The sequence below is a fragment of the Perissodus microlepis genome, chromosome 18, assembly GCF_051167445.1.
Source record: "Perissodus microlepis isolate ML-2025 ecotype Zambia chromosome 18, ASM5116744v1, whole genome shotgun sequence".
Taxonomy (NCBI): domain Eukaryota; kingdom Metazoa; phylum Chordata; class Actinopteri; order Cichliformes; family Cichlidae; genus Perissodus; species Perissodus microlepis.
Window position 1 is genome coordinate 27,470,961 of NC_140478.1, and position 103,606 is coordinate 27,574,566.

A 103,606-nucleotide genomic window follows, 5' to 3' on the forward strand; every position below is an offset into this window, starting at 1 on the left:
TCATGGCCCATCCTAGTGTGTACCCCCAGTCTGGGTAAACGTAAAAGTCATTCACCTAGAGGTGTTGGTAATCAGGAGGTACAAGATGAAGGAACACTACAAAACAAAATTCTTTATATGTGGTTGTTACCTGGTTATATGACATGATTATAGTACATCATTCAGTGAAGTAATGAAGACGTCTCTAAAAGACAATAACAAGTCTTAGCCTAGTGAGTAATATCACGGTCACTTAAAGCCTTTAGACACTGGACCCTTAAAATTCACTCAAATATTATGTGCGTTAAAAACATTTTTTGAACTCGCTCATTTTTAACACTGACTGCGCAATTTTGCAGGATGAATTTAAGGCATTTACTTTTTCAGAGTCAGATTTTTGTTATTTTTGCATGTCAATAAAGAGATCTCACCAATCAGACCTCTAGATCTGGCAAGAAGTAGGCATGTAGCGAAATAGTAAAACACTACTATTTTACACACAGCTAGAAGCTGCTCTGGGTCAATCACGTTGTTTGGAATTATTTCTTTGCCTTCACAGATGTGGTCCCAACTCTGCCAAAACGAGCTGACATCCTGAAATATGTACCACAGCAGTCATGATGCAGCTTCAAATCCTGGATCAAACCATAATATTATTCCTGCTACTGCACTCTCTTGAGAATTGGATTAACAAGAATCTCAATTTAAGGAGCTTAGAATGAAAAACATCTGGACTAAAGAAGCCCAGACGCTTTTATTTCCAAGCTCCTTAGACTACTATGACCTCGATGACTGAGTACCTTCACAGACAAGAATCTCAGTTTCTTCCTGCACTTGTTTAGAAACATGAGGAACAGCTGATTATGTCAGTAAATCTACATTTTTTGGGCTCACAAGTGTCAGCAGAGAAATGATGCATTTCCAGCATAGATTAAAGAAGGCAGATGGTTTCTGTCCTACCATGTCCTGAATCATGTTGGAGAAGCATTCAGCACCTGTTGGAAGTTCAAAGGTTTATGTAAAGTTATAGTATGGAACCTTTTTTGAATTTGAACCATTTATGGAAAGCTTAAATTTATAAATCTGCAATTCCCTTATTAAACAACAGTAGTGGCAGTGATGTTTAAATGAAGAATTCTGACCATTTTAGACAGTAATAATAATTTGATTGTATAGCACTTTTTAAAACAAACAGAATCACAAAGTGCTTCAGAATTTTGATCAAATCAAAACAACAAAAGCACATATCCCAGGATCTATACTGGGTCTGTGACCCAGTGTTTTTGTGTGTTTTAGTTATATTCTTTGATTATTGTGATTCATGGGTTTTGGTATGGGGCGCTGTTTGTAAAGTGAAACATGCTGAAATTAACAGCAACATTTTTCCACATTTAGCTCAAAACCTTACAAAAACATGTTTTTTCGAGTCATTTTTTACAACATTTAGTAAAATATTTGCAACTTTTCATATTTAAAACACAATTTTAAATGTTAAATATTAAATCTAAATATTATGTTTAATCACCTGAGAATATTCAAACCATGACATATGAAATTAAAAATTATATTATATATTTAAATGACCACTTTTTCATGTAGTATCAAATATGTGATTTATTTTTATTTGTATGCTACTTAAGTCAATGATCCTTTTAATTCACCTCCACCATTCTTGTAGCAGAGATAATGAAATCTCCACATGTTGCCAAGATCCACCACATTTCCTGCAACGACCTGATTTTCTGTTTTGCTGGCCCACCATCCTGTCTCCAACAATGTTCTCACTTCTTTTTCCTCTTCCTTTGTTCATCTCAAGATTAAGGGCTTCATCTGTAGATAGTGTGCTGTTGAGAGCTTTAAGTGGTTTGACTTTATCTTCTTACATTATCAACAATGTAAATTCATGGGGGGGGGGGGGGGGGGGGGGGTTGTCTTTCAGATGTTTTGGAAAGGGGGGAGAAGAATCAAATTGACGAGTAAACAGGTAACAATCCGCGTAGGATCCACACGTCTGTTATTTCTCTGTGTGCTCTGTGTCTATCTGCAGTCTCCACCACACACTGAGACATACTCCATATACTCACGCATAGCTTTTTTATAGTTATGGTTATAGATTCTCTCTCTTTGTTTCTACACTCCTATTTTAAATATGATTTTCTTAAATTAAATTTTTAAAAAAGAATTATGTTTCAACAAGCGTTTTTCTGCCAAGTGTTTAGACAGCAGCAGTAGGTATTGCATATTTAGACTTCAGGGAATTCTTTGGGTCACGATAATTTGGCAAATTGTTATAAAAAAAATATGATGTGTGATTGACTTATATAATAAGTAGGGCTCGCCTAAAGAAAATTGACATTCATGTGGTTTGTATTATCAGATTGACCTGATAGTTCCGCTGACTTTAGTGTCTCAGTTTGCCCGTTTTCTAACTATACCGAAGTAAAAAATCAATCACACACAGTCAGGCAACTTAAGTAACATTAGACAACCACACAAACTAAATTTGTGTGTTCAAATGATTCAAAAATAAAGTTGAGAGTCTTGTAAATTGTAACAGTTTTACAGGCACATAAAGTAGAAACATGTTGGTGCAAGGTGCAAGCCTGGGGTCTTGCACTTGGGGTCTTGCACCTGGGGTCTTGACATAGTATACAGAAACATCTGCGCCGAATATGACCTGGAGGTCCCGAGGTCAAAACAGGAGATGCCCGCAAGGGTGGTCGAGAATGACCAAGCTAAGATCCTGTGGGACCTCCGGATACAGACGGACAAAATGGTGACATAATGGTGACCAACCGGACATAGTGGTTGTAGACAAACAGAAGAAGACGGCCGTAGTGATAAATGTAGCGGTTCCGAATGACAGCAACATCAGGAAGAAGGAACACAAGAAGTTTGATAAATACCACGGGTTCAGAGAAGAGTTTGAGAAGATGTGGAGGGTGAAGGTCACAGTGGTCCCAGTGGTAATTGGAGCACTCTGTGCAGTGACTCCCAAGCTATAGGCAAGTGGCTCCAACAGAATCCAGGAACAACATTGGTGATCTCTTTCCAGAAGAGCGCAGTCCTAGGAACGGCTAAGACACTGCACAGGACCCCCAGAGTCCCAGGCCTCTGGTAGAGGACCTGAGCTTGATAGACTGAGATGGTAATATTTAATATATATAATTCTTCCTTCTTCATTTTCCAAAATGTAATCATTGGCTATGACCCTTGACATAGGGTGACAAAGCCTTCTCTGAAACAAACTCTGCTTTAATGTCCATCTATACATGAATAAGTGCTATAATGTATGACATAAACAATGTTGTATTCTGAAAACTAGTGACTGAGCCTATACTCTTAGTCGGAAAGTGTTTACTGACTCATAGGAGAGCAACATGTCAACCACAAATGCCAGAAAGGTTTACTAGTTTAAATGAATCACTCTCTAAGATGGTAAAATAACTAAGCTTATAGTTCGTTATTTTACCATCTTCACACACTCAGTCTTTGTACAAGAAAGTTATGTTTTCAAATTAATAGTACACAGTTTTATTGTGTAAAAAAAATAACGCATAGCCAAAGTAAAGTAAAAGAAGCATAGCAATAAGGGCACACATTTTTGGATCTGGCTACAGTTGCTGGTAATGAACAGCTGCACAAAGCCAGAAGTTGTCATGGTTTATCCATTACCAGCAGTCTAATGAAACTCCATGGTAGGGCAAGCTATAATTTCTGGGACACTGACTGTGGAGCTAACAACTCTTCCTTATTGTCTAAAATTGTAATTCCTCAAGTGTATAGTTTTATCAGTCTTTCTCAAATCTATTTAAATTCTTCTCCAAATCAGCCAGCTGTACAGCTTTTCTGATTTCAACCACCATCACCAACACCACCTCTGCTGTTACTGAGTTCTGGGAGTACTTCCACATGTACTTTAACATTAATCAATAAATATGAAGTTTATTTAAAACAACAATAATAAATTACCTTTATAGTAAAATCTAAAAAATAGTTTAATTCATAGCATTTACATTATAATGCCACATCTCTTTCAATTTTTACATAAAGTTAATGACAAATTTCTCCTGATAAAACCTGTACTGGCCATGTCTGCACTGAGGAGCTGTGAGGTGTCTTTTGGTGTGCTGGGTCCTTCATTTTATGAAAAAGCATCAGGTCCTCTGGAAAGGTTCCAGATCCATAAAAAATAGAGCTGTGGAACACAGCAGTGATTAGACTAATGAACATGAAACTAAAATATTGTCTTAATGTTTTCCTTTGAAAGTTGCATATTTCACAGCCACCTTTCCCTACATGATACTGCTCATCAGGTGCTTAAATCTAGCTTGGGAAGGGATTTCCTTCAACTTGTAACCAGATTTGAATTGCCTCATAACTGTGGCAAAAGCTTTTGTCTCCCTCCTCTGGCAGTGCTATTATTTACATGAACACTGTGACCTGTTCTTGAAAAGATAAAACACTATAAATTGATGTAATTGTTGTTGTTCTCCTTTTTTCGACCAGATGCCTTTGTCTAATTGCTGTTTCTTTTTTAACTTAAAGTTAGTAAGGTTTCTCTGGTAACTCCCAGTTGCCGAGCACAGAAAACAGTATAATGTACTGTATAAATGAGAAGGAACTTACCATATAAGTTACCTACAGGTGATCCTCCTGTATTTCTTAACTACTACAATGCATTGTGGGATCAAGAACCCCAAAAGGAGGGAAAGTAAGAGTGAGACCAGCCATTACACTAGATTTTGTACTCTGGAGCTGCAGAAATTGCCTTCATGTTTATGTGGTGAATATTAAAGCTTTTATTAAAATAATGTATTTAAAAAGAATATATGTTTTTATTTAGAAAGAGTTGTTAAATTTGTTTGTTAACTGCTGTCTGCTGTAACCAGAAAAGTCAGGAATATTTTCTTGACTTATTTTAAAAATAATCGGGATTTGGGTTTAATATTATTTTAGCTTTCCATTTTAGTGAATACAAAGGTTATTTTTTGCTATGACACTATAAGTTTTGGCCTCCAGTGGCAGGATGAAGACCAGTATTCATAAATACTATAGTTAGCTGTCTGCTTCTCTCTGGGTTTTACACAGCCGTGACTGCTAGCTGGCTAATGAGCTAAAGTCAGTGATATAAATAACTGGGAAAAGTGAAAACTTCATGTTTCTACTAATGTATAAGCAGGAAGAAATAATTGTAAGACTCTAATGAGTTATATAATGATACTTTTGCTTTACAGTTGCCTCTGCTGCAGACTTTGAAGGGTTTCAGACAGAGTTCCACTAATCCCAGTTTTAGCCTCAGACCGCTAATGCTAGCCTCTGATTTGGGTTGCTAAAGTAAAGACTGTTAGCTAGATGACCAGCATGAACTAATTTCCCAGTTAACGGACTACAGTTGTAAGATTATTGAAAGGTAATTTTCGCCTCAGCCCATTTATCATTATGTCCATGTTGTAGGACATAAGAATATTTGATTAACATTTGTAGACAGACAAATTTTCGCTCTTGTCTTCACTCTAACCTTTGTTGAAAACGTGATTTATGTTATGCTGAGCAAGTCATTTAAAGTACTGGCTTATTTTTGTGACACTATTGTGCTAATGTGATGAAAATATAAATATAATGTGATTAAAGTATGATATAAGCACAGTGCTGGTGCGTAGGGGTGTTATATGCCTTGTGGGATGCTTATGGGATGCTGCTGACATATTAGAAATTGTTATGTCCGTGAAGCTTCTCAGTCATACGGGTCAGAGTAGTCTAAGTTGCTTAGAAAGAAAAGCTTCTGGACTTCTTTAAGTTTCGGGAAGATGTTTCGGGCAGGCCCAAGACTAAAGGAAAAGAAAGACAACTCCGAAATTCCATACTTTGTACAGCAGATGTATACCCGTTTTCACACCTTGGCTCGTGTGATTAGGCAAAGGTTCAATAGGGGGTCCACAACTCTCTTAGGGACACTCCTAATAGGGCTTAGAAATCTAGGACTCTCCACCAATTTCTCTTAGAACTGAAGAAGCTTCTTGAATGAGAGGTGAAAAGTCTTCAAGAAACTTAAAGATGTCCACACGCTTTTCTTTCCAAGCTCTTTCCTAGCTTAGACTAGAAATTGTTATGTCTGTATGAAGCTTTTTAGCCTAACAGTAAACAGAAATAATCTTTCTTCAACAGTTGGATCCTTAGAGATTATTTTGAAAAGTTGCTCAACAGGTATCACCAAATAAAGCACTCTAAACCCTGCACTGGAAAAATATCCTTCACTTCACCTGTGATCACACACTTTAGTTTTCCAGTGCAAAGGAAGCTGGCAGAGGAATGCCCAAGAAAAGAGAAAACTTTACAGAGTTGATTTGTGGCAAACAAAGTTAGCGTTCATATTTGATCACATTTGAAAACTATTTAAATTTATAGTTTTGTATGCCTGAATTTTACTTGTAACAATTGCCTTAAGGTGCAACTGTAAGTGCCTGTAATCAACAGTTGTTGTGATTTTGGTCTATATAAATGAAATTAATTTGATTTTAATTCAATTATACTTTGTACAACCAAATCAAATATCTGTAATTCAAAAAAACTGAACAATAGCAAATCTAAACCAACCGGTGCTGACCATCATTTAGTAACATTACTGAATCTATGACTGTTCTGTCACTAGTAAGTTTGTTATCAGCTTGACAGTTACAAAATGTATAGTTTAATTAAGCTTACTGTTATTTTTAAAGTGCTACTTCACAGCAACAGTTGTCTCAAAAGTCTTTGTATTGTAATCCTAGTTTATGGTCACAGTGGTTAGACAGTGTTTCTAGCCTCTTTGGGGCTAAATGCAGTAACAGAAAGTTACAGATCATTTAGACGATTGTGTATTTAAGTCTTGCCTGTAGTTTAACTGATGTGTGTCATCTGGCTTTATAGATCAGTATAACCGGGTATAAGCTGCATAGTATTGGAAATGTGTGCAGTGTTTGCACAAGGGAACCAGTTACAGTATGAAAAATATTTATTGTACAAAATAATGAACTTTTTACAAAAGGATGTCACACATTCTATCACAAAGAAACCTTTAACATTTTGCCCTCTCAAGTTATTTAATCAGTTCATTTTCATCTAATTGCTATGAACCGTTTTAATTCATTAGTTTTGGTTTATTTCTCAAGTTTTGCAAACTTTCAAAGATGTCCTACATCCTGTCAATTACCGACACCTCTAGATAAATGACTGGTACGTTTATCACGACTGGGTGTACACCCCATGATGGATTATGAACCTCTGTCATCCACAGCGTTCATGGTACCACTGCTGGCTGCTGGACAGATGTGTTTGACAGCTGGTACTTTCAGTTAGGTTGGGCTTACGATGAAATGTTTAATCATTTACTCAGAAAACCTTGTGTTCTTCTTGTGTGGTACAGATTTTTTGACATGTTTAGACAATCTTAGTCAAGTTCGACCTTTTCACATTTGTCTGTCCTTTTCTCATTTGTAGGGTGGAACAAGTGTTAACACAGCAGAAAATTCACGAGTTTATGATTTTTATGGTAACAGCTACTGGAAGACGGTCAGATTAGATAAGTATGACTTCTTCAGTCTGGTGAAGTCACTTGGATAAGTGATGAAACGTTTCTCCCACTAAAAGCGCTACATCCAAATGAAAAGAATCAACTTTTTGGGATTTGCACCTTATACTTTGTACTTCATGGTACAAAGTATAACCAAAATTAGACTCAGATGCCACATTAACTGATGAAATAGTACCTGTTATTTTGAAATCTGACATTGCCTATAATGAGTATTTTATTTTTGCTTCTCTGGATATATTTTGATACTATTATTATATATTTAAGTAAAATGTTTAATGTGTTTAGATGCAAAAGTGTCTTTTTAAAGATCTGAAAAAACACTGTTGCTCTAGTTTTCAGTTTCATCACATGATGATGAGGCAGTTGTATGACAGACTTTATATCACCCATTTTTAATTTATGTCTTTCCCATAAAATGACTGGATGTAACTGCGTGAATGACAGTGTCATTGTTTTCCCCTGTGCAAACACTCATCAGCACATTCATGCCTAAAGCCTAAGGCATTTACAGTGAAACTAAACCTACACACTATATGACTACAATAAATAAGACACAGCTGTCAACTAATAGGCTTAGCTGGATGCTGAGCTCTTCAGTACACATGTGATTTGAGAGGCAGGGGGCTCAAATAAATGTGTATTACAGTGCCACCGAGCAAAATCTCTGTAAAACCTTTGGCAACATGGTGGATCAGTGTTGCCCCACAGCAGGAGGATCTTGAGTTTTAACCCAGGCAGGGCTGTTCTGTGTGGAGTGTGCATGTTCTCTCCATGCTTGCGTGGGTTGTGTCCAGGAGATCGGGTTTCTCCCACTTTTGGGGAAAAAAATTCCTATAGGCTTTTGTGAGCCCAGGATACACCTACAAAAGAGACTGATTTCATGAGCTTCACTTCCTGGTTAGATAATGTGACATGTGAAAGGTCATCAGGTCATTGAAAAATGATTCTAAATATATTTTGAAATGTGAAAGGACATCTCTTCCTCATGGACACTTCTGGAAACGTCTCAAACAACACTTTAAAACTTGGTGAAAACAAGACATTTCACTGGAAAGAGGCTAATACAGTAAACTCACACTGCAACTCACCATGATATCTATGTATATGTAGATGCACATGGCTGGAATAAACTTTTTTTTATGTGTTTACCTATATATTATCAAATGACATCTAGTAATAGTAGTCTGTGTACCTGGAGTTAAAGTTGGGATCTGCCTGATAAGACAGATAAGAATAAATGGCAATCAAATTCCATTAATCAATTTTCTTCCAAGGCTGGAGCCTATCCAAACTGCCATAGGGCGAGAGGCGAGGTATACCTTGCACAGGTTGCCAGTCTGCTGCAGGGCCAGAGAGACAAGCAACCAGTTGCACTCACATTCACACCTGTAGGCTATTTGGAATGACCACTTAACTATCTGGATGTGTTTGGACTGTGGGAGAAAGTCAGAGTTCCTAGAGAGAACCCACACAGACATGGAAAGAGAGGCCACACAGAGAGGCCAGACGGTATATCAAACTCAGAACCTTCTTCCTGTGAGGCAACAGTCCTACCACACCATTATGCTATGTGAAATCAAAATGATCAAATTCTATAAAAGAAAGACAGATTTTTGAATCAGTGACTAGTTGTGATAGAAATAGCTACTAAACTTTCATGACTTTGTACCATTCATACCTCCAGTCAACACAAGAATATTCAGTGGGTAAACATTTTGAAATGAGGATGAATTTAAGAGTTTTTAACAGCATCAAAAGACAAGTGTTGACTTTTCATGTTTCAATCAAATTTAGGCGTAAAGGCATTCATTTTTAAATACCATGAAAGGCCAGACTCATCCCAGATTTAGCTGAATAAAGAGGGACATAATAAGAGCTCATATGACTGAATAGCCCTTCCTGTTGTTATTACCAGTATAGTAGACATAGTCGACAATGTGGTCTGTGGGGACTTGTTGCTCAGTTATAGCCAGACTACCCTGTTAGCTCACACAGCAGCGCCACACCCTTTCATCCCTCTGTGAACACACAAGTGGGCCAGTAGAACTGGTATTCGGATTAGCTAAGCACTCTAACATGAAAAAGGATATCACTCAGTGTTTCAGGGAGTGGCCTGAAAATGTGTCCAGTCGCTAGCGGTTTGCCATGGCTTTTGCTCCATTATATGGCATCTGCTGAGTGAGGTCAGGCATGATGAATTTTTAGTTATGAGGAGGTCTCACAGCTGCAACCTTCACAGCATGCCGTAGTTCTGTCCTCTCTCGGAAGTAACAATAGCACTACTGTTCCTAATATTTCCCTGGCAGATTAGATAAACAAGACTCCCACACTGTGGAACATAAATACATTTTGTCTGTTTTATTGAAACTCATAAATATTCAGTGAAACATTCAAATCTAAGAATGAAGAATAAGTCTAATGTTATGATGCTAAATTTGACACATTTATAGTCTATGTACATGGTTTACAGAGGTTTAAAAGCACGATGTATAAACACATTTTCTGCATCCATTTTTTTCCCTTCTGAGGCATAAAGTAAATTTTAGGCAATCTTATAAGTGTATGAGAATGCCATTTTTATGGCAACACAGGGGTAAGTATTTATTGAGCTTAGGACCAAAACTAATTTATGACGTATCTTTTATAGTAATATCATAATATATACAACATTATTGTGGTTGTGTGCAACTGTGGCTCAAGAAGGTTAATGGTTGAATGTTTGGTTGAATGATTGTGCACATTTACCAAATAACAAGTATATCTTTGGACTGTGTGAGAAAGCTAGTATAACCTGGAGAGAACGGATGCACACGCAAGTTGAGGGAGGACACGCGAACACCACACAAAAGAACTCAGCCAACAGGTGGATTTGACAACATCCTTTTTCTGCGAGGAGACGGAGCTAACTACTGCATCCGCTGTGTCACCAGTTTTATCCATACATCATTTTAATGCTGATTGCTTTCTATATTGTTATAATTTCTCATCTATTGAAAATAATTACAGGTGTGGCATGTTTTTAACTTAAAATACAAAGAATTGAGTGATGACTACAAGAAATGATCTGAAATTAAGTACAAGTGAAAAGTGGCAGCAAGGTACAAATACTTTAAATACTTTGGGCAGCTGCTGTGAGCTTTTGTGTGTATTTGCTGATTAATGAAGATTTCACTACAGAAAAACAGTAAGGAGGGGAGCGCCTGCCGGGGTGACGTCATTGTGATCCACATCCACGGTAGCAGGAGGGGTGAGGTGGCCAGCCGCTGATCCACCGGTATCATGGCTTCCTAACAGGACGGGGGGAAGTGACTGAGTGGAAAAACAAGGATTTTTGTCTAATGTCCAACTGATCATCGCCCTTTCTAGAACCTGAGATTGGGACAGAGGGGCTCGGCCTCCCTTTTCGCCTCTCACGGCCGCCCCTGAGATCCAGCGTCTACTTTAATTATTCTCGTGAATTTCCATTCTTGAACCGTGGAAGATGGCCGACCCGGCGGAGTGCACCATCAAAGTGATGTGCCGTTTTAGGCCCCTGAACAGCTCCGAGGTGACCAGGGGCGACAAGTACATTCCCAAGTTTCAAGGGGAAGAGACCGTCATTATCGGGGTGAGTTGATTTGTGTTGCTACCTGTTTGACAGAGCCCTCCGGCACTGGCAGCCGTACGCCATTTTTGTCTTTCGGTGACGGCAGTTAGCACCTTAGCCTGGTAGCTAGCGGCGCTAACCTGCTCACGGTTGCGTTGTTTCGCTGGCCCTCGGCTGGCGCCTCGATTCAGTGGCTCACATATAACGTGCTAAGTGTTCAGCTTTAATTTTATATACAGACTCCGGCAGGATTTAATTCCACGTTTCGGAAACAAAGCCCAGTAGTCGTTGTCATAAAAATGTCACCACTCGCGGTTGCCCTGTCATTGCTAGCGAGCTGTCATTCAACAAAGCCACAAACACAGCGACAGGTTAAAATGTCGTCGGCGGCCGCGCGCTTGCCTGCCAGTCCCATCCCTTACAAACTGCAATATTATAACGATATAAATTATTCATAGAGTGTGCATCTGTAACGATAACTCTATTATGAACAGTTTGCGTCAGCATAAAGCGTAAGCCAGCTTTGATTTGGTAGTGGCTAGCAGGCTAGGCCAGCTGGTAGTTGACAGATTAGCTGGCCTCGGCTAGCTGGCTAGTATTAATACTGTAGCTTAATCAGAGCTAACATCAGATAGCCGACCAGCTGGCTGTTGAACCAACCCTTCTGCAGACCATGCAAGTTTATCAGAGTATTGGATATGAGGGTGGGAATGAGGAAGAGGAAACGTGGACACACAATAACTGGGAGTGGAAATGTCCATTATCGTGCAGGCCAGTTGTAGTCTGTTGGAGTAAAGTGACTGGACACATTGCAGTGCTATCTTATAAAATCCATGTTTTCTTTTCAGGATGTTAAAACTAGAGTTTTTTGTCTTTAGTTTAATTACCCCCCTTGCACTTGATAAGGATAAAAGGCTTTGGAACAGTTACCATCACAACAAAAGAAGGAAATGCCTTGCAGTACCACGTTACCTCCATTTTACTAAACCAACAAAGAACTTGACTTGAGAACCATTTGCAAATAATGTGCACTTGATGCTTTGTCATCGCAGGCCTGTAAAGCATGTCTAGAGCAGGAGCTGTTCACACAACTTGATGTCCTGCCATTGCATGCCTCTACACAAAAGGAAGTTACCCGATCTTTATGTATTTCACAGTTACTTGTAATTAAGAAGCAAACAGCCTAAAGCCTGAACTGACATATAAATTTTACAGTGTATGCTCAACAGGTGAAAGGGAGTGGCATATTATCTGAAGAAAACGTGGTTAAATATTAGTTTTTCTTGACGGCAAACTGCCTCACTCTTTGTGGACTTTGCTATCTTTATGATATGATCACCAATGGAAATACAGCTTTAAGAGAGATTACAAGGCAATAGAAACTTGTCGTGAATTTGAGTCACGTCTTCTCGAGTAAAACTACTAATTTAGGTGGTGATTGTAGAGTACAACACAGCCATTCATTTCCTGTCATGCAAAAACAGAGATGGCCGTTAGAGCTGTGTGCTGAGTTCTTGAATAGTTTTGCTGACAATGACTTCAGGCCTCTAGCTAATAGCAGGCACACTGTCTGTGCAGCTAAGGCATGATGCGGCCCTGCCCAGTTCAGAGTGCCAGTCATAGTGGCAAAATACCAGTGCAGATTTTGAGAGACGCAAGTGTTGCGAGCCAGAAGAGAATTGTCTCTGTTGGTAAATCTGCTTCGAGAAGTACAGGACCGGCAGCAGCTCAGGGATCCTGTGTAATCCCCTGGTGTTTTTCTCTCCTGGTTACCAGCTGTTGGACCAATCAGAGCAAGTGGGCGCTGGGCAACCACTGCGGGTGGGGAGGGTAATTATTATGGTGATGTATTTTGTTTTGCAGATGCTCTTAGTTCATACTTTATGTCCTTTTTGAAACAATTCAGGGCGTGGACTCTGAGCTGGGACTGATACCTCAGCATCAGTGCCCACACTTCCTGTAAAGAGAAGCAGCTAGACCAGTGCAGACCATTTTGATAGTGCTTAATGCTCCTTTTTAGCTTTGATATTTGCTGATTACCAGCAGAGGAATTCATGCAATACATCAGAGTTCCCCTGTAGCTCACTTTTAGGTACTCCCAGTCTTTTGGCTTGAAAGCGAGAGGTAGATGAAGTTTCCAGATGAGGTGGTATGGGTGTCGTAACTAGCTTGATTTGCCAAGAAAGCTTTGCCATCCTAGTGTGAGTGTGCAGCAGGTGAATTATTCATGCTTGCTTTCGTTCTCCGTCAGTGGTACACAGAAAGATCAGGTCGTCACCCCCTTCCTTTGCTTTTACGTTTGCTATTTTCATACATTAGCCTCAGATGTCCCTCAAGAACAGCTTTGAGGTACTTTTACAAAGTGTAGTACTGCAAAAGCGTGAAAAATAAATGGGAGGAAAATTATGCAAAAGAGGATATAAAAGGAAATGTTGTATAAAAAATTATATGTACCGGTACTTACATATGAGTGCACGTGTGGTGGATAAAGAGCTACACACTAGTTTCTCCTCTTGGAATTGTTTGTTTTTCCTAGTGGGAAATAACTAAACATTATAATAAGATGCTTCTCAAGTGAGCTGCTGGTGGCAGTTGGTGGTTAGTTATGTTCTGGAAATGTGGCCATGACATGACCACACCTGGTCCTTCACCTGCTGTTAGAGGAATCTTCCAGCTCACATAGAATTTCCAAGGACAGACGCAAACTGTAGAGTAAGGTGGCAGCACTGCAGTAGGTCCTACGTCCTAGGACTCCTAGACGGTAGGAAAACCCGATCTTGGCATGATGTGGGCCAGCTGGTTAGCAGCAACTAAACTCTTAAAACGAGAACTTTTTGATTACACATGTAAACGCTAAAATGAGTCGCTAGTATTGTTGGATGGTCTGCCCAAGTAAGATTGATGTGTTTGGTAGGGTTGTCACAATACCAGAATTTGAAACTCGGTACTGATACCTCGGGAAATATTTGATACCATATTGTTTTCACAAAGGGGAAGATTTTGACCCCACCCGAAGTGATGGCAAAGTCATCTCTCGAAAACTTGTTAATTTAACCTGTTAATTTTAATTTTTTCTTTCCCAATTTGAAGTTAGAGTTAATAAAATAAGTATTTAGAAGTTTTTACAGAGTATTTGGATCATTTTATCACAGATCATGAAGGTAAAATATGTTTCAGAACCTAGGCACTGATACCTAGGTCACAAACACCAAAAATACTTACTCTCTAAATAATTGAATTATTTTAGAAGAAGAACAGTATGAAAAAGTTAAGAATAAACACATAGGTTCATCGTCTATCTGCAGCAGTGTTGTGTGAAGTAGTGAATCAGCTGGAGGAGGCCACTGTTGGTATCGATACTGTTGCAAAGGTGTATTTTAATTCGATATAAATTTTTAGTATCACTTAATACAGGAGTATTGATATTTATGTATTTAATTGTGAAAACCCTAGTATGGCGAAACACAGGATAAAAAAAGTGCTTATGCAACATGTAAGATGAGATAAATCAGATATACTGTATTTATCCCAAACCATGGGAACTTACTGTGTTCCAGCAGCCAAAACATTAACCATAACAAAAAAAAATCTAAATAACATAGACAAGCTAAGTAAAATAAAACTGGACAAAACGGCGAAATCAGGTTAAAAAATATGCAAAAGGAGCAAATTGAAACAGAAATGATATGAAATGGTTTGAAGATTTTCTGTCCTTGTGACAGCAGCACTTAAACAGATGACAGAGAAGAGTGAAAGCAGTCAACACCTTTTATTTTTTTTCTGTCATATGTAAGAAAAATCCAGATTTGGGGGGAAAAAAAACCCATGGTTGTATCATGCTTCGAATATTAAGACGCATTGGGTGTTGGTAGAATAATCTAATTGTAGCTTTATTGTCTAAGATATAACTTAATACGTCTCATAGAAAACCATCAGGAAGCAAGGGGTGTGACAGAGCACTCATAAATACTCTAACAATACATTTCACTGCAGTTACAATTACAGACAGTAATCCCATTAGACATAAGTGCAGGTAACAATGAGGACTTTAAAGTCAAGCTCTATTGTTTGCTGACAGCATCTGGCAGTCCTGATAGTGGCTCAGCACTCTTGTTTTGGGTCAGTTTCCGGGATGTGGCTAACTGGAGTGAATTACAAATGTCTTAAGATGCTGCCGGTAGGTATTGCACAGAGCTGTGCTTTAGATGTGACCGTCTGTCAGGAGGGGATTATGAGCCAGTGTGCAAATTGAGGACATCTAAGCACAGCTGCAGTCGTCTGAATGATTCCAACACCGGTAAACAGGCTGTTGCGTTTGCTGCCAGGCTACGAAGTATCTGTGACTTCACCTTGAGTAGTGAATGTGTTTGCTTTTATTCCTGGCCTCAAACTAGTAAGCTAGTAAGTGGAGCCTTCAAGGTGGCAGCAGCTGCTTGTCGGCATTTTCATTTTCCTAAACAGGTGTTAACGCTGAATCTGACAGTAACTTACCTGCTGCCATGTCTGTTTTTAACCTGGGCTATCACTAATGAGGCTCTCTTGTGCTCAGACTGTTAACATATCACAGCTACGTCCTCGCCTGTACGGCTGAAGACAAGATGAGAGATCCAAACCTTCAGAGATAGCATGCCATCCCAGCTGAACTTCAGATTTGCTTGTAGCATTAGTTTTATCGCCCTGCAGTTCATCATCTTCTTCCTCATCTTGCACTTCGTCATCTTGCCAGCTATTGATTGCTATCTGACTGAAAGTCTACTTTGAAGTTTTGACTAGCCTGTGGGTCAGAGTGAGATACACTTGGCTTTTTTTGAAGCAGGATGGCTCTTAAATTAGCACTAAAAGCTCAGGGTATACTTTAGTTTATTTCAAATTCTGGGAGAGAGATGTGGGATGAGAAAAGCTATATTAGGTGGGAAATGCAAGCATTTAGAGGTTAACTAGAGTGCAGCTGACAAAAGATGAATTGGGTGGAGAGTAAAAAAATGCAACGGTATAAAAGCCGCCAAGGTTTTAGTTTAGGTTTATTTATTTAGTCCAACATCAGATGACATCCCTCCTATTAAAATACATTTCCTGGTCTCTTTCAGTTTTTTCTCTTAAAAAAAAAAAAGGAAAATGTGTTTGGGGAAAAATGCTTTTAAACACTTAACAACTGATGAAACACACTTAAAGTACAATTAACAGTGTTTCCCCACACGTAGACTTTACAACCATTAATGATTTCACTGGTGAACAATGCTGCCACTCTTATTTTTAAGGTTCAGTTACTGCTTACCAGCTAGCCCTGGTCCTTCTGGTGTCATGTTCTGCCATTGGCAGGCTGATCAGAACCATGTTCTGGCGAGTCTCTTGTGTCACGATCAGGGGTCCACCCTGACATCACCATCTACCATTATGATGGTAGGCCTTATGTTGTAAGCTAGAAGGCCACAAAAAACAGAACTTTTGCAGCAGGTGGAGAGGCGGTTAGTGGGCTGCTCCACTCTGCTGTGAAAGACTGCAGAAGAAGAACTACCGTCACCAAGTGCAGAACATCTGTAGCAAGAAATTGTTTGGATAAGCAGCTGATTACTCGTGTTATTTATTGTAACAAAGTATTATTTAGTAATCCAAGTAAATAATATTGTGTGGTGGGTCCCCATATCTATCTTTGAGTTACTGTAGATAAATCTATGCTGCTGCTGCTGGACATTTTTGTAAGTTTGTATAACTTACAGCCTGCTGGACAGCTTCCATCAGGAAACACCTATCCGATTCTGGGTGGGAACATGGTCCGTTGTGAATTCCTATTGTGTCTGTTAGTGAAAGAAACTATTGTACACACATCTGTTTACAAAACACAAGTCGGTTTATTTTTCAGAGATTGCAGATTATTGGCTTTCTCTCTTTTCTTTTTTTTTTACTGTCATTAATACTCCTCCTTTTTTTTCTAATTTTTTCCCCCTGCAGGGTAAACCTTACATGTTTGACAGAGTGTTTCAGTCAAATACAACACAAGAACAAGTGTACAACGCCTGCGCCCAAAAGATTGTAAAAGGTGAGGGGTCGCTTTTATTTTTGTAATCATTTTAAATTTGCTTGTTTACAGGCATTTACACAGCAGATCAGTTGAATCTTTGCTCTACTAAGTTACGAGTTGTTGTTTTTTTTTTTTTCTTGTAGATGTTCTCGAGGGTTATAATGGGACAATTTTTGCATATGGGCAGACATCATCTGGTAAAACACACACCATGGAGGTAAGGATGGCCTCCAAGTCTTGTCTTCAATAAAATTTTCATTTGACTTTGAGACATTACAGTAATTTGTTCTGTGTTCCCAGGGGAATCTCCATGACACAGATTCAATGGGAATTATCCCCAGGATAGTGCAAGACATCTTCAACTACATCTATTCCATGGACGAAAACCTAGAGTTTCATATCAAAGTAAGAAGACGGGATGCACAATACAGTGATCCAACAGATAAAAAAAACTTTTTTTTATAAAAAGTGCAGTTTTTACTCCTTAAAACGGAAGTTACATTTTCAGATATATGGTTAAGATCTGAGACTATGAGTGCAAGAGACAAGCTGCTTAGTTCCTTCTTTTTTTTGTAGTCTGCGGTTATTTCTTTTTTGCCTGAGACAATATAAGAAGGGTGATATGCTTTGAACTGCAATGTCATATTTCCTGTTTGACCCACCTCCTTTGAGCTCTGCTCTTATGTTAAAGCCCTTACTGCAAAACTGTACTAAGTACCAGATTTTAACTGTCTGCTGCTGCTGTATTTGAAGTATGTGTGAAGAAATGAATTAAATCATTTAATCAAAAAGATCCAAGAAACAATTACAAACTACGCTCTTCAGACCTTTGCACATCTTTCTCTTAGAGTAAGGCAGATCGATGAGTGTGCATCTGGATTGTCTAGTTTGTTCCTTCAGTTTGGCCCTGCATAATGAGATTGTTTATCTGTTTACAGGTTTCATATTTTGAAATCTACTTAGACAAGATCCGGGACCTTTTGGACGGTAAGTGTCAAACATTTCTCATCTCCTCTAATTGTACCAAACTTTGGTAACACATGTCAAAGGAGGAGTCTGTGAAATGGAAATTAATGAGCAGCAGTTAGAAGCACGGTGTGGCAGTTGTTAGCTGTATATGTACAGAATTGCAAATGTAGGTAATTTTGTAAGTGCAACAATGTATAAAAACATCTAAAAACTAAGCATAGGAGCAGGCTGTTTCAAGAGAAATATTTCTTTTGTTTATTTGTATTTTATTTTATCTTCATCACGTATTTCCATGCTTACACATTTTGAGTCATATAAGTTTACACTATCAAGTACAACTTTATGAAGTGCTCTATGAATAGTGGGATGATGTATACTTCCTTTACCAAGTCGCTGCCATCTTGACTCAAGATAGCAGAAATAGAAAGATGACCAAAGGGAGGGGCAGTTTTTAGTTGGTTGCATGAGGATGCAGAGTCAAGACAAGCGATTTTACTGATGCTTACTGAGGTCTAGTAAGCTTGTTAACATGTGAGTTTGTGGCCTTGTTTTACGTATCTTGAATTGCTATCTTCACTGTCTCAGTGAAAATTGCAGGTAAAGGTAAAGAAAGAAACTTGCCATCTTTAATTCAAGATGCACTATATTATCAAAAATCACTACTACACAAGTGCGTAGCATGCGTGTTATGCTAACAGTACAAGTACACACTGTATATTCATATCAAAATGAGCTGCAGAAGCTGATCCTCACAGTGTTTTGTTGTGTCAGTTGTGCTGTGCCTTAAATCTCTCACAGTACCCAGTTCTTATATTGCCCTACATTGCATAATAAGGTTTTGTCGTCATTTTTTAATAAACTAGGTGTTTTATTATTAATTGTAAACAAGTTACAGGTCGTCATATTTCTTGCTGATTGGGTTTTTCTGGCTTTGTTTGTTGTAAACGATCTAAAAGTAAATGGTTTAGAAGTCCAAGACAGTGAAGATAGATGTAGAAATGGCAGAAGACTGAACACACATGAAGATATGAATAATAAAACTTTCTGGTCGGATAAAGGGCCTTTATATGGCCAGTGCAGGAACAGCGAGTATAATGGGTCCATAAGTTTCAATACAGCTACAAGTCTCGCCACTTGGCAGCATTGTGAAATGCCACAGGGCACTAATTTAGACAGTAATTTTGAAATGTTATCTAAATTTAATTTAATTTGACTGGTCACTGGAATATACATATACAGAGAAACCAGTCAATTATTGACAAAACAAAAAGCACTTGTTTTGCTGTTTTATGGTTTTAAAGGCTTTTTCTCTGCCATTTCTGTTGCATCTATAGATTTCATTTCAGGATTCTTTCTAATGTCATGGCTTTGTCTTTTATAATGCCTTTGAATTAAATGTTTCCATTTCAAAGTGTTTGTAGTTCAAAATTATTTTGTAAGGCTGATTTATACCAATTTCCTTCCAGTGTCAAAGACCAATTTGTCAGTGCATGAAGACAAAAACAGAGTACCTTATGTCAAGGTGAGACCTACTCATATATATCAGATTTCAACAAACTGGTAAAACCTGCTGGAAAGAGAAGACCAAGAGTCTAACCTCATGTTTTCCTTTTTTAAAGGGCTGCACTGAGAGATTTGTCTGCAGCCCAGAGGAGGTCATGGATACAATTGATGAAGGAAAAGCTAACAGACATGTAGCAGTTACAAGTAAGATACCACCCTCTGTCATGAATCTATTTACTGTAGATTTTGTATTTTATAGGCTGATGATGTCTGACCCAATGTCGCCTCTCCCTCAGACATGAACGAGCACAGCTCCAGGAGTCACAGTATCTTCCTGATCAACGTTAAACAGGAGAATACTCAAACAGAGCAGAAGCTCAGTGGAAAGCTCTACCTGGTAGATCTGGCTGGTAGTGAAAAGGTAAGCTGGAACATTTCTTACATATTGGCCTCAGTGGTATTCATTCTGCTCTAGCAGTAACTTAGTGATAAATTATTGTAATATAAATTATTCCTTTGTTTTTTTTTGTTTGTTTTTTTTTTCATGTAGTGGCAAATAATTCAGGCTACAATCCATTCTTTTTGTTGACTATTGAACTTTATTTATTCTCTGTGATTCTCAGGTCAGTAAAACAGGTGCTGAGGGAGCAGTGCTGGATGAAGCCAAGAACATCAACAAGTCCCTGTCATCCCTGGGAAATGTCATCTCTGCATTGGCTGAAGGAACGGTCAGTACTACTTTGTTATAGATTTTAGACTCTTACTGTGATTCAGCAGTGTAGAACAAAACAAAGGAGTATTTTTTTTTTCTTCCATTTAAACTTGAACGTCCCACCTTCCTAACACGTGCAAATGCAGCTGATGTCAAAGAATGTAGTAGTCACCTCACAAATTACTGAAGAACTACAAACCTGCAAAAACTACCCAAAAAACAAAGCATTTGAGACATTTACTAAAAGTTCCTTTGTGGCCCTCAATCATATACCGGCTCCCTAAATGCTATGAAAAGCCCTGCTTTTAAGAATGCTTCAAGTGTGTGCCAATTTCTCCTTTTTAAGAGGTCTGTTTATGAGTATTTTTTGATCGTGTCTAGGATTTTTATTATTTATTTTGGATGAATAATTATCCATTTGGTAAAGGTGTTTTATATTTGAAGTCTGTCTTTGGTTCAAAACATTATGAAAAATAATTTGGTTTTCACAGCATAATGTGGTGTATTCAGCATAATAAGCATTAAATCTGTTATAACCTCAGGCTATGCTCTTTTGCCTCATGCTTCTGTTGCATTTTGAAGCAGACAGGCATTACTGTTATTGTAGCAAACAGAAGCAAAGTCGGTACCGACCAGCTGCACAACCCCAGGCTTGGTGTGCTTGTTGAAAAACCACAGTCCTTTTCTGTGGTCTTGATGTGAAAGTAACATTTTCAGCCTTCTACAGGTTCTTTGTGCTGCAGTAACACTTACGCAGATTTAAAAAAAAACAACAAAAAAAAACATTTCTCCCAGCAATTTTCATTCTGATTTCACCCTTTTCATTTTGATCAACGATTGGTCTGATGTAGAGACTCTTGGCTTTGTAAACAACCTGAGGCGGGCAATGGTGTAAAACAAATGAGCTATTGTCCACAGATGTCTTGCTTACCACTACTGTGTGTAGGAGTGTGATGTATAGGAGGCTGTTTCAGCTTAGCCATTTGGATAAATGCGAATCATATATCAAGTTATTATTTAAATGTCTGTTTTTTCTGAACTTGTGAGACCTGTGATATAGGCAGATAAAGGTTTTAACCCTCAGCTGTAAAAGGCTGATGGGGTATTGTCGTCAACAGCGATGCCTCTAACCTAAACCATGCCTCATGCCCAAAAAAATGTACCCAACTTGTCAACATTTCAAGCATTCAATATGTCTTTTAGTGGTTAGCTTTGTCATTGCTAACCATTAAAAGACATATTGACATCCAGTTGATTCTTTTAAAAATAACCTATCAAAACCAAGTGGTAGAAGTTGCTCAGGCAGGTCAAGTTAATGTCTGTTAATGTGCTGTTTCAGAACAATATAAGGACTCAAAATGCCCTACCAAATGGTTTAGCAGAACATTAAAGGGTTGATGTTTTATTCAATATGACTCAAATTGAGTGACTGAGCCCAGAAACTTGTAGGATTGGTTGCTATCTTTGTGTGTGATGAGATCAGGCAGGAAGAAAAGAGGAAGACCTGAGAGGTTTGGTGTGACAGACGAGAGTGTTAGGGATAGGCTGAGTAAGTAGGTGATCTACTGTGGCCATACCTAATAAGAGAGGGGCCGAAAGAATAAGAAATTTTTACCTAGTTAGTATTGTTAATACACTCTGTAAATTTGTAGGTAAATCATATTGAAAAAAGCTGACTTCCAGGCCTTTTAATGTTTCTTCACTTTTTATTGGTTTAATTTCTGGTAAATATATTAATGGACTGCGCCTGTCCTTCAAAAGTGTCCTCTGTCGAAAAGGAGGTTGAGTATCTCTGTTGACAATGCCACCTTCTCTGAGAACCTGATGCATATCTTATCCTGTCACTGATATTAGTCACTAATATCAGTGACTACACATGTGCTGTGGTTTAAAAAAAAAACACTTTTCTTTTTCTCTAAAGCTTTTATTTATTAATTTTATTTCAGGGAATTGAGCTATATGTGATGACTATAAAACATTTAGTTATTATTAATCCTAATTTCATTTTTATGGGACTAATTGCAGAGCTGATGTTTTACTTATGTTTGAATACAAGTGTGCTTTTCTGTCATTGAATTTTATGTTTTTTGTTGCCCATTTCAAGGCTTACATCCCTTACCGAGACAGCAAGATGACCCGTATCCTGCAGGACTCGCTGGGCGGTAACTGTCGAACCACCATTGTCATCTGCTGCTCACCTTCCTCCTTTAATGAGGCTGAAACCAAAACCACCCTAATGTTCGGGCAGAGGTCAGTAGGCTGATGGAAAATTTTCAACTGTGTTGGTTTTATCAAAACAAATCAGCTTCATGTCCCACTTTGACATTACAGAAAATGTTTTCATATAAATTAAACAACTACATTAGAAAATGTAATTATAAATATCAGATTTACAACAAAGCAGAATATAAAGTTATAAAAAAATACTTGTTAAGTCCCAGATGGTGCATTTATGTGCTATTTTCCTTGTAATGAATAATGATGCATGAGTTTTTTCTCTGGTGGAAAACAAAAATGTATTTCTTCATAATCCAGAGCAAAGACCATCAAGAACACAGTGACAGTGAACATTGAGCTGACAGCAGAGCAGTGGAAGCAGAAGTATGAGAGAGAGAAGGAGAAGAACAAGACCCTGAGGAACACCATCACGTGGCTGGAGAATGAGCTGAACCGCTGGAGAAATGGTGAGGCTGTCGTCTAATCCTTTCTCAGTGCCGTTTATGTGCGCATGGAAGAAACAACTCTTCTTCCATCTACTGAACACACGTTTTCCTGCTCCTCCTCAGGTGAGAGCGTGCCAGTGGAGGAGCAGTTTGATAAGGAGAAAGCCAACGCCGAGGTGCTGGCCCTGGACAACATTATAAACGAAAAGGCGGCCTCCACGCCCAACGTGCCCGGCGTTCGGCTCACTGACGTGGAGAAGGACAAGTGTGAAGCAGAGCTGGCCAAACTCTATAAACAGCTGGATGATAAGGTGCGTTTGTCAACCTGTGTGTGACAGGTTTTAAACACTTACTACTTAGTAAATGTGAAAATGCAACAACAGTTAAGTTATACCAGTAACTAAAGATTGATTCCCTTCAGACTTTATTCTGCTTCCTTTTCATTGGAAAGTAGAAGTCTGAGTCTTCTTTTGAAAATCTTCAGTTATTAAATGAGAAAAATGTTCCTTTAATCATCCAGACCATTCTTTGTTTAACCAGTGGTCTTTCACCTTGTAATTGTCTACTTGTGGTGTTTGGCCTGGCGTAAATGCTGATGTTGCCGTCTGTCTTTACCCTTTACAGGATGAGGAAATCAACCAGCAGAGCCAGCTGGCTGAGAAGCTGAAGCAACAGATGCTGGACCAGGAGGAGGTGAGTACTGGAGGTCTAACAGGTGGCGTGGAGGCACAGATGCAGAGTGAACTCGTGATCTTTGTAGCTTCACAGGAGCGAGGAAACACGTGAAGCTGTCACATCACTATGAAAAATGTTTTTATTGGACTTAAAATGCAGTCAGCTTTCCTTATTGTTGCAATGACACGTTTAAAAGAATAAAACAAAGTTAAGCTGCTTTTCCTTCATCCAGCTTCTAGCCTCTTCCCGCCGTGATCATGAAAACCTCCAGACAGAGCTGAACCGTCTCCAGGCGGAAAACGAAGCCTCAAAGGAGGAGGTGAAGGAGGTGCTGCAGGCTCTGGAAGAGCTGGCTGTCAATTATGACCAGAAGAGCCAAGAGGTGGAGGATAAAACCAAGGAGTTTGAGACCATCAGCGAGGAGCTCAGCCAGAAATCGGTGAGCCCGGAACAGATATCAGCATGCTCATAGACTCAGTGATACTTTAATTTCATTCAGGTGCCTTTTACGTGTCCTTTATAGTGGCCATGTTAATATGCAACACACAGACACAGCGCTATAATTAAAGCCTTTAAAACCTGCGGGGATTAAAAACTAGAACTGACACATTCACCCGGAAAACATGTGCATATTAATTGGTGCTGCAGAACCTTTATTTCTGTAAGTAACTGAACCATGTTCCATAAAGTGGAGAAGTACTTGGCAGATTGACTAAATGCCTTCATTCTTATTACGTGCCTCAAGGCAAAAACATTTAATTTATGATTTTACAAAGGTAATTACACCCTCAAATAAGTCTCAATGCCTGTTTACAAGAACGTATTGAAAAAGCAGCAGAGGAGTGAGGGAGCAATGCCTGTAGTAGTAGTAGTAGCCTTTTGGCCACATAAGTTGTCGTGTGCAGGGTCAGAGAATGTGGAGGAAACTTTAATTGGCATGCACTGATCCAGTTTTTTCCACTTGCAGACTGGAAATCATTCTTGTGTCTGTACAGCAGAATCCGTCTGGATTTTGCTTCCCTGACTTTTTTTTTTCTTTTTTTTTTTTTTTTTTTTTTAAATCTAACAGACACATATAAAAAATAACATAAGTTTATGGAATTTATATCTATCAGTATGCTAATTAGATCAAAATGCATAGAATTAATAACATAAACATAAATAACATGCTTCTCTCATTTTAGCTCAGTGTGAGAGTCAGTAGGTCACTAGTTGCTGTTATTAATTATAGGTTCACCTGCTCACATACAGCTGAAATAATATTAATTGCACAAGTTTTACTTGCAAGTGCAATAAAATATTCACTTGCAAGTAAAACTTGTATTGTTGTATTATAGAGAATAGCACTGAATTAAATTCAAATATTGGTTAAGAAGCAAGAGGGACAGCTCAGGCTGAAGAGCTTGGAGACAGTTGTGAATATACTGGACAAAGGAATATTGAAGATGGAGCAGATAGGAAGGAGGAAAAGAGGAAGACCACAGAATGTATGGATGTAGTGAAGGAGGAAGTGCAGATGGTTGGTGTTGGTGTTGGGTTGGGATAGGGTGAGATGGAAGTCGTTTATCTGCAGTGACCCCTAAAAGGGATCAGCCAAGAGAAGAAAAGGAGGAGCAGTGACAACTTTAGTGCTGAATAGTTCAATAGCAGTTATCTTTGTATTAATACTTTCTCTTTTCTTGCAGTCCATCCTGTCATCTCTGGACTCTGAGCTTCAGAAGCTGAAGGAGATGTCCAACCACCAGAAGAAGAGGGTGACTGAGATGATGTCATCACTGCTTAAAGACCTAGCTGAGATTGGCATCGCTGTAGGCAGCAATGACATTAAGGTACTGAGCTGATTTCTGCACTTTCGGGTTCAGCTTCTATCCATCTTTTCCAGTTTTTGTTCCTCTTTTTCTCGTTTCTTTTCCCCACTATGTGGTCTTAACGTCGTTTTTCATTTCAGCAACATGACGGTGGCAGTGGTCTGATTGATGAGGAGTTTACAGTGGCCCGTCTGTACATCAGCAAGATGAAGTCAGAAGTGAAGACGATGGTGAAACGCTGCAAGCAGCTAGAGGGAACCCAGGCAGAAAGCAATAAGAAGATGGATGAGAACGAGAAGGAACTGGCTGCCTGCCAGCTGCGCATCTCCCAGGTATGTGGAAACGAACCAAAAACGGCACAGTGAATCACGGCTTTCACTGGCACCTATGTATTTACATGTGCCTCTTTCCTCTGTCCAAAGCACGAGGCTAAAATCAAGTCCTTGACTGAGTACTTGCAAAATGTGGAGCAGAAGAAGAGGCAGTTGGAGGAAAATGTGGATGCTCTCAATGAGGAACTTGTCAAGCTCAATGCTCAAGGTACGTCACTCTATGAGGGAAGGGCAGGAATTAAAGCACCGACACTGGCACTCACTCAAAGTCTGCTTTAACCTCCTAAGACCCGAACTCTTCCACGGCATGCATTTTTAATTTCTCTTTGATATTTGGTCATATTGGGGCCCGATGAATGTAAAAACAAAGAATTACCAGATTTATTTTTTTTTACCTTATTTTTGTTTTTAAGAAAAATAAGAGCCAAATATGAGGATACGAGGACAGTATAATGTCCTTGTAAGTGGCCCTTGTAGAGCAAAATTCAGTATTTTGGTCTAAATAACCCAAAATGTGATGTCCACATGTGGACGCCAGGTGCTAGGAGGTTAAGACGACGTGCAGTCTAGCAGAAATAAACAAGCTTTCACGGCTGGTTAAACTCAGTGTGGTTTCCTACAGAAAATAATGAGTTTACTTTGAGGATCTTTTGTAGAATGCGTTCAGCACTTTGTCCTTTTGATGTCAGTGAATAATGGGGAATTGTTTTCTGTTATGCAGAGAAAGTCCATGCTATGGAGAAAGAGAACGAGATCCAGACTGCCAATGAAGTCAAGGTGTGTTCCTCATTCCCAATAAACAGGATGTTAAAAAACAAACAAACATCAGTTTTATTTTAGGGAAGTATTTTATTATTGACAGCTCCAGAGGAAAATTACACACTCACGTATTTTATTTTTAATTTCTGTTTCTTAATTTTATTGTCTTCTTTCTGTGTTGGTGTATGTTTTTACCTTTATTGGGCTGGCTGTTTCACATCAGCTGATGATGGCCAGAAGAGACATTAAGAACAAGTGGTCCTTTGAGTCTCATTTTGTCCTGCCATATAATAGTGTGAGATCAATTGTGGGTGCATAAAATGCTACATAAAATGTTCTCAGTGGTGGCCTTTGGCTGACTATTGTTACTAAAATATGTCACTCCCATGCTAATGCTAAATGTCATCCTGGTAATTTTTTGTATCCCATTACCATTTTGCTTGTTTATTAGTCAGTGAAACTTTCCTTTGAATCTGATTATCTGTTTATGTCTGTGTTCAGGAAGCAGTGGAGAAGCAGATCCACTCCCATCGTGAAGCTCATCAGAAACAGATCAGCAGCCTGAGAGACGAGCTGGACAACAAGGAGAAGCTCATCACCGAGCTGCAGGAGTAAGGCTTTACAATGTCCGGCTGCCTTTGTCGTCAGTCTTTGTCTGTGCACATAGATGCAGTAGTGGGACATGGAAACCCACAGTCGAACAAATATTTATGCAAAGTTTAATTGAAACGGCATGGAGGTTCATGAGAAGAGTAGAAAAAGTGCACTCAGGACTTGGATATGTTGACTGAGACATACTGATTATGATTTTATTTTGTTTCTTCTAGTCTGAATCAGAAGATCATGCTGGAGCAGGAGAGACTCAGAGTGGAGCATGAGAAGCTCAAATCCACCGATCAGGAGAAGAGCCGCAAGCTGCACGAGCTCACGTATGTTTACTGTCCACTGGCCGCCATTTCCTGTTTGTTTTTCTCTTCACTTTCAAGAGGCAACAAAAAACAACTCTGTCAACGCACAGTTTTGTTATAGTTTTTTTTAGAATTTCATATGTGATGTATTATTGTTCTTTTGTTCTTCTTCAGGGTGATGCAGGACAGGAGGGAGCAGGCCAGACAGGACCTGAAGGGTCTGGAAGAGACAGTGGTGAGTTCATTGAAATTGTCTGATAAATAAAGTACATGGGTTTGAACAGTCTGACCAGGTGTCTTTGACTACTCAGCTTAGTATTCTTTTTAATCCCAGGAGAAGGATGCCATCTGCTTTTATATTTAACTCCCTCGATCTTATTTTGAAACTTTAGCAGTCTAGTCCCCGTTTCCTCTTCCGCTGGCTCGCTGTAGTGGTCGTCATTGTTATTCTGTTTTACCAAAGTCCAACTCACAGTGTTGGACTGCAGCACTCGGTAGTCTTTGTTCAGCTCTGGAAGTCCTCTGAAAGCTAGTTCGCCACTCTAATCAGCACATACAACAGATGGAGAGCTGTGCTATGCTGAGGTCTCTCCGAGGCTGAGGAGCAGAAGCCTGCAGTCCAGTACTGTGGAGTTGAAGATGACTTGTGGTGCAGAAGAAACATTGGGCAGCCGAGTCTATTGCTGCATGATTAATTTATCACAAAGTGCTCTGCTGTTAAAATATTTTGAGAGGAGCATGTTATGAACAGCATTATTTGGCATGCTTGTGTCTTACTTTTGCATACATACACACTACCATTAAAAATGGGATTCACCTTTGTAGGAAACACACTGTGTTTGTTTCATTATTCCTGCAAATGAGTTTAGAATACACTTTTCTGTTTTTATTTCAGGCTAAAGAGCTGCAGACTCTGCACAACCTGAGGAAACTCTTTGTCCAGGACCTGGCCACCCGAGTAAAGAAGGTGAGCATTCACAGGATGACGGGCAGCTTACCAAGAAATATTTATGTCTGTAGAGAAGAAGTTTAAAAAAAGAGAGAGAGCACACCAAAAATCACACGCAGCAATAAACAAGGATGTGGTGACAGATGGGAGGCGTGTATATTAATCTCTGTTCATGAGTCACATCTGTATGTTTTTTATTTTGTGCAGAGCGCTGAGATGGACTCAGATGACACAGGTGGGAGTGCAGCTCAGAAACAGAAAATTTCCTTTCTTGAGAACAATCTTGAACAACTCACCAAGGTTCACAAACAGGTACGAGACAGACGTGCACACCAACGTGTTTTGTTTTTTTTTGGTTTTTTTTGTTCATGCCATATTTTTGTTTGCCTGTTGTAGCGCAACTCATCTTCCCTTGTTGGCACTTATGTATGAAGTTAAAATGACTAAATGATTTCCACGTTTCCACGCAAATTGTCCCACAGCTGGTGCGTGATAATGCAGACCTGCGCTGTGAGCTTCCTAAACTGGAAAAGCGTCTTCGAGCTACGGCTGAGCGGGTCAAGGCCTTGGAGTCTGCTTTGAAGGAAGCCAAGGAGAACGCCGCCCGCGATCGCAAGCGCTACCAGCAGGAAGTGGACCGCATCAAAGAGGCCGTCAGAGCCAAGAACATGGCCAGGAGGGGACATTCAGCCCAGATTGGTTAGTAGGAATGAACAGGGCGAGGAACACCCCTCACCATTCTTCCTTTTATTTATGACAGAAAGTCAACATTTTAATTTTATGGTGGCTCAAAGGAGAACATCGTGTTGCTGTTTTGCAGAAGATTTTGCTAACCTGTATATGAATATCATTTAAATAGAAAGCTGAATTTACTTTGAAACCTGCAAATAGCTTTGTGTTGGTGTATTTTTTTTTTTTTTTTTTTTTTTATCTACTGGATTTCTCAATTATTTGATACCAAATATGAGTATTTCTTTTTTTTATCTCTTTAGATTATATGTGTTGAAAGGTACTTTAATGGGAACCTGTTAGGCTTATGTCTCTGCTTTTTCCCCCCCTGAAGTTCTCTAAGATTAGCTTTGTATGATTGACAGTTCAAAATAATCCACATTCATCTTATACCAGGCCTCGGTGCATTCCTGCTGTTTTGGCTCCACTGTAGCTTTTGTCTGATTGGCTGCCTGTCATAAAGCAAACGGTCGTCTTCTAAAGGTAACTTGTCTTCTTCTTCTGCTCAGCCAAACCCATCAGGCCTGGGCAGCAGCCAGTGGCATCCCCCACCCACCCCAACATTAACCGCAGTGGAGGAGGCTTCTACCAGAACAGCCAGACGGTGTCCATCAGAGGAGGGGGCAGCAGCAAGCCTGACAAGAAGTAAGTAGTTTCTAGTTGTTAGGTTTTTTGTTTTTGTTTTGTTTTTTCTCACACAGCAATTCTTAAAAGTACACAATAACGCATCAAAAGCCAGGCATGGTAGACTTTCTTTAATATTTAATATGTACTGAAGATATCCTGTTAAAAATCATTTTTATTGTACAACTGAAAACTTCTCAAGTTAAATGAAAGTAGTCTTCACTAATGCACTTCACTAATTTTTATATATATATATATTTTTTATTATGTAGCTGACGAGCAGCAGAACAGAAGGACGACACCACAGAAGAAGCCAATATCACCCCCCGCCCACCCCGACAACCTGTCATTCCATTACAGCGAACAGACTCCTCGTCGCTGCTTTGGAACCACGAAGGAGTTTCTGAAATATAAATATATATATATAAATATTCCCAGCTTGTACAGCTCCAGCCCCCCCACCATCACACCTCCACCTACCCACCCCCCTCTCCCCGACGTTCTAATCATGACTTATCTCTTTTTCTCTTACTGGATATAATAAAAGAAAGAAGACAACCGTTTTAATTTACAAAAAGCCAAGATAATATTCTTATTCAGGCAACCAAACGCAGTCTTGAGCGAAGCCTCGGCGAGCGAAGCCGCGGCGCGACTCGAATGTGTAGCTTCGGGTTTGTTGATTTTGTTTAGTTTTTTTTCTTTTTCGTTTTGCACAGTCTGTCGTCATCTGTCGTCGTGCGAGTAGTTCTGCACTGTGCCAAGCTGAATGTAACGGTCGAAAGATCCAAAAAATTCATAGAAATAAACACCTAATACTAAAAAAAGACCAAAAAAACGAAGAGGAGACCCTACAGTGAGAAACAGCTTGACCCTATAAAGCTAACCTCTGTACAGTTCATTGTTATTATTATTATAATTATTATTATTATTATCATTGGCTGTTAACCACACTTTTCTCTGGGTAGATTTTACATGCTTCTTTAAGGGAAATACAAAAAAAGTACAAAAAAATGTTTTGAATTGACTAGATGGCGTCGAGCACTACTGTTCTGTCTGATCTTGTTGTACAGTTGTAAAATTGGCACTACTGCACACGTTTCCCTGGAGAGACTAGGCTAAACACAAGGATCAAACTAAAGCCAAGAAGACGTGCGACAGTGTACCGTAGGTGTATTTACCTAAATACCTGTGGAGGCCAACTGTTTTTAATATTAAGTTAAAAAAAAACTATACTCGTTAATGGTGGCTTCATGAGAAGGATGCAAAGAATGTAGAATGAAGGGAAAAGAGAGGAGGAGGATCCGGTTAACACAACAGACTTCCACCTTTTAGCATAGCCTATGCTACGTAGCTAAATGTACTGTTTTTACTTCTCTCAGTGGTTAATAATGACGTGTTAATGGAAGCTGTTTAATATCTCTCTGCACATTGGAGAACATAGATTGCAAGTGTATAGATGGAAATAGCACACGAAGCTCGTCCTGTCCTCGCTGGGTCCCTGTCGGTAACTCGTCTCCTTTCACTCGTGTATTCAGGACCTCTTCTTTTTTGGTTCTTGTTACTAGTTTGACTGTTGAATCCCTGCAGTGTCATGTTTTCTTTTTCAAGGGTGCCTCGCTTCTTCCGTCTTCCCTCCCCACACCTTATAGATTAAAAGACCTGTAACTGTATGCGCCCCCTTTCGGTTATAAATTAGCAGAGTGTCATGCTGGGTTTTATGTACTGTATCTCTTTCTTTGTTCCATAGATGGTGTAGATTTCTATTTCAAAGTGGGGGGTAACGACGGGCGGGTGGAGTGGGATCGTTCAGTTGATGGGTTAAACCTTCGCCGCTGATCAGCCAGTCAGGGAGAGCGGGGTCTATAATTGCACAATGATCTTCTGTTATCATCTGGAGGAAGGGTCTATTTAACTAAATCTAACCAGGGGTGTAGATTTTTTGTGTTTTTGTTCTTTGTTGTTTTTTTTTAGTGGGTTTTTTTATTGTTATTAATTTCCCATCACATCTTTATTTTAACCCTGTGAAGCCCCACTGCATTTGGCAAAGAGCTTGTTGTGATTGTAACCCCAGCATGAGAACACTAACATCTTGTGCAAGTGCAATATACTGTAAAATACACTGTATATCAGTCGGCCGGCAGGTGTGATCAGGGTGTGGTTGCAGTGGTAGTACCTGCCCAATCCTCCTTTTTGTGTTGCGTTTACTTTCACTGGTGTCAAGTCCTCAGTGTGTGCTCTCTTTCTTTGATCACTCTTTCTGAAAAGCTGAGACATGTTGCAGATCTTTTGTTTTGTTTTATATAAACCTCATATTCTATATCAAATCTACTGCAGCTGCTGTAATGGAAAGTTAACAAAAGTGCACAGATTGTATAAAAAATCACATATGACCCAAAGTTTTGAGTTTGAAGCTTTTTAGGAAGACTGGTCAAAGAAACTTCTACTGAAAAAGGATACGTTTTGAGACTGGTGGAACGAATGTAGCTGGAAAACAAAAGGAGGGGAAATGATTTTGGCTAAAACCTGTTATCTCCATACAGGAAAGCTGGGTGTAAAACAGCACTTCTTTAGCTGCACTCAGATAAAAACACTCCACATGTGGCTGTTTTTGAGTGGAGGAGGGGAAGAAAAGTTTTGACAACTGCTTGTTGTCGCTGAAGTGTATTCAGTTGTAATAATTACGCTCTGCAAGGTGCAGGGAGGAGTAGCTCCCTCGCATCTATGACAGGACAGTGTTTGGTGTCTTATGGAGACGGTTTATACCCTCTGTGTAACCTTCTAGATTTAGCTGAGACATTGCAGCGTGGACCTCAAGATGTTCATCCTTTGACCTCCCACCAAAACTGGACACGAAATGGGGAATAAATACAGCAAAAAGATAAATACGTGTGTTTACCTAAATTAAATTTTGCATTAATTCTAAATTAAAAGTGTAGCCACTTTTTTTTTATTACTGTGTAATAGTTGGTCAGTTTTTAAAAGGACAGTTTTGGGGCTCCATCAGTGGACAAGGTACTGGATCATTCCTGGAGAACTGGGGCACAAATGGCTGGGCTCTGATACGGACGGAGACGGGACGTTAATGAGATCACAGTTTTGGATTGACTGCATGATGTAAATGTATGTGTGATTAAATAATTATGAGGAAAAAAACTGCCCCCTCTGTGTTCTGTCATTTGACTCTTGTGAATGTGGAGATGGGTTTCACGTGGCTGTTTCTCTTTTACGTACATACACTGGTCGACTGTTTCTTTCTTTTTTTTTTTTTTTTTTTTTTTTTTTTGTTTGTGGCTTTGTTCTGAGAACTCTCCTGGAATTAGAGATGGGGTCTTCTTTCATGCTTTAACACAGTCACTTCAAGCAAATCCAGGTACATATAAAATATTTCCCCAGTCTTAAGTGGAAGGATTTGCCACTGAGTGGCATCAGCCCACTAGATGGTTTTACAAAGTGGGAAAATTGCTGTGAAGAAAGCTGCAGTTAGTTAACACAGAAAGACAGCAACTCACACCTACAGCCATTTTAGAATCACCAATAAATCCAGTTTACAGTCATGGCAAAAAGAAAGTACACCCTCTGTCAGTTCAGGTTTTACATATAATTAAAGAAGGGCTTAAAATTTGGTGAATACGACCTCAGATGAATGAAATACATGACGTATTGCATGAAGATGAAGCCAAAGTGCAGAAGCAGTACACCTTACTGCTTCATCGTGAATTAAGAGGACAAGTAGCAAGTGTGAGCGCCTCGACTAAAGCAAAGGTCTTGGCAGTTTGCTGGTCTGAAGCATTTAGGTGTGTGTAAACACAAGGCCAAGGAGGAGAGGCACCAGCAGTGGTCTTAGAGAAGCAACTGTTGCTGCCCATTATATTTAAGAACTGACAGGGGATATACTTGCTGTCCTGATGACTGAACCCATCTTTGAAAAGTTTGCAAACACAGAAAGGTGCCAGTCGGCTGGTGGATTCAAACCTGTGTGCAGTGTGTCGCCCAGCACAACAACTAAAACAAGTGAAAATATAGGACATTTTCTCAGTATGTAGGATGTGGGGGATGTCCCAGCCACAGTGGGACACCTGATTCCCCCAGACTCAGGATGTTAAAGTTGTAAATAGTAAAATTCTATTGTTTCTTGGCCATTGATCAGTGGTCATGACAGTCTGCATGTTAATGATCATGAAACTGACCTCATGACCCCATTGTTAATCAGTGGTGCTAGGTTTGGTCTTTATGCAAATGTACTGTTTATAAAGTTGGGGAAACCTGCAGTCGGCTGAGATTAAAGAAGTCACTTTGATGAGTAATGAAACATTTCTCCCACTGAAAACACAATGTCCAGATCAGCAGAATCAACTTTCTGCGATACTGTATCTTTACAAAACCTTTGCAGTTTTTGTGCTTTTGTAGAGCCGCTGTGATCCATGCATACTAACAAACCTGTAATAACTCCTGAGGGAATACTGATGCTTTTTTCTTTTTAAATAGATGGTTCATTAAAGGCTCATTTGAAGTAAAATCTTGGCCAAATGCGCCTCATAAACATCAATGACTTTGATTTCTGTTGTTGCCTCAAGCGATGGGTGTCAAACATGCAGCCTGGGGTCCAAAATGGCCCACTAAAGGGTTCAAACCGGCCAACTGGATGAGTTTGTCTTTATAGTGTTTATAAAAATAAGACAAAGTTAAAAGTAGTGTAAAACTTTTGATGTAGAACAGTGCAGCTTTTGGTCCCATTTGTAGATGGGCTGTGAATTGTAACACACAGGGAAATGAATGGGCATTTTGTAAACCGTAAAATGATAGTTGATTGATTGTTCATTTGCTGGTCCGGCTCACTTGAACGCACATTGGGCTGATTAGCACATTGTATGTGTGCCATGAACTAAAAGTTGACACACCTTTTTTTTTCGTTTTAAAAGCAGACACAATTACGCACAATGTATTTGTAGTTTCCGGTCATCACCGCCAGGTTGCGCTAAATCCCCTTTTGTTTCCGGAACACCTGAAAGTTCGAACCATGTGTATAACTCACAAACAAGAGAAGAGGTCTCACTACGATAGCTAGTGGTTAGTCATTAGCCACTTACAACTACAGCATTGCCAGATAAAATAGTGCTAAGTTTAATTAGTTTGTTAAATGTGCATGTACAAGACCGGTGACTATGGTAACTTACAATTAGTTAAACCGGAATGTTTTATTTTTGTGTTTTCCGAAAAATATATAGAATAGCACGTCTTGTTTGCATAGACGATCTTTGCTTGAAGGTAGTTGCGAAGTTCTCGGGGCAAGCGACTCCACGGGAGCGAGCACTGCTGTAGATTACACACCGGCTAGGGAAGAGCAGGACGGACTGGAACGCCGCACTCCGACAAACCTGACAAGTAGGGAAATAGTTTCACACGGTGGCCGGTCGACGGGGAAGTTTACTGGGAGTTTAACTACACCGGGAGCACCGTCGTGTCGGTGTGTTCCCCCCTGGGAGCCAGCGGAGGAGGTAGGTGAAGGTACGTATCTGTGCCTCAGTGCGGGACCCTGAGGAATGCTGTAGCCCTGAAAGCTAATTAGCTAGCTAACGTTAGAGGGCAGATTAAAGCAAGACCGAGGAGACCTGCGAGCTGAAACTGAGAGTTAAGACCACAAAACGTGACGTTAAGGTGAAGGTTAAAGCTCTGAACCCACAATAGAGCCCAAAGCTACTTTCAGACCTAATATATAAAAAAAAAATCAGAGAAACTTTAATCCTTTTGGGAACACCTTCTAAATTAGCGTCAAGAAAGCGCAGAAATCAGTGTTTACTTTTCTAAGGAGTGTCTTAAACAGATGTGTTGTAGTACTTTTTGACTGGCAGGGTTAACCTTATTACCTGAGAGCAGTGAAATGGATCTGCCATAGAGCAGAAATCCTCCCGCTCACACTTTTTTAAATATATGAAATAGTGATAAATGGCTTTTTAAAGTTGATCTGATCCTCGTGGTTTGAAAGCTGCCATTTAAATCACAGTAGAGCCTATAATCATCACCTCAAAGACACAGTCCTATCATGAATTATAAAGAAGAACCTTTAATTGTTTCAAAAATGTTCATTCTCTTAAGTTTTGAGGTGATTTAGAAGCAGATGTGTCTATGCCATTAATGAAAGTCTTTCTGACCTTAAAACTAAACTTGTACTTTTTAAAGGGCATAAGTGAGTGTCAGTTGAGCAAGTAGTTAGTTATTTGAGAGTTTGGATAATCTCCCCCAAATCTGCCATTTATGAAAATAAAGCAATATTTGTTTATGAAGTGAAAAAGCAACCAATTTAAAGAGACTGTTAAAGCATTTTTACTGTTTTTATTTACTTTATTTTTGTAATGATGGGCTTGAGAAAACCTTGCTGGTGACAGAGCTTCACGTGGTGAACAGAAGAGAGATTTTCTATAAAACCTCCTGGTCTTATTGTGGCCAGCATGCCTTTAACATGTTCTTTATTTGTGTTTTGCTTAAAATGTGTACTCTGATTTCTTTCTTTCTCGATTGAGGGAGCTGCAGCTGGCCGTAGTTGGTCGAAGTGGTTCAGGTTGTGGCTTTAACAGTGATAGGGTGGGGGGATGCCGTGGGGAGCTGATTTTGATTTCTCTAGAAGAAAATTATAGTGAGAGCCAGTGTCAAAGTAGGACAGCCAGTGCTGGATCCAGGCTGTTTGAGGCAGCTTGGGCCTATATTTGGTGGCTTCTTTGTGCACGGGGCACAGTGCACTGCTTCTGCTTGTTACAAATAGATACATCGAGAGTTAGTTTTACACGTTAAAGGGTCTATTTTATATCCTCACTTTTCCCCCATTCTGAAACTATTCTGACTTTTGTTTGTGAGCTGTTTGCTGGTAACTGTGTTTTTTCTGCTCCAAACAAGTGAAAAGCAAAATATAGATATGGGCAGTATAAACATAACATTGACACATAAATCTGGACACAAACAATTGCTTATTTGATAGAGTTATGGTTCATTTGGAGATGTGTTTGTGGTCCTCTGGTGAATGTAACGGCAATATTTTTGGTTCCTACCGACTCCTGAGGGAAATGTTTGGCTCTGTAGCGAATAACATTTTCACTACTTTTTGTTCCACTGGGTTGCTTTGTGTGTCTGTGAATTTGTTTTTCTTTTTGTGTTTTCTTTTGCTGCAGGTAAGTTAATGTGTGTGAGTTTTAGGGTTTTTTTTAAGCTGTTTGGCCTGAAATGGGACATTTAAGAGCCAGAAAGCTAAACAAAGAGCTTGACAAGTAAGAGGAACCACATACGTCATTTAGATGATGATTTAAAAAAACAAAACATGATCGCAGTAAAGATTTACCAAGTGTCAAACTGAACCCAAATCCCTCTAAAATATCTCCAAACTGCTAAAGCTTTGCTTTTAGCTTCTTCTGTGCTAACTTACCTCTCCATTTTGCAACCATTGTTCTGCAGCTAACAACACAGAATTTAATTCAATAGATGGATTAAATAAGCTCATTGTTACCAGTCTAACTTTGTGAGATGGGATCAGACTGATATTGGATCCAAATATCTGATATGTGGTGCATCCCTGATTATCGCCATGTTTTTAAGAGTATTAGCTATGTGTCTCTTCTAGTGGTGAAGTGGGTCTGGACATAAATGTAAATACCCATACCCCATTTTAACAAACTGTGCCTGTAAACAGGCAATCAGGACGTCTATAAGGTTGCAGTGTCACAGATATGCGGTCACTGCCCTTAGCCTTGGTCTTGCCAAAGAGACTGACCATCCAACCTTGAGCAACTTCCTCCATGTCCACCCATTATTTCCATCATCACAGCCTCTTTTGCTAGCTGTTGTTGGCAGCAAGAGCAAGCACACGCATGTGCTCTTGACATCTGAACAGTGAATGACCCAGTGGAAAATAATTAGTGCTTTGCGAGACTCATGCTAATGTTCTGTTACATCTGATCGGCGCCCACAGGCCAGAGTGATTTGCGCTTTGTGTTACAAAGTTGGATAGTTCTAATAGATGTGACCAAAGTTTCTAATAATGAGGTCAGCCTGTACTACCTAAGAGCCAAAAGCTCACATTTCAGATGGCTCTAAAAACTCTGAAGTTTTTTTTCTCTCTCCTTGGCTCTGAATGATGTCAGTGAGAGCAGATATCTGTGATCTGACATCCCACCTACCTGATGTTCACACCTTCCGTACTGTGGGGCCACCAGTTGTAATAAAAATACAGATTAAGACGAGGCAGATCACATCCCAGCAAACTAAATGTGGAGCAAAGAGTATGCTTGCACGAGACAAGTAACTGATGCTGAGAGTTCATTGGCAGTTTTTATATCATGCAGAAATGTATGTATCGAAAGGGTTATCAATGCGTACGAATCATCCACAAGTGTAAATGACCCCACGCATGCCCGTGTGGGGTTGTGAGACAGATTTCATGCTGCCAGCTTTGCAGATCCACAAATGTAAGCTGTGTCCATCATCTGGGCTTCCTCCGTATTCCTTCCTTAATGTTAGCCTGCTGTTATTGTACAATGGTAAAATTAACATCAACACAACCACAGTGTTTCCACATCTGCAGCTGAGCACTCACTGACTTTCCCCAGCAGAAAAACATTTCAGGATGCAGCAGCAGCTTATTTGATTCATCGAAGCACGTGCTTGTGAGTCCTCAAACATTACACACAAATCACTGCACACATTTGTTAATCTTAGTGTACGCTCATGGATAATGTCGTATGCATTTGTAACCCTTATGAGACATATTTCTCTCCATATTATATATCCAACTTAAAAACCACAAACAAGCTGGTTTGTTATAATCAGTATTTTTTTATTTTAATGTATATTTCTCACATTTCCCCTTGCAGTAAGTACATTTATTAAGGATAAATGGAAGCTCAGATTTGTTTTCATGGCCTCATTCATGTCCATTTTTCCTCCTCCAGTGACTGTTAAAACTCTTAAAGTTGTTCATTTTCATGGGTTGAAGCTCTGGCTTATTACACCTACCTTTTTTATATACAGCATAGTCTAAATGGCAAGTCATTTATAGCAAGATTTCATCTCTAAAAGACCAAAGAAAACATATTGAAAGTAAATGTGTTGGCTTTTGTTTAAATATAAAAGATCAGGGGAACATAGTGGTGGGGGGGGGGTGCACAGTCACCCTAATCATATTTAAAGGCATGGAAGCAGAAACATTATCACACACAACTTGCTGTCAGAAGTTTAGACCATGATGCTGAATAAATTGAGTAACTTATGTTTCTGAAAAGTTCATGTTCTCAGCCTGTATTAGTGCTTAAATGAGGAAAGCGCAGCTGATTGCCATCTCTCCCCAACCCCGTTCCCTTTAAATACCTCCACAATGGGAATTTGCTTTCTCTGATGAAAATAACTTAAACTAATCACCAGTGGCCCAGCTCTGAATCAACAGTCTGAACTTGGCTAACAAGAGTCATGTGAGACTCGATGCAGAGGAATTTCGCCGCTGCTGCTGGTGCTGCTGCTGGTGCTTCACTCGTCCCTGTTTCAGTTGAAATATTTAATGTGCTCACAATGAGAGAGTATTTGCAGTGTGCTGATTTCTGTTTTGCTGAGGCAAGAGAAACTGTGAGGGTGTGTTTCCTGCATGTGCTGACAGCAGCGGATTTTTAAACATACATATCAGTTCCAACACTTCCACACACTTCAGCCGAGGTCCTGCTTTCATGGGACCCACCCATCCACTCTGTCTCCCACTGCAAATCTTATTACCATCACTCTGAATTAAGGGTCGTCTTCTGATTTTGCTGAATGGACTCTGAGAAGATTTGTTTGCTAAATAGCAGCACTGAAGCTGTAGCTTAATCTTAGTGGGGGATAAGTGAAAGAGACAACAACCCCCAGGTACTTAATCTTCCAAAGACCTTTCCGTATGACAAATAGGAGCATTAAGTTGATTGTCTGTTTTGTTTGTAGTCTTCCTCATTTTAATTCAAAGGGTATTTTCAGAACCAACATGCCAGACTCTCTCATAGAGGGATTGCATTTTTGACACCTTTTTCATAATTAATCATCACTTTTTTTTAAAGCTACATGTTAAAAAGGAACCCACAAACTTTAAATGATTTGTTGGTTTTTACATGTTTCACGTTGTATGACTTGAGGTTTACCTAACTTAGTAATTAATAGCTGTACTCTAGTTTAAAATCGGTCTTAAATTTAACCTCCTAAGACCCGAACTCTGCCACAGCATGCATTTTTAATTTCTCTTTGATATTTGGGCTGATTGGGACCCGATGAATGTAAAAACAAAGAATTTTTTTTTTTTTTTTAACCTGATTTTTGTTTCTAAGAAAAATAAGAGCCACATATATGATATTCGCTTAAAATTTCGATAGAACAGTAGCAGTATAATGTCCTCATAAGTGGATGTCAGGCCCTTGTAGAGCAAAATTGAGTATTTTGGTCTAAATAACCCAAAATGTGATGTCCACATATGTGGACGCCAGGTCCTAGGAGGTTAAAAACAGTGAGAAGGAAACATTCAAAGGTATGTTTTTTCTGAATCAAAATTGTTCTCTCAAGGGTCACTTGGCATATAAGGCCTCAGTGCCACAGGCATAGAGACTGATTAATGAACCCGTTGCAATCTCTGGTTTCTACAGAATTGCTGAGGTCATCTCTAGTTTCCACGGAAGATGCCAACTCTTCAACTACCCACCGAGCAGTAGTGAAACTTGAAAAAGTGTGATGCAAACTGGAAATGGAGAAGGTTTGCCTTCAGAGTCAAATTTGTGTCCTAAAGCTGCATCAAGGGTGTTTCAAAAGGCAAAACTTTTACTCTGAAGGTGAATGGTCTCCATTTCTGGTTTGTGTTGCACTTTTACAAGTTTCACTACTGCTTGTTGAGTAGTTGCCAAGCTTTGCGGACAAAATAGCGTCTTCTACAAAAGAGGTACTTTTTTGGTACCTTGGCTGAGGTTCCAAGTGAGCCAAGTCATGAGAACGACTTCTTCACAAAACTCAAACTGCCATTTTCAAAACCTAGCAACGAGGGAAATGGCTGCACAAAAACCAACACCGTGGTCTCTGAGTCTGACAAAAAGCCACAGAAAGCGCAGCAGGTATACCACTGCCACGACGTCATGGGACTTTTGGTCACATTGCTACAATGACCCCAAGCACATTAAGGTGGTACTCAGTTGTAATGGAATAAGACCAAAACCAAGTCTGAGTAGGTACTAGTGGCAGGGCTCGCAAAATTTCAAAATCCCTGGTAGCCCTTCGGGCAGGGACTCTTCAGTTTTTGGTAGCCCAAAATAAATTTAAGTAGCCCGAATAAAAAAGAGAGCAATTTTTTGATTGATGTTTTGTTTCCGTTACAATATTATACATTAAAGTATAATATTGTAATGGAAACAAAACATTAATCAAAAAAATTGTTTAAACACAAATTACAACATTGTATAAAAATTACAATCATCAACTCAAATACTTGGTTCTAATTGAACAGAAATTTCTATGAACTTGTAAGAACTGTGTAGGACATGAATCAGTCTGTGTCAGATCCTGAATTTGAAATTTCCACTGAAGTCACGGGAAAGAGGCAAGTGGAACCAAGATCGAGGCCATTTGCTTTTTGAAGTTTGCAAAGACTGCTAAATTGTGCCAGTGGTAGTTCACTCTTTGCAACATAGTACGCTGTTCTAAACTGATTTTCAGGTTTATTTTTAGTATGTTATTTGCAATTGGTGTTTGTTCTGGGAAAGATATTGCAGACTGAGCAATAATGCATTTCTTGCATTTCTCATGGGTTCTAATGGGGGCCTTTCTTAAAATGACTGGTCCCAGTAACAAAGGCGCTTGTCGACTCAGAAATCGAGGGAAAAGCAACAACACACCCGGCAGAACATTATGTTATTTACACGGGTGCACATAAGTGGTCCGCATGTGCGCATTCGCTGTCAAAATAAAAGACGCGCACCAGATAAGAAGTTGCAACGCGCGTTTGCGTCCATATAAAAGGCACTGTTTTTGTCCGCTAGAGTGGGATTTTCACGGCACATTCTGCACCACATCTCTGTGCGTTCATCATTTGTTTGAAGCCAGCTCACCTCCTGCAAACACTTTTCCGAGAATACGCTTCTTTTGTGGTTCGGACTCCTTCTGACATTTCTTTGGATGTGGAGGAACACCAAAGTAATTGCTTAAAGGAGTTTGCTTCTTCGACATCTTTAAGAGTTCTAAACAAATGTCTGTCCTCCTCCAGAAAATCTTATGTACGCAAACACGCGTTGCAACTTCTTATCTTGTGCGCGTTTTTTATTTTGACAGCGAATGCGCACCTGCGGACCACTTATGTGCAGCCCTGGTTATATAGCTCATCATATCGCAGCCACAGAAATTCTTTTGTCCATGAAACCATAAAGCTGCACTTTCTTTTTGCCTTATAGTCTGATTTGTCATAACTTTTCCGTTTTGTGGTAAGCTTTTCTTTGGCTGTCACTTCTTCACGCTGACCTGTCTTATTTGGCTCAGCAGAACTAAAATATATATCCTGCTGCTTTTACACACGCACTCACATAACGCTCAGCGATTCTCTGCGCGATCAACCTCTCACATGTTTAAGCTTGCTGCGGGAGAGTTCACTTGTCATGTTTGCATAGTAAGCTAACGATTGATAAGACGATGTCAGAGGAATTGGTGTGCAAATTATCATCACTCACCAATCAGTGCTGTCGCTCTCTATACACAGTTCGCGCGATTGCAAAGTGAAAGCAAAAAACAAGCGCAAATTCAAACACGATTTCAATATGTCACATATTGACAGTGGCTCACCGATGCCAATGACCCAGCTACATTTCCAAAAGAATGCAAAAGCATTGAAATATATTTTCCTATGATAGCCCGACGGGCAGGGCAGAGACAGATTTTGGTAGCCCGACTGGAAAAATCGCTAGCCCCGGGACGTCGGGCTAGCGATTTTGCGAGCCCTGAGTGGAAAACAGGCATTCGACTGGTCCACATATGTAAGACAAAGAGTCTGTTGTCTAAATTTGTTCCTGTTGTTTCTGGCTGATTATGAGCAAAAATGTGTTTCATGCTTGAGTAAATTAAACCTCACATTGGAAAAACAAACTGGTTGAGATTAGATTTTTATGACCCATGTGGTTTTTCTTTGAGGGAAGACCAAAACCCTGCAAGGGGTGGAAGGATGGCAGGAAATTAAATCTCATCTCACTGTCTTGAGTCCCCAAACCTTCCAGCCACTGTGATTATTTCACTGGGCAAACGATGCTTGTAGAGCCCCTTAATATTAGCAGGTTAGGCACGGCATTTTTCTCAGTTATTCCCAGAAAGGCGGTCGTGCATCTGAACTCTGTGCAGACTACAGAGTTTTTTTTTTTATCTGACTCCTGTTTAGTGTTGACTGTTTATTGCTCTTTTTTTTTTTTCTTCCTCTCCACTCTCTACCAGCCATAACTGGTTGTGCCAGGTTGACTGCCCACCCTGAGTTTGTTTTTTTTCCCTTCACCACTATCACCAAAGTCTTGCCCATTAAGAAATTCTTAGCTACACTATTTATACTCTGGGTTTTTCCAGCAAATCTTGACTTTCCCCCAAAGAGTTTTTGGCCTTCCCCCAAGGAAAAATCTTCAGCATTGTAATAAAAATATTTTGTTAGCAGTTAATTTAAGTGGGTTTTTATTATTAAAATCCATATTTTTGGACCCAAATTACAGGAAAATGCATAGATTTATGATAAGTATGTTAACAAAGACACTTTGTAAACCTACAAAGGCCCATTTTGAGCTGGGAAAAGCTCTCAAAAACTAATGGACAAAAGCAAATTCTGATTGTTTTGAATGATATTAGATCAGTATAACTGTTTGTCAGCACTGTTAAGCTTCCTGCCTTTTGATTTCTTTATTAAAGAAATAGGTTTAAATTAAATACTTTTAAAACTATATTTTTATTAGTGTTCTACCACATTTGGTTTCATCATATTTTTCCTTGACTACAAGCACTGTTTCTCATTTAAAAAAATAAAATAGAAAATAGTGATATAAAGAATTTCTAGCCACTCGACTCCATGCCTTCAGCATGAGGGTTGAGGATGTTAACAAGGAAAGCTGCCACTACTACTCATGCTATAACCATCACACAGTCTTATTCCTCGCTACTCTGCTGTTATTCAGTGAATAGCTGTGAATTAGCACCAGATGCAGTGTTTTATTTTCATTTGGCTAATGGACTTTCTGTTCAGCTGATAGATTCGGTGAGATTTCCCTCAGTACTTGTTAGCCTGAACCCTCGAGTTAATCTGTGGTGATATTATCCCGCCAGTCACTGCATCAGCAGTAATCCCAGCACTGCTCGCCTAATCACAGATATTTATTAAGCTAATGCACGACCGAAGGTAAACAGAAGCGCAATGCTATTATTAGGTAATAGCTGCCAACCGCACATTTAATGTTCAGCTGCAGCTTTAATGGTGACACCCAGTGGAAACTACTTTTTGATTAATCAAGTGGTTTTAAAATAGCGTAGCTCATGCTGGTTAATGTGTGTGGGGATATGCTCATTAAGCATTCTCAGGACACTCGTACAACCACAACAGTCTTCACAGTGACCACTATTTGTTGTGCGCTTTGTCTGGTGCCCACTCCAATGTTTTCACAGAATTTGTGGGCTTATATCACCAGCTGCAGATGGTGGCCGCGCTATAGTTTCATGGATCATGGGTGTCTCTTAAGTGAATCTGCATGTGTTGTGCAGCGATGCTCATCATTTATCATTAACTCAAGACGAGAGGAAACACACAGAGGTGTGTTGGTTAGTATTGTAGAGATGCAAATTTCTCCCCACCTTCTTTTTTTCTTGGTATGTATGTGTGCTTTTTGTTTTTCTTTTGTGAGTGTGTGTGTGTGCGCGCGCGCGTGTTTGTGGAGGGTGTCGTTAGTTTAACGACAGTTCCTTAACTGCCCCAGTGGCTCACAGGGACCATAGGACTTTGATACTGAAGAGAAATCAGTGCTGCTGGGTTAAAAAAAATAGCAACAATGCACTCTTTGTCTTTGGAGGCATATTCTTGGTTTGATAATGATGTAACTCACTGATAATTTTGTAGGATTGCAGTTATGACTGTCATTGTAATATCCTGCTGCTCATTCTGCAGTAGCCTGTATCGTCATCAAGTGAGTCTGCTTGACTATCGCACTTTGTTTGAAATTGTTTCACGGCTGACATTACAGGTCCTTTAACCATCTCGTGGTTTTGGATGCCTGGGGACAGTAGACTAATTTGATTTGGACTATTACATTAAACAGGAAGGAATGAGTTGCGATGATTTTTTTTCATACTAATACTGCAAATATAAACACTGAGGTCCCAGCGGCTTTAGTATTTTAATTATTACCAGAGATACAACTGATTGGTATCTTCCTTGTTTCTTTTCATCAGTTACCAAGCTCAGGCTCAGTTTATGTGCAGATCTAAAGTTTCAAAAGCAAAAAAAAAAAAGTTGGAGTTTTAAAAATAAAATCTATATTCCTTTTCTTTCAAGTGTTAGTTTTGTGTAAGTGACTGGCATTTTTGCTTAAAATATAAAGAAAAATACAAAAAGAATAGATCGTCTTTCTTCTCATAAAAGAACTGCGTGTTAGTCTAATTGATGGTGAATGGTTGTCTGTCTTTCAGTGATAGATTGGCGACCTGTCCAGGGCGTACCCCGGTCGTTGTCCCGTGGCAGCTGGGATAGCTTAAAGTTTATAGGTCTCTGAATGTCTCTTTGCTTTATCAAGTTTGCCAACATTTGAGAAACATTATATTCAGTTGAATATTTGTGATCTAGTAAATTTGTGCAGTCTGCAACAATTTGTCATTGTAGTTATTGCATTTTTACATTGTACATATGAGGCATTCAGCTGACACTTGTCTCCTAAAGTGACTAGTCAGAACTTTAGAAGTCATTTTTGTCATGTACCGGAGGCAGAAAGAGAGAGCTGAGACTAAATCTCTTTTTGTAGTGAGAGTTGACTTGAGGGTCGCCTAAGATTGTAGTTTCTTTGAACTATTAAACTTATTTGATCATAATATATTTATTTTCCTGTTAATTTAAAATCTAAACAGCTGAGGTACCTCTTTCTATCAAAATAGGCCATGCTCAGTCGTACCCTGAAGCAGTAAAGTCCAACCAGGAAACACTAATTTTATTTAATCTAATAGTTTTGGTGTATTATTGTTTAACTCAAGGTTGGCCGCGAAGTTCACTACTGATAAGATGTTTCTTTTAATATAAGCCTTGACTCCATTAAATAAATCATATTGGCGTTGGTGATGTTTTTGTCTTTGTTGTTGTTGTTGTTTTTTAAAAGGTGTACTACAGCATCACATCATTGTGTAAGAGAGTGTGCGCACATGCGTGTGACTTCAACAGGAAACTATGTGTGTGACTTAGCTAATCCAAGATGCCCTAATAGCTGCTGGACAAGCTGTCCTTAGTAAGGAGGAAGAAATAGAGTAAGACATAAAAACACAGTAAGTGGGAGAAAGCAGCGTGACTCATGTTACTGTCTCCACTTCTTCTGTCTTATCTTACGTGCGGCTTTGAAGCTCTGAGCTGGACGGTACATTCACCCTTGAAGAGGATTAAATCTTCTCAGTTTATATCTTATTTGTTTGTTCTGATTGGGTTAGCATGTGAGTGTCAGGCTTTCAATGGCATTCTTATTTTTGTCTTTATTTTGATTAAATGAGAGGAGAAGGGAATAAGTATTTTCTGACTTAACTATACCTCAAGATTTTTTTTATGGTTTTAATGTTCATTCTTAGTTTTGATTTAAGCTTATTTCTTCAAGTTATTTTCTCTCACACATAAAAACACAACCTTTTTTCATTTTTCCTTAAAATTATTAGTTGAAAACATGTTGTTTTAATGACAATTTAAAAAGAAATGCATACGATACCTTTAGTTAGAAAGCCATTCAAAGTTTTTATTCATTTTATTGTTTCAAAGGTCACTAATACAGAAAAAGTAAGTAATAAGAAGAGTGTTTCTCTATACATACACTTTAATTAGGTGGCACAATCAGGAATATTTAGGTATGCCACATTATATTTGGTGAGAAAGTCTACCACCTCTGCGGGCAGGTCCCTGTAATGGTGGTCGCAGAAATTGTTTGGCTGCCTCTCCAGAAAGACTTAAGTCTAGCTCCACCACCTTGGACTATAGCTGGTAGTTGCTGCCATATAGACTTTGTTCAGCTGCAGTCCAAGAGAGTGAACAGAGTACATTTTCAGGAAAAAAACTCACTAATGAGACAACTGAGATTATGATTATATTACTCCATTTAAAGGTTATAAAGTATTTTGCAGAGATGCTCCTTATTGACATTGTTATTTAATAATTAATTTCAATCTTTGGGGAAAAATGGAAAAAGGATGTCCTCTTAGACTTCACAGGTGATAACTTAGTTAGATGTTATACATACTGGAACATTAGAACACCGTGGCACCCGAGGTGTATATATATATTAAGTACAATAGCAGAGTTATTCACACTGAAATTAAATGTATATTTAATATATTCTCTTTGTTTTTTCAAAGGTCTACTGATGAAGACATGGTAATAAATATTTTTCTTTTGGGGTGAACAGCCTGGTGGATAGTAAGAGGCATCATGGCAGATCTGCCTATTGCCCCGGGCCAGATCTACATCGAGGTAGAATACGACTATGAGTATAAGTTTAAAGACCGGCTCATTAAGATCCAGCAGGGGGAATGCTACATGCTAGTCAAGAAAACTAATGAGGATTGGTGGCAGGTGAAAAAAGAGGAGGCATCTAAAGCTTTTTATGTACCTGCTCAATATGTCCGAGAAGTCCGCAAAGCCCTCATGCCACCCCCTAAACCAATCCTACATCTTCCGAGTGCTACTGGTAATCCATCTTCACAAAGTGCAGGTGCACGCTGGGTAAAACCAAACAATCTGGATCTGGGACTCAACAATCATCCCGCTGAGAACCTTCACAGAAACGAGTCCAACTATCAGCGCTCCCCTTCAGCACAAACTGGAAACACAGCTAAATTCACTCCCCCGATTCAGCGCAGGGACAATAACCACCATCATGCCCCCACCTTTCCCACTGACCATGACAAAGCTCTGGCTGAAGCTCTCCATGGTGGTGTCCCACCACCCCCTTACAAAGGTGGGTCCAGCACCCTGCCCCGCAGTCGAGCCAGATCCCCAGAACTGGTCAGGGCGCCGCTGGACGTGGACACCACCCAATATTGTGACTCTGCGGGCGAAGATAGACGTACAAATGACTCTGAGTCTGGAGACGAACTGAGCAGCTCTTCCACTGAACATCTCCAGGTAACATCAAAGCTTTTTGTGTGTGTGTGTGTGTGTGTGTGTGTGTGTGTGTGTGTGCAGAGATGTATACAAGAATTTTTTGGGGGGGGGACATTGTGGAATAGGACTTTTGTTTCACTATTATGAAATTATAGCCAATACTCACATATTGGATATATCAGATCCAGAGCAACTTTTGTTTCTTGTTCCTTGATTACGGCCATAGAACAAATGTAGCAACTATTTTTGTTGTTTTAGGTGTTTGTGAAACTTTTCACATCAAGTGTTTAATATATGCAGACTATTTCTGAGCGGATGCTATTAGGTTTGCTAGTATATCAATTATCCTACTTTCTTCATAAAGTGTTATGAAGAACTTGAAAAGGGAACCTGAACCGGCCACACCCTGCTACAGAGCAGTATCCGAGCCCTCGTTTATACTCTGTTGCGGACATAGACACGGGCAGCTGGCGACATAATGGCTAAGTAGGCATTCCTGTTATTTTCCACTTCAAGCACAAAAACAAAGTAACGTGTATTGGTGCACTGCAGTGTAACGTCACATGATAACAAAAAACTGGCTGGCACTTGGACGTTGTCACAGACCTTCTTGGTCACTGTCCAAAGTGTGATGAATTTACATCACTCTGACCCGAGCAGACCCGAGTGGACTTGTGGTCGCAGAAAGTTTAAATGCCCTAAGTGATTCATATGCAGCACAGAGATTCGGTTTTCAGATATAAAATCAGACCAGTCATCTGTTAAACAGAAATGGGTCATAAAGTGTTTGTTTAGTTTTAAACTGTTGGTATGCCCAAATGACTAACATTAACATTAATTTGTTCAGTGCCAGCTGATTTTTGCCTCTAAACTTTATTTTGGATAACCTAATAATCTTTACCTGTCCTGGATTACTTAAACTTGTTCAAAACCTTTAATGTGTTCTGATAGCTTCAAAAATTAAAGACAAAACCAAGTCCCAAAAGAAAATTTTGCCCTCTTTTTTTTGCCTTTTATGTGTCTAACATTTTCCAAAGCCACAGTTTGATTACTGCAAGATAAACATTTCCTACACTTTATGTCATTTGTTAGCAGAGGCTAGAAGGTTGACTATTAGTTTGGTTAAAAAAATAACTTTTTTTCAGTTAATCTCAGAGAATCAAGGGTAAAGAACTATTCTCATACTGCCTTATATTACACTAGCCACTGCATCCAAAGCGGAAACTCATAGTTTTTTTTTTTTTGCCGCACACACACCTCTATGCTGAACGTGCACTGCAGGTATATCCAGTTAAAAGACACACATCTCCTGTTCCATGAACAGAGTTTAGCTGAACTTCTTTTCCTGTTCCTATTTTCCATTTCTAAGTTATTATTTGCACTATACATACACAAAAATCAACTCCTTCATTAGCAGCATCATTACAAGTACAATAAAAACACTGAAAGAAACTCACGTTTCGGCTTGAACCCGTGAGCAACACATTTGATCGTGTATTGAGTAATAAAGACACTGTCTTTACCTTCCCTGTGATAATAAAATGACAATTGTAGGATTTTTTGTCATTGACACGTCACGTCTTCTAAATGACTTATTTGTTTTACAACAGGTCATCTAGTTAATCTGTCAACTGTAGTTTCATAGGTTTGGATCTCAGTATGATGCATCACGCACTGACGTAAGCATTGTTTCAGTATGTTGTGCGTAAAAAGGTTATCTGAAGGAAAGTCCTTTTTTACAAGTCCATGTATTTTCTGAATGCAGCCCAGTTCTCAATAGATCTCCTTCCTTGGTTATTGTGTCTGTGTGTATTTAAATGGAAGGACAAAGGTCAAAGCAGTCAAGCTTGTTTTTGGTTATGTATACAACCAGTCTGGCTTTGTGTGCCAGTAAACTCTGTGATTTTCTCTTTCTTAGGGCAAATACAACAACTTAGTCTCAGTGATTTTCACAACATTGGCCGTCTTGCTATGTACTTTATGCTGTAATTGACAGTCTCATAGCAGTTGGTGATGGCAGGGAGAAAGAACTTCCTTTTCATAGAAAAACATTGCCAGCAGAAGCAGGCTCAGGGTGGCTTTTTGCTCGTTGTGAGAATCAAGATTAAAAAGTGTATCCACTGTTGTGCAAACTGCATCAGCATCATTCCTGAAATATCTTCCTTATGAGAACAGACCTTTGCACAACAGAAACTGACACTCGAGGAGGAAATGGTATCGTGTACGTTGTGACCATAACAGCAGTGGCAGCTTTATAGGTGACGACACGATGAGTGTCTCCTGAGAACTTTCCACCACTGTGGTAGCGATCAGACCCCCCTGACTCATCATGTGCTCTAGTGTTAAGCTCTGAAGACACACGCACATGCAAAAACGATATTTCCAAAATATGTAGGGCAAGAGAAGTGGCCTGAGGCATCCTGCTACTGGAAGGAAAAGATGTGATCTGGTGTTCTTCACTTCCTGCCTTTTCTTTATAAGGATGTGATTATCTCTGAAAATCTGGATTCACTCTGTGGTGTAGTGTCTTGCTGTGATTGCAGGCTTTTCATAATGGACCAGAACCAGTGTCATCAATGTGATCTATCAACCCATAACATAGTAATGATTCAGTGATTGACTATTCTTCAGGCCTGCAAAGCTCATGAAAGCCAGAAGGTGGACGTTTCCTACATAAATCTGGTGATGTGAAACTCATCCAGTGTTAGTGGGTTTGTTTTGTTTGTTTTTTCCTCAGTCCTGGCAGCAGGGTGCTGGTGACACAAACTCTGGGTTGAGTTAGGACTTCCTAAAACAAGCAGAGCCCTCATGTTGTTGCTTGTAAACAGTGGCATTGCCATAATCAAAACTGGCCTAAATCAGCAGGTATAGGAGGAAGAGAAGAAGTCAAAACCTGAATTAAAGTCATTTTCCAGGAGGTGAGGAGGTTTTCAGAACTGTTATCTTTCTCTGTATAATTTGACTTTCTGATCTTCTGCACTGATATACCATTACAGTTACAGTAAAAACCAACACGATCACATACTCGTATCTTGAACCTGGCAGTGCCGCAGCAGCATAAAAGTAAGGTTACAAAAATCAAGAGGTGCATGACTGACCGCAATGACACCAAAGTATGGCTTGCGCCTGCAGGCGTGTAGTGCCGTTCACTCATTGATGAAGAGTGTACTGGGCCCATTCACCTTTTTGCTTCCCTGCAGCCTTTAATTTAAAGTATAAAGAAAGAAGTAATGGATATAAAGCCAAAGCCGCAGTCTGAATGCAGGAAGGAGAGCTGTGTGTTTGTGTCCTGCTGCCAGGTCCTGTTTCTTATTCCCAGTTCATCCAGCTTTTGACAAGCTACTTGAGTAGGCTGTAGTTAGTGTGCCAAACACTTATCTGCTGTACTCGACCTGACACCAAGGCCCACTTTGTCACTACTTTTGTCACATGTCCTCCTTTAAACTACTGGCAGTATTTCATCATTACTTCATCTGTTCATCATTATCTCAGACAGCAGAGATGGTTTTTTTTAATGAAGTTTGGGAATGTTGTCTGTCCAAAATAGTACAGATGTATTCAGAGATGCATTCATCTGCAAGAAGAAGAGTTTACTCCTCTAGCTGTCACTTGAGCGTTTGCTCCAAGACTAGTGAATTACAACGACATTTTGCAAGCTTGAGAAATTCAGTAGTGAGAAAGAAATCCAGGCAAATTTTTTATGACATAAATGTGTGATGTTGTGCAAAAGCAAGTTGCCTTGGCTGTGCAGACCTTTGTTGTAATAGCTTATTAGCTGTGTTGCACCATCCAATTTTAATTAAACATCTCTCTAAAGTGCTTTACAGTAATGGCATGCTTTGTTGGGGGAGAGATGAAGTTACATATATGCCTTTTATGTGTCTAACATTTTCCAAAGCCACAGTTTGATTACTGCAAGATAAACATTTCCTACACTTTATGTCATTTGTTAGCAGAGGCTAGAAGGTTGACTATTAGTTTGGTTAAAAAAATAACTTTTTTCAGTTAATCTCAGAGAATCAAGGGTAAAGAACTATTCTCATACTGCCTTATATTACACTAGCCACTGCATCCAAAGCGGAAACTCATAGTTGAAAGGTGACGTACTGCAATACTATTAGAGCAGTAAGAGAAACAATGCAGGTACGTTTGCAAAACATCGCTGACCTGTCACTGCATTAGTATTCCATTCCGTCTCGCAGTTTCCAGCTGAGATATCACTCGGTACTTCCATGAATACAGTTAAAACCTCTGGCAACACTGGATTGGTCATTGTATTTGCGGAAGGTGATGCTTCCCTCCTGCCACTGAATATAATGGCTGTCAGATCTTGCTGTGTTTTTAATTTGCTGCTTTACTGCACTCTCGTCCGTTGCCTTTCATCATCCCCCTTCCGTCGGGATCTTGATCGTCGGTCAGCATGTGGGGGAAAAACTGAAGCACATACTATATGTCTACTATATTAAAAGCATTTTTTAGTCCAGCCTGGTCACCCTGACATCTTCTCTAGTGAAAAGACAGTGAGGGGTGTTAATTTGTATCCTTGTAGCAGCTCAAGTAGATAAGAGTGACTACTAGAGCTCCTTGATTATGGAAGAACTCATTTTTCCAGTTATTTTGCTCAATATTGAAGTCATGATTATTTAATATGATTGCAGAGTTTGAAAACCTTTTTTTAAATTTACTGAATGGGTTTCCAGGAATTTATAATGCTTCAAACTCAAATTAAATAAATGTGTACAGCACTAAGAGTGAAGTAAAACAAAAGGATGTGACGAAGGCAAAATAGAATGCCATCGAATCGTAGTTTCATCTCGATAATATTGTTTCAGCGATCAGTGAAATCCAAAATTGTAACTGATAATAAAATTAAGTTAATCGCACACCAGCAATGAAGCAGTTTTGTAATGCAGGAAAAGGGATGTGCTGAAAGTCAAAATGTTGTTTTGTGTCAGTGGACATTAAATGTGTGTGGTATAGACTGTGACGCATTGACACATTGTGGTTAAGCATTGCAGCTCAGTTATTGCCTGTGTTATTATTAGCTATTGTGTTATTAGCTGTTAGTTATTTGATCACATTCTTTGATAATGAATTATTTTTAAATGCCGCTGTAATCTGTGGCATTTGTATAACAGTCAATGTTAGATTTTTTTGGAAATGTCTGAATTAAGGGATTATTTGCCAGTTTATTCTTACACAATAACATGCAGCCAGTTATTTTCTTGATCAAAGCAGCGAAAAACCACAATGGTTAGCGTTGCTGTCGTCTGTCTGTCTTACCATCTCGCTTGTTTACAACTTTCTATCAGAAGAATAGAGAGGGGTGTTGCTGCAGGCCTGGCTGTTGGTTGGGTGACTGCGTAACATCTGAAGACCAACAGTTAACATTAATAAAATGCAAATAATTAGTTCAATTGTCTTGGAGTTATAAATTAACTCTGAGTTTTGTTTCCATTAGTGCTTCTTAACATTTGTGTTTCTCTTTATGTAAACTAGGACCTCTTCTAAAAAAAATACTTTTCAGCAACTTTTTATGGTGTCTTTAATCTAGAAACTCTGCTGAAGGTCTTAAAATTATGTAAATCAGCTGTTCTTTTGCTGTCTCACTTTTTAAAAGTAACATTTAAGAGTTACCAGCTTTCAGTACCCCCTCCTCTGATTGTCACAGTCAATTACACCCACTCAACCCTGCAGACTCCCATCGTTCTTAAATGGCAGCTGTAATCAACTAAAAACCTGTAATGACTCTCAGCAGGATGATTGATTGGAGGACTTCCTCATTTCTTTGATTACTTAGTGTGGCAGGAAGTTGAGATGGCAAGTGTGTGTCTTTACACCGTCACACCTTGTTTCTACATGACGTGGTTGAACATTGATGTGCATCTTTAGCACATGAAATAAGTATTTTAGTCATTCTCCGCACACTTACGCAAGCAGAAACACAAACACACAGTCTATGCACTCTCATTAGCATGGACTCCTGTTTCTGTTCAGTTATGCAAAGACACATTCAAACAGACAAATTTGTACACACACACACACACACACACACACACACACACACACACACACACACACACACACACACACACACAGCGTCTGAGAGATCTGTTAATAGGAGCCAGGCCATCTGCACTACTGTTAAATCTCTTTCTCTGCCTTATTAAAAAAGCTTATTATATCAAATGTTGGCAGGAGGATCCAAAGTCTTTCAGTTCCCAAATGTTTTCAGGGTTAGGACCCCAGATGGAAACATAATAAAAAATGGGCTCTACTTTGTAAGGATTTTAAATAAAGTGTGAATTAGTTGCTGGAGAATATATTTTTCCATTAACAGATTAAAATAATAAATAAAATAATATTTTTTTATAATAAATTATATATATATATATATATATATATATATATATATATATATATATATATATATATATATATATATATATAAAAAAAAAAGCTTTCACTGCTGATTTACAGCTCTTGAATTACAGCATCTGCTTACCTTTGCTGAACTAAAGTTGAGAGAAAGGTTCCCTGAAAAAAAAGAACTTGCTATTTTCACCTACTTTCCACCGTTTTTCCCCCTGACCTCTGCTGTATGTTCCTTTCTTCTTCTTCTTTTTTAACCTTATCGTACTCCATCATGTTTCCTACCAGATTGTTAGTGGATTACAGTTGACCTTCTGTCAGAAACATACTTTTCTTACATCTAGGTCACCATACAGCCACCCACATGACTGGTAGCTCAATGACAGGTTGTTTAGTATGGCTTCAACCAATAATACTTCTTTTATTAACAAGTAACTGAGGGTTTTATTGGACCGTCCATTGCCTGTCACAGTTTAGAGAGGCTAAACCTACCTCTGCCACTTGCATGCTTTTAGCTAAAAAGGGGCTTTTAGCTTTTAGTATACAGCATGCATAAAAATACATACAGAGGAAACTTATACCTCATTTTCCCCACCAAATTACTAGTCCTAGTCCTAGCTTGCATGATTTAATGAAAAAGGTGTCTTTGGTGCAATTATTGCCCTGTGTTTCTTGAGGATACTAATTTCTAATGGGAGTTAAACCTCAATATGACTTCACAGATGTGGCCTTTCAGGAAACTCTCAGCCAGTAAACAGCAGATCATCTGAAGAAAAAGAAGGTTAAGTCTCTGTGGAGTACTGCAGATAGCTGTGATGTCAGTTTGGATGCTCATCACCGATGCTATGAAGCAGCCCTGAGGACTTTATAGTACTCTTCTCAGCCTGGGACACACACACAAACACAAACCCACAGAGTTTCAGGCAGTCTGGCAGCTGACCCTTTGCAGTGTGTTTGCCTGTTGTGTAACAGAGCAACGGCGAGGCCAGATTTTACACACTTAATTTGTGTCTCTGTCTGTTTTTTTTTTTTTTTTTTTTTTTTTAACACTCTTCTATCCTGTTACCTTTGCCTTCAGTCAGATTCACCTGGGCCTCTTCAAAGCTCTGATTTGGCCGCTTCCACTTACCTTTTTATGTTGATACACTGCAGTCTTACCTCTCACTAACATTTAAAACATTTAAAAGTAATAACATTAACCTGCGACTTGAAACATAAAAAGGCTTCCAGTAAGGCCATTGAGTAATTAAAAAAAAAAAATGCATTTCCAGTATAAGTTTTCTTTTTTTCTTTCTATAAAAATCCCTAACACATTAAAAGAAGACTGAAAAATCATTACTTTTTTTTACTCACAAATTAGGTGACTTAAATCCAATATTGCCATAAAGCTGTCAAGCTCATTAATTTAGAATAAATTGCAAAGGGTATTTAACAGCCAGTGATTTCAGAGAGAGCTACTTTGCTATGAGACTTTTAGAGGGTGAATTTTGCTGTTTTTTTTGGAGGAGAAGGCATTCATAAACCTTCATAAACTCTGATGGTTGCATCATTAGGACATAGATAACTAATAATTAGTGCTAAGTACAGTAGAATTTCACTCATCAAACCTGGAGCACATTGTGTTCTAGTGTTTGTTATAGAATTTAATTAAAATGCTCCAAAAGGGACCAGCATCATAAGAGGTCCAGCTCAGTTATTCAGAGACTTGGCTGCAGTTAGGGGCTAACACAGGCCAATGCAGCTATCAGTCAAAGAAGCTGTGTTCCTAATTTTAAGCCTCATCAGTATCCAATCTGATGCACTAAAAACCTTCACCTATTCTAAAGTTTTATGGATGATAACGTAAGCCTAAAATGAGGTCCCTTTTCATTGAAAAATGATACTGTGATTGTGTAGAGTCATAGCCAGAGTCGATACTGGTGACATGTCACCTCAGCATTAAAGACTGGTGCATCCACAGTTCTCACAAAGTCAGATGTCTAGTTTAGGAAAGTTGTGCGACAAGAATTTGATCAAAATTGTAGGAGTTGTGTTACATTTCACAGCCAAGATGCGAGTATTTGCAGCTTCCACATTGATGCAAAATCAGGCTTTTCTTAGTACAAGAGCTGCTCCCTGCCACATCATACTGTAGACTGATCAGCAATGAATGACTGAAGTTAGACACTGTAGAAATGCGACTTTCCCCGAAGTATAAATACTCTCCTTGATACTGACTTTCAGGGATAATCCAGTGTAAACCATTGCTATTCTCTGTATTTCTTTGATTAGAGAGACAGATGAAACAGAAGACAGAGAGAGAGTGTGTGTGTGTGTTTGTGTGCACGCACTTCATGGAGCTTTTCTTAATCCCTCTGGGAGCTTCAGTTGGATATCTATGTGTTTCTGTGTGTGTTTGGTTATTATGTCAGCTGCGATGTCCTGTGTTGTGCAGAGCGGCATTATGGGAGGGCAGGTCAAGCGGCGTGTGTCGTGGAAGCGCAGGGAGAGCGAGCATTACTAAGCTGTGTGTGTGTGCTCTCTCTCGCTCTGTCCCTCCCTCCCTGTCTTTTTATGTAAGGATGTGTGAGTGAATTGGAGTTTGTGTATGTGCTCACAGAGTGACATTATCTGGTTTGCCACAGTGACATGTCAGTCAGAGAGTTGGTGAATAGGCAGGGGCGGCTGCTTTTCTCTGCACCATCACTGTTCTCATCAGCAACGCCGGCTACAACACTTATTCTTCTGCAGCGGCAACTCAGCTACAGGACAGTATGTACCCAGATGAGAATGAGACGGTAAGACTGCCGCTTTATGTGTGCATACACCGGCAGGGGGGATGCTCTTGAATAGAGAATTTTTGTAAAACTACATGCACATTTTTTGCCTAGTCAGCATTAGCCTGCAGTGTGCTATACTCTGTTGTACCAAAGTAATGTGTTGCGCAGTGATTAATGCTCGCACATATTACTAGCGCAATGAAACTCTTGATAAAGCATCAAGCTGTTTGGGTTGCAGGAAGCACACATGCCAGCAGGCACTGCTGCATTTACAGAGTCTGTTGCAAAGAGTAAATTGTCTTTAAGTGAAGTGCTGCCTGTTTTGAATGTCATCAGTCATGCTGCTGTATATAGTGATTTAGTTATTTATTTAGTTTTATCTTGTTTATGCAAGGATCTATTTTCTTACAGTTATATGCATAATCATACATTCTCATTCACAGCTCTGTTTTTCTTTCCATTCACAAAGCAGGTGATTTTGCAGCTTTAGCTCACAAGCTTTGGGCAGATTTGTGTTTATTATCCATTCTCTCAGTGTGAGTGTTCACAGTAATCCATACCATTGATTAGTGAAAATCTAGCTGCTTTTTACTCCCACTGATCCAGTAAACTCAGTAGCCGGAAGGGACACAGGGGAGGTTCAGTCTTATCCTGAGATGTTGGAACTGATGGTGCCATGGGACAGGATAGCTAAGAGGATGCGCTAAGCACTTGGTATGCTTCATTACATAAGTGCCAGCTACGTAACATTTGTTTGGACAGCTGGCTTGTGAGACGAGCTCAGGGCAGCAGTGATGATGGCAGAGAGGACAGGGAGGAGGGTGGCAGACAGGGCAGAGTATCCTGTGACATGTAATTCGATTATAGATGCGCTGTATTTTAGAATGATAGTTTAACAAACAATGCTTAGTAAGAAAGTTATTAATCTTATGTTTTTAAATAAGATTTTTTGGCCATTTATTGATTGTCATGAGTAGTGGGTGATTTGGGTTGTTTTTGTTTTTTGTTTTTTTTGCCCTAAACCTTTTAATACAACATGCATGCAAGATGCTACAATCAGCAGCTAAGATTTATTTATTTTTTTCCCTTGTAACTGTAACATGCATTCAATTAATTCTCAGACCACAAATACTACAGCATATTTACCTGTATGAAAATAAATACCCCTCTAAAATGTCTCCTTTACTAGGTTTAAAGATGAACTTTCAGAAAATATTACAATTTTCACATTTAATGCAACATCCATTTAAAAAACAAAAAAAACAAAGATGATGGAGAGCCTGAGGTGAGAAAAAAATCTTTAAAGGCATGAGGGTCAAAGGAGCTTGCAAAGAAAAGCGTCTGGACTTCTTTAAGTTACTTGAAGACGTTTCACCTCTCATCCGAGAAGCTTCTTCAGTTCTAAGGTCAAATGGTGGAGAGTCCCAGATATAAACCTCTTCAAGTAACTTAAAGAAGTCCAGACGCTTTTCTTTGCAAGCTCCTTTGACTACGATGACCTGGATGACTGAGAACCTTCACAGACTTAAAGGCATGAGATTTTCACATGTAGAGTTTTGACAAGCAGTAATATTTGTGATCCAAACTATTTTTCTACTTTCACGTTTTCACTCACGTGTAATCATGCTGGCATCATTGCACCTAGAATTGCAGTGTATTTTATGAAGAATAAATGAGAAACTAAAAGCTTGCACTGCAGCTTTCACACTCTGCAGATCTATCCAGTGGACTTGCCAGTGGGTGGGTTCCGGTTGCCTGGCCACATGAAACTGTATACCTCTTCCACAACTGCAACATCAGATTGTTATGTTAACATGGCACAGTTCCTAATTAGGGATATACCCAACTAAGCAAAAGGATGATTAAACTTTCGTGCCTTCTCACGTTGGCATCATAATAGTATTTATTGAAACTATACATAAATGATTCTCTATCTCTGTGAGGGGAGGCTTCAGTAAAGCAAAGTGTACAGTAAGACAGAACACACCTGTGACAGTTCTTTTAAAACTTCCTTTCCTTTACGTGATGATCAGTCATTTCCTAACCACCATGTATACCCAAGCAGCCACCAAACCACAATGAGCCGCTACGGTATGTAATCTCTTGGTCCAGTATAAATAAAGGTTTGCTTTTGGCCCTACCCATGTGTACTTGTTTGGCTGAGGACTGCTTGCACTATTAATTTCTGACTTTCCAGTAGAGTGAACCACCTGTGTGTGCACTTTGCCCTCTGCAAAGCTCACAGTCAGAGATGATTAACTTGGCAGCATGGGAACATGATTTTATAGTTCTATACATCCAGCTTCAGTCTGGTTAATATAGCGTGGGTCTATGAGGAAATGTAGCCCTTGCATGCTATATTTAGGAGAAGTCCTAGAAATAAAGTGACTGTAAGAAATGTGAATTTTTTTTTAAAGATAAAAACCAATTAAACTGATACAGAAATATAAAGTTTTATGATTTTATTTATTTTAATAACATCGAGTTTGTAGTTCACCACAGCTTCATTTCATAGCCCAGAATGGCAAAAGAATCAACATCCCTGCCTATAATCTTAAACAACACGCATTTAGTTGCCGATTCACAGGTCTATAACTAAGTAACGTCTGCCGTTGTCCTGGTTTTAAACCCCCCTCAAAGAAAGCCTCTAGGTGCAGGAGTTGATGTGTTTAAGGGCCTTTTCATCCTCTGCAATTTATCAGTTTTTTCGAAGTTGTGGCTTCGCTTTTCAAGATTTCATGTCTTTATTGCAATTTTTATAATAACTTTTTGCCAGATTTCCTTATTCACAGAACACACATATACAGTAGCTGTATATACAGTGCGTTTCTTCAGCTAAAGCTTAGATGCGGATAATGGAGTCAGACTTTAGTCTTTACCAACAAAGACCTACTTTCTCTTCAGAGTCTACAGTGGGTTTCTAATGTGTCAGTGGGACACTGTATTCTTGGCAAATGAGTTTCTTTTTCAACTCTTACACAAAGCTCCACAGTTGAGCCCCTGCTGATTGTTAACTGTCTTCTTACAGTCACCCTGGCTTGAACTTAAATGGCAAATTGCTGGTGGCATCGGGTTCTTATTTTGTATTTTGTAGTTATATAAACCTTTGACAAATTCATGAAACAAGTTGGGACATGCACCTAGTATAATTTCTTCCCCACAAAAGGAAAAAGAGCATGCCTGCATGTTTCTTGAGGATGGGAATGCTTTTTTAGGCAGTCAACTGAAACACAGCCTGACGATGCTCTGTTTAACCACGTCAGTATGAAGGTTTGATGAAAAAAATGCTGTCTGACTAAAATGAAACCTGATCATTCAAACCTTAAAAAAAAAAAAAATCTGCCAAAAGATGAATAGTTTTTTGGAGAAATTTAAAAATTTGGCTGTTTGAGGTTGACAAAGAAAGGGTGGTTTAAAGAATAGCAGCTTAATAATAGCCAGGCATCTTTTAGCTTATCAGTTCATCATAATAGCCAGACTGCTGGTAAAGAAAAATACTCTGTGCCTCTTCCTGGTTATCATGTACTTGAATTTCGACAGGTTCGAACGTCTCTTCATAGCTCAAGGCCTCCTTATTTACCTGATGTACCTATGACAGGTTTAGGCAAGTATTTGCTGAAATGCCTCGGCGTAGCTGAGTTAGCAGCTTGTAGCGTAGGCATAGTTGTCTGAGAGTTGCAGAGTTAGTAATTGAAATTCAGAGATCTTTTCTTGAAATCAGGCTTATCTGCTGTCATCAGACAGATGTGGTTCAGCAAGTTTCATTATTAAAGTGCAGTCCAAAGATTGATTAATTAATCCTGAATGATTTTATCTTGCACTTCGAAGCTAGGAACAAGTTAGAACTATGAAGGGCAACTGCATGACTGGCTGACTGCTCAGATGACTGTGCTAGGTGTGTGTTGGTAACTCTTCCAGCAGTCACAGTTTATACACAAGTTTTATACAGTTTTATACACATGCTGTGAACTTGAATTTCATGAATGTCAGCTTGCACATTTCTAAATAAACAATTGGTAAAGAAATTTGCTTTATATGTGGGATGTCCTGTTTAATTTTGGCTTAATAAAACATAAATGAACACACACAGAATGAGTAGGGTCATTCTGGGGAACTGGCTGCACACTGTCAGCTCTTCTCCTGCAGGATAAAAGCTCCTTAACTTCCTGTTTATACTGGGCTCCTGCAGTAATTCCATTTCAGATTAGATTAGTAGATTATTCTGGGAGACCTGTATGCGCTTCCCTCCTGCTTTTGCTCTTCCTGTCTTCAATAATAAGTACAAAGCAGATGTAATACAGCAAAGCACCCATTGTATGTATAATGTTGTGCTTTTGTCCCTCGGAGAAAAACCAGTGAACCCCCTTTGTTTTTGTCAAACTGGTTTTGCTCGAGCAGGTTTTTGTGCCTTGCTCAGGTTAACTGTTTGAGAAGTCAGAGACGTGATCCACAGTTTTGTTCATTTGCATTCAAGACCTGTAATACAGGTTCAGCACCAGTGCTGGTATTCTGAGTAGAATAAAAAGGAGGAGTTTTTCGCCAAGGACAACTGGATTTTCCTATACACAAACGTTTTATCTGTGACTTCACAGAAGCTTGTCTTTGTCGACGGTTTGGCTCACTGTATTCAGGTGGTTATTAAAATGCAAGCTTAATCTGATTCTTGTAGTTCTTGCTCTACTTCACATTGTATTAGAGTAAGTGCATCAGGGAAGTGTCGAGCGGGACACTTAAATCTTTCCACTGTGCAAATCTCTGCAGTTTTGACTACCTGCATGGTTGGAGATAAAATGTGTGCAGACAGAAAAATGCTACTAAAAATACAATTAATTTTTACCCAGGCTTGTAGTTGAGGGGCACAACAAAGACATATTTCTTGGAGGTAATTTTTACTCACCACGTCAACAACTAGATAGTTGCTGCAAAGTGGAGACAATTCATCATGGTAATCAAGAAAACTGAGCTTTAAAGAACCCAACATTTAAAGAACCCGACATGTGATCTGTGATTGGGGTTTGGCACTAACTAACTGTGTAACATATTTTAGAATGATAGTGTATTAAAAGTAAATTATGTGCAAAAATATGATGTATATGACTCAAATTTGGGTCTTGGGTGTGAGAGGCAGAATGATTAACTTCTCCACCATCAACCTCTCCAGCTTCCAACTTCCTTGTGACTAGGGATGGGAATTGATAAGATTTTCACGATTCTGATTCCATTTTCGATTCTGTTTAACGATTCGATTCTTTATCGATTCTCTTATCGATTCTTCTTTTTAAAAAAGGAGAATACTAAGGTCGATTAGCTTAGAACTTTGTTTTATATCTTCTCTTTGAACAAGAACGGGAGAGGACATGCAAAACATTACCGCTGCTGCTGGGTTGAGATTCACGAGTCCGGAGTGGAATTAAAAACACAACATCCATTTAAGGTTATTGCGTTTTTTGTAAGCAAATGCTTTTGCATTTTCGTAGTGTTTCCTCCCTTAAATGAAATAACTACTTTGTAAGTATTGCAAGTTGCCCTGTTGTCATCCGTTCTCGTAAAGTATAACCAAACTTTTGAGCGTTTGAGCTGCTTAGGCGCCGTGTTTCCTGCCAGGTAAATGACGCTCGGCAACGTGGCAACGTCATTCGGGGCGACTGGACCGGGTTTCGATACCCATCCCTGCTTGTGACTTTCATCTTTTGAAAGTGGAAATTATTCATTTCCTGTACATGAAGACAAATCACCACATACGAGAGAGAACAGACGGATTAAAAATTGTGTTCAGGCATGAAAAAATGTGTCATTCAACAAGTTGCCATCAGCTCGGTTATCATCATCTTCATCTGCATCATAGCTGTCACACATGTGAGGAGGTAAGCTCACAATGAGGATTAGGGCAGGGAAAAGGAAATTAGTAAGGCCATAAACAATAGCTGCAAGCTGCAAAGACTTTCACACCAAGCTGAAATCAAAGAAGTAAATGGTAAATGGCCTGTATTTGTATAGCGCTTTACTAGTCCCTAAGGGCCCCAAAGCGCTTTACACATCCAGTCATCCACCCATTCACACACACATTCTCAAGTAGAAGTAACCTGTATACTTTATCACTCTTTTGAAGATCATGTTTAAGTCAAGCCTTCAAAAAATAAAAGATCTGTAGTCTTCCTCTCAGTGAGAAAGTGAGACCTAATGAATTTAGCACTACTTTCAGATTAGTACCAAGGCCAAAGGTGTCTGTACTGATCTCAAATCTGAAAACGTTGGATTAGTGTTTGCTTAATGATTGCTAAAATAAACATTAAAGTTAAGCTGTTGTTCTTGTCGTTGTTGCCACTGCTCCTTTTAAATGTCAGTGCATTCTTAAAGTAAAGAATTGTGAACTGCTGATGTGGCAAAGGGTAAACAAACTCTCAGCTGTAAATTAGCTAACCCTTTTCTGCTTACTGTAGCTGTATACAAACACCTTTCGATTGTACTGAGAGCCTATCGTAGAGGTTTCACACGCAGTATCTGCAAGTAAATGTTCTTTGGCCCATCTGGCTTTGTTGTAATTTTGCATATTTCCCAAGCTTATCAGTAACTTTACATTATTATCATAAAGGATGAGGGGTAGTCAAAATGACCAAAATTTGTCATGGCTTGCAAAACATTAGGGTCAATGTTGCTGAACATCTACCTAAGAAGTTCGTTGTTGAACTTTGTCTTTCGGCTGATTTATTGTGCAGATTTCTAGAACACAGTCAGATGTTTTTTAAGTTATGATTGTCAAAAGGAAGTCACAATTGCAGGAAGCTGATATTCCACCCTTTATTGTTCATGGACAAAACTAACTCATACCGCACTGTTCTTAGAATTTCATTCACTGTTAATGTTAAGAACAAAACAAACTGTCCACAAATGTTAAGATTTGTAGTATCTCTCATATGGGGAGAAAAAGTATTCTTTGGTAGTTTGTAATAGATTTGGAGCTTGCTATAGCTTTCCTTTACAAAATCTTTTTTTCTTAGCTCATTACCACTTCTTCACTTTTGTTGTGTTATAACATGTTTGACTTATACCACTGTGCAGTTTTCTACAAGCTCCTTATAAAATTGTGGATGTTTTTCCCCCTCTCCTTTTATGTCTCTGCCTCCCTGCTTGCCTATCACAGTGACCTTGCAGAATTTGCATGGTCATTGAAATAATCACAGCCAGCAGGCTGCTCCTCTCTCTCTCCACGTTGCTTCACCCCTTCCCCGGAGTAGATGGAAAACTGCCAGGAGTGATTTTGAAGACAAGCTAGTGTGGTTTACAGCACCTGTGCAATGCAATTTTCCACTCCTTTTTTGTCATTTCCTACCAGAACTTCACTATAATACCTACGTTTACTCTAGCAGGGCAGCTTTTCTGAATATCAAATATTATTTTTCTGTAGCCTGCTTTGCATTCCCAAACTCTAGTTTCACAACATGGCATCTGGTGGACTTATTTGCTTGTTAGCTGTCACTGCTGGGATTTGCCACCTTGCTCAGCCTAGTTTTTAACAGGTGAGTAAAAAGTTACCTGTTAGGAATCAAAGAGGTCAATGTATAAAAGGATTTCTTGATATTTTAGTTTTCTAACAGCACAAATGTTGTTATGGGGATGCTCTAGATGTGTGCTACACTGGTCACCTGCAACAGTAAAAGTAACGTTTACGTTTGGCCCCCTCATGCAGCCAGCCTAGCCCTGAACCGGTAGGGACAGCAGATCCTTTGAGTCCTCTGAATTTCAAGATGGGTTGAATGTTAATTTAGACTGGATCTCTGAACTTTGAAGCCTAGCTCAGTCGTATGGTCTCTTTATAATGTTCCTTGAGCTGTTCCTGCGCAATTTCTGTTGTTTAGTTGGGCCATTGACCTGTAGTGGGGTCCTCCGCCAATGCGGCCTTTTTTAGGCAAGGGTGCTTTGTTTGCATCAGTGTTTAGATGGTTGTTAACAGCAACGTACATACCAGGACCCAAGGTTGCAAATTGTATTCTCTTATAATGAGATGATCATTGTATAATATTCAGTGTCAATAAATGATAATTGAGGATAGAGCCTCATTTACTTCCGTGATCATTGTTATTACATCATGTTGGGACAGAGAAACCAAAGATATCTTTGTTTGTTTGTTTGTTTGTTTGTTTTTTAACATTATAACATTCTGAAGGCCTATTTCACCTTAATTACTATTCTATAGAAGTTTTAATTGCTTTAGTAATTCACTGCAATCACCGTCTGTCTCGTTTTTTCTCCACAAGTTTCTCCCACAAAGTCATTTTTAAAAGCAGTTTTGGCATGCTACGGGCTGACTACAGGATTGTACTTAGCCAGAGGGATCTTTCTTCCTGACTCTTTCTTCTTCATACCTGGCCTTTACTCTCCTCCTCCTCCATAAAGAGGTGTGCTGTTGAGGCATGATTCTGTGAGGAAACTGGGACTCGTGGCCTCATCTCTGTAGCCTGGAGGAGGGGAGAAGAATCTGAGGGTATATTTTTTTTTCCCTTTCTCGCTCTTCACCACACCTCTTGAATGTGTGTAAAAACAGGTCGATACACAGCTCTGTGGTGAACAGAGTGTGAAAAATGAGCTAGGAAAAATGCACAGAGTGATGGAAGGATTACAAAACAGAAGATGTTTTTTGTGCTGATATTCAAAATCCTTGACCACATCAACTTGTGAAACCACCTCATCAGATGAGAAAGTGATTTATTACTTTACTGAAAAACAACAGCTTTCTCCAGTTAATAGTAAAGGAAACATAAAAAGAGAACATTTTTTAAAAACTGTTGCAGTTTCCTTTTTAAGAGCAAATCTGTTACGTTGGCCTGTTTTCCAAAGAAAACTATGTTCAGTGGTTTCTTATCTGGGATACATGACGATGATGGTTAGTGAGGCTTCAGCAGGAACTGTGGCAGGCTAACCTATATGGACTCAATCTCAGTAAAAAAAGCATTTAAACTAAACTGCAGTTTCATTGTGTCTTCCCAGCAGTTATCAGGTTGTTTCTATTTCTGCCTCTGCATCTGATTTGGGGAGTATGTGTTGTATCCTTGGACTGATTGCTCTAGTTGTACATTTATTTTCTCATTACTCTCCACCAATTACTCTGCACTGTCGTTGACCTTGTAAAAAGACTTCGGAGGGAGCATTTGGGCGCATTGTTGAGCTTAATTACACCGAGCTTTCCTAATTGCTCTGTCATTTTGTCGTTGGATGCTGCTGCTTAACTTTTCTGCCACACAATTATTGGCCCCTTCACTAGCTATAATGCAGTGTTTAACTGGCTCACTGGACCTAAAGGCATGGAGTGGTCTCATGGTGAATTCCTATCAGTTATAGATCATTAATTTCACTTCACTTCAGGTCATTCCAGCTTCATTTTGTATAAATGGCAAAAAAAATCAAACCATCTCAGAAACATAATAAGGTCATTGCCCTATATTATAATATTTATGGCTAATGATGTATATGTATAAATATGTGTATAAATGTATATCAGGAAATGCACTTCATTTATATTTGCTTTTAAAAGCACAGTGAGTTTAAGCTTCATGGTTTTATTTAAGGCTCTGCTAAAGTAGCTTTGCAGGGTTCACAGTTCACTCTATTCATCTTATAATGGCCTTGGTTCAGCTCCTTAGTTCTTTATCTGTCTGTTTTTCATTCCACTTTAAGTCAGCTCTCTTCTGGTTGGCTAGCACACGGCTGGGATTTAGATACTCAAACAGCTGAAGCTTTTTGGCCCTGATGATAATATATAATAGTCATCCTCTCTCTTTGATATCATGACCTCACGTTTGTGTTGTGAGTGGACATTTTTTCTTGACCATGTATTTTATTTTTGTGTTGAGTATGAGGAACAGATTGTTTGCAAGACATTTCCAAGTAAATTGAGGTCAATTTGTTTACACTGCACATTTAAACTTGAAGGTTTGAAAACATAAACCCACCCATTTAAACCATATATATAAATAAAATAACAAAAAAAATAAAAGTTTAAGCAAGTATTGATTTGATGATTCGCTACACAATCTGGAAAGGTCAACACTACTTAAAAGCTAGTGCCGAACTACTGTGTCTACATTAACAGTAGACGAAGAGTGGATGCTGTTTTATATGTTCAGTCCAAGTTAGAGTCAGAGAGATGTGTGTGACTCTTGGCTTTCTAAATAAAGCCAGTTTAGGTTTTTCTGTAAGAATGTCCTATTTACATGGCAGTCCAGTAACCTAGTTAACCTAATCAGGCCAAAGATGTAGTGACCTCTTAAATGCAGGCTGTTTATTACATTTAACCACTGCAGATCTGTCTGAGAAATGGAAAGCAAAGTTGAAACTGACCTGATATGATTTGGTTTATACTTGATTTGGTGTGTTTTGTTCCAGATGTTTTAGTCATGGAGCACTGTGCCCTATCGAATGTCTACCCTCTGTGCCTGTTGTCTGGACATCTGAAAAAATATCACAGATAATTCTTATCAGCTTCTGAACCTATTTTTAGTCCACGCTGACGGGCGTTCTGGTAATCAGGTGGTGATAACAGATTTGTTTTGCGCAAATGTGTCACTGAAATAAAGTCTGTGCGGAAGAGGAAAGGAACAAATGGTATTATATGGTGCTGCTATAACATAAGCCCCCGCACCTCTGCAGTATTTTCCTCTGATTTACAGTAATCCTTAAACTTCTGTGTGCTGCCTTGTTGTTTTCTGGGGGCTGTGCTGCCAGTGAAAAGGCCACATTTGTCACGTCTCAGACATGACTCACTCTTTTTCCAGTGCCCACTCATTATTGAGGTCCACTGTATTTAGTGCCCATTACATCTATAGCTCTTTTAGATTTCTTTAATGTTTTTTATGCATCGAATCTCCAGTTTATTTAAGATATTAATGTTTCATGTTTGTTTTTCTTTGTGAATCATCGTCTTCCTCCTACTATTTTGTCCTCTATCTTTTGTCTCAGCCCTGAAATGTTTGCATCAGGTTAGTTATTACTTTCATCTCATGTTTGCCCATAGATGTCCTTTTATGTGACTTTAATATTGTACTTTAGTGGCAATATTGAGTCCTCTTACAGTATGTAGGCAGTCTTTGATGTAGCTTTAGTCTGAACACCGCCTCTTTAATCAGCCCTATCTCCAATTGATTTCTCACCCACATGTTTGACTTTAGAGACGTTGTCAATGTATCACGGAAGAAAGTAGTTTTTGTTTTTTATGACTCCTGAGATAGAAAACAGTTGTTTGTAATGACCTCAAGGTTTTTATATCAGTGTTAGCGTTGTGTTTGTGATTCTAGAGGCTCTTCTGACCTCTGCAGTTGTTCCAGGAAGTCTTTAGGTTTATGACCAATGATGGATTTTTATATTTTTAGTATGATAGAACTGTTCTGATTCAACCTTTGTATTCTAGTAGAGAGGCTGCTATTTTAATTGTGGCTGATTCTCATGATGACTGTTTTCATGTATCATTTAGTCTATATATTGCCATCAGATGATAAAACCAATAGTAAAAAAAAAAGAGATCCAAATACTTTTGTCTCTTTCCTGCAATCAGCTAAATAGAACTATTTAATGTTCACTTTTATTCTTTTTAAAAATCTAAATTATACATTTTAAAGCTCCGTGTTGTTTCTATCTCAGATGGCCTGGTTTTATTAATGTACATTTTGTTTCATAGAGTGTCTAGCATCACACGTATGTTATAGAAGGCTAAAGACGTATAAGGCTGTATTAACATTGTGAAATGTCTATCTTGCGTGCTGCTCAATATCGTTTAATATTTAGTATCTACTGTTATCTACTGCGAGCTAGTTTATTGTGATGGTACTGTTTTTTTATTATGTTGCTCTTTTTTTGTTTGCTTTCTCTTCAGTTTTTTTTTTCTCCATACAGGTGATCCAGGTGTTTTGTTTGTTTTTCTTTCTTTCTTCCCCACTTTCTCACCATCTCTTCTCCCCTCTGGTTTTCTTTCTCTCCCTCTCTTTCTTTCATTCTTTCTCCCTGTCCTATCCCCCAGTCATGTCTGTCCCGTTTGTAGCAACCGAAAATAAAATAAATTCATAATTATAATAAAGGTCAATCAAATGGACCAATATGGCAAGGCCATGATGATCCACTTGGTAAAATAAATCCGCTTGGCATCTTTCTTGGCCTTAAGACAACAATTCTGATGGCTAAAGATCCAAACGGGACACAAAAAAAAAGAAAGAAAGAAATGTCAAATTTGACTTAAATATAAGAAAACTGGGGACCCCATTTGTGAGTGGATTATATATTGTTTTTTTAAGTTAATTGTTATTTGTTATTTTTGTTTAACAGTCAGTTTTTTTTAATATTCATTGGGACAAAATTTAAGAAGTTCATAATAGATATGATGTACTACTGAGTATTTGGTGAACTGTAGATAACTATTGAAGTCCATGTGTGACAGGGATTGCAGTCATTACCCATGAAACAAGGAATTCCCAGTGAGATTGTTGAAGGACTTCCTGCCCTCTGGGAAAACTTTGACTCGGGAGGTAGAGTGGGTCATTTACTAATCAGAGGATTCGATCACTGAGTTATTCAGTCTGGTTGTTGAAGTGTCTCTGGATGTGCGTGGTAAATGAAGGCAGCCTAGTATGGATGAACAGTATGGATGGATATGTGAATATTTATATGGCAGTGTCGTATAAAAAAAAAAAAAAAGCACAAAAAGAGTAGACAAGGCCTATATTAAAGAGAAAAAAAAAAACTACTCCAACTCTGTATTACAAGACAAACAACGCTTAAGGCCACTGACTGACAGATCAGTATAATAGTCTCAAAGAAATGTATGTATTGATGCTTTCTCAGGCTTCCTGTATTGGTAAATTTAACTGACATTTTAACTGTTTCATGCATGTTTTTCTTTTATTTCAGTTAGCTTTGTAAGTATTCAGTATTGTTTCTGTTTTTTGTTTTTTGTCAGCCATTTAGCTTTGACTGAATAAAGTCTACTTAGATAATTTCAGCTCCCCTCCAAGCCTCTTTATCTTCACTCTTGCTGAATCAAGTGCTTCATGGCTGTGGTCTGTCACTGTTTTCTCGGTTAATGGATGCATAGCTTCATTCAATGTCAGTGAATGGACACCCAACACATTTGGACTGCTTGAAGAACCCCAGTCAGTGTTTGAAGAAATAATACCCAGTCCTGTCTGGATTTGTTTTTTAATGCTTTAGTGTGCCCAGCTGGGTCAGAGTGCACAACAGTGAAGCTGTGTCTGTCCATAATAAGATCAGACAAAACGTGTACAGCGTGGCTGTACAGTATTCAGTGGTTTATCAGATTTTATGTCTTCATTTTTAGCTTTTTTTTAAGGTTGTAATAAGTTTCGGTGTTCAAAAAAAGTTAGTGATTTATCTTAGTTGGAAATGAAAAATGTAAGGTTTTTCAGATTGACCTTTCACCTGTGTTTACAGATGGTATATTTACCTTTCAAGTCAAAGTGTGACATTTACTATCTTTGTTTTACAAAGCCAGATGTTACAGTGTTGGCATAAGAAGGTGGAATGCTATAAACAAAGCTAGCTTAGGTGACTTGGCTTGTGAAAGGCAACCATAGATGGTATTTGTATATCACATGGACAGAGATACCTGTTGATTACTGCTAACATAAAAATAAAATGGTGCTAATTTAATCTGCTGAGAAGACCTAAGCACACATTTCTTGGATGGGCTTTTGGGCTGTGTTAACCCCACATAGTTTCATAAAGCAGAGAATTACCCATGTAGACTAGAACAGTGTACCAGGCTGGAAACGTGTCTGATTCATGGTTAACTGTGAGCATTTTAAGGGAATTATATGTTCATATAGTTTACATACTGGTTGTTTTATGTGATCAAATTGTGATAGATGTGTTGTGATTGTTGTTTTAGTGGACTCTAGTTGAAGAACAGGCTGTGTCCCGTTAATGTTCTCTGATGTTCTGCTGCTGAATGGGAAATGAACCGAACGTGTCCTGCCTGTCGCCGAAAGATTACTACAACAACAGCGCGCACACACATGCACAGCCATCTGCCTCATCACTCACAAATCAATTCAGAGTTCTGCTGCAGCCACACTGAGGTTAAACAGTATCTGACAGTGAATTAAAGACTTCGTTTGCTTTCAACAGCCTGTTGGCACGTCAGACGTTTATCTTGACTACGAGAAAATGATAATCTCCGTCTGCGGAACACTCATTTATAATGGTGTAAAACACACACACACACACACACACACACACACACACACACACACACAGTGAAGCTTGATTCTGCATGTGCTTGTCAGTTTTTGCTTGATAAAAGACTGAGGGGTCCACAAATTGAGTTATTGCACCAGTGATAAACGGTTCTACAAAAAAGGCCTAAAAGGCTGAGAGAAAGGATCAGACAGGTGCACAAAGCTGCAGGTGTCCTCTCTTACTGTCTCCCTAACCCTTTAAACCACATTTTCCCATTTTCAGTTCAGCAGGAAATGTTTGGCATGCTGTATGGGCAGCTCTGTTGACATTTTCTGCTGCTGGCAGTGACGAGTAAATGTTTTCGTCAGTGTAGCTGTCTCCACCTCCGCTTGCTTTGTCCCTGACATTTCTGCATTTGTTACGTTAACCACAAAAAGTCAATCTTGGCAGAAAACCACTGAAAGAAATTATAAAAGTTTTGACTTGCGATCCATTATAGCACCAACAAAGGCAGAATTTTCAGGGGTTTAATTTTCTGCAGGAAAAACTGCACTTTTTCCCCAAATGAGCTTAACTAAGAATCTTTAATAGTTCTGTACAGCTTGTATAAGAAACCCATAGTAAAGCTAAGCCGTGTTTACATCATCTTACTGTAATGATCGTAGCCTTTGTATGTGTATATGTATGTCCTATTTCCTCAATAATGGCTGGGCTGTAGCTCATGTGGTCATTGGAGTACGAATAAATGTAAATTATAGATAGAGAAAACTATAGGAAAAAAGTGCTTGTATGAATAGTTGTGATTTGGTGAGCGAGGCATATACAACAGATGTATATGTTTCTTTTTTTTGGGGGGGGGGGGTTGTTATGTTTTCTTTTTTTTTTTTTTATCTGTGTTAACTAAAAAAATAATATAGATTCTTTTGATTTTCATATATAATATGTTCATTTCATCTCCCCCCTGCAAATGTGATGTTACGTTCTCCGTTTGCTTTGTTTCATAGTCATGTCACACAGGTCATTAGCCAATGAAAATACCCCTGATAATCCTCCTTTCTAACATAAACAATTACCTAAACAATACGTTTGGAAAATGTTTTATTCAGTATGACCCTAAAGGAGTGACTAAGCCCATAAGTTCATCAGAAACAGAAGTCTGGGCTGGGACCATTTTCCCATTGACCTTCTGTGGTCTTTTCACAATCACAGTAGTCAGCCCCTGGCAGCAATTAACAGGAATGCAGGTTTAAAGTTCATTTAAACACACTGACTGCCAACAACAAGCTATGTGAAAACCAGTTAAAACCCACACCTCACATATCTACATGGAAGGAAACATTCCCAAAATTTGCTTTCCTCCTAAACAAGCTCAAATTTGCAATTTATAGTTGACTGATATATGCTGATGACATGACTCATTCAGAGTGTCTGCATGGGCAGTTTTCACAGTTCACTGTCAAGGTTGAAATTTGGTTAATTTAAAGGCGCATGAGTGATTTGTTCAGCATAGCAGCAGCCTGCTGCTGTGCATCACACAAGCTATTCGAAGGAAAGGGTTGGCACTGGGACACACTGTGAAACCACCTTATTGAGATAAAGTCACCAGAATTTCACACGTAAATCATACATAATAGAGAACAGTGCAGAAATTTGTTGAATTAATTAAGAATCTCTCCTTAAAAAATGACTCATAATAACTGCTTTGTTTGCTTTTTAGCTTTTTAAGGCAACTCTGTGGCTGAAGCTTTTTAAGGCCAGCTGGAATAGTAGTGGTCTTGTAACCAGAAGATAATGAGGTTAAAAAAATTATTGAAAATAGGCCAGAAACTCTCTCTCTTTCGTGAACCATGCATCACCATTTAAATGAGTCTTTAAGCAAAGCATTTAATGCCCAGCTGTGCTAATAAAGTTTTTTTTAAAAGCACCAAACAGTAGGAAACTGTTGCTTCAGGCCTGAGAGTGTGTTAATTTATAAATGCAAAACAGGTTGATAAAAGTAGATCCAGTCCACTGAGCTGTAGCGTCTTAAGTTAAATGGGTAGTTTAAATAGAGTGGAGCAGACCTGAGTGTGAACACCTGGATTTGAGTTAGCATATTTGCACTTCCGGTTCCCACATCTCAATCTGGGCTCTTTCAGTTTGCCTACTGTGGTTATATGAGTAAGATTTGCAGTTGATTCAAGTTTTAGAGATTTTCAAATTTTGTATTAAAAAAAAAAATAAAAAAAATGCTAAGACTAAAGATGTTGTTGGGCATATTTGGCTTTACGGAAAACACAGGAGGTTAGCAGTTGTGATAGCCTAATGTTATCATGTTATAAAAGTGGCGTCAGTGTGCGATTATCTTGCAGTACAGCACATGTATCAAAAAGTTTTATTTACCTCAAACCTTATTTTTTCGCAGTAATCCAAAATGTTATGGAAAAAGTCAAAACTTTGTAAAGACTCTGGACAAGCTTAGTGTTCTTAGGAAACCTACTCAGGTTTATAACGCGCTCTGTTTATTGTGGCTGAGAATCCGATTCAGCGAACTGGTCTCTAAGCCTGTGGGATGATATTGTGACTGGGATTAGCTGTGCAGTAGGACGGCACAGATAAGGAAGAGTCTCTGTATCTTTGCTTCATATCTTCATCCTCCTCATCTGTGTTGGCTGGATTGACAGAGCTGGATTGAGATAACAGGCGTCAAGATGTCAGCATCAGTCAGTTGTGATTTAGATAGTGTCTGAAAGCCTGCTATGATGCAGTCCTCCATTTATCTATTTAAGATACAATGAAGCAGCCCAGAATAGGATAATCTCAACCACGGCTTGCTTTTCTGTGGTGAAAACATCATCTTTTCAATCTGGTTTTTCCCTTTTATGCTTTTTGTCTAAAGGATTTCTTTTTTTGATACATTTTCAAAACCAAGATAACAAATGCACTTTCCAGGCTAAAAAAAAGACTACTTCTCTTAGCTGTTCTTAAAATCCCTCTTTAAATATCTAACGTTTCCTACCTGGCAACAGGATGGTTGGCTCGATGTCTGTGTGTTAGATAACAACATTAAATCCTCTGCTGGAGCCCGGATTGGAGGAGAAAGCTACATAGAGCACACATCTTCGGAAGTCACATCCATTTGCATTATGTGTCCTGAGCAGTGACCACACCTGCCCCCTTGCCTGCTACCCTCTTACATAAACACACACACACACACACACACACACACACACACACACACACACACACACACACCTTTGTATATAATATTTATACATGCCAGCTGTCCTTAATGGACCCCTCCAGCTCTCAGACAATCGCTGTGCTGGATTATTAGCATCATCAGCTGTGACCAGTCAGGTACATGAAATTAGAAGATTAATCGGCATCTGCAGAGTCTAAAAACAACACTATCCACATCCTTTATCCTAAGGCACCTCTTCAAATATTACCCATTGTATTTTTAGACTTTATTAGAAGAACACATGTGTTAATGTGGGCACAGCTGCAAACCCATTGGGTGAATAGATGACCCTGAGTAACACCAAGCCTGTTTCTGCTCACTTGTTCCTCTGTTTATGAATCTCATTAATGTGTGTGAGAACTTTACTGCATTGGATGAAAAAAAATAAATAACATGTTCACAGTTTCTCTGGTTTATCAGCTTGTAGAGATTTCCCTAGTTCCCCATGGAAAAGATTGGCATCAATATTTGGATAACGTTCAGCCTTATCCATTGGACTGTGTTTAAGTAGTTGGCCGTCCTTGATTGACTGATTAATTATACAAGGTATTTTTTCCACTTATTTCCCTGTAATTCTTTTTTAAATCCAGCACCTAACCCAGTGGGGACTCATATTTAAAAATAAATTAATTAATTAATTAAAATAATTAATTGATTCAGAATGTTGACATTGTTGTAGTAATTAATCACATCACTGGGGAAAAATGCTTAAAACTACACAGGTTCACTGGTTTCAGTTGTGTAAATGTGAGGATTAGCTTTTTTTCTCCTCTTATCATGTTAAATTAATTGAAATGAGTAATTTGGAGACGTTACCTCAAGATAAAAGAATCTGCAGTAAGCATTTTTCACTTGTTAGTTTTTTTTAACCCTACACTATTAATTTAACTGATGGTGAGACCAGCCATGATGTGTACTTGGAGATGGTGGCACTGAGAAAAAGACAGCAGACTGAGCTTAGGTAGAAGAGTTTGGAGACTGTACATAATAGTTTGTGAATCCTTGCTTATACCAATGTGACATATAGACGACGGCTCAGTTATCTGCAATAAATACCAAGAAGCCTTTTTAAGTTAAAGATGGATTTGTAAATGTGATATTTATAAGGTGTAGGATAGTATTGTTGAAAAGGATAAGATTGACCATTTGTAGGAACTGAACACGTATCTGAAGTTATAACTGTAAATCAGTGACTTTAATAATATTAATGAACATCCTGTAGCATGCTGGGAAAAGTACCGATTTATACCTTCTTTTTGTTTGTTTTTTTTGGCATGTGATTAAAAACAACATTGTAACTGTACCACATACTGAAGGCATTTTGAGTTCACCCAGGTCTTGAACCCACCTCAGGCTGTTCTCTTTTTGTCCCTGCATTGTCTGCTCTTTTCTCCTGTTGAATGTCACTTCTCTTGGGTTGCGCAACTATCTTGGGTGGGGCCTGTGTTTCAAGGCCTTTCTGTGTGTTTGTCCATGGTTTGCTGTTCTTTATTATTCAGTTGGGTCATATTTGGTGAGATTACCTCAGACTAGACTGAAATAGGCATCAAGCTGCAATGAGCATGTGTTTTACAATCCTGGGGTTTGTCCGGGTGTCTTTGTAACTTTTCCAGACACATTAAATGTTATTTTTGATTGCAAGCTCCTTCCCTCTGTGTTTTTTATTGTTTCCCTTTCCCTCTGTGTTATTCCTACAGAAGAAAAAATGTCACGTTTAGTTCACTGCTCATGCTGTAAAGTTCTCACTGCGTTGCAGTATCTGTGATGTAATCAGCTCGGCTCTAACATAGCCTCCTTTCTTCCTGTTTCGATCAGGTGTTGTCATGCTTCCTAGCTGGTTTCAGCTGTCACATGTAGCTGTGAATTAAATTTTACCAGTATACCAGTAACTACACTGATCCCAAAGTGGACCTTAAGCTAAAATACAAACAAAGCATAAGTGGGGGGGGTTCTTTCACTTTTATTTAAATTTGTTTGAGGTTTTTTTAGTTGTAATTTCTTCATGTAGTGAGGATAAACTTGTGCTAACATCATGGATTTATCTTCAGCTGCTATTATTTTTATTATGATAGCTGTGTTTTTTGGCATGTGCACACAGCCACACACTGTTTAACACTTTAAGGTAATTTTGTTTGGATCAAAAAAATGATTAAAACATGAACTTTTCATTGTAACATGAAACCTGTATCCCACATGTGAAGAAAAATAGGGAGTTTTTCTGCTTCCGTCAGCTACATTAGTGCAAAAAAGAAATGTTATAACACCCTTCCAACTACATTATGCAATACACTGTAACCACCCAACATGACCACTGCAGTGAAAACCCCCTCCAGTGAAACTAAAAAACTGAATGGACAAGGAAGTAGAAGAGGGAAAGGGCCGGCCTGTCTATTTTTGTTTTTGTGGGCATGATTGTGCATGTGCACACTTGTATGTGTGCACACTTGTATGTGTGCACACTAGTCAAGCGCGCACACTTGATTCACATCAAAGTACCTGTGTGTGTTTGTGTTTGCATGGCCCATATCCCTGCAGGTATGTGGCGGAGCAGGTTCATCTGTGTCAAATAGAAGAGTTAAACGTGGACAGACACACCTCTGCCTCCTATTCCTCCTGCATCACTGCTACGTCTCTTTAGGTTTAACTTTGTTGTCAGGCTGCCACCTAAAGGACGGTGCGACCTTAACCTTTGATTGTCTGTGTTTCTGCAACTGTGGAAACAGAATGGTGAATATTACAAAAAATCCTCAAAAGGCTGAAACTAATGATACATTTCACCACTGAATAATTGGCATTTTTAAGAACTTTTTTTTATGGCATTTTTTATGTGTATTGTTATTTTATTGTGAATAGAGTAGTTGTATCTGTTATAGTCCTGCTTGTGTGCATCACTATCTGATGCCTATGAGTTTAGGAACATATATATATATATTAGGGCTATATTAGGAAAACCTGCGATGTGCGATAACTGTGATCAATACTGCGATAACGATATGACTTGCGATAAAATAAATAGCAAAAAAAAAAAACAACAACAAAAAACGAATACATAATTTCCGTTTTACTGCAACAGTTTTATTTAATGAAAGCCGTTGTGTTAGCAGTGTAACAACAAAGTGCACTTTAACATTGAAACATTGCCGCCCAAAAAAAAAATTCTGAGGCTTGAATTCTGAAAGACATCCTTCCCGGTCTCTAGAATTAGTTTTAAATAAACATAACTTAAATTATACTGCAAATTATCTCAATGCAGTTGTTCATCATTTTACCACTCACCAAGTAGTTATGATGTAAGTCAAAACTGGAGAGGAAACTTTACTGTAGTGCTTGCGTAGTTTTCAGCTTGGCTCAGTTCAAACATGACGGTCTTGCGGCATGTTTCGTACATTTGTGGAGTGAAAAGTAGTTTCGTGAGGGGATGCGGTATCTCCGGTCCACTTTATGTATCAGACTGGTGAAGCCCTCTCTGCTAACTGTATTTATAGGCATCATGTCTTTGTCAAAAATGTGTAATGGCCTCTGTTATTTCTTTGTAGCGCTTCGACGTTTTCTCATAAGGAGTTCCACTTGAAAAACTCTGATACAGAGACGGCTGTTGAACTGCTGCGCTCTTTGTCTTAACATTAGCAACCTTTGTTTGGCTAGCCCTGTCTACCTACAAATAAGCGAGGTACTATTTTTTTTTTTTTTTTTTTTTTAGGCACGAGTTCATAGTCAGTAGCGTTCTCGTCATGTGTCTCGCTCGCAGCCTTTACAACTCTGACTCGTTGCTGCAGCGTTGTTCGCTCCCCACCTGCGTAGGAGGCGGGCCTCTAATCCATTTGATTGGTTAATGCTGTGAAGGGCTCTATTCGACTGGTCAAATGTGTAAAGGGGTTTCTTTGATTGGTAAATTCTTTAAAGCACGTGTGTAAACATTTTAAGGTACCCAATTATCGCAGTTTACGCCGTCTTTTGCGATGGGCCCATCGCACAGGCTGATATCGCGATGACAATAAATTTTCGATTTATTGTGCAGGCCTAATATTAAAATATATATATATCTATATCTATATATATCTATATCTATATATATATAGATATATATATATAGATATATATAGATATAGATAGATATAGATAGATATAGATATATATAGATATATAGATATAGATATATATAGATATATATATATAGATATAGATATATATATATAGATATAGATATATATATATAGATATAGATATATATATATAGATATAGATATATATATCTATATATATATATATCTATCTATCTATCTATCTATATATCTATCTATATATCTATCTATATATATATATCTATATCTATATATATATATCTATATATATCTATATATATATCTGTAATCATCAGTTTGTAGTCATGATCACAGTGTTGCACATTGATCTGTTTTCAGTGTTGCTGAAATCATTTGACTAGAAACAACAGAATTGAGCATTGACACTAACTTCACCAGACATTTGTTTTTGAAAAGCAGCTGAGCAGTTTTACAGTTGACCCCAAATTTACGAGAACCAGGATAACTTTGCATAAAATAAACACACTGCTCTGGATCTCTCAGCAGACGAGTCTAAATATAAACAGTGTGATGCCAAAGCATCTGCAGCCAGTTCTCTCCAGTGTTAGCGCTGATGGATTCACTGCCTGAAGCGGAGTCTTAGGTTCTTCTGTTTTTCCTGGTCCTGATGCGGTTTATCTCTGAGCTGAATAACACTGGGCCGGGTGGTTATTATTCAGACTGCAGGCTGTGCTGATAAGACTGTAAATTTAGAACTGGCAGCATCACTCAGAGTCCCTTTCGTTTCTCCACCCATTAAGCGGTGCTCTGGTCTATAATAGGAAATTAAGATGCTGAGCTGCAATCAGAACTGTTAATTGGCTGCTGCTGTGTAGTGAACCCTCAGGCTCAGACTGTGGCCTGTACACCGGGTGCTGTGGTTGTACTTAACTTCTGGTGGAACTGTGGTTTGGTCAGCCTGTGTAATCATCGGCTCTGTGTAAAATGGTAAATGGCCTGTATTTGTATAGCGCTTTACTAGTCCCTAAGGACCCCAAAGCGCTTTACACATCCAATCATTCACCCATTCACGCACACATTCACACACTGGTGATGTCAAGCTACATTGTAGCCACAGCCACCCTGGGGCGCACTGACAGAGGCGAGGCTGCCGGACTCTGGCGCCACCAGGCCCTCTGACCACCACCAGTAGGCAACTGGTGGACACAGTGTCCAAGCCGGGGCTCGAACCAGCAACCTTCCGATTACAAGGTGGACTCCCAACTCTTGAGCCACGATTGCCCTCTTTCTCCCCACAGTTTGGTTTCTTAATGATTTCTGTTCGTGCCGTCTCTGAAAATGACCACCGTCATATTTGGAAATATTTGTTTTGGGAAATATTTGATTTTCCTCCACAAGGAAGAACATAAAACATCGTTAAATGTTTCTGATAGTGTAGCATTTCCAAACTTAGGAGTGCTGCACACTAAAATGGGTTCTTTCTTCTTAATTTAATTTGCCTGCTTAATTTCCCATGATTCCTTATTTTTGTTTTACTTTAATTTATTTAATCATAAATGTTCATGGTCATTTCAGACAGAATTAAAGAATTAAACATTAAAAATGTTTATCATTTGTTCTAAAATACTTCTCACAGCCCACCTGCAATAACTACAAAGGCCACACTTGTTTCCACTTTTACCAGCTTGTAAACTGTAGAGGTTTTCTGTGTTCCTGGCATTGACACGCAAGTGGCTCAGATTTATTGTGGCAAAGCAAACTTAATCAGCTGTTCACCCACTGAGCTGCATCGGATGCATTATACAAGCTCTCCTTTTATTGTCTGTATTATAAGATGGCACTTTAAACACTAGGGTTACTCATAAATACACAACCTCCTAATTTTATGCTTCATAAAAATGTCACAGCGAGCACTTTATTTCGGATATTTCACTGCAGGAATCCCTGCAGAAAATGTGCATAGGTGCTGACACCTGACTCCATTGCAACCTGTACTTAAAGCACAGTGTACTGACAAAGAGAGCAGCTTCCTCATACTGAGAGGTCAACCTCTTAATGTTCAGTGGCTTCAGAGCTCCGTATTGATTAGCTGGTCAGTCTGATAACACCAGATGTCCAGCACCAGCTGCTCAGGGATATACTGCTGCTTTAACAGAGTTAAGAGACTCCCTGTGCATTTTTAATGAGCCAACCTGGCAGTAAAGACTTTAGTTACATAATAGGGGTTTATTTGATAGAGCATATACAGCTTTGGTGATAATCATGCTGTTCTTTTCCTGAGATGCTCAGATTGGTACAGGCATGAAGGGGATTTTTATTCTTGTGTTTTTACAGTATTGATACAAAAACAAACTCTTGTTTTCTGTTTCATTAGAACTTCTCATCTCTTTTAAAAATACAACCCTTTGGTCTGGCAGTAATACACAAAGTGTCTACTTGTCCTGCACAGATTTGATGGAGTATGCAGAGTGTTACACGCATATAGTCATTTACATGGAGGTAATAGCAGTGAAAGGATGTGGATGTATATCACATATAATCAGAAGTGACAAAAATCACCATCATCTAAATATCCTCCTTCGTTTGATAAAAGCCTATAATAACAAAGAAGACTCTGGCCTGCCAAAGTGCAGTGAAGCTAACGTTTGATCCAGCTTCAATTAAACAAATGAAACAAAATAAATGCACTTAAGGCACTGAGACATGATAGTTGCTGTGTATCAAGGAAAATAGCCTTTTTTTTTACCTACATTACATGCATGGATCGCATGTGGCTTGTTGCTGTACTGCTAGTAGAAAAAACAAAACAACACTGCTTTGTTGAATTCGCAGAGTTGTCTTTTTTTTCCACTTAAGCTTAAATTTCCGAGCAGCCTTGAGGAAACTGTGTTTTTCGTGGCCAAAACTGAAGTGGGCGACCACCTCTGTGGCTTTTTAACGGTCGATTGACTACCAGGACTTCCCCTTTGACAGATCCATGCACTAAATCACATGTTTGTGCAGCATTATGCAGGAAGACCACAGAACAGTCACCAGTGTTGCACGCTGCATGCAGTAAAGCAGACTGACAGCTTCAATCAAATCACTCAAAATACTAAACAGGGACGATGGCAGTGATCCGTTTGATGAAACGTTTTTCGCGAGCCATTTCAGTCCATGAAGAGGATGACGTATTTACTATTTGTCAACCACTGGAGGTAATTTGTCGTGCATTTTAATTAATGGGTGTAAATTTGCTCAGCATTGCAGAGGCTTTCTACTGAATGCTGGCTGTAACTTTGAAATCTAGAGCTTTGCTTGATAACCCGCGTGGTCAGAAACTTTTAAAGAAAGTTTGGACTTCTGTGAAATGTTTTCACAAATAGAGGGATGAAACTGTTTTAATTATATAATAAGATACAGTATGTATATTGTGGTGCTGTGATACTGTATTGAACAGCTAGCACTCATCTGAGGCTCCTACTGAATATCAAGTTCTCCTTGGTACCTCCAGCTGTTTGCTTGGCTCCTGCATATTTCATCCCCATTGATTCCCATGCAATAAAAACATCACAGAGCCAACGTTCGGAGGCCTCAGGGCACTGGCATTATTCATGCCTCTGTCTGCCCTGTCGCTCTGCAGCCGCGCTCCTTCTTTGTAATGCCAACATGAAATAATCATGACAAGAAGCCCATTGACTGGATCACTGGTTCATCTGGGTTTTAAAGGATGCTCTGTCATTAGAGCAGAGCTGTACTACACAGCAATAGAAATGTTCTTCTTTGACTGAACAGGAGCTCTCTTGTTCACATGGCACTTGAATATCACCATATTTTACGTTCTTAGGAGGTTAGAGTTGTAATCATGTTTGCCACTGGTTAAAGTGACGGTTACAGACTCACCCTTAAAAACATTTGAGTCATGGTTGGTCAGGTTTTCCAGCTTGTTATACAGGAACATTTTTGTAAGTGTATAAGTATCATGACCTGATTGCTGCATGTTGAAATTAAAACAGGATCTGAAACGTAACGCATATTTTCCTTGTGAACTTGAATAGCTCAGTCCAGCCAGTATCATTTTTCACTGTCTGCAGAAACTTCTTCTTCTGAATGATGTGTACAGGGGGGGACAATGCAAGTTAAAAAGGAATTCTTATCGTTAGCAGTTATCCAGTTAGTTTTTAAGTAAAAATGTCAATCAACACATTAGGGTTTGCCAGTAACCAGTAACAGTCCTTTTCTGTGTTCAGAGTTGTTCAGATGAGGTTGGACAAACTCTCATCCCAGTGTTTAGGATGCATCTTGAGCTAGTTTAACTTCCTCTTTTCTACCTGACATGGGTTATTGCCACTCCCAGTTGTATAACAGCAGCAACTTCCTTCCCTTGTCCTTCTCCAAGTTCATTCAATGATCTGCTCCTCCACAGCTCACAAAGCCTTGAAGTAGAGCTTGTAATTTCTCTCTGACTTTAGTCAGTTACTCAATGCTCCAGTGCAGCTGAGAGAGTAGAGTAAACCTCAAACCTACTGTGAAGATGAAACTCTGTAGGAATGGAGTGTGGGGGTGAGCTGTTTGATGTACGTGCCGTTCTAAAATGATTCAAATGAAAATGTCTACCAGCTTGTGCGTGCAGCTGGTGATTTACAGCCTGAAAGCTGTGAATATTTTACATCATGCCCCTTCACTCACTGTCCAGAAACCTTTATGTAACAGACTTACATCCAGTCACAGATGAATCACAGTTCCCTCTTTCTTTTTTCCCTTCCTTAGACTGTGTCTTCTGGCCAGGGCCGCCCCGAGTCACCCGTCTACAGCAACCTCCAGGAACTGAAGATCACCCAGTCTACCCAGCCCCCTCTGCCCTCTGGCTCCCCGCTCCATGTGGTTGGAGACTGGGAGACCCATAAGGACCAGAATGGTAGGCACTTCTACTACAATCGCGCCACCCAGGAGAGGACCTGGAAGCCACCTCGAACCAGGGACAATAGCACCAGAAACTTGCAAGGAGAGAGCCACAGCACCGGAGAGAGCTCAGAGGTAAACGCAATTTACCGTAGTGGAGGTTCGTGAAGTATCGCGAGCATTGGCAACACTTTTGGGTTGCCTTTTCCTGAGCCATGTGCCCTAGTATCAAGATGCATTACTTTGAGTTTTAACAAGCAGTGACATAGCCTCGTGAATAAATATGAAAACATAACATTAGGCTTGTTTCCCCCCCCTAATATCAAAGAAACCATTTTATGGTAAACATCTCACAGAGTGGGTCCTTTCATGCAGGCACCTCTGCATGGTGGTTGTGCAGAAATCTGAGGATCGGCTCTCTGAGAAAAATAAGAAACTGAGGCATGAAAACATGGAGTGACTGTGAGCTGGGTCACAGTCAAGTCATCAAATTAGAATGAAAAGTAGACAGTACAAGTTAATGCTAAGAAATGCACCAATACAGTTTGTGTTGGACATGGAGACAGTCTCAAACTACCAAATTGCATTCAATTTAAGGTGATATATTTACAGATGATATATTTATCTACATCATTTTAAATGCTTAATATGTGAAATGATGGATAACAATACATTTTAATAATGAGTTGTGTTGCTGTGAAATGTGCAGCAGTTTCATTGAATCCAGTCTGATTTGCAAATGCAATATATGACATTTTGGTAACCATAGATATTTTGGTAAACAGTAACAAATAGAAATATAAGCAGCTGCTTGGACTATGAGTAAGCCTATAAGATGATCAAAATGTTTGGAGCAAGTTCAAATTGTTTAACACCCAGCAAGAGCACATAAAAGTGACGTGAAACTGCCCATCACATCATTGGTACTGTAAAAATGCTTTAGATAGCTGTTTTTTTCATTTTATGTATTTTTATCTTGAAAATCAGCAGAAACATAGTAGACAGCCGTCTACAAGTCAGGTCGAAATGCAGGCTGTAAGAATCTGAGAAGTGTAAAGTAGAGATCATAAAGGGTCCGGTCCTTTTCCTCTTTTTCCCACACATGTAAGCCTCTGATCAATCACTGCATAATTAATATGTACTGTCCCTTTTAAATAAGCATTAAAATAAAGCAGGTGCAGCCAGCCTTTATACAGTTCTTCTGACAAAGTTTATATTTTATTAAATCCTTTAATCTAAATTAAGTCCCAATTGTTATCGCATCAATTTTTATAACAACATGAACTCGGAAATGTTACTGTTGAACCTTCGAACAGGTGAGCCATTAATCACCTGATGTTGCAAAAATGTTGACAAAGTCAAACTGGTTCTCACAAGCACACAGTTACATAAACCCGCTTGTACACAGAAGTTGTTCATATATACTCACCCAGCGTCAGAGCATGAGTCAGAGACAAATATTAAACTGAAAACAAATATGCCGTGGCAGTACTTCATCACATATTGTGGCTGTCTTCTCACTCACATTGCTATACGCGTAGACAGATGGAGGCAACTGCAAAATTGCTCTTTCAGCCCCGCCAGATTGTTTTGGGAGATTTGGATTATCAGACAGAATATATCTCGGAGATAATGAAAGTTCTTGTTTTCTTTCTGACGCAACAACAGAATGATTTGTCCTTGAAAAGCTATGAGTAAAAGTCCACAATGCTGTATTTCAGTTCAAATGAGATGACTACAGCTGATCAACAGTGAATGACTATTTTTATAATCAGCTCACACACATACACACACGCGCTAGTGACTTACCACATACCCCTGAGTCATCTCTAATACTGACTCAGCCTCTGTTTCATTAAATGACTGCACCACACTGCCACCTACAGGCCCAACGCAGGCACTGTCCCCTCATCTGTTCTGTGCCACAGTGCGGGAGCTGCCTTCATTACTGGCCAAAATCAAGCAAGAACATTTTTAGCGCTCTGTTGACGTTTCTGGGTCTCTGTACTGAATCAAACTGGTGTTGGGTGTTTTACGGATGATTTATTGTTTCTGGGTGCATGACTGTCTTTTCTTCTCTCCAACGCTGTGGTGAAATTTGCCCTCTCCTGTCTCTTTCTCTCTCTTTTTTTTTTTTTTTTTTTTTTAAACAAATGGCAGACCACCCCTCTCTCGCTCTCGCCGTCTTTCCTCCCCTTTCTCTCGCTTTCTATTGGTCGACTGCAGCCTCTGTCATCGGAGGACACCTGCTTCAGTACCTACTCTACCTACTCTAGCCAGTCAGACAGCCAATATGGCTCGCCGCCACGTGGTTGGTCGGAGGAGATGGACGAGTACGGTCACACGCTGTACGTCAGTGACTATACTAACGAGAAGGTACCGGCTGCACCGCTCCAATCTGTCTTTACTGCAGGGGGTTTCTGGGACTGCACGTGGGAGCGGGTTTTGATTTGATTTGCAGGAAAGTTCTGCTTGGGGGGCACAGCACAAATGTTTCCTGTTAACAAGGAAACTATGATGATACCAAACTATACACACTTTTACCTATTATTTTCTTATTGTCATAATTTGTTTTAATGGCTTTTATGTGTAACTAAAAGGAAACCCAATTAGGTCAAATCTACTCAGAAAATAAATGAATAAAATCTCAATCAAGACAATATAACAGAAGGCTGAAAATTAATATATAAATAAAATAAATTTTTAGGATTCAAACCACTGAATGATTTTTCTCCGGTGTGTCTGCTCAGTGGTTAAAGCACGTTGATGACCAGGGAAGACCTTATTACTACAGTGCAGACGGCTCCAGGTCAGAATGGGAGCTGCCAAAGGTGAGACGCTAAAACAGTTGCGCGATGAGAATTAATGGCGTACTGACCTGTTGTACAGGTGAGCACAGTGTACGTGCTGCACAACCGCACAGGATGGACCACACGTGATGGGGCGGTAAAGCTTCATATTTCAATGCAACAAGAGATAACTAGAGAATAGTTGCGACACCTCTACTGCACCTAATAATTTAATATATTATTGCAAGGGCTTTTTTTTTTTTTTTTTTTTTTTTTTTTTTTGTTAAGGAAAAAATGGTTTTATAGGTATACTGAAGTCATGCAATTCTTTGTTTCTTCAATGAAGTACAACCACTCCCCTCCCCAACCCTCTGGGGATGCTCCAAAGACCCGCAGTCTAGACAGAAGAAATGTGGAGCCCATCGTCCTGACCAAGTGGAGACATAGCGCCTACGTCCAGGACCCAGCTGACAAGGTCTGACACCCCTATACAACAAATTGTACTGTTAGTCTCATGCACCTTACTTATCCTTAAGGTTTCCTGCTGCACCTGGATTTAAAAATAGACCGAGATATTTGTTGAGCTAAGATTTTCAGTTGTAGACTGATTGCTTTGCAGCGGCTGTTAAAAACCAGGCGTTTCCGATCAGGCTCTGCACGCCCACATCCATACAAACACCAAGTCAGTAGCCTGTCACCCTGATCAATCAGTGTCTGTTCCTTCAGCCTGCATGACCGTAATCACACAACCGGAGTGATTATTAAACCTCCTTTCTCACTCTCAGTTGATTTTATTTTTAATTTAAATAATTTGTATTAATCACAAACTGGACTTTTGCAGCAATGTTGGATGATTGTCTTTAAAATGTACTGATTAGCCTGAACATGAAGTAGTTGTAGCTGCATGAAACCTCATAGAAACTGTAGTTGCATCCACATCTTAATTAATAATCCTTTTGTGTCTCCTGGAAAACACACAGGTACTAGACACACATTATAATCTCACTGCTAATTACCATCACCCTCTTTCAGTTGTCCGCGTCTCCTTAACCTTGCATCATTTTCTCATTAACCTTCTTTTGTTAGCCCATTTGACATTGTTTCTTTTTTTCATCCCTGTCTCCTGACCAGGATGCTCCTTTGGGTCTCAAGCCCCCCTCTCCTGACTCTGACTCCTGCCCTTCGTCTCCCAAGCCCCCCGCCTCTGTTAGTACTCACCACTAACCTCACCTTCTTCACCTCCTGCAGGGATTTAACGTGGTCTCAGACTGTTGGATGGTGACACATGTTGTATGGCAGGTTTCCTGCACAGGTCTTTGTCCCAGTTAAATAAAAGAAGCTCAACATCCTGAAGGAAAACTAAAGTCCAATTGAACAAATACCTTAAACCTGTGTAGGAAATCCTGTTAATAAGCAGCACTGTGGATTATAAAAGCATTTCTTCACCTTGGTTAATCACACAGAAGTGTTTATATTGTCAGAAATTGTTTTCCTGAGTTGGTTAATTCACCAAAAATCACCGTGTTTGTCTGAATGTTGCACAAGTAGTTTTAACGTTAGTTTATTCTAAAACATTTTCATTCAGTGTGTGAATTCTGCCTTTCAGAAAAGTGGTATAGTAGTTTTTTGGATTTTTTTCCTGCATGCTGAAGGCTGTTATTATTCTGGTGGTGGGATATTTGGTGGTGGCGGTGGTGTTTTTGTACGGCAGTAGCAACCAAGATTAAACAGCATCTCTCTCTGTCTCTTTTTGTGGGAATTATCAAAATTAATCAATGTTAAAACTGTGTATTAATTTTTTTCCCCCTCTGCAGCCATCTGAAAAATGTGGACTTCTGAATGTGACAAAGGTCACTGAAAATGGCAAGAAAGTGCGGTAAGTAGTAGTAAGTAGCATGATGATTATGGTTAAAGGGATTGATGAGTTTGCCAGTCAATTTCTCCATTACCCATTAATGAATATCAATATATGAGATTAAAAATAAACTGAAGCTGCCTCGCCATAGTTTCAGGTCATGTCTCCACATATAACCAACATTTGTGACACAGATTTGGGCTTGCATGTAAATGGGTTCGTACCTGGACTTTTCAGTCCTTTAGTGTGTGTGAAAAAGCTGATGCCTATTTATGACTATTGGATTTATTTATTTGCTTTTTAAATGGAGCTTCAGGCAACAATGTATTTGCAGAGGTACTCGTTTAACTCGTCTCCTTTATTTTTGTTGGTGAACGACTCTGCTGTGTGTGATGATGCAATGAAGACTGTAGGAGAGACAAGTGAAATATTTTACACAGTGAAAAAAACTGAATTATTTAGTAGAACTAAACTACAGAACCAGCTAATGTTGTGACTTAACACCATTTTAGCTCTTCAGCTGATATCTCTACCACTACATCAAATAATCGTGGTCAGCCAAATCAGTCAACATTGTACATTGTCAGTGTGTAAATGTTTCATAACACCCGACGCTCCTGTTTGTCGCTTACACATTGTGCATTATGGAGGTTGGATATCACTACTCTTATTAGGTGTACATTAACCTTCTCTGCCGCCATGCCAGCAGTGCCGCAGGGGGATGATAGGACAATTGAACTATAGAGAAAACCCAACCCCAGTGAGTAATACTGACTCAGTATTATTATCAGCACAGCAGAGGGTCTTTCTTATTAGGCTAGTCCCCTCATGATTTAAAAAATAATAATAAATGCTTTTTTGCACATTTCCCTGTAAGTTGCACCAGGAATCATTGTGTTGTTAAAAATAGGCCACAATTTGTCCAAATTAATCTGCCTTCTCAAAGAGGGTCCACACTGGAAACAATTAACTTATGTATTACTTTGTGGCTGATGGTTGGTCAGACTCCAGTTGCCTAGGTAACCCTTGAAAGCATTTACCAACCCTGTAATGTCAGTCAGCGGTATCCTTTGCTCTCACTTTTTGTGAGAGGAAGTTGAATAAAGGACCTACCTGCTCAGCAGAGGTATTTTGCCCATCATTATTGAATGTTTGACGTTCTGTAGTCTCTGGACACCATGCTGCTGTTAGGACATCTCTTTGCTGTCAAATATTTCACAGCCTGTCTGTGTAGGTTCTGAGTCATCCACGGCATGGTAGTCTATCTTAGAAGCTTTTTTGAACTTCTTCCCGTATGAGTATCACAGCCTGCTATGCGACGCTGATGTAATGCGTTTAGCCCTTGCAGATGTGCTGTCATGTTTTATTTTTTTCTTTCATTTACCACATTAGGGTTTCTTTGTAATGATAAACTGAGTAACTTAAAGATTGATGCATGCTGTCATTACTTTTTTTTTATGAATTCCAAACAATGCAGCATGACACACGATACTGTTTTTCCAATATTTTGGAAATTATTTTGTTACACCACTTGAAATACAGGCTATAGACGCCATTAGAAAAAAAATAAATTAAATGGACGTAGCTTCTTTCTATGAAAAGTGAAGCAAATGTAGAAGAACCTGAACTTGCATTCTTTTTATTAGCCACAAGGAGGATAGCTAATAAAAGGCTGCAAAAAGACTTAAGATCCTATCGAAGTATACGAGAAATCGGCTCATACATTTCACCTCGGTAAACATTTTCCAGATGAGTTAATGTCCTCAGTCACTCCTCTCAGGTCATACTGAAGTCTGTTTGGTACATGCTGGTCACTCTAAGGGTCAGAAAGGACGTATCCAGGTTATACTATTTGGTTTCTGATGGGCAAGTCACTGGCCAGAGTTTCACAGTTAGACCCACCCCTTGTTCATCACATTCGCTTCAAAAGCAAGACGGCGATGCTGATGGCAACGATGCTTATCTCAAGACTTTAAAACTAGACTTCATAAACTTGTGGGTGATGTTAAAGTGACTATGTCAGTCTTTTACCCTGTCGGATGAGTAGAGGACAAAAAGATTGAAAAACAAAAAAGGAGGCAGTTAAGTACTCTCAGTAAATTAACAATAGAAATGATCCTGTGAATGTTTCTCCAGTTCAAAGGGCAGCTTTCAATTCTTTTCTGTCTTGCATGTACATGATGTAGTTGGCTCTAATCTCAGCACTTGTTTAAAGTACATGAAGTATGTTTTTTTTGTTACTATTATTATTATTATTATTATTATTATTATTTACATCCATTACAGGAAGAACTGGACTTCTTCCTGGACTGTCCTCCAAGGTTCAACGCTCCTGTTTGCCAAAGGACAGGGAGGTGGAACTAGCTGGGTGAGTGATAGAAACTTGCTGCCATTAAAAGCTGTCGTTTCGTATCAAAACAGAGCCACACACTGTTTTGTGAACATTAAAGGCCATTGAAAAGAGTTACTAATGTGGCTCTGCTGCTCTGTTGCATTGAAAGACCTCCTTCAGTGACTTTGTCATCTGAGTTCACTTTCTTACGCTTCTGACACAGCCTGTATCGAACACCGACTTTCATGATTAGATGTATGCGCAGCAGTATCCTTTTCATTATGTACAGTTCAATTTTGATTGCAGCTTTGTTAACACAGTCCATAACTTCATACATTATGGAATATTTTGGAGGTAACCTCTCCTTTTGGTGAAGTCTCACTAACTCAGTGAGGCCTGAAAAAGGTCAGTCTCAGTTGAAAGGTCGTTCTGCTTATTTATAGTGCAGGTCAGTTCCTTTGATCTGAAGGGAAGATGTAGGAGTGTTAAGAAACACTGTGTGCATTTAAGCTTTTGAATTGGATGACTATCTGGTTTCTGTTATCTCGGTCTCAAGGGCAGCCTGGCTGCTAACTGTTCCCTTACCTGTTGGATATAGTTAGCTGGTGGTTAAGAAACTCTGTGATGGGTTAAACTTCTGAATTAATTAAGCATGCCTCCTGTTAACATTTAGGTTCATCTTTTCTCCTTGTTGTCAAGTGTTGCTTCATAATCTGTATTCTGTACTTATTCCCCTGCATCTGGGGTTATTATATAAACCCCATCTCTTCAAAATTTGCACAACATTTTTCAGGCTGTTTGTTAGGTCACTGAGGGGGAGTTGAATATTCTCTCTTCTGTATGTGTCCTTTTCTTTCCATGCCTCCATCTCTTTACCTTTGGCCTCATCCTCCCATCATCCTTTTCTTTCATTCCTCCCTCCATCCCTCTGTTCAGCCATACTATCAGAGTGGCTACTTCCCTGAATTGCTCCTGTCACTGTTGAGTAACTGGAGGCCGTCAGCTAAGAAACGACCTGATGTCTCCTTTGGCTGCTCAAGGCTCAACAGAGCCTCCTCTGTATGTTCTTCCTCCTTCCTTATGCGTGCTTCCAACTCTTCCTACTTCTCTGCATGCCATCTTCCTGCTGTCTGTCATGCTCTGACTAATATTCACTGGCATGACTCAAAAAAAGGGACAATATTGCTGTCATTACTTGCTAATCTCTGGCTTGACTTGATGTATTTTTACTGTTTGAGTTGACAAACAGGATGTAGATTTAATTTAATCATAGAGTTGTTTGGTTAGAAATGGAAAACTGGGATGGAGATCTGCAGGGCATCACAATTATTGATTTCACACACAAGCAGGATTACCTTGAGTTTTAGATGTGCAAACCAATCTTTTCTGGACTGCCTTTGGTTTATGAGCTCCTGATGTGAAACGAGTGCTACAGAAAGGTGGATTTTTGTCATTTTTTTGTTTTTGTTCAGCACACAGGAAGACTACAGATCAATCACTGGAGTTACGTTTTATATGCATGTGAATTTGGATCAAATGCATGTTTTGTTTGTTTGTTTTTCTTATTGTTTTGATTTTTTTTTTTTAACTCTACTATCAAAAAGTCTCATCAGTCTCGTCAGCTGATTGGCTGAAGGGTGAAGGCACCTGGTGTGGCAAGAAAAGAAAATACTGAAGTAAAGTGTGTGCAATTACATTGAGTCCCTAGTACTGATTTAGGTGGTGACGGGCACTTTATCGTAAAGGCAGTTGGACATTTTAAATGTTATTTCTTGTCTTCCTTTGAAGGGAAGTGCATATTTAAGCCTTTGTTTTCAGCAGTAAATTAGGCAGCAGAGCACTGAGTAGGCAACTAGGACGACCACATCTAATACACTTGCAAGGAAAAAGCTGAAAATACAAGTAGTACAACTCTCCATTCATATTCACCATTAAGTGTTTGGCCTCGACTGAAACTATTCTTCTGTTTTCTTCCTCAGACTTTAAAAGCTAAGAAAACTTTACAGTTGGACAGAAACTTGACTGACGTGCGCACCATTATCATTTGACTTTTTTTTTTTTTTCTTTGATGTGAGCTGTTGCATGGTTCAACAATCAAAGAAAAAGGAGACCACTGTATATAAGCAGGCCCTCTGTTTGTTAATATGATTGTTTTTCTGTCTCTGTCCAGTTTGGAGGCGGTCAGTCGAAACCAGAGTTCACAGTGGATCTGAAGGGCGGCTCAGTGGACTGGGCTTCCAAAGACAAGTCCAGCAAGAAGCACGTTATAGAGGTGAGGGAGATCTTAAATAACATCTAGTCTTTTGCTTTTATCGCTTTTTATGAGGCGTCACTGTTTACATATCATTTTGTATTCAAAATCAAAATACAATCTATTAACTGTAGACCAAAATCTCTTGATCGCCTCTGTCATATTATACATCTGTGCAAACATTTTAAAGAACTTCAACTATTGAAAAAGCTACAGCGTTGAAATCGAAATTGTAATTTCTTTTAAACATGAGAAAGTTAGTAGCGTTATTTACAGATGAAATAAACACATTTTTTACTTGATGAACAAACGTTGAAAACATGAGAAAGGAACAAAAAGCCATCACAGACTGTTTAGAAACAAAAAAAATCCAGCACTTACTCCTGAGCTTATATTTCTGTTTATTGTATCGAAAAGCGATTGTGCATGTTGTTTAACATTAGTGCTTGGGTGTGCCATGTAAATGTGCAAGATTTGGCTATAATTTGTTTTATGATTTTCCTCTGCTGTCCCCAGTGAGTTGCTAAAGCATCTAAATACATAAATGACAAAACAAACACAGACAGTTACTGAACCAGTAACATATATGTTACTGCAGATTATGACGGCTTGCTTGATTGAAGTAAATGTTTCATATTCAGGTAGAGAAAGCATTGAGTGATGTTAATATTTCTCAGTTATGAAGTATAACAGGTTTTTCCTGGTTTAAGCTTCTCTGGTGGGTCTCACAATTTCTTATATGCAGGACATCCAGCAGTTATTGTAAAATGTTTAGAGAATAAACTATAGAAATCGCTGTGGTGGATTCGGATGTTTTGTGATTTTAGTCAGTAGTCAGTGCTGCACTCACAAACTCAAAATGTTTATGAGAAAAATGATTTGTGCCTCTCTGCAGCTGAAGACTCGTCAGGGCACAGACCTGCTGATCCAGTCAGAAAACGACAGCGTCGTCAACGATTGGTTCAAGGCGCTGCATGACACCATCAGCAACCATGTGAGCAGCAACACCTTCACTCTGTCAATATAGTTTCCATCTGTTTCAAACAGAATAAAGTCAATTTTAAATCATCTGCAGTGAGAAGATTTGTGGTTCAGCATGAAGGAATACGTCCGGGTTTGACATTGTGCGGGTGACTGATAAGAGAAACGAAGAGGACTGCTGTGTCGCAGTTACCTTTTTGCTCTGAGCACAAACTAAACAGCAGCTGCTCATTTTTACCCACTGAGGGAAAACGTTAACCAACAATAGGCTTTATGGTCTGAATGAAACGCAATTTCACATTTATGGAAAACCTACAACCACCAACTGTAAGGGAAATAAACACTTCAAAGCTACATAAAAGCAGAGTAGCGTGGAAATTAAACCGAGAAGATAGAGAGTTTATTGTTTTCTTTCCAGAGGCCAAAGAGCACCTTTTGAGACTTTTACAAGCGGTTGTATCTTATTTCCTTGTGTGTGTATTTTTTTTCTGTGTGTATTAGGCCAGTGAGTCTGATGACCCCATAGAGGCGGACATGCCCGAGTCGCCTGGTGCAGAGAAACATGACAAAGAGAAAGACCGCAGAGACTCCAAGAAAGCCAAAGGTGTGCATGCTGTTAAATGGTGCGATTCGAGAAATAAAATGTGACTAAAAATGATTGAAAGTAGCCACAAATCATCACATGCCAAATATTTACAGTAGCAGTAAATGACTAACGTGCATGACTCCTCTAACAAAGAGCAGAAGGGATACATGAGTGAAAGCACAAAGTACAACAACAAGCCTATTTGGTCAAAGGCCTCAGTAACCTCATCTGCCCTCCTTACCCTATAAAACAATAGCTTATCAGTTTCACTCCTCCAAAACATCATGGCGATCAGCGTGCTGAGACGAATGGTGGATAACACCGTCCTGTCTCATGTCTCCTCCACAGCCATGAAGCCCTCAACCAGCATGGACTCCGCCGAGCACAAGAAGACCAGGCACAAGCTGAAGAAGCTCCTGACCGGCCGTCCCACCCTTCAGACCGTCAAAGACAAGGGATACATTAAAGGTGCCAAAGAAACAACAGCAACACTCGAACTGTTTTCGGTTTCATTTCTTCTGTGGAAAGTTGAAAAGATGTTACAAGCAGCAAAGGTTTGGAAATGTAGCTGATAGATGACAGCAGTAAAGAAGCACACATCAGTGCTTTTTTAACCACCGCTTGCCGTTTAAAGTTAATTAGAGCTGTACATTTGGATGCATCACGTGAGCTTTGGTGTGTTTCTTGTTATTTATTTTACTGTTAAGACTTTTGGCTTAAGACATCAGAGTCCAGTTTTCACACATAAATCAGGAATTTATGATTCATTTTCGCCTTCTGTACCTTAACCTCTAATAAAAACTAAAAGCACTGAAGTACCAGAGAAAGTCTAGTGTTGAGATCTGAAAGCAAACCAGTGTGTTTGGTCTGTTTTATGACCGTTCCTTATTTTCTGTGTCTCCAGATCAGGTGTTTGGCTGTGCTCTTTCCAGTTTGTGTCAAAGGGAGAACACCACAGTGCCGAACTTTGTCAAAATGTGCATTGACAATGTGGAGAACAACGGTGAGTAACTTTGCTGTTAAGGGAAAATCATTCTAGTCTCCGTTTTCCTGCCTGTCATAAAAGAAAGGTGAGGCTTACTGCCTACTGAAATAAGGTGCGACTGTCGTCTCCTTTTAGCTGATTGTGCTTTTCTGCTACTCAGACTTTAAGGTTAATTTACAGATATTGATAAACTGGTGTTGATCCCTGCAGGTCTGTCGGTAGACGGGCTGTACAGAGTTAGCGGGAACCTGGCAGTCATACAGAAACTCCGCTTTGCTGTCAATCACGGTAAGTGTCCTTTGAAACTGCCTCTGCCATTAATTGCAACGATACCACTGAAGTGAATAATGGAGTAAAAATGAAAAGTAAAGCCGAAAAATATTCAAAACGTACTTTTTTTGTAATAATAATCAGTTAAAGAGCTTTTAACACGATTTTAAAAACACGATTTGATGTGTGATACATCACCTATTTATGGCACAACACTTTACAAAGCATTAAATATTCTTTTTTTATTTACTTTACATTTTTTAAAGTAAATATTTCTTTAAAGTCATGTTAAATATTGTCAAAGTTCTACATTAGGAGTACAGCAGGTAATCTGGTAATCCCTATGAGCCAAACGGAGCTCATTTTCACATTTTTTTTCAACCCTATGATTTTTATGGTGTTGATGTTCCAAGCACACAGCTCTCTAGAAGCTCCATTGACCTTTTGCTCAAACCAACCAGACAAAAGCTAAACAGAAAGGAAGAGAAAGCTAAAACTGCTTCATTCAGGTCATAGATGAACATAATATTTTACATACAGTGTTCTACAAGATATTTTGACTTGAATTCCTTTCTTTTATTCTCAATAAGATACTTAAGTGGTGTTCACATGTATTTGTCACCAGATGAGAAGGTGAATCTGTCAGACGGGAAGTGGGAGGACATCCACGTGACCACAGGAGCCCTGAAGATGTTCTTCAGAGAGCTGCCGGAGCCCCTCTTCACCTACAGTCTCTTCCACGACTTTGTCAGCGCCATCAGTATGTGTCTGTGTATCTGTAAATAAATGCAGTGTCACTGTAGTATCCCTTAAGTGGAATCCTGTTAACTTTTTAAACAGCTGGTTCACAGCACCCAAACAGCAAAGACCCAAACTCAGTCAAGGACTACAGCTCCTGGGTTTTTATCCAGGGACTCATCTGTATTTACTGTAAGGGTCTGTAAAGACAGGCAGGGTCAGCTGCAGTCGCCAAACCTCTCTCTGAAAACGCTTTAAAAATGAGTGTCAGTGAACTGAAGTGCACTTTTTCTCATCATTGTCTCACTGAAAGTAAAGATATGTGTTGGATGTTGTACTGGTGAGCTGGTGTAACTTTGTGATGGATCCAGACTTTGATGGATTTTGTCTTTTGTTCTGCAGAAATATCTGACCACAAGCATCGAGTTCAGTCGATCAAAGAGCTGGTCAGACAGCTGCCCAAACCCAACCACGACACCATGCAGGCTCTCTTCAAACACCTCAGGAAGTAAGAGCAGCACACCGTGTTATTGATTTTTCCCTGATTGATTTTTCCCCTCCTAGAAAAACAGAAGTTAAATATTAAAAAAAAATCATATTCAATCATAAGAGGGCTTCATTCTCAACATGAGCAAACTCAAAGGTGTTAAATAATGGAAGAAAATAAAAAAGATTGACCTACTTGATGACTGCTCAGTTAATTAACAAATGAGTACTGATCACTCTTTGGCTTCCATATTACCTTGCACGGTAAATAACTGACAATGGGTTTATTTATTTTTTCCAGAGTGATTGACTACGGCGAGGAGAACCGTATGACGACCCAGAGCGTCGCCATCGTATTCGGCCCCACGCTGCTGCGGCCTGAAACGGAGACGCTGAACATGGCGGTCCACATGGTGTATCAGAACCAGATTGTAGAGCTTATACTGCTAGAGTACGAGAGCATTTTTGGAAGGTAGATGCCACAGGATGAGCTTCTCTCTCTTTTTTTTTTTTTTCTTTTCCTCTCCCAGTGCAGAGCTCTTCCTAACCCAGCGTGGCAGGCCCGGCTCGGGTCGACCCGGCCCAGCCTCACCCTGCCCCGGTCTGGGCCAGCTTATCCTGAACTCTTACCAACCTGGCTTCTCTGGTCGCTGACTTCTCCGATCTTCAAAATCTTAGACCAACAAAGCCAACCGAAAATATACAATGAAAACATCCATAACTATCGACCAAAAAGTTTGGACTCTTTGCGCTTTTCAGTCTCGTTTTCTCCCGCAGCTGTATTTGTGCCACTTTACTGCAAAGGTGGCGTCCTTCTGTCCTATCACTGGATTCCTAAAACTATTATTACTTACTGGGCCAAGCAAGCCTGAACTACTGCACAGACTGACGGGGGCCAAAGGAGCAGCAGCAGGTCCAGTAGGCTGTATTTACAGATGAGGCAGCAGTATTGGGGGTTTATGATGCTGGATGCAGCTTGTATGTACTGTACTGTAAATCTCATTACCTGTATAGTCACTCCTGTATGAACCACACTGAGGAACCAACAGAAGGAAACCAAACTGTGGACTCTTTACCCTCGGACAGAAAAGGTGAAACATGCTGACGCTGGAACAAGAAGAGGAGGGAAGAATATTTTTTGTTGTTGTTTTTTTATTTTGTTTGTTTAGTTTTTCTTTTTTTTACATTTAGTTTAAGTGGATCGTTCCCCCTCTCTTTGAATCTGCTTCTCTGTATTTTCTTGCTGAGAAACAGGACCAGGGTCCTCTGAACACATAAAGGTTGTCGCCTCCGGTATTGCATCTGCACGCCACCTTCTTAGTTTTTAGAACAAATCTAACAGTGGGCAGAACATCATCTTGGGGGGGACAAAACAAATTAACGATATTGTACAGTGTTTGTGCGTGTGCATGTGAGTGGGGAGGGTGGATGGATTCATGAATGAATGAATTAAATAGCAATATATTGTAAAAATAGTAAATATAAGTACGCCTGGAGTGTTAAAAATATATATGATGCAAGGGAGAAATCACTATTGTGTGATCATTGTGTAACCAACAGACCTGAGAAATAAAATTATGAACTGGGATGTGGAGGTTTACCTTTGAGTCAGTACTGTTGGCGTCTAACTGAATTAAAGACCTTAAATAAGAGATACTCTAAAGCTTCATTCTTTGTTGATTTTGCACTTGTTCATGCATTTTAGTGACCACTGATATCACCGCATCACAACACAGAAGGCTGGGTAGGACCATTTTTTTAAAACTCAGCAGCAGATGGACATGGCCATTGTGACATCATCAGCTGGTTATTAAATACTCTAGTTGAGGATTTTCAGTATTCCTATTTTGCTGTTTGGATCTGTGAGTGAGAAACTGAAAACTGTGCATGCTCATAATCATCTACCTGTCGGTTACAACCCCGATCCAGAAAGGCTGGAATGCTCTTTAAAATGGGAATAACAACAGGTCACATGTTTATAACTGTGTAGCATCCTAGCTTCTTTTAGTGATCGGTAAACATCTGGGAACTGTGGAGACCAGCTGACCTTTGGGAGAGGAATGGTGTCCTATTCTTGTCTGACAGGTAGTCAACAGTCCTCAGTCACTCCGTCAAATATTTGGTTTCATGATGGTTTCAGATTTTGTTCAGCTGATGAAAGGTCTGGACTGCAGATACCCAGACTCCTCTATATGAAGTCATGCTGTTGTAATAGAGGTGCAGTATGTGGTTTAGCATTAACTTTGTGAAGTATAAAAGCCTCTCCCTGAAAAAGACATCTGGATGAGAGCATATATTTCTTTAAAATGTACAGCAGTGTTTGTGTCTCGCAAGATGTGTAAGCTGCCAATTCCACTAATATATGCACCCCATCCTCTTTTGGACCAAGAGCTGAGAACCCTCGTCCCTCATCTTCACTCAAGAAAGTGCAGCATCCATGAATTGTAAGAATTTGAAATTTTGGTTTGTTTGGGGTTTTTTTTGTTTTGTTTTGTTTTTCTGACCACAGAACAGTTTTCCACTTTGCCACACGTCCATTTCAAATGATTTTCAAATGTCCACGGAAGATAGCGGTGGGATCATATTCACATATAGCTTCTTTTTCTTCATGGTAAAGCTCGAAACTTCTTTTTTGGTGGCACAATAAACTGTCTTTACCCCTGTCCTCCCACTTCCCTCATAGTTTCTGGAGGATTTCCTGAAACACGCACCGATTTCCATGACACACTCATGCTTGTTTTTATGCACTGGGGCTCGAGGGTCCAAAGATCCATTTTGCATCTCCTTGCTCAAAGAGATTTCCCCAGATTCTCTAAATCTTTGGATGATATGTCGTATAGATGATGAGATGTTCAAACTCGCCACATTTTTTTTGAGGAGCATTGTTCTGAAGCTTTTCCATAATTTGTAGATCCATTTTTGGTGGAATGATGGGTGTCATTATCATTATTGTAATGTTCGAAGTTTAAACATTACAAGTCATTGCATTCAGCTCTTATTTACATTTCACACAAGATCCTTTTTTTTTTTTTTTTGGAATTGGGGTTGTACCAGTTAAGCCTGTCATGAGGCACACCTACCCGGCTTTGTCCTTTTTTACTCTAATGTAGACTATAATTTGCAAAATAAATGACATGTTGCATTAAATAAGACTTAAAACTTGGAATAAAAACCATACACTCATCAGGAAATTGTTTCCTGAGCACTCAGATCAATGAAGTCAAAGGGTCGTTTTCCCAGTAGGCTTCTATCCAATCAGCCTTTTGGCTCTGCCCCCTGCAGGCCATTAGAAAAACTGCAGGGTTAAGACGCTTCCACATCAGAGTCGGTTCTCAGACCCAGAAAGTTGATCATCTTTTATGAACAGTCTATATTTATTCTTTATATTTGATTCAATCTCATTTTCTGTGAGATTAGTTTTATTCTCAGAAGGTCATATATTTTATTTATCATAGATTTTAATTCCTCCAGTGTCAAGAATGTGACATTTAAACTCACATTTTCTGCATATAAAAATGTCAGAATAGGTATAGGCTCAAATTTTTGTACTTTCAAATCAGTTTTGTACTTGTAAATCAGGATTTGTATGTGTAAAAAGAATTTGTGTGTGCATAAAAAAGATTTGTATGTGTAAATGTGTATGTGATTGGATTGTTAAATTTGTGATTGACATGACATTGGCCAATCAGATGAAAGGAAGAAAAATAGGGTCAAAATCCATACTTGTAACTTGTAACTTGAGTGCAGAGTTTCACATGTATTTTTTGGCTAAGTCCACACACAAATCTTTTTTATGCACACACAAATTCTTTTTACACATACAAATCCTGATTTACAAATACAAAACTGATTTACAAGTACAAAATATTTATGACCACAATTTGAGCCCATAAATAGGCCAGGGCAGGGCTTTTTACAGGAGAGATTTTGACTTTCTGTTGCAGCAAAACAATAAGTAACTAATGGCTGCTTTTTGATCATGGAGCCAGCAGGCAGTGTGCACAGTGGGGTTATAGAAGCGGAGCACTGTACTGCAACAAAGCCTTAATTAAGGTGATGAATCACACCCGTGAATTTCCTGCTAATGAGACACACTTGGTGGAGAGGAGTGAAGAGCCACAGACCTGCTTTATTTTCCTTTTTATTTCAAATAGTTTAGGTTGTTGTTTTTTTTGCACTTCTGCAGGCTTCAGGATTTCATGCTGATTAGTTTTATAATTCAAAACCTCTGAATGACAGCAACCCTGAGGGGAAGTTATCTACCAGAAGCCAGAGGTGTAGTCACACCTCCCATCGCAGGACTCACGGAAGCAGACACGTGTGAAATAACGTGGAGATCAGACAGATCCATGCAGCTCAGAAACTGTGACTCTGCCGATATGATGTGCAGGCTTGTACAGACATCCAGCTCACGACCTGCGAGAGCATTTCATGTCAGAAACTCCAGTGCTCAGACAGAACGCTTGATAAGATGTTTTCCACAGAAACTGAGCGGATATTTTTATATATGCTACTTTACTGTCAAGAGAAATGATTCCAGGAGTAGGTCACGTACAGTCTGTGTGCTACTCAGCAGGGAAATAAACATAAGAAGTTTTAATGAGAAATATATCAAGGTCATCGAGGCTGACACCTCTGCTTTGTAGTCACACATTGGATGATTTGTGTTCGCACTAATCAGTGTTTAAAAAATGATCAACATGCACACAGATGCAGTCGTCTTGCTCCACTGTTTGCTGGAAAACAGAAGGAAAAGATACTGTCCATGTGACACGTGCAAATAAATACGATCTAAAAATGAAAAGGGCAACAAAATGGACTCGTGTTTTTTTTTGTTTTTTTTGTTTTATGAAAACATGCATGAGCCAGAGGTTAACTCATGCATGAAGGACATGTATGCACAAGGGCGTAGATTTGGTTTTGGCATTGGTGGGGACGGATGATTCAACCACCGAACCCTGCCCTGTTTCTTTTTTTTTCCTTTTTGTTTTTGCTTCTTGATAAAAAAAAAAAGAGAAATATACTTGCCTACATATGCTATTCTGCATGCTTTTAAACCATTTAAAATTACAATTCATAGTTTTATATGTGAATTATATAATGTTAAATTACTATTAAACAAATGACTAAGTATTTTAGGCTTTAGTTTACTTCAGCCATAATCCATATAAATCAGGTATCATACAAAAGTAAAAATAGCTTCAAATACAGTCATGACAATAAAAGAATATGACTTTAAGGACTTAACAACATTACTTCAGTTATAGTACACCAACATCTCTGATACATTAGCACTAAGGGAACACTGAATGACCATAAAACTACTCATCTAAGATTGCCACAAAGTAAAAGATCTCTCAGCAAAATTATGCAACATTTTAGGCACAATATTGTCCCGATCAAATCAGTGAGCCCCAGTACATGCGTTTTGTCCTCAGATTAAAATTATTATTATGTGCTTGATGTGCCTCACCTTTGGCCCTGGCTCTTCCCCTCTGACTGCACTAGGACATATTGCTACCTGATAAAATAACACATTGATTTGTGCCATATAAAAAGTGAGACATGTCAATTCAGATTCTTTGTCAAATATACACTAATGAATCAATTTACATCAGCAGCCTAACAATTGTTATGATGATAAATACTAGTTCATCTATAGCACCAAGTCATCAGTCAGTCACCTGTGACCTCGCATCTTCACCTCTGTCCGAGCTACAACGTGGCAGAGCTGCCTCTGTCACCTGATAAATAGGACACACATGACAATAAGAATAAAATGTGGAGCTGCTTCAGTGTTTCTGTCAATTTGTGCAGATCTTGACTCGTCAGTGATGTTTGTAGGGTGAGTGCATTTTTAAAACAATTTGTGCAAACTGCACTACAAGGTGGATATTTGCAAAATCATGACTACCTCATGATATTTTGTCTCAAAAATCAACGCTATGAATATGTCAGTACCATTAGAATGAAATTATTGTGTCACCAACATTTTAACGTTAGACATATAATTTTAACAGCCTCTGTAAACTAATATCCTGGCTTGCTCGAGGCTGCCGTTTTCTCTGACAGTTTCAATCAAAATTAGAAATGCTACTCTGAGACTGAGATAACTAATAGTGCTGCCTGTTGTGCAGTTAGTTTGCAAAACACGTTATTCATGGTTACATACAATTTTAGACTGATGTGGGCCAAAGCTTAGCATAGCCTGTAACGTTATTAAGACAGACACATTTTATGAGTGAACTTGGCTTTAAGTGACTTACAGGTTTCTTTGAAAAATACTTTCTTATATCCAGGTTCTTCCTTGTTGCTGCCATCCTCCTCTCCTCCTTGCAGGTCCTTGCAGCGCAGGCTTGCCGCTGCTAAAACTAAACAGAGGTAGGTCACATGAGGTAGGACTCCAGTAGAGAACGTAATTTAACTCTTTCTGCACCGCTGGGTGAATGAGACGTTGACAGATCGTTTTTTTCTTTCTATCGGGTTTGTTTTTCTTTACTCGAAGAGATCAAATTATTGGTGGGGACAATTCAATAATCGTTGAATATTGGTGGGGACATGTCCCTTCCGTCCATGCCAAATCTACGCCCTTGTGTATGCACATAGTTCTTCAGAATTTTGAATTCTCTATAATTGCTCTTATCTCAAGCCCCACATTAATACACCTTCATTCTTCCAGGAAAACAGTTTAGCTGAGCTTGCATTCTTTCTCTTTCTAAAGACTGTCCTGCTTTAAATTGCTTCAGTTACACATTCATACC

At 39.2% G+C, this 103,606-nt stretch overlaps 2 protein-coding genes across 6 annotated transcripts; both read left to right on the forward strand.

The window, feature by feature from the left end:
- Positions 1-10,782: 10,782 nt before the first annotated feature.
- LOC146368062 (kinesin-1 heavy chain) lies at positions 10,783-32,945 on the forward strand. Its single transcript, XM_084912359.1, has 26 exons — positions 10,783-11,159; positions 17,088-17,175; positions 17,301-17,374; positions 17,458-17,562; positions 18,096-18,144; positions 19,593-19,648; positions 19,746-19,833; positions 19,926-20,050; positions 20,253-20,357; positions 22,446-22,591; positions 22,877-23,025; positions 23,128-23,315; positions 23,629-23,697; positions 23,912-24,118; positions 25,365-25,508; positions 25,628-25,819; positions 25,910-26,027; positions 26,541-26,596; positions 27,080-27,189; positions 27,406-27,507; positions 27,661-27,721; positions 28,382-28,453; positions 28,643-28,747; positions 28,918-29,134; positions 29,674-29,809; positions 30,061-32,945. Exons 1-26 carry the CDS (start codon positions 11,034-11,036, stop codon positions 30,062-30,064), a joined length of 2,892 nt encoding a protein of 963 aa, XP_084768485.1. The 5' UTR covers positions 10,783-11,033; the 3' UTR covers positions 30,065-32,945.
- Positions 32,946-34,910: 1,965 nt separating this feature from the next.
- On the forward strand, positions 34,911-98,497 carry LOC146368063 (rho GTPase-activating protein 12-like). Of its 5 annotated transcripts, XM_084911321.1 has the most exons (19): positions 34,911-35,293; positions 47,369-48,137; positions 83,441-83,707; positions 85,733-85,948; positions 86,323-86,403; positions 86,708-86,836; positions 87,493-87,567; positions 88,176-88,237; positions 90,503-90,584; positions 91,485-91,607; positions 92,719-92,820; positions 93,695-93,793; positions 94,282-94,384; positions 94,715-94,834; positions 95,271-95,369; positions 95,562-95,639; positions 96,247-96,381; positions 96,762-96,867; positions 97,147-98,497. In XM_084911321.1, the coding sequence occupies exons 2-19, from the start codon at positions 47,442-47,444 to the stop codon at positions 97,319-97,321; spliced, it is 2,748 nt and encodes a 915-aa protein (XP_084767447.1). In that variant the 5' UTR covers positions 34,911-35,293; positions 47,369-47,441; the 3' UTR covers positions 97,322-98,497. The 5 variants fall into 5 exon arrangements, with proteins under 5 accessions (XP_084767447.1, XP_084767446.1, XP_084767443.1 ...); XM_084911317.1 differs by lacking the exon at positions 91,485-91,607 and having other exon boundaries at positions 34,918-35,293; XM_084911318.1 differs by lacking the exon at positions 91,485-91,607 and having other exon boundaries at positions 34,918-35,283.
- Positions 98,498-103,606: the final 5,109 nt, after the last annotated feature.

Coding starts and splice junctions, on each gene's coding strand:
- LOC146368063 (XM_084911321.1), top strand. CDS start 47,442: ATGGCAGATCTGCCTATTGCCCCGGGCCAGATCTACATCGAGGTAGAA. Junction 88,238..90,502: donor GAAAATGGCAAGAAAGTGCG/GTAAGTAGTAGT, acceptor CATCCATTACAG/GAAGAACTGGACTTCTTCCT. Junction 91,608..92,718: donor GGCTCAACAGAGCCTCCTCT/GTATGTTCTTCC, acceptor GTCTCTGTCCAG/TTTGGAGGCGGTCAGTCGAA.
- LOC146368062 (XM_084912359.1), top strand. CDS start 11,034: ATGGCCGACCCGGCGGAGTGCACCATCAAAGTGATGTGCCGTTTTAGG. Junction 18,145..19,592: donor GATCCGGGACCTTTTGGACG/GTAAGTGTCAAA, acceptor ATTTCCTTCCAG/TGTCAAAGACCAATTTGTCA. Junction 23,316..23,628: donor ATAAACAGCTGGATGATAAG/GTGCGTTTGTCA, acceptor TACCCTTTACAG/GATGAGGAAATCAACCAGCA.